The sequence below is a fragment of the Thamnophis sirtalis genome, unplaced genomic scaffold (genome assembly GCF_051295495.1).
Source record: "Thamnophis sirtalis isolate CommonGarterSnake01/CBP01778 unplaced genomic scaffold, rThaSir2_p1.2 scaffold_4, whole genome shotgun sequence".
In the NCBI taxonomy this organism is placed as follows: Eukaryota; Metazoa; Chordata; class Lepidosauria; order Squamata; family Natricidae; genus Thamnophis; species Thamnophis sirtalis.
Genome location: NW_028261384.1, coordinates 131847711 through 131990230, shown reverse-complemented (window position 1 = coordinate 131990230; position 142520 = coordinate 131847711). Strand labels below are relative to the sequence as shown.

Here is a 142520-nt window from a genome sequence, read left to right as displayed (position 1 = left end):
TTGTGGCAGCCTCTGAGATATCGGAAGGATGCTATCATGTCACCCCTAGTCTTATCTTTTCATTAAATTATGTTGTTGTTAGTTGTGAAGTCGTGTCCAACCCATCGCAACCCCCATGGACAACGTTCCTCCAGGCCTTCCTCTCCTCTATCATCCCTTGGAGTCCATTTAAGCTCATGTTGACTGCTTCAGTGACTCCATCCAGCCACCTCCTTCTCTGTCGTCCCCTTCTTCTTTTGCCCTCCATTGTTCCCAGCATAAGGCTCTTCTCCAGGGAGTCCTTCCTTCTAGCCATGTCCAATTCCTGCAACCGGTACGTTTTAACCTCCAGTCCTCCTAATCATTTTTGTTGCTCTTTTCTAAAGTCTTGATATCTTTTTTAATATAATGGCAACTCAAATTGGATGCAAATCTTCCAAGAGATTTGGTATTGGACCTAGGTACTTGAGAGACCTTCCAAGAGATATGGTATTGGACCTGGGTACTTGAGATACCGCCTGCTGCCAATTACCTCCCATAGACCCGTTAGATCGCACAGGGTCGGCCTCCTCCGGGTTCCGTCTACCAGCCAATGCCATCTGGCTACCACCCGGGGGAGGGCCTTCTCTGTAGCAGCTCCGGCCCTTTGGAATGAACTCCCCGCGGAGATTCGGACCCTCACCTCTCTCCAGGCCTTCCGGAAAGCCGTCAAAACCTGGCTGTGCCGGCAGGCCTGGGGTTGATGAGTTCCCCTCCCCTCTCGACTTGTATGGCTGTATGACTCTTGTGTATTTTAATTACGTGTATTGTGTTTGTATCCCCTTTTCCCCTTTTGAGTTGTTCGCCACCCTGAGTCCCTCCCGGAGAAGGGCGGCATTCAAATAAACTAAATCTTAATCTTAAAGTGCATTCTTCCCAGGGCGTTTTAAAGAGATGCTTTCTACAAGTCCTCATAAATTCATCCATTGCACAGTCTATCCTGCACGTATTCTAGGTTTTTTTTGGGGGGGGGGGGTGTTTCCACATCACTGGTCCAGAGCTCCCTTTCCCAAAAAGCCACAGAAGATGATGTGTCCCATATGCATTCTGTCACACTCCCTCACTCCCATATTTTTGCCACACACTGCTTCTTTTCTCTTGCTTCTCGGGCTATTTGTGCTGTTGCTAAGTAACTCACCAAGTGCAAGATAGTTTCTCTTGTGTTAAGTTAGATCTTTCTCCCCCCCCCCCCCCCCCGCGCCACCTTTTAGGGTTTTTTTTTAAAAAAAAAAATCTCCCTCCCTTCAGTTCACCCCACCCCCTTCTCTGCTCTTATGGGTGACAATTCCAGCTTCCCTCCCCAGACTCAAAAGAGGAAAAACAAGGAGAAGTAGTTAACACAAGCAAATTGCAATTTGTTCCTTTCGACACCAAAACAGAACAAAACACCACCACAACAACTTCGAGCTGCAAAATAAAAATTGTGCACACACACACACACACAGAGATACACCCTCCGGGATTTACACAAGGGCCTTCCGAAGTTTAATTTTTAATTTAACTAGGGGAATAATTAAAGGCACGAACTGTGTTTAATCAACTTCCTGCAATTTGGATAGAAAATAGATTAGATAACAGGGAGATTTTTTGTCGTTGTTCTTAAGCACACTCAGATTTCGGGGATGGTAGGGGGGAAGGAATAATTGGCCTCTGATAGAGATTTATGGTTCTGATTTTAGGGGGGGGGCAAAGGGTTCATTGAGGTCCAAAGGAGATCACATTGAGGAACGTTAATTTAAACCAAGGGGAATTGGGTTGTAAGTAAACAAGGAGAATTCTTCAAGGCAGTTTACTTCCCTGAAGGATTCGTTAGCAAGCTTTATCCACAGATAGGGAAGCGGTGGCTCAGTGGCTAAGATGCTGAGTTGGTCAATCAGAAAGGTCAGCAGTTTGGCGAGTCGAATCCCTGGCGCCGCGTGACAGAGTGAGCTCCCGTTACTCGTCCCAGCTTCTGCCAACCTAGCAGTTCGAAAGCACGTAAAAAATGCAAGTAGAAAAATAGGGACCACCTTTGGTGGGAAGGTAACAGCATTCCATGCGCCTTCGGCGTTTAGTCATGCTGGCCACATGACCACAGAGACGTCTTCGGACAGCGCTGGCTCTTCGGCTTTGAAATGGAGATGAGTACCACCCCCTAGAGTCGGGAACAATTCACACATATGTGCGAGGGGAACCTTTACCTTTACTTTAAATGGGAACAGTAGGACAGGGATGGAAGGGACACTGGTGCGCTTATGCACGCCCACTTTTATGGACCTCTTAGGAATGGAGTGAGGTACACAATAGACAGTTTAAGGTTGAAGCTGTGGAAGGTTTGAGGCTGTAACAACGGAGGCAGGTAGAGCATTCCAGGCGTTGACCACTGTTGCTGAAATCGTATTTTCTGCAATCGAGTTTGGAGTGGTTTACTTTAAGTTTGTATCAATTTTTGCTCCTGTATTATTGAGATTGAAGCTGAGGTTATTATTGACAGGTAAGACGTTGTAAGAGACAATTTTGCATACTGTGTTGGAACCTATGGTGCGTGCATGGGTGGGGGTGGGCAGAGACACCGCAGGGGGGGGGGCAGCACGCCTCTCCCCCATGCTCCATTTTTAGCATCAAGAGGCTTCAGGGAGGGCTTCCGGAGCCCAGGGGAGACCGTTTTTGCCCTCCCAGAGGTTGAGGAAAGTCTCCGGAGCCTGGGGAAGGCGAAGAACGGGAGTTCTGAAAGTTCAGAAACGGGTGTGTTTCCCGCCTCCGGAGCCCAGGGGAGGTCATTTTCGCCCTCGGAGAGGCTCAAGGAAAGCCTCCGGAGCCTGGGGAGGGCAAAAACTCCCCTCCATGGCGGGGTGGGGGCGGTCAAGCACGTATGCGCAGGGGGGTGTCACACATGTATGCGCAGGTTGGCTGGATGCATTGCAATGTGAGTGTAGGGCATGCTCACACAGTTTCAGCACACAAGGAGAGAAATGTTCGCCACCACTGGCTTAGATCAGACTATAGGCAGCATAATTCCAGGTTCTCCAAGCCCAAAATTTCGAGCCTGGTGGAACAAGGGATTCTATTGTGAGCAGAGGAGTGGAGGACTCTTCTCGTGAAATACCTCTGGACTCGCTCGATTGTATTAATGTCCGATATAGAGTGCAGATTTCAGGCAGATGAGCTGTATTCAAGGATTGGTCTGGCAAAGGGTTTGGGTTTTTTTGAAAAGTTCTCTTTTTATTTTTCCATAACCACTCTTACATCATTAATTTTACAGTTAATCTTACATCATTAAGGTGGCGCAGTGGTTAAATGCAGCACTGCAGGCTATTTCAGCTGACTGCAGTTCTGCAGTTCAGCTGTTCAAATCTCACTGGCTCAAGGTTGACTCAGCCTTCCATCCTTCCGAGGTGGGTAAAATGAGGACCCGGATTGTTGGGGGCAATATGCTGACTCTGTAAACCGCTTAGAGAGGGCTGAAAGCCTTATGAAGCGGTATATAAGTCTAACTGCTATTGCTATTGCTTACATCTGGGTTCAATCTTTGTGTCCTCATATTTAACAGTTACATCATTTTTAATCTATTTTTATCTTACCTTTATCTTTCCACTTGCCTTTTAATTCAATGTAAAGTACCCGTGGTTTGCCCATGAGGCCAATGTTGAGAAAAGACACGGACACGAGCTTTCTCGGGATGAGGCGACCCAGATTGGGGTCTGGGAGCCCCTTTTATTGAGATAGGACAAAGGCAGGAGGAGCAATCAGCATGTGATTTAAGACAGCCTGTCAAACTACAATTGCTAATCTACTGCTCAGGGAAGTTCTGTCTATATATGGTCAAATCCTGGGTGTCGTTGGGTAAGGCACATCTAGAGTGAACTATCAGGATGTTATGTCTTTTAGGAGTTTGTTTTTCCTGTGTGGTTCAGCGTGGCTGTGCATGCCCTGTTATGCACTGGGCCATGGGTGACCGCCACACCTACACAAGGAGTTATATGACAACAATTCAACTCCTCCCCTATAATTGACTTCTTTTCCAAATTATTCAATTTTCTGTTTCCTTTTGTCCATATTGATTTTCTATCCAGTGATTAAAAACAGCTCCATATCTTATAATACTCCTGTTCCTCCTTCTCTTTAATTGCCAACGTTAATCTGTTCATTTCTGCACCTTCTAATTTTTTTTTTAATTACCTCTCCCTCTGAGGGAATTTTTTTCCATTTTTTCCAATTTTGTGCACATATGATTCTAGCTGCAGTTATTACGTGAATAATTAAATATACATTTTCTTTATATTTCTGGTAAAATACCCAACAAAAATAGTTCAGGCTTTAAATCAATACACTGCTGTATCACTCTTTCCAACCACATATGAATTTTTGTCCTTTTTTTTTTTTTGCCTGGCAAAGGGTATTGTATGCCCTAGTTAGCAGTACAATGTAACTGGAGAAGCTTCACAAAATTAAGTTAACAACTCTTAATGCCTTTTTTTGGCAATGCTATTGCAGGAGGAGGAAATGGTGGTGGGGAGATGGGACGAGGCCAGTCAAAGTAATTATTTCCACTGATTCCCCCTTCAAGATGGGAACCTCTATCTTCAAATGGAGGCCATTGCAAGTCTTGTGTCTATGGAAGTTCTCAGTCCTCTAAGTCCTGGTTTAAAAGTGGTTTAAACATTTTATTTTTTTTTAAGACAACTGGACTTCCTTGATTTTTTCTGAAGACGTTTCACTTCTCATCCCAGAAGCTTCTTTGGTTCTATAACGCACTGGTGGAGAACGGAAGGATTTATACAGCATTCACGAAAGGAGCTGATTGCAAGGAGGATAAATCCTTCCATGCTCACATCTCTGTAAGTAAGAACTGAAGGAGCATCTTGAGTGAGGTGAATGGTCTTTGGGGGGGAAAAATCCGAAAGGTCCAGTTGGCATTTGGAGAAAAGCATCTTTTGGGGACATTACAGCTCGTGGTTATGTGGCCACCTTCTCTCACCACCACCTCCTCCTCCTGTTTTTCCTCTTTCTTCTCCATCTTCCTCCTCCTTGCCATCATTCCCTTGTTTCCTCTTTCTCCTTCCTCTTACCTTTCCTCCTGCTCCTGTCCATCACTCCCTCCCTCCCTCCTCCTCCTCTTCATCCTCTTTGCCATCACTCTCTCCAGGTTCTTCCTCCAGTCCATCGCTCCCACCCTCCTCTTCCTCCTCCAGCCTCCTCTTTCTCCCTACTCCTTCTCCTGTCCATCACTCCCTCCATCCTCTTTCTAACTCCTACTATTCTTTCTTTCTCCTCCAGCCTCCTCCTCCTCCTGCTATACATCAATCCCTCCATCTTCATCCTCGCCATCCTTCCTCCTCCTCCTGCTACCCATCGCTGTCTCCCTCCTCCTCTTCACCATCCTTCAGCCTCCTCTTCCTCTTCCTCTTCCTCCTACCCATCACTCCCTCCCTCCCCCCCCACCATCCTTTGGCCTCCTCTTCCTCTTTCTCCTCCTCCTGCTATTCATCAATTCCTCCCTCCTGTTCCATGCCATTCTTCCTCCTCCTGCTACCCATCGCTCTCTCCCTCCTCCTCTTCACCATCCTTCAGCCTCCTCTTCCTCCTCCTCTTCCTCCTACCCATCACTCCCTCCCTCCCCCCCCCACCATCCTTTGGCCTCCTCTTCCTCTTTCTCCTCCTCCTGCTATTCATCAATTCCTCCCTCCTGTTCCATGCCATTCTTCCTCCTCCTGCTACCCATCGCTCTCTCCCTCCTCCTCTTCACCATCCTTCAGCCTCCTCTTCCTCTTCCTCTTCCTCCTACCCATCACTCCCTCCCTTCCCCCCCACCATCCTTTGGCCTCCTCTTCCTCTTTCTCCTCCTCCTGCTATTCATCAATTCCTCCCTCCTGTTCCATGCCATTCTTCCTCCTCCTGCTACCCATCGCTCTCTCCCTCCTCCTCTTCACCATCCTTCAACTTTCTCTTCCTCCTCTTCCTCCTCTTCCTCCTCTTCCCCATAATTCCCTCCCTCCTCCCCCCACCATCCTTTGGCCTCCTCTTCCTCCTCCTGCTATCCATCGCACACTCCCTCCTCACCATCCTTCGGCCTCCTCTTCCTCCTCCTCTTCCTCCTTCTCTTCCTCTTCCCCCTAATTCCCTCCCTCCTCCCTCCTCCTTCCCACCATCCTTTGGCCTCCTCCTCTTCCTCCTCCTCCTCCTCCTCCTGTTATCCATCACACACTCCCTCCTCCTTCTCACCATCCTTCAGCCTTCTCTTCCTCCCCCTGTTCCTCTTCTTCCCCATCGTTCCCTCCCTCCTCCCTCCTCCTTCCCACCATCCTTTGGCCTCCTTCTCCTCATTCTCCTCCTCCTCCTCCTGCTATCCATTAATTCCTCCCTCCTGCTCCATGCCATCCTTCCTCCTCCTGCTACCCATTGCACACTCCCTCCTCCTCTTCACCATCCTTCAGCCTCCTCTTCCTCCTCCTCCTCTTCCCCATCATTCCCTCCCTTCTCCCTCCGCCTTCCCGCCATCCTTCAGCCTCCTCTTCCTCCTCCTCCTCCCCTTCCCCATCATTCCCTCCCTGCTCCTGCCCACCATCCTTTGGCCTCCTCCTCTTCTTCCTCCTCCTCCTCCTCCTCCTACCCATCGCACACTCCCTCCTCCTCTTCACCATCCTTCAGCCTTCTCTTCCTCCTCCTACTACTATCCATCGCACACTCCCTCCTCCTTCTTGCCATCCTTCAGCCTCCCCTTCTTCCTCCTCTTCCTCCTCCTCCTGCTATCCCTCCCTCCTCCTCCTCCTCCAGGTGCGCTCCAGAGCAGTGGCGCACGGGGGCGCCCCGCGCTGGCTCCTGCTGGCGGCGGCGGCGGCGGCGCCAGCGCCAGCCGCCCTCCAGACACCAGAGGTCCCTGCTGCAGAAGCCGTGGAGGTGGGGAGGGGGGGTTGTTAGCCCGCCGATCTCTCTCGCCTCCTCCTCCTCCTCTTCCTCCGGGAGCGGCCGAGATGAGCAGCCCCCGAGGACGCGGGGAGCCGGCGGAGGGCGCGGGCGCAGCAACGGCGGACGCCAGCATGGCAGAGCCCGCAGGTGGGGAGGAGGGGGGCTGCGGACGGGGAGGGGTGGGAGGGGGGAGGGAGAGCGGGTGGGGGTCGTTCCCGGCAACCCCCCACCCACCCATTCTTTCCCCAGCAGGCCGGTCCTTCCCTCCAATCCCCCCATCTCCCTCCCAGTGGCGGCCGGTTGGATCTCCTCTCCGGGGTCCTTTTTTCCCATTGTCTTCCCTGCCCCTTCCCCAAACCACGCGATCCGTCCCCCCCCCACCCTGCGTGGGTGGGGTGGGGAGGGGGGGGAGACAGCAATATGGTGGACGGATCCGAGACCCCCTTGGCGTTCCCCATCCTGCCCCCTTTTAGGATGCGCCTTTTGGCAGCAGATCCGCGAGGAAAGGCGGAGATCGTGGCTTTTGCGAGAAACCCGCAAACAACGATTGCGGGTGGGGGTGGAGGGTGGTGGGGAAGGCGACGTAGAGGAGATCCTCATTTCCTAAAATTGCCAAGCGCGTTGGATGCTGCTTCTTTACATCCTTTGCCCTTTCTTTGCCCTGCTTTTTTTCCTTCCTTTGGAAGATCCACCATGAGGGCTAGAAACTTAGCTCCGGGTTGGCCCGGTTTTTGAATGTTATCAGTAAAGGCAGAACCACCATTTTGCTGGGCTGGCATTTCTTCTCTCTCTCTCTCCCCCCCTTACTCCTCATCCCCCCTCCTCACATATATATGCGGATATATTGAAACGGAGATGAGCGTCACCCCCCCCCCACTAGTTGTTCCCGACTCTAGAGGGCAGTGTTGATCTCCATTTCAAAGCCAAAGAGCCAGCACTCTCCGAAGAGGTATCCGTGGCATAACTAAACGCCAAAGGCCCACGGAACGCTGTTCCCTTCCCCACCAAAGGTGGTTTCTATTTTTCTATTTGCATTTTTACCTGCTTTCGAACTGCTAGGTTGGCAGAAGCTGGGACAAGTAATGGGGGGGGTCACTCTGTTACGCGGGCGCTAGGGATTCGAACCGCCGAACTGCCGACCTTTCTGATCGACAATGCGTCTTAGCCACTGAGCCACCATGTCCCTTCCAGTCCTTCAGGATGACCCAAATGTCTAGAAGGGAAGCAGTAAAATGGCCAGGACCGGAGCAGAGCAAGCTTCTTCAAACTGCAGATGTGTTCCATTACATTTCCCCAAATCCCCAGCCTCCATGAGGACTAGTGTGCTGAGGAAATCCTGGGAGTGGGTGCTGGTTATAATCTGGAGGCCATCACCAGTTTGAGGAAGTTGGGAAAAACCAGATTGGCTTCCTGTGTTAGAATTATGAGTCATCCATCATCCAACCTGGGCCGCTTTAAGATGGGTGGACTTCAATTCCCAGAATTCCCCAGGCAGTCATGGCTGGCTGGGGAATTCTGGGAGTTGAAGTCCACACATCTTCAGAGTAGCCAAGGTTGAGAAAGACTCGTCATGGGAGAATCTAGATTTTATTGAAAAACGTGTGTCTAGGGTTTGCTGCCTAGGGAATTCTGGGAGTTGAAGTCCACACATCTTCAGAGTAGCCAAGGTTGACAAAGATTCATCATGTGAGAGTCTAGAATTTATTGAAAAAGATGTGTCTACGGTTTGCTGCCTGGGGAATTCTGGGAGTTGAAGTCCATACATCTTAAAGTTGTCAAGGTTGAAAAACACAGATTCTAGTCCAATTGTTACTCAGAACAAAAATCTGCCAAACTATCTTCAATACAGCCAGGCCATCGGATTCTTGTCCAAGGGACTCCACTATCCATAATCCTGCTTTTAAGCTCCCGGTATAGTGGCAGGGTAGACCGAGGAGGGACGTGATGGCTCAGTGACACAGTGGCTCAGTGGCTAAGACGCTGAGCATGTTGATCAGAAAGTTTGGCAGTTTGAATCCCTAGTGGTGCGTAACAGAGTGAGCTCCCGTTACTTGTCCCAGCTTCTTCCAACCTAGCAATTTGAAAGCACGTAAAAAAAATGCAAGTAGTTTAATGAATAGTATGTTTAATGTGTGGCTCAGTGGCTAAGACGCTGAGCTTGTCGATCACAAAGGTTGGCAGTTCAGCAGTTCGAATCCCTAGCACTACATAACGGAGTGAGCTCCCGTTACTTGTCCCAGCTTCTGCCAATCTAGCAGATCGAAAAATGCAAGTAGAAAAATAGGGATCACTTTGGTGGGAAGGTAGCAGCGTTTCGTGCGCCTTCGGCGTTTAGTCATGCTGGCCACATGACCACAGAGACGTCTTCGGACAGCGCTGGCTCTTCGGCGTTGAAACGCACATGGACACTGCCCCCTAGAGTCGGGAACGACTAGCACATACCGTATTTTTTGGAGTATAAGACACACCCTTTTCCCTCAAAAAAGAGGGTGAAAATCTGGGTGCGTCTTATACACTGAATACAGCATTTTTGGCCTCCTGAAACCTTGACCCCTTTGCAAAAATGGGCATGAATAGCTTTTAGGAGGCTTCTAGCGTGCGGCTGCGTAGGACAAAAATGAGCAAAAAACATGCCTTTTTTTGCTCTTATTTTCCCCTCACCCCAGCCCCCAGAAGCAATCTATAAACCTCCTAAAGGCTATTCATGCCCCCCCCCTTTTTTGACAAAAAAACCGGCCCATTTTCACGAAAAATGGGCCGTTTTGGGGACGTCTGCAGAGTGCAAAAACTGATTTTTTTTTTAATTTGCCTCTTCAAAATCTTGGTGCGTCTTATACTCTGGTTCGTCTTATACTCCGAAAAATATGGTATATACGAGGGGAACCTTCTTTACCTTTACAGTAGCAGGTTGGTCTATCATTTAATGCTTAACTTTCTTCCTTGACTTTACACACTCTGCTCCTACCATCATTTTCATGACCAAGGGGGCTTTGAAGTGGAGGAACAGCCTTTGAGATCCTTGTAGATGGTCCTCATGTCATTGTCCAAGCTCGATCTGACCTAGATCTTCGAACTGACCTTCACGAGGCTGGGTTTCCCGATCTTTAGGGAGATCTCTGAATCTTCTCTAATTTCGCCATCTCCCCAAGGAAGATACAGTGTCCAGAACTGGGCACAGCCTAGATAACAATCTAAGCAATGGAGGGTATCTTTTTAACTGCCGCATCGCGTTACATCGGCTAAATGTATTGTTTGTCAGAAGAGGGCCTCTGGCGGAAGGAAATTTTCCATCTGTGCCTCTCGGCGTTTATGGGTTGCAGCATTCCAGGACATGGTGGCTCAGTGGCTAAGACGCTAAGATGCTGAACTTGTCGATCAGAAAAGTCAGCAGTTCGAATCCCTAGTGCCACGTAACAGAGTGAGCTCCCGTTACTTGTCCCAGCTTCTGCCAACCTAGCAGTTCGAAAGCACGTAAAAAAATCCAAGTAGCTTAATGAACTAGTTTAATGTGGGGCTCAGTGGCTAAGACGCTGAGCTTGTTGATCACAAAGATTGGCAGTTCAGCAGTTTGAATCCCTAGCACTGCATAACGGAGTGAGCTCCCGTTACTTGTCCCAGCTTCTGCCAACCTAGCAGTTCGAAAGCACGTAAAAAAAAATGCAAGTAGTTTAATGAACTAGTATGTTTAATGTGGGGCTCAGTGGCTAAGACGCTGAGCTTGTCGATCACAAAGGTTGGCAGTTCAGCAGTTCGAATCCCTAGCACTACATAACAGAGTGAGCTCCCGTTACTTGTCCCAGCTTCTGCCAATCTAGCAGATCGAAAAATGCAAGTAGAAAAATAGGGACCACTTTGGTGGGAAGGTAGCAGCGTTTTGTGCGCCTTCAGCATTTACTCATGCCAGCCCCATGACCACAGAGATGTCTTCGGGCAGCGCTGGCTCTTTGGCATTGAAACGGAGATGAGCACCGCCCCCTAGAGTCAGAAACGACTAGTAGATATGTGCGAGGAGAACCTTTACCACTATGCCAGGAGAAGGCAGTGGCCACGCCAGCACACCCAAATTGTCCTGCTTGAGAGTCGACACCAACTTTCCCCCAACCCAGTACTTTCCAGATACATTGCTTTATCCCCGTGGATAGAAAATTGGGGAATTATAGATAGTCCTTGGCTTACGATCACGAACAGAGTTTTTATTGGTAAGCGTTGTTAAGTGAGTGGTTCCAGATTTTGCGAGCTTCATCGCCACGGTTATTAAAGCAAATCACTTAAGTTGTTATGGCAGAGGTGACAAACTTGATTTCATTGAGGGCCACATCAGGGTTGTGTTCGACCTCGGGAAGGGGTGTGTGTCAGGGTGTGTGGCTGGGGGGCGTGGCCAGCTCAACATCACTCGTGTCAGGGGCGCGCATGGGAGCTCGAGCACTCTGTCAGGCAAAACAGGCTCCCGAGCTCTGTTTTTGGCTGCGATGGCTTCTGTGCATGGCCCTCCCGAGCTCCGTTTTCACTGGCAGAGACATCATGGGCCGGTCCTTCACTGTTTCCAGGGCGGTCCCACAGGCCACATCTAAGCACCCTGCGGGCCAGATCCGACCCGCAGGCCCTGAGGGAATTTTTTAAAAAATCCAGCTTCCCCCGTTGACTTCACTTGTTGGAAAGTTGCAAATGTTGGTTACATGACTCCGGGACATTAAAACCATTGTAAATACTTGGCAGTTGCCAAGCGGCTAAATTTAGATCACGTGATCAGGGACAGTGTGATAGTTGTAAGTGTGAGGGCCAGTCAGAAGTCCCCTTTTTTACCGCCGTTGTAACTTTGAATGGTCGCTAAGCTAATACAAGTAGTTTTCAACTTACAACAGTTCATTCAGTGACCATTCGAAGTTACAAAATCCCTGAAAAAAGTGACTTAATGACGGTTTTTCATACTTAACAACCGTTGCAGCATCCCCATGGTCACGTGATCAAAATAGCAATAGCAATAGCAGTTAGACTTATATACCGCTTCATAGGGCTTTCAGCCCTCTCTAAGCAGTTTACAGAGTCAGCATATTGCCCCCAACAACAATCCGGGTCCTCATTTTACCCACCACGGAAGAATGGAAGGCTGAGTCAACCCTGAGCCGGTGAGATTTGAACAGCCGAACTGCAGAACTGCAGTCAGCTGAAGTAGCCTGCAGTGCTGCATTTAACCACTGCGCCACCTCGGCTCAATGTGGACTTGGCAACTGGTTCATATTTATGACAGTTGCAATGCTCCGGGATCATGCGATCCCCATTTGCAACCTTCTGACAAAGCAAACTCGGGAGGAAGCCGGATTCGCTTAACAGCTCAGCTACTAACTGGAGAACTGCAGTGACTCCCTTAACAAATACGGCAAGAAAGGTCATAAAACGGGGCGAAGCTCACTGAAATGTCTCTCTGAACAACAGAAATGTTGGTCTTCAATTGTGGTCATAAGTCGAGGACTACTGTAGTCATTCCAATTGGAAAAGAGGCCCCTTCACAACCTTCAGGGACCGGTTGCATGGAGAGAGAGGTTTTTCTGCGGGCCAGAGTGGGTGTGGTTTCACATCCCGCCGATAGGGCTTTGTTCGTTTATGCAGCCCAGTTTCTGGCATACCACGGCCCAGTGCCGGTTCATGGACTGGGGGCTGGGCCCAGAGGTGGTATTCTACCGGTTCGCCCCAGTTCGGGCGAACCAGTAGCGGCGGTGGTGGGAAGCTCCGCCCACCTGCCCAGAAGTCCTCCCAGACACTCTGCACGCACAGAAAGTTCTGCGTATGCGCAGAAGTGCCACACGCACAAGTGCTCCCAGTTCCGAACTGGTACTGAAGGTAAGAGAAAACCATTACTGGTTGGGCCCCTGATCTGGAAGACACCTAAAACTGAACTTTAGTGGATCTCTGCTTTGAATATATAGCCAATCTGATTTAAGATTGTACAGATAGTGTTGGAGTTACGACCACAATTGTGATACATGTTCTTTAAAAGAACATTTTTAAATGATCTTTTCCTGATGTACTGCAGTGGTAGGATCTAGCCGGTTCGCATCGGTTCGAGCGAACCGGTTGTTAAATTGCATGCACCACCACCACCCCTGCTATAAAAATGGACCCTGGACACTGCGCTACAACGGAGAAACAGGCAACACAGCGGCCGGCATGAGGGGAGGAGGGGGCCGCTTTCCAGTGGTGGATTCCGGATCCCGTTGCAACCGGTATGATGCAACGGGGCCCGGCGTCCCCCACATGCGTGCACACAGCACGAGCATGCATCCTTACCTCCACAACGCCTCTGCGACACTCCAGGTGCTCGGTGGAGTGCCGCACAGGCGCTGTATGCTACCTGCGCGGAAGCGCTGAAGAGCTGAAATACAGGTAAGGAGCTTAGGTGGGAAGGTGGGCCCTCTGGAGCACCGTACCGGAATGGTACCCGGTGTTCCTGGTAGGCATCATTATGCCCGTACCGGGGCATACCACCTGCAACCCACCACTGCCGCTTTCCCTCTTTCTTCTCCATGCCCCTCCTCCTTCCCTCATGCTGGCCACCTTTTTGCCTGTTTTTCCATTGCAGCGCAGCGCAATGCCCAGGATCCACTTTGATAGTGGTGGTGAGGGGTAATTTAACAACCATTTCACTGGGTCAGGTTTTGGCTGTGGCGGGAAATTTGTCCCGCATGTGGTGGAGGACGGGAATGGACCACGACTCCCACAACAGCCAACCTGACCCTGGGCAAATCAGTTGTTAAATTATTTGAATCCCGCCATCTTCCACCTATATTGTATACAGATAGTCCTCGGATTACACCCTTTGAGCCCAACATTGAGATTGTTAAGCGAGACATTTCCACTACTAGGCTACATAAACAGAAGGAGAGAATCAAGATCACGTGAAGTGTTAACAACACTTTATAAGGCCTTGGTAAGGTCACACCTGGAATACTGCATTCAGTTTTGGTCGCCACGATGTAGAAAAGATGTGGAGACTCTAGAAAGAGTGCAGAGAAGAGCAACAAAGATGATTAGGGGACTGGAGGCTAAAACATATGAGGAACGGTTGCAGGAACTGAGTATGTCTAGTTTAATAGAAAGGAGGACTAGGGAAGACATGATAGCAGTCTTCCAATATCTCAGGGGTTGCCACAAAGCAGAGGGAGTCAAACTATTCTCCAAGGCACCTGAGGGTAGAACAAGAAACAATGGATGGAAACTAATCAAGGAGAGAAGCAACTTAGAACTGAGGAGAAATTTCCTGACAGTTAGAACAATCGATCAGTAGAACAGTTTGTCTCCAGAAGTTGTGAATGGCCCAACACTGGAAGTTTTAAAGAAGATGTTGGATAGCCATTTGTCTGAAATGGTATAGGGTTTCCTACCTAGGCAGGGGGTTGGACTAGAAGACCTCCAAGGCCCCTTCCAACTCTGCTATTGTATAACATTTGTTCAGTGAGTTTTGTCCCATTTGACGACTTTTCTCGCCACAATTCTTAAGTGAATCCCTGCGGTTCTTAAAATTAGTAACACGATTGTTACGCAAATTGTTAGAGCCAAGGTGGCGCAGTGGTTAAATGCAGCACTGCAGGCTACTGCTAGTTCAGCGGTTCAAATCTCACCGGCTCAGGGTTGACTCAGCCTTCCATCCTTCCGAGGTGGGTAAAATGAGGACCCAGATTGTTGGGGGCAATATGCTGACTCTCTGTAAACCGCTTAGAGAGGGCTGAAAGCCCTATGAAGCGGTATATAAGTCTACTGCTATTGCTATTGCTATTGTTAGAAGGTTAGAACCTCGGGACACTGTAACCATTATAAATATGAGTCTGTTGTTAAACCTCCAGATGTAAATCATGTGACTGCGGGAATCAGTGGTGGGTTTCAAAAATTGTTCGAACCTACTCTGTGGGTATGGCCTCCTTTGTGGGAGTGGCTTGCCGCCCATGTGACTGGATGGGAGTGGCTTGCCACCCATGTGACCGGATATGAAGATGCCGACGACACTTGTCAGAACCATCTTAAATTACCTCACACACAGCACTGGCATGCATAAGAATATGATGTAAACTTGTTTTTTAAAAGGCATCTTTGGTTTGCGTTAAAACTTCAACACACGCAATGTTCTGATTGTACCACAAACGTAGTAGTCATCCTTACCTTTCACAGAGGCACTGAGTTTTATAAATATGAGCATGATTGTGTAGAATAATCATATCCGAGGACCAGTGGTGGGTTTCAAAAAATGTTTGGAACCTCTTCTGTAGGTGTGTCCTGCTTTCCGGGTCCACTGGTGGAACCTCTTCTAACCGGTTCGGTAGATTTGACGAACCGGTTCTACCGAATAGGTGCGAACTGGTAGGAACCCACCTCTGGCGGGAATGCTGAAATGGTTGTGAGCGTGAAAAACAGCGATGAGTGACTTTTTCAGTGCCATTGGTACTTCGAAAGGTCACTACATAAACTCCTGTAATTCGAGGTCTGCCTTTATCAGTTCTTTTTCTGCCATCAGTTTTCTATGTTCTTGTATTTATTTTAATTTTTGTTTTGTTTTTTAAAGATCTGGACTTAACTCTTGTCTCCTTCTCTTTTTTTCTTTCTTCTACCTTCCCAGGAGACGCTGGGGATGACTCCAGCCCCTTCTCCTGCCCTTCCTGTCACATCACCTTCAAGGACCCCTCCGAGTTATCTGCTCACACTACTACTTGCTTCTCAGAGCGAGCCCCCAGTTCGGCTGGCCTTGCGACCACTCCCACCGTCGGCCAGGAACACTCCAGCGTCTGCTCCTCGTCCTCCTCTTCCGTTGAGATCCGCGCCGAAAGTTCTCCAAGCATGGACATGGAACCTGGGCCCTTGCTGACCGAGCCAAGCCAAGAGCCCGCCTCTTCCCGGCCCCCTCCTCCACCACCCCCAACCCTGCCCCCTACCACCACACTCTCCACCGGGCATCTCAACATTCCTCTCATCCTGGAAGAGTTGCGTGTTTTGCAACAACGCCAGCTCCATCAGATGCAGATGACGGAACAGATCTGCCGGCAGGTGTTGCTCTTGAGTTCGTGGGGACAGGTCGGGGCTCCGGCCTCCACCACGGAACCTGCTCCGGTGGCCTCTGCTCCGCCCAAGCCCTCTTTGCCCGTCTTTTCCATTAAAACTGAACCTGGGAGGAGCCAGGTATCCGCCTCTCCAGATGTGCCCAAGCCGGCATTCTTCCATCTCTACCACCCATTCCCTGGCAGCACCAGGGTGCCTAAAGCTGAGCAGCTGCTAGCTCCAGCCTTCCCTACGGCCACAGGTGTCTTGGCAGCCCAGTGCTTAGGGACTGCCCGGGGTTTGGAGCAGGCCACATCTCCAGGACTCTTGCGACAGAAGAATGGAGGAGGGGGAGCGGGAGGAGGAGAATCCAACTTGGAAGGCGAGAAACCAAGCGGACGCCACAAATGTCGTTTCTGTGGGAAGATCTTCGGCAGCGACAGCGCCCTCCAGATCCACCTGCGCTCCCACACCGGCGAACGTCCCTACAAGTGCAACATCTGTGGGAACCGTTTCACCACCCGAGGCAACCTTAAGGTCCATTTCCATCGTCACCGGGAGAAGTACCCCCACGTCCAGATGAACCCTCACCCGGTCCCCGAGCACCTGGACTACGTCCTCACCACTTCGGGGCTCCCTTATGGCATGTCCGTGCCGCCTGAGAAAGCCGAACCCGGAGAGGAACAGGGGGCCCTCCCTGCAACCGAGCGCAAGGCCCTGAGTGCCACCGAGAGTCTGAGTCTACTATCCGGCACGACTCCGTCGGCCGCGGCTCAAGCTTTGCCCGGTTTCAACAAGCTGGTCCTGATGAAGGCAGTGGAAGCCAAGGGGAAGGGGGACGAGAACACCCCTCCTGAATCAGAGACAGAAGGGCCCCGTCTTCAACTGGGGAAGCTTGTGGGGGCCTTGCCCAGCTGGGCTCTGTTAGCCAATCACTTCAAGGCGGGCCCAGCTATGGGGCCCTTCCCCTACGTCCTGGAGGCTTCTCCCTCGGAGACCTCCAAGCTCCAGCAGCTGGTTGAGAAAATCGATCGGCAAGGGACCTCGTCCTCCTCGGGCATAGCCACTATGGCCCCATCCACAGCCGGCTCCTCGGTGTCGTCTTCTCCGGCATCTTCAGGGCTCAATCAGTGTGTCATCTGCCTGAGGGTCCTCAGCTGTCCGCGAGCTCTGCAACTTCACTACGGGCAGCACGGGGGCGAACGCCCCTTCAAGTGCAAGGTCTGCGGGCGAGCCTTCTCCACCAGGGGGAACCTGAGGGCTCACTTCGTGGCCCACAAAACCAGCCCGTCGGCCCGAGCACAAAACTCTTGTCCCATCTGCCAGAAGAAGTTCACCAACGCCGTGAGCCTCCAGCAGCACGTCCGAATGCACCTGGGTGGCCAGATCCCCAACGGAGCTCTCCTGCCTGAGCCTTCGGCCCCAGAGGGGGCCCCATTGGGAGAAGGGGAGAAGCCACGGGAGCAGCCACCTGTCCCCCAGGAGGAGGAGCTGTCGGAGGAGGACGACGACGAAGAGCCCACCGACGAAGACTCGGTAGAAAGCATTGGAGAAAAAGCAGAGCAGATCTCCAGCCCTGAAGGTCTTGGTCCTCCCAAGGAAGGGGATGAAATGGGGCAGCCTGAGGGGGAAGAGGGAGGACCACCCGGAGCACTCTCCTCTTCCCCACTGGCGCCCCAAAGCCCTCTCTGTCCCTTGAAGGATGTGGAAGAGAAGGCCGATATGGAAGAAGAAGATGGCAGAGCTGTTCCGGTGGAAGAAGAAGAACCGAATAAGGAGAAAGGAGAAGGTGGTGGAGAAGGTCCATCTGAGAAGCAACAGCATCAGGGCAGCCAAGCCAAAGAGGAACCAGTGCTGATCTGTGGGATTTGCAACCAGTCCTTCACCGACAGGGCGGCCTTGCGCAAACATGCGATGACTGCCCATCCCCAGGTAAGAAATCAATGCAGTGGAATAGGGACATCTGGCTTCCTCAGCCCCCTGGTGGTCTTGGATGGGAAGATATCTTCCCTCATGTGCTCTCTGTCGCCCTCTAGCAGTGACCTTGGGATAGGCAATGCTACATTATCTGGTTTTTCTTTGAAGACAGAATAAGTTAGTAACACAGTTGTTAAACGAATTTGGCTTCCCCATTAATTATGCTTGTCAGAAGGTCACAAAATGTGACCGGGGGACATTGCAACCGTCATAAATATGAATGGAATGGAATGGAATAGAATAGAATAGAATAGAATAGGAGTTGGAAGGGACCTTGGAGGTCTTCTAGTCCAACCCCCTGCTTAGGCAGGAAACCCTACACCACTTCAGACAAATGGCTATCCGGCATCTTCTTAAAAACTTCCACTGTTGGAGCATTCCCAACTTCTGGAGGCAAGTTGTTCCACAGATTCATTGTTCTAACAGGAAATTTCTCCTTATTTCTAGCTTGCTTCTTTCCTTGATTAGTTTCCATCCATTGCTTCTTGCCTTGCCTTCAGGTGCCTTGGAGAATAGCTTGACTCCCTCTTCTTGGTGGCAACCCCTGAGATATTGGAACACTGCTATCATGTCTCCCCTAGTCCTTCTTTTCATTAAACTAGCCATGCCCAGTTCCTGCAACCGTTCTTCATATGTTTTAGTCTTCAGTCCCCTGATCATCTTTGTTGCTCTTCTCTGCACTCTTTCTAGAGTCTCCACATCTTTTCTACATCGTGGTGACCAAAACCGAATGCAGTATTCCAAGTGTGGCCTTACCAAGGCATTATAAAGTGGAATTAACACTTCACGTGATCTTGATTCTATCCCTCTGTTTATGCAGCCCAGAACTGTGTTGGCTTTTTTGTCAGCTGCTGCACACGACTGGCTCCTATTTAAATGGTTGTCCACTACGATTCCAAGATCCCTCTCACAGTTACTACTGTTGAGCAAGATACCACCTATACTGTACCTGTGCATTTCGTTTTTCTTGCCTAAATGTAGAACCTTACTTTTTTCACCATTGAATTTCATTTTGTTAGATATGTTCTAACATATCTAACAATGTTCAAGTTTGTCAAGATCCTTTTCTATCTTAAGCCTGTCTTCTGGAGTGTGGGCTATTCCTGCCATCTTGGTGTCATCTGCAAATTTGACGACTTCCCCATTTATCCTCCCATGCAAATCATTGATGAACTGTTTGCCAAGCATCCAAATTTTGATCATGTGACCATGAGGATGCTGCAACGATGTGTGAAAGTGTGAAAAATAGCTATGTCACTTTTTTTTTCAGCGCCGTCGAAACTTTGAAAAGTCACTAAACCAATGATTGTAAGTTGAGACTATCTGTACAGGCTTGTTCTGATGATCATTTGGGTCGTCTTCCTGTCTTGTTCCTCTCCTTAATGGAGATTCTCCATTATCCAGGTGATGCTTGTCCCAAAGCTGCTTTTTAAAGAGGCAACTGGACTTTCTGGTTTTTTTCTTTCTTTTTTTTTTAACCCAGGTATTTATTTATAGGAGGGGAAATGTCCAGATCAAATGTTAATTTCTAATGTTGGATATGCTTCCTTACCAGAGGGAAAACTCCCTGGTGAAGTACTGTGAAGCCATTTACCATGGCAACTCTACTGCTGCACAGTAAAAGCCATTTTACAGCAGTACAGTAGAAGCCATTTTAAGGCACAACAGGATGTATCTTAAGAGAACTCACACCCCAAGGGGTTTTAGAGGTGTCTTACTCTCCACAGTATTTGTTTCCGGAGAATAAGTCAAATTTGGTTGAAATTGCTTGAGGTGTTCCAGAATTATGCTGGAACACACAGACAGCCATTTATAGATAGATAGATGATAGATAGATAGATGGATGGATGGATGGATGGATGGGTGGGTGGGTTTTAACTGGTTCGCGGCTGTCCCCGCGAACCAGTTGGTGGGCGAACCCGGAAGTAAGTAACTTCCGGGAACGGCGAAGGGCCCACCCACCCGCCCACGCTCCTTACCGGTCTTTGAAGGCTTCTGCGCTTCCACGCAGGCACATGGCACATACAGCGCCTGCACAATTCTCCGCGAGCAGCTGGATGGCACATACAGCGCCTGCGCGAGTCTCCGCGAGCAGCTGGAGCATCGCACAGGCGCTAAGACGCATGCGTGAACTGCGTGCGTGCACAAGGATGCCGCTGGCCCCGTTCCAACCGGTTCGGTTGGAACGGGATTAGCAACCCAGCCATGGATGGATGGATGGATGGATGGATGGATGGATGGATGGATGGATGGTAGGTAGGTAGGTAGGTAGGTAGGTAGGTAGGTAGGTAGGTAGATGATAGATAGATAGATAGATAGATAGATAGATAGATAGATAGATAGATAGATAGATAGATAGATAGATAGATGGATGATAGATAGATAGATAGATAGATAGATAGATAGATAGATAGATAGATAGATAGATAGATAGATAGATAGATTAGGGAGGGAGAGAGAGAGAGGGGGGGGCCCTCAGCAGTGTGGAGGAGATAAGACACTACCATATCTTAGTCCCAAAGGTGCTTTTTTCTCAAGAGGCAACTGGTTTTTCTTTGAAGACATTTTGCTTCTCATCCAAGAAGCTTCTTCAACTCTGAGTGGATGGTGGGAATGGAAGGATTTATACTCCTTGCAGACAGCTGGTCATTTGCATCCTTTTTAGAAGGTCATTGAGGCCACCTGGAGGTTTATTTCTTCCATCTCTCATTATTGAGATAAAGGCCAGACCTCACTTCTCATACGGGTGCTGAGCAACAGAAAAGCATGCTTGCCCCTTCATGTCAGCTTCTCTTTGAGTTGTGAGACAACCACGCCCTTGTGCACAAGTCTGGCTTCAGAAGAAATTCAGAGAATGTGATTGTTTTGAGAAGGTATTCTGTGATTTCACCCCCGCTTATTGCTTCCGATCGGCAAGTTTGGCCATTATCCCACCCAGCATGACTTGGAGTGAAGGATGCTGGTAATTGTAGAGAAGGAAGAATTATTCCTGAGGGACGCAGTGGCTTAGTAGAAAGATAGTGAGCTTGTCAGTCTGAAAGGTCGGAAGTTCGGCTGTTTGAATCCCTAGTGTCGCTTTTTTCCCCCCCAATTTTTATTTTATTTTTTAAATAAAAACAAATAAAATCATCCTCCATTACAAAGTTGTAGAAAGGGTGTCAATTGGTTACAAAGAACTTTCGTGCATCCCTTCCACTGTCATCACCTCTAATTCATATCAAATTATCTACTTTACATCACATATATTTATATATGGTTGTTATCATCATACCTCATCCTTCATATGACTATAGTTGTTTTAAAGTCCCTTTATAACAAACACTCCAAAATTTAAAACAAAACCACATAGTGGCATTCCCGTATCTATTTTCAATATCATCCAATCCCATTATTCCTTTATAACGCATTCAAAATAAAAAATAATAATTATGTTTAATAACAAAGTTTTTAAACCTCTTTTCTTAATCATTGTTTGCAACTTTTATCCAATTTTCCTTTTTCCCCCGTCAATACAAATTATTACATTATTATCATTATCAGTCATTTATTTAGCAATAGTTTGACTAACTTTTTCCCCTTTTTCATCATTTAAAATTTTAACCAAATTTCCTCTTATCAAACCAAGTGTCGCTTAACGGAGTGAGCTCCCGTTACTTTTCCCAGCTTCTGCAATTCGAAAGCAAGCAAAAATGCAAGTAGAAAAAATAGGGACCACCTTTGGTGGGAAGTTAATAGCGTTCTGTGCGCTTTTAGTGTTTATTCATGCCGGTCACATGACCACGTAGACGTCTTCGGATAGTGTTGGTTCTTCGGCTTTGAAATGGAGATGAGCACCGCCCCTTAGAGTCGGCAACGACTAGCACATATGTGCGAGGGGAACCTTTACGTTTGAGGATTATTCTCTGCCCAAATTACAATTCTCAATTTCTTTATGGAAGGTTGCTCCTGTTTCGTTTAGCCATCTTTTGAAGGGGAGGCTGATTTTGGCAAATTTAAAAGTTCCGCTTCTTTTGTCTCTGTGAATCTGGTTGTAAGTCTTCACAAATAATCCTTGAGTTACAACTTTAACAATGGCTCAAAAGTTACAACGGTATTGAAAATAGTAATATACACCCGGGTCCTTGCACTTATGACTATCAGAGCATCCTCACAGTCACGTGATCATGATTTAGGTGCTTTGAAAAACCTTTATATCGAAGTAGTCATCCTCAACTTACAAAGTTTGCTTAGCGACCATTCGAAGTTAAAATGACATTTAGGAAAAGTGTGTTATGACCATTATTCACCTTTGTGACCGTTTCAGCATCCCCATGGTCACGTGATGTACATTTGGATGCTTGACAGTAGACTCACATTTATGACAGAGTGTCCTGGAATTATGTGTTCCCCTTTTCGACCTTCTGGCAAGCAGTGATTTATTTAGCAAAAGCAGAAAAATAGTCATAAAATGGGGCAAAACTCAACAAATTTCTCACTTAGCAGCATAAATTTGGGGCTCCGTGGTGGCCATATGTTGAGGACTACCGGTGTTTATGATCATTCCAGTATCCTGCCATTGACATGATCGCTATTTGCAACCTTCCCACCTAGCTCTTGATAAGAAAGTCAAGGAAGGAAGCCAGATTCGCAAAAAAAAAGGGTTGTAAATTCAGGCACAATTCACTTAAAATGGCTGCATCGTTTAGCAACAGAAGGTTTAGTTCCAATGGAGGTTGTAAGTCAAGGACTGCTTGTATTGAAACAGTCTTGGCGTATGGGAAGTGCACTTTTCTCTCTAAACATTCCTAAATGTTGTCCCTTTGGAGGAACGGATAACTTCAGGAGATCCTGATGGGAATTACATCCGTTTGTTGTTCAGCCACTAAATCGTGCCCTACTCTCTGGAACCCCATTGACCATAGCACACCAGCCTCACCCCCTCCATTCTCCATTGTCTCCCGAAGATTGCCAAACTTCATGTTGATTGCGTTGATTGCTATTCTGATCAAGCCTTCCCAAAAGGATGAAGCAAACTCCTGGTCCCGACAAAAAACCCTTTTATTAATTTACTGAATTCTGCTCATTTACATACAGCAAAGTCTTTCGAGGGAAGATTTACAGTCACAGACCTTCTCTGGCTTGGAGAGCTGCCAGGCCGATAGCTGCAAAACTTGGCAAGGAGTCTCGGAGAGTCACGAGCCAATTGAGCGAACTAATTGTCTCCTGCAAACTCCACTCCCCTTTCGCTCCTCTTTTATTTCATCTGGGAGGGGCCATTCATCGTCCACCTGTGGCCCTACTCCCAAGTCGACCCCTGTTCTTTAGCTGTTCCCTTTGTCTGGCAACTGCACATGCGCACACTGGGAACAGGCTCCAGCTGTTCTTCTGCCTCACTGATGTTTGACTCTGAAGGTAGCTGCTAACTGGCATACAGCTCTGGCCCCCTCTCTTCTTCCGACACAGAGCCCTCACTGTCCGGGCCACAACAGACTCCAGGACTGGCCCATCTTCCTCCCCAACCTCCTCACTGTCCGGGCCACAACATTCCTGAAATTTGCTAAAAATCATGTTGATTGCATTATCTAACCCTCTCACGCTCTGCCATCCCTTTGCCTTTCATCTTTCCAGATATCAGGGTCTCTTCCAATGAATCCTGTGTTCTCATTTGCCGGCCAAAGTATTTGATGACATCCCCATAGTTCCTAAATTGGAAGAAAATATTGGTTATTCATCCTTTGGCTTTTGCCCCAATATTCGTACCTCCCTTTTCCTCCTCCTCCTTTCTTTTTCTCCAAAGGTTCATCTGGGGAGCCACGTTTGGAGCAATAACCCGGCGCGCCGGGGACGGCGACTGCCTCTGGAAGGGCCCCTGCCAGTGCTCTCCGGGGGTCAAGTCAAGCTGCAGGACTTCCTCGGACGGGACATCCCAGCCCAACTGGTGGGGGTTGGTCCCCTTTCCTTCTGGAATCAATACACCGCCTTCGTCTCGGGGGGCCTGCCCGCCAAGCCTGGCCACAGCACAGCGGCTTCCGTTGTTTCATCTTCCTCCTCTTCTTCCCCCAACGTGACCCCACAAAACCTTTTTGGATCGAGCAATGTGCCTGGGAAGGTGGTCCCCACGGAGGCCAAGGAGAAGCCTCCAGTGACCAATTTGCTGCTCCTTTCCCCGCCGGCAGCCCCTGTTTTGGAAACGGTCCCCGAGAACCAAGGGAAGGGGGAGAAGTGACCCAGCTTCTACTGAGTAAGGTGATGGTGGCGGGGGGGATTATGAAGCTTGTGAGAACCCCTGACCAAGATGACGAGATTGGGGGGGGGGCACTTTGCCAGGATGTCCGCCCCTGCGCGTTTTTATCAAAATGTTTGGGTAGTGGATGATAGCAACAGCAATAGTAGTTAGACTTATATACCGCTTCATAGGGCTTTCAGCCCTCTCTAAGCGGTTTACAGAGTCAGCATATCGTCCCCAACAACAATCCGGGTCCTCATTTCACCCACCTTGGAAGGATGGAAGGCTGAGTCAACCTTGAGCCGGTGAGATTAGAACCGCTGAACTGCAGATAACAGTCAGCTGAAGTGGCCTGCAGTACTGTACCCTAACCACTGCGCCACCTCATATTGGAAGCTGGATCAAACATTCCTTACTAGTACATAGTCACACTTTGGGTCTGTTCCATTGTATTTGGCTCCTAAGGGCCACTTCTCCAATAACACCTGTATATTAATTGTATTGGAAAAGTTTAACCTGGTGCATAAAAGTAAACCAGGTCAGTATTTATGGATTTCGTTATATTTTTGGTCTGAAAGCAGGAATCTGTGAACATCCACGGCCTGATTTCACGTTGGGCCTCTGTGATTTGACGGAGGGTCTTCAAACTCAGCTAAGTGGTGGTATTTGATTGATTTGGACAAACCAGAGAAGGTTGGATCTTATTAATACCCTGTTTCCCCAAAAATAAGCCCTCCCTGAAAATATTGCAACACAGCAGCAGCCATGAGGTGACCACCCTCACCGCCTCCTGCCCCTCAAAAATAATAAGACCTCCCCAAAAATAATACCAAGGTCTTATTTGGGGGGGGGGGGTCAAAAGAAAATAAGATCTTATTTTCAGGGAAATACGGTCCTGGGATGGAAGACCACAAGGAGGTCCTAAAGTTAGATGCTAGATTGGGAAGTCAAAATAAGAATAAAAATCCGAGTGGCGAAATGTTTCCAAGAAAACTACATGGCTCGGGAATCAGTCTTCGTTTGAGGGAGTCTTTATTTTTATGATTTTTTTTAAAAAAGTCATAGTTGGAGTTGCAAGGCCTGAAGAGCTGAGAAAACCTGGAACCTACTTGCTCCCTATAACTATATCCCTCTCTTTTTCTCTTTTTCCAGAGTGATCCACTCAAGAGGGACCAAGTACGCGGCAGCAATTAAACCTTATATCTGACGACGCAAATAGGAGATGGTTCCAATATAATTTTAGCAACTTTTTAGTGTTTTACTTTTAACATAGTTTGGAACTCCGTCGGCCAAAAGGCAGGATCCTGACCCGAGGCAGGGAAGGATGGTCCCTGTCTTGTACCTTTGATTTATTTTTTCTTTTTAAAGAAACTTCCCTCTCATGTAGAACAGGATACCAAATGGCCCCAGCCGAGGAATTTATTCCCGCAATAAAAGAAATTTGAAAGAAATTATCAAGTCCGTGGGTTTTCTTTCTGGCCACAGGGAAAGGAAGTCCCTTTATTTTGAGTTCTGGTTTTCTTTGGGCAGGAGAAGCAGCTTAATGCATGGGTTGAATGCATTACATATTCTGGTTCAGCAAAAGACAGTGAAAGGGGATTGGAAGATGCCAATTGGAAGATGTGAAAATTATTTTTTGGGGTTGTCTCAAAGGTGCTCTTGAAAAAGGCAACTGGACTATTTTTTTCGAAGATGAGGAGAAGAAGAAAGGAGGAGGAGGAGGAAGGAGGAGGAGAAGAAAAAGATGATGACATTTCGCTTTTCATCCAGGAGGAGGAGGAGGAGAAGAAGAAGAAGAAGAAATTTCACGTTTCATCCAAGATTCTTGGATGAATGAATTCTTGGATGAGAAGCGAAATCTTCTTCTTCCTTAAAGAAAAAAAACAAAACAGACCAGTTGCCTTTTTAAAAAAGCACCTTTGAGACAACTATGACCTGGATGACTGAGAATCTCCACAATATTTTGTTGTTATTTTTTTAATGGAGGCCAGATTCTTTGGAGTTTAGTTTTTTAGAGAAAATAATAGAAACCAACACAAGTAGAACATGGAAAACACGAAGAAAATAAAAGAATAAAGCACAAATGAAGTTGTCCTAGGGTCAGGGGTGGGTTCCTGCCAGTTCTAGCCTCTTCTATAGAAAAGGTTCCACAAATCTAAGTGCCGTTTAGAACCGGTTCCAGCTCCCTCCCCCGCCCATCCGCACATCATCAAGATGGAAGAGCGAGAGGAGGAATTCTGGGAGTTGAAGTCCACAAGTCTTAAAGCTGTCAACTTTGAACACCCCTGGGTTTTTTTTTCTAAAGGGTTAGAGGTGCAAGGGTCTTGTAACTTGACAGCTTTAAGACTTGCACACTTTAATGCCAGAGTTCCTGAGCTAACATGACTGGAGGAGGAATTCTGGGAGTTGAAGTCCACAAGTCTTAAAGCTGTCAAGTTTGAACACCCCTGGGTTTTTTTTTCTAAAGGGTTAGGGGTGCAAGGATCTTGTAACTTGACAGCTTTAAAACTTGGGTGCTTCAAATGCCAGAGTTTCTGAGCCAACATTTTGGTTGCTAAGCAAGAGCGTTGTTAAGTGAGTTTCACCACATTTTACAAGTTGGCCATGCCCACCTAGTCACGTGGCTGGCAAGCCACTCCCACCTGGTCACATGACCAGCAAGCCACTCCCACAAAGCAGGCCACACCTACAGAAGAGGTTCTAAAAAATGTTGAAACCCACCACTGCCTAGGGGTCTAGAAAATGTCAAAGAATTAGTAGTGTCCTGGTATATCTTTAATCAATTATGATCGGTTGAGGCATCACTTTCAGTGATGTTTGTTATTAAGCCATAAGCAAAGAAAAATAGTGAGAACTGTAGTCAAATCATTATCAAGCCGGTTTGGTCTCGTGGTTAAGAGACCAAAGTGTTGCGATTGTGAGTTCAAATCCTGCCTTAGCCATGAAAGCCAGCTTGGATAACTTTGGGCCAGTTACTCTTTCAACTTAATCCACCTCTGGGGTTTGTTGTGAGAAAGTTGGGTTCTTGAGTTATCTGTAAAAATAAGAATTAGAAATAAGAAAGGCAGGATGCGAATAAATACATTACTCCATAAAATTGCAAACTATGGTTAGACTGAGTAGAAATTGGGAATCCCTATTCTGCTTTAAATAGCCTATCAAATTGAGTATGAACTTTGTACATTTTTAAAAAAAATCATATTTTGGATGGGGTACAAATCTATGTGTTTTCTGGATTTTATTCCTCGGAAATGGTTCTTGCTTTGATCTCAAGGAATTGTGCAGCCGGTGTCCAAACAGAGTCAGAGACGCTGACACAAACTTATAGTTTTATATAAATAAATATATTTAACATTTATATTTACATCCAACAAGATAGGCACGTCATTATTACATCATGAGGTAAATCACAAATGGCATACAGAGCACACAGAATAAAAAGGGAGGGAAGAGAAATTCCCGCTTTATACCCAGCAACCAATCATAATGTAGATTACTTCAAGCAGGAGCCCATTACATCATGAGGTAAATCACAAATGGCATACAGAGCACACAGAAGAAAAAGGTGGAAGGGAAGGGAAGCTCCTGCTTTACACCCAGCAACCAATCATAATGTAGATTACCTCAAGCAGGAGCCCATTACATCATGAGTTAAATCACAAACTGGCATACAGAGCACACAGAAGAAAAAGGTGGGGGGGAAAGGGAAACTCCCCTTTTACACCCAGCAACCAATCATAATGTAGATTACTACTTCAAGCAGGAGCCCATTACATCATGAGGTAAATCACAAACTGGCATACAGAGCACACAGAAGAAAAAGGTGGGGGGGGAGGGAAACTCCCCTTTTACACCCAACAACGAATCATAATGTGGTTTACCTCATGCAGGAGCCCATTACATCATGAAGTAAATCATGAGGTAAATCACAAACAGCATATAGACCACACAGAAGAAAAAGCCAGTAACCAATCATAACGTAGATTACCTCATGCAGGAGCCTGCACTCTCCAATCAATCAACCACAGCTGTGTGTTGTGGCTCATTATACACTTTAATGTTCCAGCTATTAAATTAAATAACATTTTAAATTCTATTCAAGTTCAAAAATGAATTTTAGTGGAAATTCTTTACCATATTCATCTCTAAAGAAAATCTGGCTTCTGATTGAGACAATGGTTGTCGTTGCTGGCCATTAAACTAGAATGGAGGCCCTACAAGTAGTTCTCGACTTAACAATGTTTCGTTTAGTAACTCTCCGAAGTGAAACGGTCACTATGGAAAAAAATGACTTACTACCCATCCTCGCACTTATGACCATTGTAGAATGCCTAATAGTCACATGATCAAAATTTGGACGCTTGGCAACTGACACATACAGACAGTCCTCAATGTGCAACCACAATGGAGCCCAACATTTATGTTGCTAAACAAGACATTTATTAAGCGATGTTTTGAGCCATTTTATGACCTTTCTTGCTACCATCATTGAGTAAATCCCTGCGGTTGTTAAGTTAGTAACCCAGTTGTTAAGTGAATCTTGCTTTCCCATTGACTTTGTATGTCAGGAGGTAGCAAAAGGGGATCATGTGACCATGGAACACTGCAAACCATCAAAAATATGAGTCAGTTGCCAAGCATCTGAATTTTGATCACATGATCATGGGGATGCTGCAACCGCCTTAAGTGTGAGAAATGGTCATTAGTCACTTTTTTCAGTGGTGTTGTAACTTTGAACAGTCACTAAATGAACTGTTGTTAAGCCAAGGGCTACCTGTATTTACAACAGTTGCAAAGGGCCAAGGTCATATGTGACCATCCGACAAGCAAAGTCAATTGGGGAGGGGCAGATTCACATAATGACCGTGTGATTGACTTAAAGACCATGCATCACTGCAATGGTCATAAAGTTGGATGCAATTCACTTAACAACGGCCTCACTTAGCAATAGAAATTCTGGTCCAATTTATAGTCCTAAACTGAGGACTAGCTGTAGAGAATAAAAGTCGTTTCCCCCCATATTTGATTGCTTTTCCCTATCTGGTGTTTTCTGCCTTCCATTTGCATACCTGGATATGCAAATTTAGGGCATTGCTGTTGGGGGTGTTTTGGTGATTCATAAGTGCAATGAAGCAACACACCGATTGTGTGAAGACTAGCCTAGAAAAACAGCCTATCTGACCCTAACTTACCAAATTTGAAGATGATACTAAGCTGGCAGGAATAGTCAACACCCAAGATCAGTGATGGTTAACCTTTTTGTGCCCAGTGCCTAGAGCATGTGTGCATGTGAATGCACGTGTGCGTTCCTGACCCCCCAAAATGCAATGCGAGTGCCCCCCCCCGCAGCGCTGAGGCTGCAGGCTGTTCGTGCCGTCAAAGAGGCAGCGCTGATGGCGGCAAGCCATTGTCTCAGGGCAATGCCGAGCTGCACTAACAAAGGCGAACCCCAAAAATGCAATGCGAGCACCTCCCCTCCCCGTGCACAATTTTCACTTCCAGGTTGGTGCAAGAGGCTTTCCAGGCCCAAAACAGGGTGCGGGGCAGTGGTGGGATACGAACGGTACGCCCCGGTATGGTATGGGCGTACCCGTGCCTGCCAGGAGCACCAGGTACCTTTCTGGTATGGTGCTCTGGAGGGCCCGCCTGCCTGCCCTCCTTCCCTGTATTTGAGCCATTTCGGGGCTTTCGTGCACGGAGCATACAGCAGCTACGCGACACTCTGCCAAGTAGCTGGAGCGTCGCGGAGCATCGCAAGTAATAAATACACATGTGCGTGCTGCATGTGTGCATGTAGTGGACGCCTGGCCCCGTTGCACCGTGATCCGGAATCCACCACTGGTGCAGGGTATCTTGTACGGCATCCCTGCGCCCCATTTTGAGCCCGGAAAGCCTCCTGCACCAACATGGAAGCTAAAACACGGAGGGAGACTACTTCTGGTTGATGCCGCTGGACACGACACTGGCCTGCTGCCACCGCCGCTGCCTCTTTGCTGGTGCGAATGGCTTGCAGCCTCAGCCTTTTTCCCAGCGCGAATGGCCTGCCACAGCAACCTCTTTTGGCACAACACCCCCCCACACACACACATGCTCCCCGTTTTGGGCCTGGAAAGCCTCCTGCAACAACCTGAAAGCCAAAACAGGACGCAGAGGGGGGCCTCGCACCGGAAGAGACTGCAGCTGCAGGCTGTTTGCGCCGGCAAAGATGCAGCGGTGGAGCAGCAGTCCAGTGCCTCGGGGGACACTGCAACCGTCATAAATACGAGTCAATTGCCAAGCATCTGAATTTTCATCATGTGACCAATGAGGATGCTGCAATGGTTGTCAAGTTTGAAAAAAAGGTCGTAAGTCACTTTTTTCACTCGTGTTGTAACTTTGAGCGGCCATTAAAATGAACTGTTGTAAATCGAGGATTACCTATATTCATCATTTGTAAGCTTTCCAGCCAGTATTAAACAAGCAAACTCAATGGGGGGAAGCCAGATTCACTTAATGACTGCATGATGCACTTAATCACTGCAGTAATTCACTTAACAACTGTGTAAGAAAAGGTTGTAAAATAGGACAAAACTTACTTAACAACTGCCTTGATTGGTAATGGGAATTTTTGGACTCAACTGTGGTCATAAGTAAAAGATTACCAGTACACCAAAGTGGTTCTCTGCAATATTCTTATACAGTGAGCATAAGTCCTTGATTATAAATGACAATCCTTTATTTCAGAAATCTATCCTTTACTTATTTTTCAAAAACTCAAGCCCTTATTTGGGTCACTTAACTGTCACCATATAAATGGTACCAGCCAAACTGTAGAAATCTTTTTAAATACTTCATACCTTTTTGTTGTGGCCCAGCAGGAGTCGTTGGAGCTGCCACCAGACTCCGACAGCGAGGGGCCCTATGATCGGCTCTGGAGGATGTGGAAGGACCCTGGACAGGGTTCCAACTCCGAGCAGGGTGCAGAGAGGCTGGTTGGCCACCAGGAGGCGCCTGAGCCTTGGACAAGTTGGGAGGAGACAAGGAAGTGTGATCCTGATGTCATGCATTGGAGCAGTGGGGAGGAGACAAGGGAGTTGATCCTGGATGCCCAGCAACGGAGAGCTAATAAGCATAAAGAACAGTTACACAGTTATAGGAGATAATTGCACTCAGCTGATGGTAATTAAGCTCCTCTCAAGACTATAAAAGGAATGCCTGTGCACACACTCATTGCAGGAGTCAACGTATTTACTAGAGCTGGAGAACCCTCATGGCTAGCTTGGCAGGCTGGATTGCTGCCAAGGTTAGTCTGTGCTGGATTGCTGCCAATGTCTAGTCTGTGCTGGATTGCTGCCAAGGTCTGGTCTGTGCTGGATTGCTGCCAAGGGCTAGTCTCTGTGTTAATAAGCCTTTGAAGTATCTTTGTCTCAGCGTGCTTTGGTGTAGGACGAGGTGGGTCAGAACACCTTTTTATGCTTTTTAGATATTTTATTAGAATATCCCTGTTTGGAAAGGCTTCCTTGGTTTTGCTTCTGAATTTCCCCTTTTTAAAGCAAAGCTATAAACATAATAAGGGATGCGGTGGCTCAGTGGCTAAGACACTGAGTTTGTTGATCAGAAAGGTCGGAATTTTGGCGGTTTGAATCCCTAGTGCCCGCGTAACGGAGTGATCTCCCGTTACTTGTCCAGCTTCTGCCAACCTAGCAGTTTGAAAGCATATAAAAACGCAAGTAGAATAAGAGGGACCACCTTTGGTGGGAAGGTAAAAGTGTTCGGTTCCACCTTTGGAGTTTAGTCATGCCGACCACATGATCACGGAGATGTCTTCGGACAGCGCTGATTCTTCGGCTTTGAAACGGATATGAGCCCCTAGAGTTGGGAATTTGTACCTTTATGAACATAAACATTTTTTTTTATCCTTATGAACCTCTTTCAGATTTTCCTTTTCAGGTTTATCCTTTTATTTTTTCCCAAGAAAATCTGATCAGTATAAATATACCCTTGAGATTTCCTGTTTGCTGTGCATGCAAACTATAAGACACTATTAACTCCTTCCTTCCTTCCTTCCTTCCTTCCTTCCTTCCTTCCTTCCTTCCTTCCTTCCTTCCCTCCCTCCCTCCTTTCATTTTCATTCATTCATCCATTCATTCACTCACTCACTCACTCACTCACTCACTCACTCACTCACTCACTGTCATGAATCCACAGCTTTTTTTTTCAAGGTAACACAGAATACCCAGTTCTCCCATCACTTTTCTTCCTGTGCACAACAACCTTGCAAAGTAGACAACCTTGCAAAGGAGGGAGGGAGGGAGGGAGGGAGGGAGGGAGGGGGAGAGGGAGAGAGGGAGGGAGGGAGGGAGAGAGAGAGAGAGAGAAGAGAGAGAGAGAGAGAGAGAGAGAGAGAGAGAGAGAGAGAGAGAGAGAGGAGAGAGAGAGAGAGAGAGAGAGAGAGAGAGAGAGACGTTCCTAAGTGCCCCAATAAATCCTCTTAAAGGGGGGGGGGGGGAGGACTGCATTGCCTTGGTGTTTGGGGGGAAAGAAAAGGAAGAAAATTAGGGGTCTGGATCATTGGGATCCTGAGGCTGTCCGGATCACCTGCCCAGATCTCAGCATTGATTTAGACAAGAGAATCTGCCAAGTAGATCGTGGGAGAAAAGAATTCTAGCCGGGCGGAGGCGCCCGTGACAAAAATGGCCGCTGACGCTTCAACCCACCCTAACCAAACACGGCTGCTTTGCCACACTTCCTGTCAGTCTTCCAAAAGGGTCCAAGCGGGCGCACGAAGCGGAAGCGTGCCCACCTTGTTTTTATTCCCCCAGTCTGCACTTCCGGTCCCTTGTCCCATTTCCCACCCCCACCCTCCCTTGGTTGCTATAGATGCTGCCGGACACGCCAGGACGATGTCGGATACTTGGAGCTCGATTCAAGCGCACAAAAAGCAGCTGGACTCGCTGCGGGAGCGGCTGCAGCGGAGGCGCAAGCAGGAGCCTCTGGGTGAGGCGGAGGAGGGCTTGTCGGGTGGGGCGCTTCTGGAGGGATGGGGGAAGCCCACGGATATCCCCGCAGGAGGGCTGTGGGGGATGAGCTGGGCTGCCCTGACGTCCAAATTGGACTCTCTGGTCCAGTGTCCAGTAGTTCCAACAGCCCCAGGCGCTTAAAAGCAAATCGGCCTGCAGGTTTTAGCCACCTTGCCAGGCCATCTCAGAGCAATGGCAAAGTGGTCTCCTATATCCTATATCGTATCATATATTTTATATTTATTACATCACAGTACATTATATTATATTATACAGTATTATGTTACGTTATTGTATTATATTGTATTATATTTATTATAACAATACATTATAACTTACATTAGTATATTATATTATACTGTATTATATTATAGTGTTATGCTACATTACATTACAGTATATTATATATTTATTATATTATATTATATTATATTATATTATATTATATTATATTATATTATATTATATTATATTATATTATATTATATTATATTATATTATATTATATTATATTATTCTGTAATATTATAGTGTTATGCTACATTACATTACAGTATATTATATATTTATTATGTTATATTATATTGTATTATTATATTATATTTATTATAATATAATAATAATGTTATAAACTACAACTTATTAATATATCATATTATATCATATTATAATGTATTAGATTATAGTGTTATGGTACATTACAGTACATTATATATTTATTATGTTATATTATACTGTATTATGTTATTATATTATATTTTATTATATTTATTATAATATTACATTATAAACTACAACTTATATTACTATATTATATCATATCATATTATACTATACTATATTATACTATATTACAGTGTTATGCTACATTGCATTACAGTACACTACATTAATTATATTATAGCATTACATTATATATATTTATGATATATTTACACTGTACTGTACTATACTATACTATACTATACTATACTATACTATACTATAGGTGAAACTCGAAAAAGTTCATTTATTCCAGCAATGCAACTTAATATATGAGATAGACTCATTACATGCAAAGCAAGATAGCTCAAGCTGTGATTTGTCATAATTGTGATGATTATGGCTTACAGCTCATGCGTCACAATCCCTGAGCATTTGCCCCTGCCCATGCATTCCCCCTTTGACCATTTTTGGCTTCTAGGTTGGTGCAGGCTTTCCAGGCCCAAAATGGGGCACAAGGGGAGGGACACATGCAAATCCCCAAATTGCAATACGTGCGCCCCCAGCACATGTGTTTTAACCTCATATATGTGCCCCGCCCCTCTGACCATTCTGCTTCTAGGTTGGTGCAGGCTTTCCAAGTCCAAAACGGGACACCAGGGGGCACATGCAAACCTCCAAAATGCAATGCATGCTCCCCCAGCGCATGCACCCGGTGTATGCGCCTGACCCCCCCCCCTTTGACCATTTTTGGCTTCCAGGTTGGTGTAGGCTTTCCAGACCCAAAACGGGGCACAGGAGGGGGGCACATGCAAACCCCCAAAATGCAATACGTGCACCCCCAGCGCATGCGTCCTAACTCCCATGCATGTGCCCCGCCCCTCTGATCATTTTTGGCTTCCAGGTTGGTGCAGGCTTTCCAGGGCCAAAACGGGACATGTAGGGCACATGCAAACCCCCAAAATGCAATGTGTGCACCCCCAGCGCATGCGCCCTGACCCCTGGGCATGCCTTCCTATACCCCATTTTGGCTTCCAGGTTGGTGCAGGCGGCCTTCCAGGCCCAAAGCAGTGTGCGGAGGGAGCGCACGCATGCAAAACCGCAAAATCAAATCTGAGCGCTCCCCGCGCATGCACCCCACTCCCTCACGTATGTGCATACCCCGCATGCACCTTGCCCCCTGCACATGTGTGGCAGAGACCCAAAGACTAGTTGGCCAGCAGGAGGCGCTCTGGAGCTGGGCTGGGGCGACAGCTGGCATGCCCGCAGAGAAGACTCTATGTACCACCTGTGGCATGCGTGCCATAGTTTCACCATCACAGCCCTATACTATTTCAGACATATGGTTCTCCAATCTCTTCTTAAACACCTCCAATGTTGGAGCACCACAACTTCTGGTGGAAGTTGTTCCACTGATTAATTGCTCTTAACTGTCAGGAAAAAGAAGAAACAAATGATTGTGATGCAAGTTATCATTTTTTTCTTCCCAAAATCACTGTGGGACCTTTCCCCGATTTATTCCAGATCTCAGGAATCCAGATTTGGTGCTCAGTCCCCCCTTCCGCAGTGACAGCCCCGTGCCTTCCTCCGTCACGCCCAGCACCACCGCAGAGCCTGGAGATTTAGTGACTGACCCTGAATTGGAAAAGAAAATCCTCCATCACCTTTCCGACCTGGGACTGGCGCTGCCCACAGATGCTCTAACTATCTGCCAAACCATTTTCACGGTGAGCCATGTGATCGCCATTAAGGCTAGGCTTTTCATTTGATGCCTTAGTCCAGTGTTTTTCAACCTCGGGTAGCAATAGTGTAAAGTTTTTTGCAGAAAAATCAAATCCAGAAGCACATTGATTCAGCTGGATTCATTAACTTCTTTATATACATAATAACAGGTGAATAAATGTACAATACCAATAGTAGATTCTTTCAGCTTGAAAGAAGAACACAAGCAGGAGAGAACAGTTAGTTTCATCTCAGAGTTCAGAGCAGTCAGAGATCAGTCTTGTTTCAGTTTCAATTCTCAGCATACATTCAGATCTGTTTAAGCTCCCATTGCCTGACTTATTTGCTATGCCTATCCATTGACTGACCTTGTTACCATGTCTTTCCCGGTCATGAATATTCTAACAAATAGCACTTAGTCTTATATACCGGTTCATGGTGCTTTTACAGCCCTCTCTAAGCGGATTACAGAGTCAGAATATTGCCCCCAACAATCTGGGTCCTCATTTCACCCACCTCGGAAGGATGGAAGGCTGAGTCAACCTTGAGCCGGTGAGATTTGAACTGCCGGGACTGCAGCTAGCAGTCAGCTGAAATAGCCTGCAGTACTGCACTCTAACCACTGCGCCACCTCAGCTCTTAAGGGTACCTTAAGACGAGTGGACTTCAACTCCCAGAATTCTTCAACCAGCAAAGTCCACTTGTCTTAAAGTGCCCAAAGTTGAGAATAACAGAGTTGGAACAGACCTTGTAGTTCATCTAGTCCAACCCCCCTCCCCAGCTTCTTTCATTTGTTGGGTGCTTAATTTGAATCAGCTTTGATGTTATCAAACAAGCATGTTTGTGCTTGTCCTCTTCTTGTTCCACTTACCATTCCTAGCCGTGGTGGGATTCAGCCAGTTCGCACCTATTCGGGAGAACCGGTTGGTAACTTTCTAAGCAGTTCGGAGAACTGGTTGTTGGAAGAAATCTTTTGTTTTTTCCCACTTTCCAGGGCTAATCCTGTAAGGAAGGCAGGAAGGAAGGAAACATTCTGGTGTTGTTTCTAGCCTAATCTTTATTGCCCTGCTTACAGAAACTGCCTCTCCAGTTAACCCTTATTACCATTGTAACAACTAAGGCGAAGGGCCCATCGACCTGAGTGACATTGACTTGGCCACGCCCACATGATCACATGACCACCGAGCCCCGCCTACCCAGCTGGTCATTAGGGCAGAGAACTGGTGGGTAAATTATTTGAATCCCACCGCTGATTCCTAGCATCATTGCCTTGCCCGATGAATTGCACGCATGACGTGGCCTCAGTAAATCAGATGTAGTCTTGAGCTTCTAGGGTCTGATTTTATACGATCTAACATCTCTCAGTTAGTTAATTTATGCACCAAAGGCGTTAATTCATCCATCAGCCATTCTATATAGAATGGATCAGAGCTCTGGATATTCATTACTTATTTACTAAAATAGAACTACTGTTCTGACCTGGGCTTCCCAAAATCCTGAAGCAGATTCCCTCTACCAATAAAACCTCTTCTATTTACCGTATTTTTCGGAGTACAAGACGCACCTTTTTCCCTCAAAAAAGAGGCTGAAAAACCGGGTGTGTCTTATACACTGAATACAGCATTTTTTGCCTCCCAAAACCCCGCCTCCTTCACCAAAATGGCCGTTCATAACTTGTAGGAGGCTTTCAGAGTGCTCCTGGGGCTGGGGAGGGCAGAAATGATCCTCCCAGCTTCCTATAGCACTCTAGAAGCTTCCTAAAGGCTATCCATGCCCTTTTTGGAAAAAAAGGGGCCCATTTTCGCCAAAAGAGGGACCGCTTTTTGCTCATTTTTGCCCCTGTCCCCCAGAGCACTCTACAACTTCCTAAGCGCTATTCATGCCCTTTTGGGGGGGGAAAAAATATGGGCCCATTTTTGTGAAAAATAGGCCAGTTTTTGCTCAATTTTGCCCCCCCCCCCCAGCTCCCTTGAGCACTCTATAAGCTTCCTAAAGGCTATCCATGCCCTTTTTTTGACAAAAAAATGGGCCCTTTTTTATCATTATAGCTCCCCCCCTGGAGCACTACAAGCCTGCTAGGGGCTATTCATGCCCCCGCCCTTTTTTTGGAAAAAAAAACGGGCCCATTTTTTGCGAAAAACGGGCCATTTTTGGGAGATTTGCAGAGTGCGAAAACTTTTTTTTAAAATTTGCCTCTTCAAAACCTTTGTGCGTCTTATACGGTGTATCTTATACACTGGAAAATACGGTAGGTCAAAGGGAATTCCTCTCCAGCGAAGTCCCAGCAAACAGTCTTTCATGAGATTTCACAACTACAGACCTTTATCAGGCTTGGAGAGTTGCCAGGCCGATACCTTCTAAATGCCACGCTGTAGCAGCAATTACGTGGAAGGAATCAGGAACAGATCTTCACCCTAATGAATTGAACTCATTGTCTCCTGCAAACTCCCCTCCCCTTTTGCTCCTCTTTATTCCCTATGGGAGGGGCCATTCACTGTCCACCTGTGCCTTTATTCCCGAGTCGGCCTTTGTTCCTTAGCTCTTCCCTTCTCCTGGCAGCTCTGTGCATGCACACACACTCTGTGCATGAACCCATTGATAACCGACTCCGAAGGGAGCTAATAACTCTTGGATAGTTCTGTACCAATCTCTGCCTCCAACTCATAGACCTCATCAGAGCCTTCCCCAGACTCCGGGATTGGCCCATGTTCCATGAAAATTAATCTTTTGACCCCTAAAATAAGCACCTGGGCTTATTTTCAGGGAGGTCTTATTATTTTTGAGATGCAGCAGGTGGCGGGCTGCTGCTGCGTTGCAATATTTTCGGGGAAGGCTTATTTTCTGAGTGAGGGCTTATTTTAACGCATGCACTCATAAGTCCAATTGGGTTTATTATCCGGGGAAGTCTTATTTTCAGGGAAACAGGGTAGCACTGATGATATTACCTAATTTGGGTAATGAAACGTCTGCAAGAAAACAACCAAGCTCAGAGAGCACTAAAGGACTCCTCATTTCAACTATGAGCGACAAACACAATCCTTTATTGTCCTTCTCTTGCAGGCTGAAGAAGCCTCGGCTAACCAACGGAGCGTGGAGAGCCTCTTGCAGAAATTTGCTGCCCAGGAACTCATTGAAGTCAAGCGTGGGCTCCTCCAGGATGACGGGCAGCCCATGCTGGTCACGTATGCCGACCACTCCAAGCTCTCGGCCATGATGGGGGCTGTGTCCGAGAAGAAGGGCTTGGCAGAAGGCACCAAGAGGCGAGCGGAACAGGAGGCCGGGATTTCCGTCTCTGCTCCCGGGGTTTCTCCTATGACGTTGGCCAGCTCCGAGCCCCTGAAAGAACCGCCCAAGAAGTCGCGCAAGCAAGCTTCTGACCTTGATCTGGAGATCGAAAGCCTGCTGAGCCAGCAGTCCACCAAGGAGCAGCAAAGCAAGAAGGTAGGATGTGTTTCGGGGTCAAATATCAGCATGGAAACCTGGCCTTTTAGATTAGATGTCAACGTTCCAGTTGACGAAGCAAACCAAAGCAAGCACGGCCGAGACAATCCAGTCTCTTCATGCAAAACTTAATAGTGAGTACATCATTTAGGCACATACGAGGGCAAAACCAGACCCAACTTATTCCCGTGCAAACCCACATAATTAAAAGTATAGATTTTCCCTTTCCCTATTAGACCAAGTCACATTATCCAATAGAGTTTCATGATATTGTTATGAGAAAAAGTCTTTGGCTCTGGCAAACAGCTGCTGAGGGGTCCTTGGTTCTCGCGGCTGTTTCCTCGATGTCTGGAGCCTACAGTCCATCTCCCCCTTCTCTCCCCCCCCTGATTCGTTGGCAAGCTGAGAGGCGATAATGGTTGCAACAGCAAAAGCACGTTTCAAAGCTTGACCTTAAGACATGCGCTTCTCAACCCTGGACCATTGTGAACAGTGTGGACTTCAAATGCCAGCATTCCCCAGCCAGAATTAGAGCGAATGCCCATCTTCTCCCTGCTGTGTCCCACAGCGACTAGACAGATACACTTTTCTTGGGATAATGGCTCTTGACTCAGTTATTTAAGGCATCCTGGGTGCTCTGTGAGCTTGCTTGTTTTCTTGCAGACTGTTAGGGGTATCTCCATTGGGAGACAGAAAGTAGCACAGAGGAATGTACAGCTAGAGAGAAGGAACGTTGCTAGAAGAAGAAAACACACACGAATAGAGTCTCAGACACTGCTAATAAAACACAAGTAGCTTTACTACTACTAACAGCTTCACAAGCAGTGATAGTAGATATTTGTTCAAACACAGTTCAAAGAACAAAAAATTGCTTACAGTCGCAGTTCACGTTCCAGTCATCAAGCGAGCAAGTAGTTATCAAGCATAGGACAAGCATAAAGAGAGAGAGAGAGAGAGAGCTTTCCTGACTCCCTCTTATTGCAAAGTTAATTACAGCTGATAAGTACATTCACCCATTTAAAGCAACATCGACCATTTGTTATAGTATACGAATCTATATTGCCTACCCAACACTAGGAGTATACACCCAACACAGACGTTTCAATACCCAACTATGTAATGTCATCAGTGATAGTAAGGAGTGCTGTTTGCTGTCAGTTTACAGTCTGGTGGCTTGCCCTGTCTGTCAATATGAGTGGCGGTCTTAGGGATTCTTGGGTTTGGCTGTTTGGTGTTGGTTTCTTTGGCAGTTTCTTGATTGGGGTATTATTTACTTGATTGTTGATCTGATGTTAATCTTGGAGTTAATTTATGTATTTGTATTTGTATTTATTTGTCTTGTATGCCGCCCACTCCCGAAGGACTCCGGGCGGCTCACAATAGACAAGGGAAGGGGAAAACTGGACAAAGACAACACTTTAAAACAAAACCGCAACATTCACAATTTCCGTGGGGCTGGATGTTTCACAAGCCCCCGGCCTGCTGGAGCAGCCAGGACTTGGTGGCTTTGCGGAAGGCCGGGAGGGTAGTAAGGGTCCGGATCTCGACGGGGAGATCATTCCAGAGGGCTGGAGCTGCAACAGAGAAGGCTCTCCCCCGGGGGGTCGCCAGCCGACATTGGCTGGCGGATGGAATCCGGAGGAGACCTAACCTGTGAGATCTAATGGGTCTATGGGAGGTAATCGGCAGGAGGCGGTCTCTCAGGTATGCTGATCTGGGTGTTGATTGCTGGTGGAAAGATGCTCTTTTGGGGCTGGGGGATTGTCTCTTTTCCATAATCTATAGCCGTTATGGCACGCAGAGGTGGCACGCAGGGCCCACTCTGTGGGCGCACCAGGTGTCGTCCCAGGCCAGCTCCAGCACGCCTCCCACCAGCCAGCTAGTTGCTGCCACGCATGTGCATTGGACGAGGGACATACATGGGATGCATACATGCATGTGGTGGGGCTCATGTGCTGGGGGCACTCGCATTGCATTTTGGGGATTTATGCACATGCACCCCACCCACCCACCACCCGCGCCCCATTTGGGGCCTGGAAAGCCTCCTGCACCAACTTGGAAGCCAAGAATGGGCGAGAGGTTGTGTGCATGCGTGGGAGGGTGGGGTGTATGCGTGGGGGGCGGGGCGCATGCATTGGGGAATTTGGGGCACGCACACTTTGGGCACTGAGCACCAAAACGGTTACCCATCCCTGGTCTCTAGGCGTTGTTAATGCCTATGTGTCTATTCATGGCTGATTTGTCAAAGAGTTTTTAGAAATTCCCTGGTGTTTTTGGAAATTCCCCGGCGTCATCGGTTCAGTTGAGAAAACGTGACCATCCCAGATCAAGCCAAGTCCAAAAATGCCAGGGAATTTCTAGAAGCCCGGCACGCTTGACAAATCAGCCATCAACAGACACATAGACGTTAACAACATCTACAGACTATGCCAAAGACCCAACCCCAAAAAAAGAGCAAGACTCTGCCTTCAGACGTTGTGGGAGCTTCATCACTAGAAGGTTTCAAGGAGAGACTGGACTGCCATCTATCAGAAATGGTCTAGGTTCTCCTGCTTGGGCAGGCTGGGAGGATGGGTTGGACTAGATAACCTACAAGGTCCCTTCCAACTCTGTTATTCTTCTGTTAAACATTCTCCTTTATCAGTTATTTAATTCAAGGGGGCAGATTTGAACCCAGGGCCTTATTTTCCTTCCCCCCCCCCTCCCGAAGCAGAAATGAAATACAGGTAGCCTTCGACTTTGTTTAATGACCATTTTTGAAGTTGCAACAACACTGGAAAAAGTGACCCCTGGCCACTTTTCATACTTTACGACCGTTTTACCTTCTTCGGGCACGACCTCTGACTCACATTTATGACAGTTTGCAGTGTCCTGGGGTCACGTCGTCATCCCCTTTTGCGACCTTCTGACCAGCAAAGTCAACGGGGAGAACCAGGTTTACTTAACAACCACGCGACTACCGTATTTTCTGGAGTATAAGATGCACCGGAGTATAAGACGCACCAAGGTTTTGAAGAGGCAAATTAAAGAAAGTTTAAGTTTTTGCACTCTGCAAACCTGCTAAAAACGGCCCATTTTTTGCAAAAATGGGCCTGGTTTTTTTCAAACAAAGGGTATGAATAGGAGGCTTGTAGAGTGTTCCGGGGGGGGGGGCAAAAACGAGCAAAAAATGGCCCGTTTTTCATGAAAATGGGTCTGCTTTTTGTCAAAAAAAGGGCATTAGGAAGCTTATAGAGTGCTTCTGGGGGCTGGTGGGGCAAAATTGAGCAAAAACGGCCTGTTTTTCTCTCATTTCTGCCCTCCCCAGCCTCCAAGAGTTCTCTGAAAGTCTCCTACAGGCTCTGCATGGCCATTTTGGTGAAGGGGGCGGGGTTTCAGGAGGCAAAAAATATGCTGTTTTCGGTGTATAAGACGCACCCAGATTTTCAGCCTCTTTTTTGAGGGGAAAAGGTGCGTCTTATACTCCGAAAAAATATGCTAATTTAAGCCCTGCAGGGATTCCCTTACCAACTGTGGTGAGAAAAGTCGTAAAGTGGGACAAAACTCAGTTAACTAATGTCTCTCTCTTAACAGTCTAATATTTGGGCTCAAAGATTGCTTTAATTGGAGACTACCTGTATAGGTAGAAGATGAGAAACACAGTCAGCAGCCTGAACCAGTCCGAACTGGTAAAATCCCACTCCTGGTCGTATGTTGAAAACTTTCTGTACATATGGAGGTTCTTCAGACCCTCCGAAATTGGAATCTCAGGGCTGCGATCTTCATTTTCTCTTCTTTTTCTTTTCAAAAGCCTGATGAGCCTCTTTTGCTTTCTTCTGTATGTCCCCGTCTGGCTTCGCCTCCTGGCCTTTCCAGGTGAGTCAAGAAATTCTGGAGCTGTTGAACACGACGACCGCCAAGGAGCAGTCCATCGTAGAAAAGTTTCGTTCGCGAGGCCGGGCTCAGGTTCAAGAGTTTTGCGATTATGGAACCAAGGAGGAATGCATGAAGGCCAGTGACGCCGAACGGCCCTGTCGTAAGCTGCACTTCCGGTGAGTTTGGGGGTGGGGGTTGTTGGAGTGCTGGGGTATAGTTTCTGTTTAAATTGGAGATTCTCAGTCATCCAGGTCATGGTTGTCCCAAAGATGCTTTTGTCCGTCTGTGTGTGTGTGTGTGTGTGTGTGTGAGAGAGAGAGAGAGAGAGAGAAATTGCCTCGAGCAATTTCAACCAAATGTGATACACAGATGACTTACTCTCTGGAGACAAATACTGTGGAGGTAAGGCACGCTTAATACCCCTGGGGTGTGTCAGTGTGTCTCTGTGTGTGTGTTCCAACATAACTCTGGAACGCCTGAGCCGCTGAAATGAAAAGAAATCAATTATATCTGTAGTGAATTACTTTGACTTCACATTATAGGTATAATCCATTCCTTTTCCTGTGTAATACAGGATTAGGATAAATAAATACTTGGCAATGCCGGGTTATCAGCTTGTGTGTGTGTGTGTGTGTATGTGTGTTTGTGTGTGTGTGTATGTGTGTGTGTGTGTTGCAATTGCAACACAAATGTAACAAGGCAACAAAAAATGGCTTTCTGCCTGGATGGCTCCCAGAGTGAGCCGATAGACAGAAAAGGGAAGCAGAATGCTCCCTTCCATATTTGGGCATACCAGGGGTTGTGACACAATACATATATGATATATGATACATACACACATACACATATGTACACATAAATATATACATATATACATATACATATATATAAAAATGAAGAAACTTTCCCCCAACAATCCTTATGAGGATTAACGGTATTACTGGTATCCCTTGCCCACCTGGCGGCTGATCTGCCATAATGGAGAGCCTGACGGCTGGGGAATTCTGGGAGTTGAAATCTACACATCTTAAAGCTGAGAAAGTTGAGGAACGCTGGGGCTAAGGGATGACAAATAGGACAGGGCTCCATAGGCTTAACACCATTGCTCAGAGGATCATTGGTTGCCCTCTCCCCTCTTTGGAAGAGCTTTATAGTTCCTGCTGCCTTAAGAAAGTTCAAAACATTCCTAAAGATCCATCTCATCCTAGCCACCCCTTTTTTTTTGAACTATTACCATCTGGCAGACGGTACAGGATAATAAAAACAAGGACAAACAGGCTGAAAAACAGCTCCTATCCCAGGACAGTAACCACATTGAATTCTGCTGTATAATGCAATATTAATACAATATCAGGAGTTTTCAATTCAATTGTATAGAGTGTGTTTTTGTTTTACTTTTTATAGTTTTCTGATGTATGATGTACACTGAAGGTGGCATTTCCCTGTGCACTGCTTGGAGAGTCCAAGCAATGGGTTAAATTAGTCTGGTTGTCCTCGGCCTGAGGAATCTTTTTTCCTTGGCCATGCCTCCTGGTGCTGCTCAACCCCAGAATTTTTCCTCAGTCTGGCCCATTCGGAATAGTTTTGTTGAGCTCCAGCTTCTAATTTCCCAGTTGCTTGGACTCTCCCTTTTATATTTTTGTGCGTGTTTTTTCCCTTGGATTTTTATTTAGTACTCTTCCCTTTTTTTGCTCTATTTTGTTTTGCTCGTTTTCCCTGCGTTTCTTCTCTTCGAAATTGATTGTCAGCCTTCTGATTGAGGTAGGAGCAGGCGTAGGGGCGTGCGGACGGCAGCGGAGCCGCGTGGGTGTTTTTCAGCCCCAAACACTGCGGCATGGCTCTCGGCGGCTGCTGAGAATCGTCGGCTGTTCCGTTTGAAGTTTTTTTTGTCTTTTCAAGTTGCCGGCGAGCCACGGAGAGCTTCTGGCCGCCCTTTCTCATCGCAGGCACCATTTTCTCTCCTTCCTTCACTCCCACGAAACGGCGGCCATTTTCTGGGCCGTTTTTTTGCGCGCCTTTTTCATTTGGCTTTTGCCGCTTGCCTGTCTCTGTGCAGATCACCGCCCAGTGGTCAGCATCCTCTGGAGTCCATTTAAGCTCATGCCGGCTGCTTCAGTGACTCCATCCAGCCACCTCGTTCTCTGCCATCCCCTTCTTCTTTTGCCCTCAGTCATTCCCAGCATGAGGCTCTTCTCCAGGGAGTCCTTCCTTCTCATTAGGTGGCCAAAGTATTTGAGTTTCCTCTTCAGGATCTGGCCTACTAAAGAGCAGTCAGGGTTGATCTCCTCTAGGACTGACTGCAGTCCCAAGGGACTCTCAGGAGTCTTCTTCAGCACCAGAGTTCAAAGGCGTCCATTCTTTGGCGCCCAGCCTTTCTGATGGTCCAACTTTCACAGCCATACACTGACAATAAAGTACTATTGTTACTACTACTACGAAGCTGAAGTTGCCTGGTCAAAATGGGCGGGAGTCTGGATGGGTTCAAAAAGCAGAAGGGCCCTGAGGTTGACCGTCTTTCTCCTCTCCTAGCCGCATCATCAACAAGCACACGGACGAGTCCTTAGGCGACTGCTCCTTCCTCAACACCTGTTTCCACATGGACACCTGCAAGTACGTGCATTACGAGATCGACGCCTGCACAGACCTGGATGCCCCTTGCGGGCGGGAACTTATTTCTGGCCAAGAGCTGGCCATGCCCCAAGCTGTGGGGAGAGATTCCAGCGTGGACCGGCTCTTCCCCCCACAGGTATGCAGGGCTGGGCCAAATAAGAGGAGAGCCACAGAGATGATTAGGGGAACTGGAGGCTAAAACATGGAATGGAATTGGAATTGGAATTAGAATTAGAATTAGAACAGAATAGAATAAAACAGTGAATTAGAATGGAATGGAATGGAATAGAATTCTTTATTGGCCATGTCAAGCCGGCCTCCTTCATCAACCAAGAAAGAAACCACTTAACTCCATGTTGTAGAATTAAGAGTACTTTTACTGGTTATGAAAAGATAACAGCTAAGCAAAGCAAGATCTGAGGCAAACGCGCGCAAAATCATACATATCAATATTTGTCCAACCCCCTCCCCCTGACAACCCCCAACCCATTGCCCAATCCGCAAATCCCTCAGGTGTCATGTGGGTTGCATCTCCAAGAAGCTTCTTCAGGTTGGTATATGCAGGACAGTTGGCCTTGACCAACTCTACACCCCAGCCAACAGCATGCATGCGTAGTAGATGGTGAGAACAAAACTCCCTCTTTAACAATCTCTCCTGCACCAAAGATTCCCCACCCAAATACCATGCCCCCCTCCTCTCCCCGTTTCAATGGCAGCCGAAGCGGATAGCGAAGCAGAGGCTGACAGGCCACACAAGGAATGTGTGATTGGACACACAAGGTATTTGTCTTCGGTGCAGATGCTCTCAGTGTACATAAGGAGAATAAAATACATTCATCAAGAATAAAAAGGTACAACACTTTATGATAGTCATAGGTTACTAATAAGCTATCAAATCGTATTAGGAAACAAATAAAAACAATATAAATTGAAAGATACAAGCAACATAGTTATAGTCATAAGTGAAGAAGAGATACATGCTAGGAAGGAAGAGAAGAATTAGAACTGCAGAAAAAAAACAATTGCTATCAACCTGCCTTCCATTGAGGACCCGTATACTGCATGAGTCAAAAAGAGGGCTGTGAAAATATCTACAGACCCCTCGCATCCCGGACAGCAATTGTTTCGACTTCTGCCCTCAAAATGATGCTATGGGGCACTGCACACCAGAACAACTAGACACAAGGACAGCTTTTTCCCAAATGCCATCACTGTCCTAAACAATTAATTCCCACAACACTGTCAGCCTATTCACTAAGGCTGCATTACTATTACTATTAGTCTTCTCATCGTTCCTATCACCCACCTCCTCCCACCAATGACTGCAGGGCTGTAACTTTGTGGCTTGCATCCTTACGATTTATATTGATATTGTTTCCTGATTGCTTATTTGTACCCTATGACTCTCATTAGGTGTTGTACCTTATGAGTCTTGACGAATGTATCTTGTCTTTTTATGTACACTGAGAGCCTATGCACCAAAGACAAATTCCTTGTGTGTCCAATCACACTTGGCCAATAAAGAATTCTATTCTATTCTGTAAGACTCTGTCATCACCGTGCTTAACAACTAGTTCGTACAACACTGTCAAATAATTTACTAAGACTGTATTACTATTATGGTCATAAATTGAGGACTGCCTGCAATGGGATTAGCCAAACCCGATGTTTGAATTATGTGGATAATAAATATGGAGATTCTCAGCCATCCAAGTCGCGGTTATCCCAAAGGTGTACACTAGATTTTGTTTTTTTTCTGGAAGACATTCTCATTTCTCATCCAAGAAGCTTCTTCAGTTCTTCAATAATGCTGATGAACCGAAGAAGCTTCTTGGATGAGAAGCGAGAATGTCTTCCAGGAAAAAGCAAAGCCCAGTTGCCTTTTGGGAAAAAAAGCACCATTGGGACATGCTGGATAATAGTTCCCAAATCACCAAAGGACATCAGAATCTCCTTGTGCTGCTTAACCACATCCCTGGTTTTATTAGAATATTAATGACTGGGAGAAACATGGTAACAAGGTCAGCCAATGAATAGGCATAGCAACTAAATCAGCCAATGGGAGCTTAAACAGATCAAAACTGAAACTACTCTGTGTGCTCTGAACTCAGAACTGAAAACTCCTCTCTGCTGTACTGCTGCCTGTGTTTGCTTGTAACTACTACTACGTTGGAGAAAATCTATATTGGTACTGTACATTTATCTTCATGGGTTAATGTTCTGATCCCCCTCTGTTCGGTGAGTCACCCCAACACAAGATTACTGCTAGACAATTTATTTGCAGTAAATTAACACACCGACAAGACTTTGGCAGCAACCCAGACTTCCCAGATAAGAAATACACACCAGAGCTTCTCCAGCTTTAGTATAATAGTTGAATCCTGCAAACAGCCTCCTCCCAAAGTCTCTTCTTATATACTCTCTTGGGAGGAGCCTAATCACAACCACCTGGGTCCAATTATCTCCTTTGTCTCCATAATTGCTGCCGGCGCTTATCTGCCCGTCTCTGCTGGGCGTCCGGGACCAATTCCTTCTGCACCTCCTCACTGCTCAAGAGCCTGACGTCTTCACCACTGCTCCAGGACCTGATGTCAGGGATCAAGTCCCTTTGGCTTTCACCGCTGCTCGATGCCGCAGGTGCCTCCTGGTGGCCAACCAGCCTCTCTGGTCCCTGCTCGGAGTTGGAACCCTGTCCAGGGTCCTCCACATCTTCCAGAGCCAACTCATAGGGCCACTCGCTATCGGAGTCTGTTTGCAGCTCCAAAGGCTCCTGCTGGGCCACAACAGGTTAATATGTATGTAAGGAAGTTAATGAATCCAGCTAAATCAGTTATTTGTGTGTGCTTTCTGGAAGTGATTTTCCTGCAACAAACTCTGATGTGGTTGCCTCCTTTGTGTGTCGGCAGTGGATTTGTTGCGACATCCGCTACCTGGACGTCAGCATCTTGGGCAAGTTCGCTGTGGTGATGGCCGACCCACCCTGGGACATTCACATGGAACTCCCCTACGGGACGCTCACGGATGACGAGATGAGGCGTCTCAACATCCCCGTCTTGCAAGATGACGGGTTCCTTTTTTTGTGGGTCACTGGCCGGTAGGTGATACAACGGGGAATCTAGGCCTGTTGATGAAAGAGGCAACAGGAAGAAGCCTCAGCATTGACTTGGCAAGTGGTAGTTTCTGGTTGGTTGAATTAGGAAACGCCAGGAGAAAAACTACAGGAGGCCAAAAGATAGAAAGAACGGTTGCAGGAATACCCGCCAGTTGCCAAGTATCAGAATTTTGATCGTGTATCGTAGGGATGCTGAAAAAAACTCATGCGGAAAACAATCTTTTTTAAAAAACCCTGTGAAAACATGTTAGAACTCATCACTCACTTTTTTTTCAGTGCCACTTGTCTAGTTTAAAGTCTAGTTTAATTAAACTAGTATGTCTAGTTCAGGGGTCGGCAAGCTTAAAGCCGCAAAGAGCCGAGGTGGCGCAGTGGTTAAATGCAGCACTGCAGGCTACTTCAGCTGACTGCAGTTCTGCAGTTCGGCTGTTCAAATCTCACCAGCTCAGGGTTGATTCAGCCTTCCATCCTTCCGAGCTGGATAAAATGAGGACCCGGATTGTTGTTGGGGGCAATATACTGACTCTGTAAACCGCTTAGAAAGGGCTGAAAGCCCTATGAAGCGGTATATGTCTAACTGCTATTGCTATTGCTAAAGGTCCTAACCGGAAGCTCCCCATTCAATTCTCAAGCTGACCGGAAGTCTGGTTCTCGCACTATAGAGCCTCCACCCAGCGCAGCACCCTTTTTTCTCCGTCCTAACCGAAAGCCCTATCAATTGTGGAGCCGACCGGCGACAGGGAGCCACAGCAGAGGGATGAAAGAGCCACATGCGGCTCCAGAGCCGCAGGTTGCTGACCACTTGTCTGCTTTAAAGAAGAGAAGGACTAGGGGTGTCTAGTTTAATGAACTTTCCCTGAAAATAAGACCTATCCCTAAAGTAAGTCCTAGCTTGATTTTTTTACACATGTGCCCAATATAAGCCCTACCTTCAAAATAAGCCCTAGTTAAGACCCCGACCACTCCGGGGTGCACGGGGTGAGACAAAACACACAGGTAAAAATCAAGCTAGGGAGGGGATGGGAGGGTGGTGGAGATGCTAGTACCAGTAGGTAAGTACCTACTGGTATTTGCCTTCGAACAATTTCAGCCAGGCATTGCACACTCCAAAACCTACCTCGACTTGCTGGCGCATTTCTTCTGCGGCCATTTGCCGCTTCTTGCCTGCGTAGCCCCCAGCCTCTGTTACGCTGTCCGCGACCTTCAGGAATGGTCTCTGCAGCTGAGAAGCAGACTCCGGATTGATGCGCGGTGCCTCTTGGCCTCGTCTTGCCATCAAGAGACCTTCAGGAATGTCCTCTGTAGATGATAACAGAGCTCCGGATTCACGAGCTCTTTCTTGAAGGCTTCTGACAGCGAAATGGAGGCCCGGGGGACGACGCACATAAGCGGCGGCAAATGGTCACACGAAGAAGCGGGCTGGGTGCAGGCTTCCGCTGGGAGGAGCTGTCGGTAGCGCTGCTGCGAGGTGAGTCAGTGGAAGACATCCCCTGAAAATGAGACCTGGTACCTTTTTTGGTGACAAAAGAAATATAAGACCGAAAACGGTAATAAGTTTAGTTTAAAAAAGGTGGTATGTCTAGTTTAAAGAAAAGAAGGACTAGGGGTGTCTAGTTTAATGAACTAGTATGTTTAATGTGGGGCTCGGTGGCTAAGACGCTGAGCTTGTCGATCACAAAGGTTGGCAGTTCAGTGGTTCGAATCCCTAGCACCACATAATGGAGTGAGCTCCCGATACTTGTCCCAGTTTCTGCCAACCTAGCAGATAGATCGAAAAATGCAAGTAGAAAAATAGGAACCACCTTTGGTGGGAAGGTAACAGCATTCCATTTGCCTTCAGGGTTTAGTCATGCCGGCCGCATGACCACGGAGATGTCTTCGGACAGCGCTGGCTCTCTGGCTTTGAAACGGAGATGAGCACTGCCCCCTAGAGTCGGGAACAACTAGCACATATGTGCGAGGGGAACCTTTACCTTTTATGACTAATGTAAAGAAGAGAAGGGCTAGGGGAAACACATGATAGCAGTCGTCCAAGATCTAAGGGGCTACCATAAAAAAGAGGGAGTCAAGCTATTCTCCAAAGCACCTGAATGTAGAACAAGAAGCGATGGATGGAAACTAATCAAGGAGGGAAACAACCTAGAACTAAGGAGAAATTTCCTGGCAGTTAGAACAATTTAATCAGTGGAACATTTTGACTTTAGAAGTTGTGGGTTCCCCATTTCTGGGGCGTTTTTACGAAGAATTTGGACAACCATTTGTCTGCAGTGTTATAGGGTTTCCTGCTTGAGCAGGGGGTTGGACTAGAAGGCCTCCAAGGGTCCCTTCCGATTCTGTGATTCTGTTCGGTTGTTCTGCTAAACTGCCTGGAAAAACTCTGCTGGTCAGAGATATGGAAATTGGATTCCAGGGCTTTTAAAAAAAATTACCCTAGAAGAAGAAGGAGGCAAAACACTTCCTCAAATGTTGCTAAGAGAATTGCATGGAACTAGCCATAAAGTCGATGTTCCTAAGAGAAAAATGGTTGAATCACTTTTTTTTTCCTGGCCATTTATAACTTCAATCACTATTTTTTTTAATGTAACAGATGAACAGTTGGAAGGTACCTAGTAGGTCATCTAGTCCACCCTGCCCAAGCAGGAGACCCTACACCATTTCTAACAGATAGCAGTCCAGTTTCTTCTTGAAAGCCTCCATTGATGAAGCCCCCACAACTTCTGAAGGCAACTTCTGTTCCATTGGTTGATTGTTCTCACTGTCAGAAAGTTCCTCCTTATTTCTAGGTTGGATCTCTCCTTGTTCAGTTTCCATCCATTGTTCCTTGTCTGGCCTTCAGGTGCCTTGGAAAATATCTTGCCCCCCCCCCCCCCCGCCTCTCTGTGGCAGCCCCTCGAATATTGGAAGACTGCTATCATGTCTCCCCTGGTCCTTCTCTTCACTAGACTAGCCGTGCCCAGTTCCTGCAACTGTTCTTTATATGTTTTAGCCTCCTGTCCCCTAATCATCCTGGTTGCTCTTCTCTGCCCTTTTTCTAGTGTCTCAACGTCTTTTTTCATAGTGTGGTGACCAAAACTGGATGCAGCATTCTAGGTGTGGCCTTACTAAGGCTTTATAGCGTGATATTGGTACCTCCCTTGATCTTGATTGTATCCCTCTGTTAATGCAAAGTTGAGGAGTACCAGTCTTTGGTGTGATGGAGAGAACTTTCTTTCCCACTGAAGGGTCAGTGTGCCTTTTTGAAGGATGAACTCTTGATTGACTAACCCGTTTCCATCTTGCCCACAGAGCCATGGAATTAGGGCGAGAGTGTCTCAATCTGTGGGGGTGAGTACGGGATTGTCATTGCCGTTTTATCCCTGGGGTAGAAAAGGGACCTTGTCCACCCCTTAACCTTCTGCCTCTTTGATCGGGCTCTGTTTTCTGTCCCCCTCTCTGGCCAATCAGGTACGAGCGGGTGGATGAGATCATCTGGGTGAAAACCAATCAGCTGCAGCGTATTATCCGAACAGGACGGACGGGCCATTGGCTCAATCACGGCAAGGAGCACTGCTTGGTAAATAGAGCGACAATTGGAGCCCGCCTGCCACCTGGGAAATGTAGCACATTAAGTCTCATGTACCAGCTCCCTGTTGGGGCCTATCAGTGGCCAGCAGAGCTGGCAGCAGATTCGGACAATGAGGAGGTTGGGGAGGAACATGAGCCAGTCCTGGAGTCTGGGGAAGGCTCTGATGAGGGCTCTGTGTCGGAGGCAGAGAGGGGGCCAGGGCCATCTGACAGTTATCAGCTGCCTTCCGAGTCAGACATCAGTGAGGCAGAGGAACAGCTGGAGCCTGTTCCCAGTGTGGGCATGCGCAGAGTTGCCAGATGAAGGGAACAGCTAAAGAACAGGGGTCAACTTGGGAGTAAGGCCACAGTTGGACGATGAACGGCCCCTCCCATAGGGAATAAAAGGGGAATGGAGTTTGCAGGAGACAATTCGTTCACTTAATTGGTTCGTGATTCTCCGAGACTCCTTGCCATGTTTGGCAGAGATCAGCCTGGCAGCTCTCCAATCCAGAGAAGGTCTGGGACTGTAAATCCTCCCTTGAAAGACTTTGCTGGAGGTGAATGAGCAGAATTCAGAGTCAATTAATAAAAGGAGTTTTTTTGTCAGGACAAGGAGTTTGCTTCATGCTCTCGGGAAGCCTCAGAAGAGAAGGAGACTATGAAGTAAATTGGATAGTAACATGTATTAGATTTAGGATGGGATTTATTTCGATTTTCTAGAATTGTTTTATTGGCTTTGCTATTGAGGGGAAGAAATGTGGCCAGGTGGAAGGTCTTTTGAATGTACCCCATGTTTTGTAGGGGATCACTGTACGTGATGTGCACCAGAGAATTTTCCCAGTATCAATTGCCTCAGTTATAAGTTAACAAATGGTTTTTTTTTTTGCTTCCTGCTTTGGGGAAGCCGAGGTCAAAACACTCCCCTCCATTAAGTAGTATCACCTGGATGAGAATGTCTTCTCTGTGTCAGCATTCCAAGTATTATGTAGAATTAAATCAGAGTCCAAGGCAAAACGATCCTGAAAGTTCCAATTTAATAAAGCAGACATCTTAGCACATCTGTGTTAATCCCAATTCTGGAAATGACATCAGAATCCCACCCAGTTAAAAGTTCATGATCTTGTCCCCACACCCACAATCCATCACATGGTCCAATCTTCTTCCACGCTGGCATCCACACCCAGCTGCTTCCGGTCAGGAGTAAAAGTGCGGAGACAAAAGATGGCCTTGGCTTCTAGTAAATAATGAAAACAATACATTCCACAATCCTACTCCTTTCTATTCCCTCCTCCCATCAACTATACTAATGAAACAGCATAATAAAATAAGAGAAAGTGTGGCAGGCCAAACTTCTAAAAGGAATATAATTGCAGGCCTGACACTCTGAGGGCAAGGGTTCATTCTTCGAGCTGGTGGGTTTCATTACCAGGCTAGATAACACGCTACCTCCTGCCAGGTTCATGAGTTGAAAAAAAACAAAAACCAGCTGCTCCCTTGATAGATGTTTTTGGTGCTGCTCCTTGAAGCCTTTTGACTTTGTTGGCCCACGAGAGGGTCAGCAAATGGCTGCGGTGGTTAAGTGAACCAGGCAGTGATCCTGGATGGCGTCCGACTGCCTTCGTTTGTTTTTGATGCGTAGGTTGGCGTTAAAGGAAACCCCCAAGGCTTCAACAGAGGACTGGACTGCGACGTCATTGTGGCAGAGGTGAGGTGACAACCCCCCAATGCTCTTTGGTTGAGGTCCATCAATCAGAAAAGAGCAGGAAGGGACCTTGGAGGTCTTCTAGTCCAACTCCCTGCTCAAGCAGGAGACTCTACAGAGCAGCGATGGTGAACCTTTCTCGGCTCGCGTGCCAAAAGAGGGGGGAGCTCAGGGGGGTGGTCGTGCACGGGCATGCCACACCCATAATGCAATGCACGATGCACCCACCCCAGTGCGGTTGCGTGCATGACAGCTGCTCCCCCTCATTTTTCGCATGCTTTTTTCGCCCTCCCCAGGCTCCAGAGGCTTTAGATGAGCCTGGGGAGGGCGAAAACAGCCTCCCTCGCCCTCCCGGAGGCTTCAGGAGCTTCCGTGGAGCATTAAACGGAGCTTTTAAGCCCTCCGCAGCCTTCATGGACCTTCAGGAGGCTTCCCTACCCTACCCTACGCCACTCCAATCCACTCCACTCCATTTTTATTCTTATTCTGTTTCCTTTCCTATCCTATTCTATTTCATTCCATTCCATTTTTATTCTTAGTCTATTCCCTTTCTTATCCTATTCCTTATTCTGTTTTGTTCTGTTCTGTTCTGTTCTTTTCGGTTCTATCCTATCCTTCCCTAATGCAAATCCTATCCTTCTATTCTATTCTATTCTATCCTAATCCTATCCTATCTTATCCTATCCTATCCTTCTATCCTATCCTATCCTAATCCTATCCTTCTATTCTATCCTATCCTAATCCTATCCTACTCTAATCCTAATCCTATCCTTCTACTCTATCCTATCCTACCTAATCCTATCCTTCTATTCTATTCTATCCTATCCTATCCTACCCTAATCCTATCCTTCTATTCTATTCTATCCTATCCTATCCTACCCTAATCCTATCCTTCTATCCTAACCTAATCCTAATCCTATCCTTCTATTCTATCCTATCCTATCCTATCCTATCCTATCCTAATCCTATCCTACCCTAATCGTAATCATAATCCTAATATTCTATTCTATCCTATTCTATTCTAGCCTTGTGGGTTGCTGCCTTGGGAAGCCTTTGAAACTTTCTCTCTGTTGCCCTGCAGGTTCGTTCCACCAGTCACAAGCCGGATGAGATTTACGGCATGATCGAGCGGCTTTCTCCAGGCACCCGCAAGATTGAGCTGTTTGGGCGACCTCACAACGTACAACCCAACTGGTGAATGGTTTCTCCCCTCACATTGTTGAACCAAATCTATCTTGAAATCTGACAGAGTAGAAAGCAAGCTATAGTTTCCAGGCCCAAATTTCGAACAGACATGAGTTTTTTTTTAAATTGTTTTAATCTCTGAAAAACTAGAACAGCATTCGCCCCAACTGGGTTACAGAATTTGGTTTTTCCCCTCACGTTGTTGAGGCTAATTTGAAATCTTGCGGAATAAGAATAGGAAGAGACCCAGAGTTTCCAGGCGAAAATTTTTAAAAGACCTATTTTTTTAATCTCTTAAAAAAAAAACTACAATAGCATTTGCCAAACTGAGTTCCAAAATTTGGTTTCTCCCCTCACAATGAACCAAACTAATTTGAAATCTTGCAGGATAGGAAGCAAACCAAAATTTAGAAAGATCTGGTTTTTTAAAAAAAATCTCTGAAAAACTACAATAGCATTCATGCAACTGGGTTCCAAAATTTGGTGTCTCCCCTCATGAGAACCAAACCTACCATATTTTTTGGAGTATAAGATGCACCCTTTTCCCTCAAAAAAGAGGCTGAAAATCTGGGTGCGTCTTATACACTGAATACAGTATTTTTTGCCTCCCGACCCCCCCCCCTCATCAAAATGGCTGTGCACAGCCTTTAGGAGGCTTTCAGAGTGCTCCTGGGGGCTGGGGAGGACAGAATTGGGCAAAAACCTGGCCATTTTAGTTGCTAATTCCCTTTCAAAATGGCCGATGCTGCAATTGCCGTTCCAAATGCTGAGGGAACCGGGGCCCAAGGGCTTCCAATCACAGTGAATGCTTCTACTTCCCAGGCTGCAGCAGATCCTAAGGGACACAAAAAAAACTGAGAAAGACACTGCCCACGCCAAACGGACGATCGACCCTCTGCCTTTCTCATGATATTTTGACTATTCTCTTTGTCCTCCAGGATCACCCTTGGCAACCAACTGGATGGGATCCATTTGCTGGACCCCGATGTGGTAGCTCAGTTCAAGCAACGATACCCAGATGGAATTATCTCCAAGCCTAAAAACATGTGAGGCCGCATGAAAGAGAGGCTGCCGTAATGGACCAAGGAGAAGAGGACAACTGCCCATGGAGTCGTGTCGTTGGCTCAGGAGTGAAAATGGCAGCAAGGCAAAGAAGGATGTGTATATTCTAATCTTTTAATAAAATTGGTGTTTTTCTAGAGCCGAAGGGCCATCGGGGATTAGCGGGAGACCAGCGAGTGGAAATACTCTCCTGCAACTGAGTGAGCCCACTTTGCTGCCAGAAAACCAAATGCAACCTATAGTTGTACCATGTGATCCATGGTGACGCAGTGATTAGAGTGCAGTACTGCAGGCTATTTCTGCTGACTGCCGGCTGCCTGCAATTTGGCAGGTCGAATTGTACCAGGCTCAAGGTTGATTCAGCCTTCCATCCTTCCAAAGTCGGTAAAATAAGGAGCCGGATTGTTGGGGGTGAGACTCTAAATCAGGGGTGTCAAACTCAATTTCATTGAGGGCCGCATCGGGGGGGGATGGGCATGGCAAGGGTGGGCGTGGCCAGCTTAACATCCGTTTTTGCCTCCGATGGAGTCCTGCAGCACTCTGACAGCAAAAACTGAGCTTGGGGGATGCACGCGGGCCCCCTGAGCTCCATTTTTGCTGGCAGAGGCACCGCGGGCTGGTCCTTCGATGTTTCCAGGCCGGCCCCGCTAGCCAGATCTAAGCACTTCATGAGCTGGATCCAGCCCGCGAGCTTTGATTTTGACACTCTTCTCTAAACTGCTTAGAGAAGGGATGTAAAGCACTGTGAAGCAGCATATAATTCTAAGTGTTATTGCTCGTGCTACATACCGTGTTCCCCCCCAAAATAAGACAGGGTCTTATTTTGATCCCCGAAATAAGCACTTGGCCTTATTTTTGGGGAGGTTGTATTATTGTTGAGGTGCAGGAGGCGCAAGCATGGTGCTGCTATGTTGTAGTATTTTCAGGGAAGGCTTATTTTAACGCATGCGCTCAAAAGCCCAATTGCGCTTATTAGCTGGGGAGGGCTTAACTATAGAGGTAGTCCTCGACTTACAACAGTTTATTTAGTGACCGCTCAAAGATACAACGGTACTGAGAAAAAGGGACTCGTGACTGTTTTTCACACTTATGACTGTTGCAGCATCCCCAGTGTGTCATGTTGATTTACACTAGGATCAGTGGTGGGTTGCAGGCGGTACGCCCCGGTACAGGCGTATCGGAGCCAACCCGAAGCACTGGATACTGTTCCGGTACGGTGCTCCAGAGGGCCCACCTGCCCGCCCAAGCTCCTTACCAGTCTTTTACGTCTTTTGCGCTTCTGCGCACACGCGTGGCGGTTACAGCGCCTGCACGATGCCTCACTGAGCAGCTGGAGTGTCGAGGAGGTGCACGCAGCCAAGGTGGCGCAGTGGTTAAATGCAGCACTGCAGGCTACTGCTAGATCAGCAGTTCAGCGGTTCAAATCTCACCGGCTCAGGGTTGACTCAGCCTTCCATCCTTCCGAGGTGGGTAAAAATGAGGACCCAGATTGTTGGGGGCAATATGCTGACTCTCTGTAAACCGCTTAGAGAGGGCTGAAAGCCCTATGAAGCGGTATATAAGTCTACTGCTATTGCTATTGCTATTGCTAAGACACATGCTGTGCGCTGTGCGCGTTTATGTGGACACCGCTGGCCCCGTTCCAACCGTACTGGTTGGAACAGGATCCGGAGCCCACCACTGATTAGGATGCTTGACCACTGGTGCATATTTATGACGGTAGCAGTGTTCTGGGGTCAACCCATCTTTTGTGACCTGACAGGCAAAATCAAGGAGGAAGTCAGCTTCAAACTTAACCAGTGCAGTGGTTCCCTTAACAAACATGGGAAGAAAGGTCATCAAATGGGACGGAACTCACTTGGCAAATTTCTCTTAGCAACACACACACAGACACAGACACACACAATGGGCTCAGTTGGCCGTTAAGTCGAGGACTACCGGTAGCGCTGTTTGACGTTGAGGGTCGAGGGAGACTGAACTCCCGTTGGTATTGCCCCATCTCAGCTGGTAACAAAAGGAGGTTTCACTCTTGATCTTGGGATTGATTGTGAGATTCAGGAATGGCCGTCCCCTCTTGCTGAAGGATAGGGAAAGGGGAATTTATGAGCAGACCTCACCGGCAGGTCGAAAACCTTGCATTTGAAAAACCAAGGTCACTCTTTTGAAGACAGCAAAGTCTTTGAGGGGGTCAAAGAGGTCATTTATGTTAATACTAGCTGATATCCCAGCATTACCCAGGTATTTATTAATAGGAGGGGAAATGTCCAGACCAAATGTAATTTCTAATGTTGGATATTCTCCCTTACCAGAGGGAAAACTCCCTTGTGAAGTACTGTGAAACCGTTACCATGGCAACTCCACTGCTGCACAGTAGAAGCCATTTTAAGGCACATAATCTTAAACTGTATCTTAGAACTCACACCCCAAGGGGTTTTAGGGGTGTCTTACCCGCCACAGTATTTGTTTCCAGAGAATAAGTCATCTATGTACCAAGTTTGGTTGCAATTGCTTGAGGCGTTCCAGAATTATGCTGGAACATACACACACACAGCCATTTAGATAGATAGATAGATAGATAGATAGATAGATAGATAGATAGATAGATAGATAGATAGATAGATAGATAGATAGATAGATAGATAGATAGATAGATAGATAGATAGATAGATAGATAGATAGATAGATAGATAGATAGATAGATGATAGATATAGATAGATGATAGATAGATTAGATGATAAGGTAGATAGATAAGATAGATAGATTAGATTAGAGATAAAGAGAGAGACAGAGAGAGAGAGCAGGCCCTTCTCAGCAGCGTGGGGGAGATAAGACACCACCATGTTAGTCCCAAAGGTGCTTTTTTCTCAAGAGGCAATTGGTTTTTCTTTGAAGACATTTCGCTTCTCATCCAAGAAGCTTCTTCAACTCTGAGTGGATGGTAGGGAATGGAAGGATTTATACACCTTGCAGACAGCTGGTCGTTTGCATCCCTTTAGAGGGTTGTTGAGGCCACTTTGAGGTTTATCTGTGTCCTGGGGGGGGGGTGTCACCTAAGTAGTGTCAATGGTTCCTGTAAGTCTGCAAAAAATTTTCTGGAAATCCGTTCATACTCCCAACACCCATTCAAAGGGAGTCTATCCCAAAATGTACAGCTAAAAGGATGCAAATGACCAGCTGTCTGTAATGAGTATAAATCCTTCCATTTCCCGCAGTCAGAGCTAAAAGAGCTTCTTGGAGGAGAAGCGAAACGTCTTCAAAGAAAAAACAAAATAGAAAAGTCCAGTTGCCTTCTGAATTTTTTTTAAAATAAAGATCTTTGGGACGACGATGACCACGGACAATGGAGAATCTCCATAGACTTTCAGTTCCAAGAAGATTCCGCCTCTCCATTTGCACTCGGAGACGAGGCGGCCCTGAGGACCCAGATAAACTCCCAAGTCACCTCAATGGCGCTCTCAGAGCAGAATGGGGGTGCCGGTGTTGCGGGGCCTGCGGGGCTGCAACGAGCGCGGAGGCGCTTAAGCAGCCAGGCAAAAGGGCGCAAAACTGAGGCAGAAGAGGCAAAAATAAAAGGTAGCTAGAAAAAAAATTCCTGTAAAAACTAGAAAGGGGGGGAAAAAAATACTACAAAAAAATCCTAACTAAATACTATTCACTGGAGAGTCACTGAATAGCTCCTGTTAGGCCGAAGACTGAGGTTAATCTGGGGAGTCACCAGGAGGAGCAGAGGTAGTGTCCTCAGATTTACCTCAGTCTCCAGGTAATTGGGCCAGGTAATTGGGCCAATACCCATTCAGTGACTCCTCCCACACCCCACCTTGGAAACTGGGGCAACACACCGCAGGACAACTCACCACGGGTTAACTTGCTTATGGGACAATTCAAGAACTCAATTATTTAAAATAATAAAAACAATTTAATTTGTGTCATTCACATTTCATTCTGTCCCTTCTTTGGCCGCCGCAGCGAGTTGTCCCCGATGATGTGTACACCCAGGCCTGAGGAGAGAAGCGGGGGGGGGGGGTGCAGCTTTTGAAAAAGCACCTTTGAGGCACCTTGTTTAGGGAAAGTTGCTGTCAACGGGCTGCCCCCGAGCTCCCCCCACACTATAAAAAAAGATGGAGACTCTAGAAAGAATGCAGAGAAGAGCAACGAAGACGATTAGGGGACTGGAGGCTAAAACATATAAAGAACGGTTGCAGGAACTGGGCATGGCTAGTATAGTGAAGAGAAGGACCAGGGGAGACATGATAGCAGTCTTCCAATATTTTCTGCAGAGAGGGTCAAGCTGTTTTCCAAAGCACCCAAAGGCCAGACAAGAAATGATGGAAACTGAAGGAGATATTCAACTTGGATAAGGAGAAATTTTCTGACCGCCAGAACAATCGACCAATGGAACAGAAGTTGCCTTCGGAAGTCGTAGGAGCTTCAGCCCTGGAAGCTTTCAAGAAGAGATTGGACTGTCATTTGTCAGAAATTGTGTAGAGTCTTCTGCTTGAGTGGGGCTGGGGGTTGGACTAGAAGACCTTGAAGGTCCCTTCCAACTCTTGTTATTCTGTAATTTCATACCAGCTTTGTTGATGGTATCCCCAGTGAAAGACTGGTGGAGGGGAGGAGGATCATTAAATAACTCGTTTGAGGTTGGAAATAGACCAGAAATATCCCAAGTTTACCTTTAAACTACCACAGGGGGAAGAAGCAGGCTCTCCGTTGAACATCTTAAACGCATCTCAGACTTGTTTCAAAGGTGGTTTTTTTTGTTTTTTTTTACAAAAGGTAACCCAACTTAAGTTTTTTTCTTGAAAATGTTTCACTTCTCATTCAAGAAGCTTCTTGGATGAGGGATTAAAACTCTCCTGTGGCAGCTCTAGAGGTAAGAGGGAATCAACTGGCTGGATTTGTTATGAGCCCCAAGCTACTACTATGGATTTTTATCAATCTACAATTACTATAAATTACTACCGTCTTCTAGCCATTTATTAGGTGTTCCTAATAAATGACTGGATCTCTTTTGAAACTTGGCTCAAGGCTCATGAATTAGGGCATCTTTCGGAAACCTGACAGCTAGTCCTCAACTTACAACTGCTTTCTTAGTGACCATTCAAAGTTACAGCGGCACTGAAAAAAATGTGACTTGCGGCCGATTTTCAGTTATGACTTTTGCATCACGCGATCAAAATTCAGAGGTTTGGAAACCAGTTCAGACTTAACTGTGGTGTTAGATTTATATATATAAAGTATAGTTCTAGTTCAAGCTATTTAAGCTCTCATTAGCTAGCCATAAGTTTCTGGGCTACTTACATGTTAGGTAGATGTATGAACCTCTAAGCAACGGGCTCTCCTTGCTTTGTCAACTGTACCAGGGGAGAGATTCAGTGTTTTCTCTACCAGGGAAAGCTGGTCTAGCCAAATGTGAGGCAGAGCATATACTGCTTCCGCAGGATATGGCTAGCTCAGGGGTCGGCAACCTGTGGCTCTGGAGCCGCATATGGCTTTTTCATCACTGCTGCAGCTCCCCATTGCTGTTTGGCTCCACAATTGATAAGCTTTCGGCTGGGACAGGTAGAGGAAAGACATTGCGCTAGGAGGAGACTTTATGGTGGGGGAATCGTACTTCTGGTCAGCTCCAGAATTGAACGGGGGGGGGCTTGCGGTTAGGACCTTTGTGATTTGTTTTTAAGGTTGCCGACCCTTGGGCTAGCTGATGACAGCTAAATAGCTTGAAATAGATCTATACTAGTCACCCATTATGTCTTTCTCGGTAAATATATATTTAACACAAAACAATTTGTCGCAAAAGCAACAGCCTGCCAAGGCTCCTAGATTGGGGCTGAAACGCGAAAGCAGAAGCAGTATGCTCCTCCCCATATTTGGGAACACCAGGTTGTCCCAATAGAAAAGAAACACTTAACGGCCGCTGCTGTGTCCCAAGGTCATGTAGTTTTTTTTGGTTTTTTTTTGCGATCTTCAGATAACCAAAGTCAACAGGGATGCCAGATTCACTTAACAACCGGGTCACTAATTTCTCAATTGCAGTGATTCACTTAACAGCCGTGGCAAAGAAATGTTATAACTTGGGTCGAAACGCACTTCACCAATGTCTGGCTTAGCGAGAGAAATTTGGGGCTCGACTGCGGCCGTTAAGTCGAGGACTACCTGTAGTGTTAATAAGGTGTTTGGGCTTTAGCTCGGCACAATGCGCGAACCCAGCTGCTCCCTCGGACGAAATGAACGGAAGCCTCACCGACCCAGATATTCTTACCAAAGAGTTGCAGGCCAAACAAACAGGACAGGCTCACTCACACCCGCACAACCAAACCCATTTTTGCCACTGTCACACACCCTTCCCACCACCCGCCGTGGAAACATCCCAAGGACCTCCAAGCAGAGGAATTTCTGCTCACTGAATCCATCCTGCTTTTTTCTTTTATTTTCCTAACCCTCCCCAGGAAAGTACATGGCAGATTTCAGCCGACATTCCTCTTCCAGCTTTAATCGCTCCGTTAAGAGAAACATTATTAAAGAGACGTTTTTTTGTTTATAGAAAAAAAAGGGGGGGGAGAGAAGAGAGAAAGTGGGGGAAAGGCAGTGCCACCCCGTAGTTTTTTTTTTTCCTCACACCCTTCTCCAAAGGGACGGGGTTTTTTCCTCTTGCTGGTGGGTCTTCGGCCGAGAAGATATTCCAGAAGCTGTTTCCCACCCTCATAGTTGCAAGGACAAGATTTTTTGTCTTCTTCTCGATTGGGTCGTCGTCCTTTTGGGCACGGCAATACAAAACCGAATGGTTTCCTTCCCCAGCACTGTTATTATATGGGGCGGGGTGTTATTTCACAAAGACGACATTGTTGTTGGAGTTGCGGGAGGCCAGCCAAGCTAGGAACACATCTCTGGGTGTGTGTGTGTGAGAGAGAGAGAGAAAGGAAGATGTGTCAGTTAACAGAAAACCAAACTGAAACAAGATTAATGTACAGGCAGTCCCTGATTTAGTGACCGTACAAAGTTACGCCGGCACTGGAAAAAAGGACTTGGAACAGTTTTCCAGAGCAGAGCTACAGCTTTTCCAGCATTCCCAAGGTCACGCGATCAAAATTCACAAACTTGGACCACTGACTCGTATTTAGGACTATTACTGTGTCCCCGGGGGGGGGGGGGGGGGTTGTCACATGTCCTCCTTTTGCGACCAAAGTCAACAGGGAAACCAAATTCGCTTAACAACCTAACCTATCAACCGCCGTGATTCATTTAACAAGTGTGGCAAGGAAGGTCGTAAAATAGGGCAAGGCTTACTTAACCAATGTCTCACTTTCACAACAGAAATTCTGGGGCTCAATTGTGGTCGTAAATCAAGGACTACCTGTACTGGATTCTGACCCTCGGCGCCACTATGGCCAAATCAAAGAAATTCCGAAGTATCTCTGAGAAGAACCACAGCAGAAGGCGTAAGTCAGGGGTGTCAAACACAAGGCCCGCGGGCCCGATCCAGCCCGCAATGTGGTCAGATCCGGCCCGCAGGGCCATTCTGGAAAATGTTAGGAGCTGACCCGCCTCGCTTCAGCCCAATCTACCAGGGAAGCGGAAACATGTCAGCAGTTTGGAGAGTGGCGTCAAGCTGGCCATGCCCACCCAGTTGGTCACACCCACCCGGCTGCTCAAACCCCCCCCCCCCCCGAAGTCAACAATAGCCCTGATGTGGCCCTCAATGAAATTGAGTTTTATACCCCGGCTCTAAGCAAACTCACCTGCAGTGTTTCACCACGCATTCGTTGCTACAGTATTCGTTGTCCCAGTCACTGTTGACCACGGGAGGGTTGTCGCAGCCCGTACGGATGCAGCGAGGGCGGGGTGACATGGCCACCGGTGACTCGGAGACTAGCTCCACGTGCATTTGCGTCGGAGACTCCACCTGCGAGAGGAAGAGGGAACGCTTCTGAGATTTAGCCAACAAGCCTGCTAGAGCAAGGGACAGAAAACACAGGCTCTTCGATCCTGCAAATCGGAGGAGGAAAAGAGACCAAGCTCTCCTCTTCCCCAGTCCAATCCAATTAAACTGCCTTTTTGACTGACAGAATAAGAGATTTGGAAGGGACCTTGGAGGTCTACTAGTCCAATCTCCTGTTCGAGCAGGAGGCCCTATACATTTCAAGCAGCTGTCCAATCCCTTCTTAAAAACACCCACAGCTTCTGGAGGCAAGTCGTTCCATTGATTTAATTGTTATTATTTCTTTATCTGGTGCACTGGCCTAGAGATGGAGCTCCTGCCTCACCATCAGGAGGCTGTGAGTTCAATCGTAGGTAGCGGCAGATATTTCTCTCTCTTGCAGTGGTGGGTTGCAGGCGGTACGCCCAGCCCGGAGCACCGGATACCATTCCGGTACGGTGCTTCAGAGGGCCCACCTGCTCCGCCCAAGCTCCTTAACTGTTTTTTAACGTCTTCTGTGTCTCCATGCATGGCGCATACAGCGCCGGCGCGACGTTCCACTGAGCAGCTGGAGCGTCGCAGAGGCACTAAGACGCACAGATGCCAATGGGCCCGTTCCAACCGTACCGGTTGGAACGGGATCTGGAACCCACGACTGCTCTCTTGGCACAATGGGTAAATTATCTGCTGAGAACTCTGCATTGGAGACAGGAAGGGCATCCAGCCAGTAAACACTCTGATCCATTCAGTTGTCCCGACTCCACCCTGATGTAAGGGATTATGGGCTCATTAAAAGACAGTGTGCATGTGTGTGTGTGTATGTGCATGTATGTATATATGTATACTGTGTGTGTGTGTGTGTGTATCTATGTATGTATGTATGTATATATACATACATATGTATTTTGTGTCACAACCCCTGGTATGCCTAAATATGGGAGGAAGCATACTGCTTCCTTTCTCTGTCTATCAGCTCATCACAAGAGACCATCCAGACAGAAAGCCATTATTTTTACTGTTGCCTTTGTTACATTTGTGTTGCATTTATGCTGATAAATAAAGGGAGACTAGTATAGATCTATTTCAAGCTGGTTCAAATCCCAGTAAGGGTATGGCTAGCTGATAAAAGCTAAATAGCTTGAAATAGATCGATAATAGTCTCCCTTATTTATTTATACACACACACATACATACATACATATATACATAGACGTATGTACATATATCTTAGATTTTATACCACCTTTATCACTTTGTAAGTAAGTCAAGGAGATGAGCATACATACTGTCTTTTTTGGAGTATAAGTCACAATTCCCCTCCCCTCCAAAAAGAGGGTGAAAATTTGGATGCGTCTTATACACCAAATTAGCTCTGCCCACCTGCTGGCCCCCATCCTTCACTTCTGCACATTGCTGTTTAGACCTTTTCCAGCTGCAGGGATTGCCACAGACCATCGCCCCCTCCCTGGCATGCGTTTTTGGCCTCTGTGTGTTGCGTTTCTAGCCTCCGAATGCTCCGTTTGAGATGGAGCCGTGGGGGATCGCAGGATCACATCGCCGCCTCCGCGCATCGCATTTTAGGCCCCTTTTTGACTTCTGCGCGTCGCATTTTCGGGCGGCGATTGGTGGCGATGTGCTTCAGTGATCCCCGCAGAGCATTCGGAGACTGAAAACTAAGGCCGCGGTGGCCAAAATGGCAACCCGGAACAGTGGTTGCCTTGTCTGACTGGTTCTGCGCTTCACCTTCTGTAGTCCCTTGAGCGCCCAGTGATGATCAGCTGTGTTTTTCAAGCTGCTTATCAGCCCCAACGTGCATTCACAACCGAGAAACCTGTTGCTAAAGTTTATCTCTGGAGAACAGCTGATTGGGGGTAGTCTGGGTATTCCACCCGCCAATCAGCTGCTCATCTTGAATCAGGCTAATGTGCTGAAGCTGACCAGGCTGTTTGCTAAGGATTTTTTTTTCTTATTTTCCTCCCCAAAAACTAAGGTGCGTCTTATATTCCGGAGCATATTATATTCCAAAAAATAGGGTAATATCCTTCTATTTTCTCCGGAAGTTGTGGGTGCTCCAACACTGGAGGTTTTTAAGAAGAGATTGGACAATCATTTGCCTGAGCAGGGTGTTGGACTAGAAGACCTCCAAGGCCTCTTCCAACTTTATTGCGCAGCTATTCAACGCTGTCTCTTTTTTTTCTCCCATATGGCTCCATACCTCCGGCACGACATCGATGGGCTCTGGCGATGCTTGGAGTTCAGTGCTGGTCCTCTCAGGGCTGCTTTCTTCTGTCCGCAGAGGAATGGGCTGGATCTGAAGGGCCGGCGGGGGCAGGATTTTGATCTGCAGGGGGGGCGGGGGCTGCTGGAGGTTGAGGCGCACCTTCTGCTGCAGAGGAGGCTGCTGCATGGCTTGAAGAGGAGGGGGCTGCTGGAGAATGGTGACCGGCTGGGCGGGGGGCTGCTGAGGCATCTGCTGAAGAGGGGGAGGCTGAAGCCGCGGCAGGTGCATGGACGAGGCGGCCGCAGCGGCTGCGGCTAAAACCGAACGCGTCACGATCTGGGTGGTTCCTGTCCCAGCTTGCAGCTGCCCCAGCTGGATGCCCCGCGAGGTCACCATCGTGGCGGGGATGACCGTCACCACGCCTCCTTGCGATGTGACCGCCAGCGAGGATGGCAGCATCTGTTTGGGAATGATGATCTTGGTGATGCTGGTTTGGCCGGCCGATTGGGGGCCGGCGCTGGAGGTCACCACCACCGTGGGCTGGGCAGGGACGATAGCAGGAGGTGGTGGGGGAGGCGGACTCTCCAAGGCCGGAGGGTTGGGTGGCACCGGAGCTGGAGGAGAAGCCGATTCCACAACGGGGGCTGGCTGCTCCGAAGGAGAGGCGATTGGGTCCAGCTCCACCGTCTCGACCGTGGTCTGGAGAAGGGAAGACAAAATTGGGGATACAGTTCAAGAAGAGACCAAATGTGCGTGGCTATGCTTCCCTCTCCTGGTGTTCTGACCCAGCTCCTCAAACCCAACAAACCCTCTGAAGTTAACTCAAAGGTTCTTTTATTAGGAGCGCCGGCAGCCCCAGCAGAAAGTTTCTCTCTCACTGCAGGCTAACCGTGACCCGACAAATGTGCGAACGTCAAAAGCGCGCCAACAAAACCGCGCTAAAACCGCGATGTCAAAAGTGCGCTGACAACAGCGCGCCGACAAAAGCGCGCCACAGAAGCGCGATTTAAGTTAAGGTAAGGTTTAGGGTTAGGGTTAGGTTTAGGATTAGATTTAGGGTTAGGGTTAGGGTTACAGCGCGCTTCTGTCGGCGCGCTGTTGTCGGCGCGCTTCAGCGCTCATTCGTCGGCGCGGTTTTGTCACCGCGGTTTAGTCAGGCGCGCTTTTGTCCTTCGCGCATTTGTGGTGGAACCCAGGCTAACAAGTCCGACCACCCGGGAGATGAATAGTTGTGCCGCATCTATTCATTTCTGCCCCCTGCCGTTTATCCCTAGAGCTGGGTGGGGCTTTGCTAGCAGTGGTGGCTCTTCCGTTCCAAGGATCGGCCCATAGATTTCCACTGCTCTCCTCTCCTCTGTGCATCCGCACATCGGGCACTGGATCCAGCTGTTCCTCCTCTTCTTCACCAGCCACCTCCAGGCCTGGGGGCTGTTGACTCTCCATCTGGGGGCTGACGGACAGCCCGCCCTTGCCTCTCTCTCTCTCTCTGCCAGCTACATTCCCTCTTCCACCTTGGAGCTCCCAGGTTGCCCTGATCCCAGCCCTGACTCCCACGTCTCCTCCTCCTCTCTGATTCGGCTGCTGGAGGGACCAGAGCTCAGGAAGGCCACAGGAAGACATTAAGCCGGAAATGGAGCTTGGGAGCCCACTTTCATTGAAAGAGCGCTCAGGGCCTCCAAGGGCGCTCCCAACACATGTGACATCGAGATGGCCACACCCACCCTGGCCCCTGAGGTCAAACACAACTCTGATGTGGCCCTCAATTAAATCAAGGTTGACACCCTGTAGACACCATTGATCAGAAAAGGAGGTTCAGGGCAAATGAAACCTCAGGCCCAAGGCGGTTTCTTCTCTTCCTTTCTTCCTTGGAAGGCGACTAGAATAAGGGGAAAGTGTCAGATCAGTGAACCTGCCATTCTTCAAGGGAAGAGGGGGATCTTGATTCATTATGCATCTTTATTTTACTTTGTATACTTTTATGGTTCACTGACAAATGCGCGCACGATAAAAGCGTGCCGACAAAACCACGGCGAGAAAACCGCAATGTTGAAATCGCGCCCACATAGGCGTGCCGACAAGAGCGCCGAGAGAAGCGTACCATCAACCAACAACGCGAAAACAACGTAAGAACCCTAACCCTAACCTTAACTCTAATTGCGCTTCTGTCGGCGCTCTTTTGTCGGCGCACCTTTGTGGGCGCGCTGTCGACATTGCGGTTTTATCTCCACGGTTTTGTCAGTGCGCTGTTGTCGGGCACGCATTTGTCGGGTCACGTACTTTTATATTATATTACTCTCTCTCCTACATATCCTGCCCCCTGTAACCATTGATTTATAACCTTTAGCCTGGTGCCTAGGTGGCCTGGCATTTTCTCACCTTTTGGGGAATGTAAGGGGAGGGAGGGAGGGCCCTGTGGGTTGTATCGCTCGAAAGCCAGCGGAGGATGACCCTGAGAATGTTCCCTTATCCCTTTCTCAAAGCGGCCAGTACAATAACATCTTCACACACTGGACTGTTGGGAGGGGTTTCGAATTCCTTTTATTCTAACGGTATGGCCTGAGGGCCCTCAGAGCCTGCTTTGCTTTCGCCCTGCTATCACTTCTGTTCAATAAAAGGTTCCTTTTGAAATGCTAAGTTTCAAGGGTCTTTGCTTTCTTGAATAAGGAGGAGAGGCCGGGCCTTTAAATGGAGCAAGGACGGGGAAAGAGGAGGAGGTCATGTCCCCTTACTTGGCACTCTTGGTTGTCCCGATAGGCAGCTAACGCTTTTAAATATTCTTTCTTGGCAGCTTCCGTTTTCCGCTTGTACACCTACAAAAGGAGAGATGGGAATTATGAAGCAGGCAGGCTGGACCTTCAACAATGCCCCCTTGCTGATATTCCAACTCAGGGGTTCACTTAGCAGCCCTTGGAGCAGGATTTCTCAACCTCAGCAGCTTTTAAGATAGGTGGATTTCAACTCCTAGAATTCATGGAAATTGGAATCCACCCATGTTTTAAGCCGACGAGGCTGAGAAACACGGCCTCATAGTACGGGTCAAGGTTCCCACACGCATGCGTGCTAGTCGTTCCCGGCTCTAGGGAGCGGTGCCCACCTGTGTTTCAAAACTCTCAGAGCCAGTGCTATCCGAAGATGCCTCTGTGGTCATGTGACTGGCATGACTAAATGCTGAGGGGACACGGAATGCTGTTACCTTCCCACCAAAGGTGGTCCCTATTTTTCTACTTGCATTTTTACATGCTTTAGAACTGCTGGGTTGGCAGAAGCTGGGACAAGTAACGGGAGCTCACGCCGCTACGCGGCGCTATGGATTCAAACTGCCGACCTTCTGATCGACAAGATTTGCGTCTTAGCCCCTGAGCCACCACGTTCCTTATAGTACAGGTAGCTCTTGTTAAAGCAAGACCGGTTGTTAAGCGAGTTCTATTGCCCCATTTGACGATTGTTCTTGTGGCGGTTGTGCAGGGAATCGGTTGTGCAGGGAATCATCGTAGCAGAAGGATGAAAGAGCCATATGTGGCTCCAGAGCCCTGGATTGCTGCCCCTCCTCTGCTTGGCAACCTTCGCCATTTTAGGACCTGCGGACTTCAATTCCCAGAATTCTGCACGGTTGGCTGGGGTATTCTGGGATTTGAAGTCTACACGTCTTAAAATGGCTAAGATTGGGAAACATTGCTCTAATTTCCAAGCCTCTGCTGCTCTTGAAGGACCAGCTCGGCCTTCCTCAACTTGATTCCTGCCAATTACCAACTTAATTGATATGTTTGGCTCAATTTTTCTGCAAAGTGTTTGGGAAAATAAGCAGGATTTTCTTTCTGAGGGCTCCAGGCAGACTCTTTGGGGGGCTGTCCTTAGTGCTGAAGTTTGGCGATGGGTATGCGTCCCCGCCCTGATAACCCCTCGGCGCAACAAACCCGTTGGGACGTACTTGCTTCTGTTCCTCTCCCAAGCTGTCCCACATCGAGGCCACAATCTTAGAGACCTCGCCGAAGGTGGCTTTGGGGTTCTGCCCTTTAATGGCTGCCTGGGTGTCCCGAAAGAAGAGGGCGTAGGCGGAGACGGGCTTCTGAGGCTCGTTGGGATCCTTCTTTTTCTTCTGCTTCTTGGGCGCTTTCTGCTTCTTCCCGATGTCCAGCACGACCGCAGGGGCTACAACTGGCGGGGGTGCCACCGTAGCAGGTGGGGCTGGTTTAGCGACAGAAACTTGCTACGGGACAGAAATGAACACAGTAAGAAATGAAGTCCTAGATTGTATTAACAGAGGAATACAAAGAAGATCACATGAAGTTTTAATATCACTTTATAAGGCGTTTGGTAAGGCTACACTTGGAATACGGCATCCAGTTTTGGTCGCCACAATGTAAAAAAGATGTGGAGACTCTAGAGTGCAGAGAAGAGCAACAAGGATGATTAGGGGATTAGAGGTTAAAGTATATAAAGAAATGTTCCTGGAATTGGATATGGCTAGTTCAGTGATGGCTAACATTTTTTGTCGTCACATCCCGAAAGCGTGCGCCCACACCCATAATGCAATGCGTGTGCAGCCCCACCGCACTAGAATTGTATTTGCACAATATTGGAAATGTGAAGAGATCCCTTCTGATGAAAAGGTGATTAGGAAAATATTAGATATTAGATATAAAAGATAAGGAAGAATCTGAATATTACTTAGGCTGGAACTTATGGTATAATTGGCTAGGGGAAAGAGAAAAAAAAGTAGGAAAGCAAAAAAGAAAATAAATCAAAAATAATTACAGAACCGTAAGATGAATAAAAGATAGAAATATAAAATAGACTGTAGCAAATAAATAATAGGAAATGGATGTAAGACAATTCAAATGTATATAAAGGTTGTTATATATAGAATGGAGAGAAAAGATATATGAAATAAAATATGTATGTGTGTGTATATGTATACCCACCACCCAGGCTGTTACAACACAAAACAACAACGGACATACAGCCAGCACCAATCAGCACCAATCTTCCAATCATGATACAACCACACAACCAATCATTCCACTTACTGTTTACTATCCTGTTTAGGATAACCCGCTCCCTCCTTAATAGGAGGGATGCGGGAGACCCCTTGCAGGGTAGGGCTGAGGACTATGCTCAGTTCTTGGCGGACAAAGTAGCTCGGTTTCGGTCGGACTTGGACTCCACCGCAGTAGATCCAGCCGAGACACAGGAGGATTACTTGGCAAATCATCTCTGGGTTGAGTTCCAGGATGTTGCCTCTGGGGATGTGGACAAGGCCATTTGAGCTGTAAGTGCCTCCACCTGCATTCTGGACCCGTGTCCCTCCTGGCTGGTTGCCAACAGCAGGGAGGTGACACATGGCTGGATCCAGGCGGTCGTCACCGCCTCCCTTCGGGAGGGGCACTTCCCCGCCGTACTCAAAACGGCGGTGGTGAGACCCCTCCTGAAGAAACCATCCTTGGATCCAGCCATTTTAAACAACTTTCGTCCTGTCTCCAACCTCCCCTTTATTGGGAAGGTTGTGGAGAAGGTGGTGGCCTTCCAGCTTCAACGGGCCTTGGAGGAAGCTAGTTATCTTGACCCCTTCCAGTCCGGCTTCAGACCTGGTTACAGCACAGAAACCGCTTTGGTCGCATTGACCGATGATCTCTGGAGGGCCAGAGATGGAGGCTATGCGTCCATCCTGGTTCTCCTTGACCTCTCAGCGGCTTTCGATACCATCGACCATGGTATCCTTCTGCGACGACTGCGGGAGGTGGGGGTGGGAGGCACTGTTTTGCAGTGGTTCTCCTCCTACCTCTCGGACAGGTTGCAGTCGGTGTTGGTCGGGGGGCAGAGATCGTCCCTGAGGCCCCTAACATGCGGGGTGCCGCAGGGTTCGGTCTTATCCCCCCTACTATTTAACATATACATGAAACCGCTGGGCGAGATCATTCAGAGGCACGGGATAAAATACCACCAATATGCGGACGATACGCAACTGTATCTGTCCGCCCCGTGCCAACTCAATGAAGCGGTGGACGTGATGAACCAGGGTCTTGAAGCCGTTAAGAACTGGATGAGCGCTAACAAACTGGTACTCAACCCGGACAAGACCGAGTGGCTGTTGTGTTTCCCTCCCAACAATTTGGCTAATGTTCCAACACTTAGGCTGGGGGGTCAAATTTTATACCTCTCAGATAGGGTCCGCAACTTAGGAGTCCTCCTGGACCCACAGCTGACTTTTGACCACCAGTTGTCAGCTGTGACCAGGGGGGCATTTGCCCAGGTTCGCCTGGTCCGTCAGTTGCGGCCCTACCTAAACCGGGAGGCTCTCGCAACAGTCACTCGAGCCCTTGTGATCTCTAGGCTGGAATACTGCAATGGGCTCTACATGGGGTTGCCCTTGAAGTGCATCCGGCGACTGCAGTTAGTCCAGAATGCAGCCGCGCGAGTGATAGTGGGCGCACCGCGGTTCGCCCACGTTACACCCATCCTCCGCGAGCTGCACTGGCTACCTGTCGGTCTCCGGGTGCGCTTCAGGGTACTGATGACCACCTTTAAAGCACTCCATGGTAGTGGATCTGGGTACTTGAGAGACCGCCTTCTGCCGATTACCTCCCTCCGACCGATTAGATCGCACAGACTGGGCCTCCTCTGAATCCCATCCGCCAGTCAATGTCGACTGGCGACTACACGGAGGAGAGCCTTTTCTGTTGCAGCTCCGACATTGACTGGTGGAACGACCTCCCCGTCGAGATCCGCACCCTCACCACCATCCAGACCTTCCGCGCAGCCCTCAAGACCTGGCTCTCCCATCAGGCCTGGGGATAGGATCCCAATTTACCCGCCCGAGTGTTGACTGTTGAATGAAAGTTGTGTTTTATTATTTTTCTTTTGTTCACATTTTGTTTGTCTTTTGATATTGCACTCCCTTCCCTGTGATTGTAAGCCGCCCTGAGTCCCCTCAGGGAAAAGGGCGGCCTATAAATCTTAATAAATAAAAAAAATGAAAATGAAAAATACTGAAACAAAGCCAGCACTCCACACACCCCTACCAAGATTTATAGAAAGACGGCAGCTCCGATCACACTTTAAGCCCAAAACCCAGCCTGAAGATGGCAAGTGAGACCTCGCTGAAACGTTGCCAAGACAATCTCAATCTTACACGGGAAAAGACCTGAATACAAGTCCAGCATATGCAGATAGACAGATAGATAGATAGATAGATAGATAGATAGATAGATAGATAGATAGATAGATAGATAGATAGATAGATAGATAGATAGATAGATAGATAGATAGACAGACAGACAGACAGACAGACAGACAGACAGACAGACAGACATATAGGTAGGTAGGTAGGTAGGTAGGTAGGTAGGTAGGTAGGTAGGTAGGTAGGTAGGTAGGTAGGTAGATAGATAGATAGATAGATAGATAGATAGATAGATAGATAGATAGATAGATAGATAGATAGATAGATAGATAGATAGATACGGGTTACATGTACAGATAAAAGAAACACAACAGATATGTAAAAGAAGTGCAATGTGTTGCAAGGAAGTTATGTTTGTATAAACAAAATTAAAAAAATTAAAAAAGGAAAATATTAAAATGTGCAGAAACGAATAGACTAACATTAGCAATTAAGGAGAAAGAACACTCTGATTATTATATCATATTATATCATATGGGAGTTTTACCATTGGTTAGAGAATAAAAAGGAAAATTGGAAATAAAAGAAGGCAAAAAGAAGAACAGAAAATATATCAAGATAGAGATAAGAATAAAATGATAATTTGTAAGTATGATGAGAATAACTATGTTTAATGCTATTGCTGTATTTTATTAGAAGATATGTTAGGAAGGAAATGAAGAGCTTTACAATGTTTAAGTGTTCAATGTATTATAATCTATGGAAGGATGTTGCACAGAAATATTTGTACCCGGATGACGCACTGCTTAAGGAAAAATGGAATGATTATATTTTTAAAATTGAAAAATAAATTAAAAACTCTATTAAAAAAAAATATCTATCAACAGCAGCTGGGCTGTTTCAAAAGCTACACAGGGTGGGCCATCACCTTTGCTAGAAAGGGCAATGATGATGTTACCTCGTTGGGTAATGAAACGTCTGCAAGAAAACAGCCAAGCTCAAAAAGCATTGAGGACACTCCTTGAATTCTCTACCTTTCAACAGCCAGCCAGCCGACACTCACCCGCCTGATTTCTTCTGGCTCCTCCTCCTGCAGAGAATTGGAGGGTGAGGAGATGGGTGTAAGCCGCTCCTCGGGGGACTGGGCCGCGGGGGGCAGGATGGAACTTCCTCCCAGGCTGAGCCCCAGCTGAGAGCTCAGCTCTGATTGGTCGATGGTGGTCAGCTGCCCATGCCCCATGAGGCCAGTGCTGATGTCTGTCATAGGCACATCAATGGTGACAGGCGGATTGGCGCTGTACTGGGTTTCTATGGGGTGATCCAAATCCTAGAACAAGGGTAGGATACAGATGTAGGACAAGGCAGCTTCTGCCGTGAAACCAGGGCCCACATTAGCTTCCTGGTCAGCTGTTTCACACCTCTGCTCTGCAGACTCAACTTGATTGGGGGTTCAGAAGGTGCTGAGAATCTCCAAAGACATTGATTGGGGTTCCCTTCCTCCTTCCCACCCCCAAAAACACAGCAGCAGGAGTCCCTGTAAATGATCTGTTTACAGATAGTCCTCAACGTACGACCACAACGGAGTCCTGTTGCTAAGCGAGACATTTGTTAAGCGAGTTTTGCCCCCTTTTACAACTTTTCTGGCTACGTTCATTAAGCGAATCGCTGTAGTTGTTAAATTAGGAGCATGCTCGTCAAGTAAATCTTGCTTGCCCCTTGGCTTTGCTTGTCAGAAGTTCTCAAAAGGGGATCACATGACCCCGGGACACTGCCACTGTCGTAAATACGAACCAGTTGTCAAGCATCCAAAAGTAAATCATATGATCATGGGGATGCTGTAACGGTCGTTATGTGTGGAAAATGGGCATAAGTCACTTTTTTCAGTGCCGTCGTCCCTTTGAATGGTCGCTAAAGAAACTGTTGTAAGTGGAGGACAACCCGTATTCTGTTTGTGCCGTGACTTTCTAAGCACTTACAAAACCAGACTAAAAGTAAACTTAAAAATATAAACATGAACAGCATACACTCTGAAATCCTGGAACGATTGAAAGCCTGGTGAAAGAAATTTGGCTGTGTCGTTTCCTATGCAACAACAAACTACCTTCTCCTCACTGGCATGCCGGACAGATAAGCCACTGATGGTCAGGAGATGGGGGGGAATCTTGGGTCTCCCCATTCTTGACAGATTGGAAAGACAGGCAGGAAATGCTCCAGCTCCCCTCCCTTAAGGAGGTCCATCTAGCATAGGAGTCCTCAACCCCAAAGCTACAACCCACTACCAGAAAGAAAGTGCCTTCCACCCACAAACTCATACAGCTTGTTTGAGAGTCATATCTATGGTCTGCATGGAGTGCCGAGAAGGATCATATCAGATTGGGGGAGGGGGGTGTCCAAAGTTCTGGAGGGAATTCCTTCAATTGGTTCCTCCCAGGGCCTTAGCTCGGCTTTTCATCCGAGCACAAATGATGCAGCAGAACGAGCTAATACAATGGGGGAACAAGATTTGAGGTGCTACATCAAATATGAGCCACCGTGGCGCAGTGATTAGAGTGCAGTACTGCAGGCTATTTCTGCTGACTGGCGGCTGACTACAATTTGGCAGTTCAAATCTCAACCAGGCTCAAGGTCGACTTAGTCTTCTGTTCTGACCCCCCTCGTTCCACACCACAGCATACTCCAAGCCAAAGATAAGTTACGGCATTTAATTAACAGACAGACAGGTCCTTGGCAGCAAACCAGCACAGACAAGCTTGGGCAGCAATAAACACAGATAAGGCTTGGCAGCAATCCAGCCTGCCAAGCACACAGTAATGTCCTCCGACATTCAATCCTGCATTGACTTCTGCAAAGAGGGCCGTGTGCATCTTTTTATAGTCTGGAGAGGAGCCTAATGACCACCAGCTGAGTGCAATTACCTCCTGTAACGGTGCAACTGTTCCTGACGCCTAATAGCTCTTCGATGCCCTGCATCCAGGAACAACTCACTACTGGCATCCAGCTCACTCTCCCTTGTCTCCTCCCCACTGGTCCAAGGCTCAGGTGCCTCCTGGTAGCCAACCAGCCTCTCTGCGCCCTGCTCGGAGTTGGAACCCTGTCCAGGGTCGTCCACATCCTCCAGAGCCGACTCATAGGGCCCCTCGCTGTCGGAGTCTGGTGGCAGCTCCAAAGGCTCCTGCTGGGCACAACAGTCTTTCATCCTTCTGAGCTGGGTAAAATGAGGACCCAGATTGTTGGGGGCAATAGGCTGACTCTGTAAACCGCATAGAGAGGGCTGTAAAGCGGTATTTAAGTCTAAGTACTATTGCTACGTCAAACAGTAAACAGAACCGGGCTGTGGCTTGTTCAAACCTGGGCTTCAGAAAAAGTTGGTGAGCGCATGCATGAAGCTTCCCTTGTGCGAGCAGACGGCGCTTTTACACAAATGGAGCTTCGCACAAGGGCAAAGGCCTCCACTCGTACGAAGGGAGGGCGCATGCACTGCTCACACAAATTGAGCTGTTTGCGCACAGATGCACTTGCCACTCACACACCTGCCACCACACCCCAGCAGGCTGCCAAGCTGTAATTGCTGATCTAACAGAACCAAGCAGAAGAGCTTTTTCCATGGTGGCTCCCTCCCTGCGGAATATTATCCCTGCAGAGGTAAAATTGAACCCCATTCGATACTCTTTCTCCAGGCTGAGAAGACCTGATTCTGTCAATAGGCCTGGGGACCCCAGAGTGAGATGGAGGCTATCAAATGGCTTGTTTGATTTCTGTTGCCAAGGGGATGAGTTTTATACGGTTTTCCATTGTTTGCATATTGGGCTTTTATCTTTGTAATCCCACCCAGAGTCTGCTGAGAGTGAATTGAGCGGAAAATATAATTTTTCATAAATACAGGATTTCTGTTTGCCAGCCTCTTTCTCCAGCCACTTACTGGGATGCATTAAGGTCCAATTCCTGCCTGTCTCAAAGGCCATAACATAGCTCCCCAAAAGTGTGCCTTCACAACTACCAAATTTTTCTGAATGTCCTCCCTGCCAAACTGGAGGGCTGATTTTTCATTGAGAAAGGATTGAAAAATTCCCTTTTTAACTCTTAATGTAACCCTTTTTAGCAATAGTACTTATATACCACTTCACAGTGCTTTACGGCCCTCTCTACGAGGCTTACAGAGTCAGCCTATTATCCCAACAACCTGGGTCCTCATTTTACCAACCATGGCAGGATGGAAAGCTGATTCAACCTTGAGCCGCCCAGCATTGAACTGGTGGCAATTGGCAGAGTCAGCCTGAAATACTGCATTTTAACCACTGTTCCATCACAGCTCCTTTTAACTCTAAATGTTCCTATTTAACTCCCAATTTTATTCATTGGTTTTATGTTTAATTAAACCTATGATGCTGCTGGAAGACGGTGCCAATCAGCACTCAGAATAGCTTTCCTAAATGAATAAACTGCGATCAAACCAGCAACAGAAAACCATGTTTCCCCTTCTCTTGTTCCACCTCCAAACCACGTTCTTATGATGTTTGGCTTACCATGGCTAGCCCACCACTCAGCAGCCCGCTCCCTTGCCCCATAAGGCCATGGCTAATGCCCACAGGTATGTCAAGGGCCTGAACCCCATATTGGGCCGAGAAGGTGGCATCGGGGGCAGTCACGGGGTCACCCAGGTCCTCAAAGTGCCCGACCACATCAGAAACAGCCAAGGAAGGGTCGGCGTCCAGGGCGATGGGTGGAATCTCAAACTCTTCGTCCCCCAGACTTGGCGTGTGGAAAGTCTGTATAAGGCAAAAAAGGAGAGAAAGAAAAAGAGAGAAGGAAGAAAGTTTAATTCAAGCCAGGATAGGTTGCAAACCTAGTTCAGACATGCCTATTGCGGTGAGCAAGTATCCCCGCAAAATCTTGAGGAAAAAAGGAGCTGATTCTTTCTAAATGAACATTTAAAAAAAAGTCAAGCTGTGTTCACATTGTTTAATATCATTACACATGTCAGGGGAAAAACTGGATTACTAATTATTGCACTTACTAGAAATTGAACAGGCAATCCAGCGTGACAATCAGACAACCAATCAAAAGGGACAGCTTGAAGCCCATTGGCCCCGACCCACTGACCAATGTTACATTATATACCCTAATCCCGCAAGCACCTGACTTTTGGGATTCTGCCTCATTGTCATTGTGGCAATATAGTGCATATAAGCCTTTATCAAAGAGCACCAGGTCTTACTTTATTTTTCTCACACATAGTCCTCAAACTACAAACCGCAATTTGGATTGGAATTTCTGCAATGTGCTCTACATGGGGCAGCCCTTGAAGAGTATTCGGAGACTTCAACTCGTCCAGAATGCAGCCGCGCGAGCGATCGTGGGTGCACCTTGGTACACCCACGTTACACCTATCCTCCGCAAGCTGCAGTGGCTACCCATTAGTCTCCGAATCCGCTTCAAGGTGCTGGTCGCTATCTATAAAGCCCTACATGGCATCGGACCTGGGTACCTGAGAGACCGCCTCCTGCCGATTACCTCCCATAGACCGATTAGATCTCACAGATTAGGTCTCCTCCAGATTCCATCTGCCAGCCAATGTCGGCTGGCGACCCCCCGGGGGAGAGCCTTCTCTGTTGCAGCTCTAGCCCTCTGGAATGATCTCCCCATCGAGATCCAGACCCTTACTACCCTCCCGGCCTTCCGCAAAGCCACCAAATCCTGGCTGCTCCAGCAGGCCGGGAGGCTTGTGAAACATCCAGCTGCACTGGCTACCGATCAGTCTCCAGATATGTTTCAAAGTGCTAGTCGTAACTTATAAAGCCCTTCATGGTATTGGACCTGGGTACTTGAGAGACCGCCTGCTGCCAATTACCTCCCAAAGACCCGTTAGATCACACAGGGTCGGCCTCCTCCGGGTTCCGTCCACCAGCCAATGCCACCTGGCTGCTACCCGGGGGAGGGCCTTCTCTGTGGCAGCTCCGGCCCTTTGGAACGAACTCCCCGCAGAGATTCGGACCCTCACCTCTCTCCAGGCCTTCCGGAATGCCGTCAAAACCTGGCTGTGCCGGCAGGCCTGGGGTTGATGAGTTCCCCTCCCCTCTCGACCTGTATGACTGTATGATTCTTGTTTATTTTAATCATGTGTATTGTGTTCTATGTTCCCTTTTCCCCCTTTGAGTTGTTCGCCGCCCTGAGTCCCTCCCGGAGAAGGGCGGCATACAAATAAACTAAATCTGAATCTGAATCTGAATTTCAGTCATGAAGCAATGCTTTTTAGATATACATATATATAAGGGAATCACGCCCGATTTTATGACCTGTTTTGGTGCCGTCACTAAGCAAATCGCACAATCATTAAACGAATTTGACTCCCTGCCCCATTGTCAATAGCACCTTGGGAAGGTCAGATTGACAGATGAACAGAGTTGGAAGGGACTTTCTAGGTCATCTAGTCCAACCCTCCCCTTAAGCAGGAGAGCCTACACCATTTCTGACCAAATGGCAGCCCAATCGATCAGTCGTAAATATCGGCCTGTTGCCAAGCAGCCCAATTTTGAATTACGTCACAAGGAACACTGTGACAGCCGTAAGCCACTTCGAGCAGACGTTTAAATGAATGGTCGTAAGTCGAGGACTATCTGTATTATTATTTTCATTTTTTTGTTATGTTAGCCCAAGAAGCTGGACCTGGCCGGGATGCAATGCCCAATGAAAACACACAATGAAATGGAGATTACAATAGACTTTACGCAGGAGGAGGACTAGGGGAATCACTCCCACTAGGGCTGTGTAAAGGTCACACCTTAAACCAGTCTTGTCAGGATCTTATTTGTAGTATGTCTAGTTTAAAGAAGAGAAGGGCTAGAGGTGTCTAGTTTAATGAACTATTATGTCTAATGTAAAGAAGAGAAGGACTAGTGGGGGGTGACATGATAGCAGTCTTCCAAAAGAGGGCGAACGAGAAGTAATGGATGGAAACTAATCAAGAAGAGAAGCAACCTAAAATTTAAGGAGAAATATCCTGACGTGTAGAATAATTAATCAGTGGAACAGTTCTACTTTAGAAGTTGTGGGTGCCCCATTTCTGGAGGTTTTTAAGAAGCATTTGGGCAACCATTTGTCTGAACTGCTTTAGGGCTTCCTGCCTGAGCAGGGGGTTGGACCAGAGGACCTCCAAGGTCCCTTCCAACTCTGTGATTCTGTTCTGTTCTATGTAATTACTTTATACCATGGTTACATTTAATCAGAGCAAGCATTCCTGAAGGTTTTGCTGAGCAAGCTGTTTTCATTACCCTTTACATTATAGCAACGGATTGTGAAATGCCTGCAAAGCTAAAATAAGAATTCCTTAACAAGATGCTAAATTTTTAGGAGGTCTTTTGACCTCTCCTTCAATTGGAAGAAGCAGGTTTCCCCTGGCTATTAAGACCCAGAGAAGGTTCCCCAAAGTGAAGGGCTGGATGCTATTATAAAGAAACCAAATAAATTATATAAATTATAGGGACTGGAAGCTAAAACAGATGAAGAACGGTTGCAGGAACTGGGTATGTCTAGTTTAATGAAAAGAAGGACTAGGGGAGACATGATAGCAGTCTTCCAATATCTCAGGGGTTGCCACAAAGAAGAGGGAGTCAAACTATTCTCCAAAGCACCTGAGGGTAGAACAAGAAGTAATGGGTGGAAACTAATCAAGGAGAGAAGCAGCCTAGAACTAAGGCAAAATTTCCTGACAGTTAGAACAATTAACCAGTAGAACAACTTGCCTCCAGAAGTTGTGAATGCTCCAACAGTGGAAGCCTTTAAGATGTTGGATAAAAATTTGTCTGAAGTGGTGTAGGGTTTCCTGCCTAGGCAGAGGGTTGGACTAGAAGACCTCCAAGGTCCCTTCCAACTCTGTTATTCTATTTCTATATTTATTTGGTTTCTTTACAATACCCGCCAAATCTTCAACTTTAAACTTCAATCTTGAACTGTCTACTGTGGACATCACCCCATTCCTAAGAGATCCGTAAAGGGGGCATGCATAAGTGCACCAGCGTGCTTACCATCCCTGTCCTACTGCCCCCATTCATTTCCTTTGTTCGTGCCCATGTTTATACTTATACCTGTTATCTTGTACATGTTTGACAAACGAAATAAATAAATAGATAAATAAATGTCTGCCTGTAATTTGCCACTAAGAAGAGAGTTTATAAAGTCAAAATCAACAAGCCAATTCAAACATCTCGGCAGGTCACATCATATTCCAAGTTTCTGGCGTGAGTTGAGTTCAGTTCGTCTTTTTATCAAGGACCGTTTAAACTTTTCTAGCCCTATTTATACAGCAGCATCTGCAAGAAACTTCCCGGCCAGCTCACTTCCTTTTTAAGTCATTGTGGTGAAGAAAGATAAGGAAACCAAACAGAATTAAATCTACTTTACCCGGGCTTCGAGTAAATAACTTTACACCGACGTCATAATGAATTAAATTCAAGGGAAAAAATTTAAAAAATTTTTTTAAAAAAAAGCCCTGAGAGAATAGCATATAAGCAAATTTACCAGACTTGAGTTCAAGTTAGGTGGTCTATTTAAAATCCCGGAGAAGCAGAAGTAATAAGGCGCTGCGGTGAGAAGATGGACTTGAGTGCAGCATTAAAATGACTTCTGGTTCTCACACAGGAAAGGAGAAAAAAAAAAGTTCTATTTCCTCTTAAAAAGAGTCCAGGCTATTGTCTTGGCATTTCGTAAAACCATGCTTGTTCATTGGTGCTTGCATATGCTCGTCAAGGCTTCCCTCTTCTCCAGATTGGTTCCTGTTTGCGGTCGCGATGCCTTCACTTCGGGATTGGCTCGGGCTCAACGGGCAACCGCCACTTTTCTTACGCAAATCTGACATGCTCCTACTGGAATCCGTCCCCCCCATTGGACTTGTGCGGCGATCGTTTTGACAGCCCATGGCGCTGGGCCAGTAGCGGGTTTCAAAAAATTTGGAGCCTACTCTGTGGGGGTGGCCTCCTTTGTGGGAGTGGCTTGCCGGCCATGTGACCTGGTGGGAGTGGCTTGCCGGCCATGTGTTTTCTCTTTCTCTCTCTCTCTCTCCCCTTCCTTTTGTCTCTCTGTCCCTTTTTTCTTTTTTTCTTTCATCTCTCTCTCTCACTCTTTTTCTTTCTTTTTACTTTATTTATTTATTTCTTCCTTTCTTTCTCTTTCTCTCTCTCTCTGTCACTCTGTCTGTCTGTCTGTCTATCTCTCTCTCTGTGGCAGTGGTGGGTTTCAAAATTTTTTGGAACCTCTTCTGTAGGTGTGGCCTGCTTTCCGGGTCCACTGGTGGAACCTCTTCTAACCGGTTCGGTAGATTTGACAAACCGGTTCTACCGAATAGGTGCGAACTGGTAGGAACCCACCTCTGCACTGGGGCCCTCCTACAGATCTAGATGCTTCCTTGGGTCCGCATCATTTAGCGACCGTTCCAAGTTACGATGGCGCTGGAGGAAAGTGACTTAGTACTGCCTTTCGTTGCCGCGTTCCCCATAGTTACGGGATCAACATTCAGACGCTGGCCACAGGACTCTTATTTATGACGGTTGCAGCATCCCGGGGGGGGGGGGAGAGATCACGTGATTCCCTTTTGCGACTTTCTGACGAGCAACGTCAATGGGGAAGCCAGGTTCACTTAACGACCATGTTACTAACTGAATGTGGTAGTTCGCTTAACAACCCTGGCAAGCAAGGACATAAAACGGGGACAGGCTCATTTAAATTTTGGGTTCAATTGCAGTCGTAAATCAAGGACCACCTGTTATCTTTAGCCATTTAGCTAGAATTGATATTCTATGTTTTCACCAACCTCTACTCTCTTTACTTATTAGCCATGTGCTATATTTTAGCCTCTTGATGCGGGTGAAGAAGGAGAATGCAACAGTTGGCTTGAAACTCAACATTAAGAAAACTAAGATCATGGCATCCGGCCCTCTCAATTCCTGGCAATTAGATGGGGAGGAAATGGAGGTAGTGACAGATTTCATTTTCCTGGGCTCCAAGATCACCGCAGATGGGGACTGGAGCCAAGAAACTAAAAGACGCTTGCTCCTGGGGAGGAAAGCTATGGCAAATCTAGACCGCGTACTAAAAAGCAGAGACATCACCCTGCCAACAAAAGTGTTATGAGAAAATAACCCTAGATCTCTTCCTACACCTGTACTCTTCAATTCCATACCTGGCCTATGTTCCTATTGAGATATCTTATAAGACATTATATTACAGTGCTTGCTTTAAAACTCGCAAACTAATGAAATATTTATAATCCGTATTGTGACTTGCAATTGAAATATAATCAGTTTTGGAGATGTTTTCAACATGAAACGTCTGGAGCATTAAGAAATAAGGAACTTATTAGATCCCAAAAAGTTAGCTTGTATGTACCCGAATTTACAATCTAAACGCTGGAGATGTGATTGTGCTGACACTACGTATTATCATATATGGTTGACTTCTAAAAAAGTCAAAGCATTTTGGATAAAAATATGGTGGATTATTCAAAACATTCTTAAAAAGAGGATAAAGTTTGCTCCTCAGTTATTCTTGTTAGGTATAATTACAGACTGTAATAGAGACTAATTTGATTTTGAACTTAACAACAGCAGCAAGATTGTTGGTGGCGCAGTACTGGAAGAAGGAAGAATTGCCTACTATTCAAGAATGGACGTTAAAAGTAATAAACTTAGCAGAGATGCCCAAAATATCAGCATACCTGAAGGAAAATACAAGTTGGAATGGAGAAGATGGACTGATTATATTCAAAACAAATATTGGACTAAGAAATTTCAGTTAGCTTATGAATGAATGAACAAGGAATGTTACAATTTACCTAAAAAGTTAGCTTAATAAAGGGGGAGTTAAAGTATAAGTGAAGGTACGATGCTAAAGTTAGTTAGTTTATGTTAGCGTATGATTGTTAAATGTTTATACCCTGTATTTTGCTCTGGGAGGTTGGGGAGGGGGAGGGTTGGAGGGGGTGCGGAGTTGGTGTGGAGGAAGGGAAGGGGAAATGTGTAAAATCTATTAAAACTCTTTAATAAAAAAAGAAATAAGGAACTGAAAGTTGCAGATGGTAGCAGATTTCAGATGAGCGCATTGAAATGTGCCAACTACAGGATGGCACTGTGAAGTGAGGAAGTTACCCTGGTAATATTTCAGGGGAACAGGAGACATGTTAAATGAAGGTATAAAAGTGAAGGTTAAATTTCATATCGGGACCATTGATGGTAGCTGCTCCTTGCTAGCTATTATCTTATTGCAATAAGTTGTTGAGGTAAGTATTGTCTTACTGCAGTATTGATGTATAACGTTGGCTTTTCAAGTTCTAAATTGCTCGTGAAATGAACTCTTGATTCACAGCAGAATCTTGCCTGCATGCTTGCATGTTGTTTTATTCGCCTTGTTTTACGACAGTGCGTATAGTCAAGACTATGGTTTTCCCAGATGCAATATTTGGCTGTGAAAGTTGGACCATAAGAAAGGCTGAGCGCCAAAGAATTGAGACCTTTGAGCCCTGGTGCTGGAAAAGACTCCTGCGAGTCCCTTGGACTGCAAGGTGATGAAATCGGTCACTCCTAGAGGAGATCAACCCTGCTCTTTAGGAGGCTGGATCCTGAAGATGAGACTCAAATACTTTGGCCACCTAATGAGAAGGAAGGACTCACTGCTGAAGAGCTTAATACTGGGAAAGACTGAGGGCAAAAGAAGAAGGGAACAGAGAATGAGATGGCTGGATGGAGTCATTAAAGCAGTCGGCGTGAGCTTACCATATTTTTCAGCGTATTCCCTCAAAAAAGAGGCTGAAAATCTGGGTCCGTCTTATACACTGAATACTCATTTTTTGCCTCCCGAAACCCCGCCCTTTCACAAAAATGGCAGTGCAGAGCCTTTAGGAGCCTTGCAGAGTGCTCCTGGGGGCTGGGGGAGGGCAGAAATGAGTGAAAAATGGTCCGTTTTTTGCTCAATTTTGCCCTCTCCCAGCCCGCAGGAACACTCTATAAGCCTCCTAAAAGCTATGCATGCCTCCCCCCATATATTTTTTTGACAAAAAGCAGGCCGTTTTGGGGAGGTCTGCAGAGTGAAAAAACTTTTTTTTTTATTTGCCTCTGGAGTTTGCTGCAGCTAAAAAACAGGGGTCGACTTGGGAGTAAGGCCATAGTTGGATGATGAATGGCGCTTCTTATGGGGAATAAAAGGGGAATGGAATTTGCAGAAGACAATTAGTTCATTTAATTGGTTCGTGACTCTCCGAGACACCTTGCCATATTTGGCAGAGATCGGCCTGGCAGCTCTCCAAGCCAGATAAGGTCTGTGACTGTAAATCCTCCCTTGAAAGCCTTTGCTGGATGTGAATGAGAAGAATTCACAGTCAATTAATAAAAGGGGGGTTTGTCGGGACCAGAAGTTTGCTTCATGCTCTTGGGAAACCTGGGTCAGAATAGCACCTTTGGGACAACCATGACCTGGATGAATCTCTAAAGATTATGATGTACTATTGTTGTCCTGCAGGAGGGTTGAGGCGTCTGTCGAAGAGAAATCCCCTTTGTTGTGCAACTCGTCTGAAATGCTGGTTGAAGCACAGCTGGGAGCTGAATGGCAGATGCTCTTCGACTTATGAAAAGCAGGTGCAGAATTTCTGTGGCTAAGCAAAGCGACGAAGTGAGATTTTGCAAAAAAAAATTTTTGCCAAGGTTGGTAAGTGAACTATTGGGGCTGTTAGATGAATCATGTGGACGTTAAGCAAATCCAGCATCTCCCCCCTCCCCCCAATTGCTGTTGCTTGTTCGAATCCAGCTGGGAACATCTCAAAGGACGATTAGGGGATCCCAGGATGCTACACCACGTTATAAATCACATGTGGATGACCAAGTGCCCAAATTCTGATTCTCTGATCCGGGGATCCAAAGGTGCTTTTTTTTTCAAAAGGCAACTGCACTTTGGTTCTGTTTTTTCTCAAAGATGTTTCGCTTCTTATTCAAGAAGCATCCTCAGATTCTAACTACCGTATTTTTCGGAGTGTAAGACGCACCGGAGTGTAAGAAGCACCAAGATTTTGAAGAGGCAAATTAAAAAAAAAAGTTTTGCACTCTGCAGACCTCCCAAAAACCGTCCGTTTTTCACAAAAATGGGCCCGTTTTGTTTCAAAAAAACAGCATGCATAGCCTTTAAGAGGCTTATAGAGTGCTCCTGAGGGTGGGGGCCCTCCAAAATGAGCAAAAAACAGCCCATTTCTTGTGAAAACAGGCCTATTTTTTGTCAAAAAAGGACATGCATAACCTTTAGGAGGCTTATAGAATGCTCCTGGGGACTGGAGGGGCAAAAATGAGCAAAAAAACAGCGCATTTTTTGCTCATTTTAGTCCTCCCCAGCCCCCAGGAACACCCTGGAAGCCTCCTAAAGGCTATGCACGGCTACTTCTGCAAAGGGGGTGGGGTTTCGGGAGGCCAAAACTGCTGTATTCAGTGTATAAGACACACCCAGATTTTCACCCTCTTTTTCGAGGGAAAAAGGTGCATCTTATACTCCGAAAAATACAGTAAATGCTAAGGAATTAAAGGATTTCAATCCCTTGAAAAATCTCCAAGGCAAGAACTTGGGGAGAACTGGATCGGATGATCTTCTAACGCAGGGGTCTCGAACCTTGGCAACTTTAAGGCTTGTGAACTTCAACTCCCAGAATTCCAGCTTTGCTTAAAGTTGCCAAGGTTGAAGAGTCCTGTTCTAATGTGCATTGTAACACCATGCTTGAAAATGGGTCATTTCCAAGCTGAGCTGCCAAATATGCACTCACCAATCCTTAAATAACATCATCACTTAAAAGCTGTCAGAGAGCCAATCCGACAGAGGAGACCAAAAGCTGGAGAAGCAAGGAACCAATGAACCAAAATTGTACTACCAGCAGCCTGGACCCTGAGCAAATAAAGGAACTGTGCTTTGAACAAGGGGAGAGAGAGAGAGAGGGGGAATCCATTGTATGAACCACAGTGGCGCAGTGGTTAGAGTGCAGTACTGCAGGCTACTTCTGCGGACTGCCTGCTGCCTGCAATTTGGCAGTTCAAATCTCATCAGGCTCAAGGTTGACTCAGCCTTCCATCCTTCCGAGGTGGGTTAAATGAGGAACCAGATTGTTGGGGGCAATATGCTGACTCTGTAAAAGCATTGTGAAGTGGTATATAAGTGTAAATGCTATTGCTATCCTCAGCACAGCCATGGCTTCTCATCTGCTCCTCCATCTAGCCAGGGTCTTTCAGCTTGGAATTTATTTATTGGGGAAACTTTGGTAGTTTTTAACTCTATGGAAATGTCACCCAGGCTCCTCTGTGGTGAGTTTATGTTTTATTGGGTCAATGAAAAAAAACAACACACACCCTCCTTCCCCATGTATCAGGAAAGTGTGGTTTTCTAGATTTAGGCCTAGCGCCTGCGTCAAAAAGGGAAGGGAGGTTTTCTGAGTTTTGAATGAAAATACCGTATTTTTCAGAGTATAAGACGCTCCTGGCTTTTGGGGAGGAAAACAAGAAAAAAATGTTATTAAATGTTATTGATGTTTAGCTAGAATAGGCCATAGGAATAGTGTTATTGGGATAATAGAAATAGCAAATGAGATGCCAGTATGTGGTTATGTCTTGAGTTTTGGTATGTTTTATGATGAAGGACGTTTAAACAATTATAGTCAAACAAGAACGGGGGTAGGATGATGGTAATATGTACAAATATATTTGATTTAAAATACTAGAATTAATATGAATCATGGGTGACTGTGAAAGAAACGCATGAAATTTTTTTGTAACCAACTGATACACTTTCTACAGTATGTAAATAAAGAGGATTTTTTGTGTTGTGTCTGTTTTGAAAACTAAAAATAAAAAAACTTTTAATAAAAAAGAAAAGAAAAAAAATCGGTCTCTGCCTCCCCGCAATTTGCCTCCTTGCAGCAAACAGCGCCTTTCAGTTTCAGCTTCAGCACAGCCTGATTAGCACAAGCAGCTGATTGTTGATTGGACCCGCCTCCCAACAATCAGCTGTTTCAGGATGCAGGAATTGCCACTGCCTATTGCTGTCTCCGCGCATCCCATTTTCGGCCTCCACATCCCGTTTTTAGCCTCCACACGCCCCATTTTTGGCCTCCACGTGCCGTGTTTTCCGGATTGGAATGGGTGGAAAAATGGGGCATGTGGAAGCCGAAAACAGGGCGCACAGAGGCCAAACATGGGATGTGAAGGCCGAAAATGGAACACGTGAAGGCGGCAATAGGCAATGACAATCTCTGCAGCCTGAAACAGCTGATTTGCTACAAGGAAGCAAATTACTGGGAGGCAGAGGGCAAAGGGTGGGGGATGGTGAGTGGGCGGAGCTACATTCAGTGCATAAGACATACCCAAACTTTAAGGTGGGGGAAATGTATCTTATACTCCGAAAAATAGGTATGTGCAGATGAGATTATGAAGGGCACGTTAAAATAATCCGAGGAGCACTTGAGTTCATAAACTGGGCAGAACCAGCAATCAGATTCAGTTTCTTTGGGACTTTATGTGGATTGATAAAATGACCGTTCAATTTTTTTAAAAAACCCATCTATTTGGGGGAAGGGATCAAGCAGAAGGGTCTTCCCGGGGGCAAGTTACATTCATAAAAACAATACAGCTGAAACTCGTCTGGTTGAAAAGTGATGGCTTCGAACTTTTAGCCTTACAAAACAAGTTAGCTTAAATCAGCAGCCTTCGGGCATCAGGGTGGATTTGATTTAAATTAAGCCAATTGAAATCGAGTTGATTGAAATCACGAGTGAAATCGCTCGTAAAAAAGACTTGATTTCAATCCATTTAAATCATCGTTTTTAAAAGAGCAACTGTCATCTCTGTCCCGCAGCGGTTCCTCCTCTGACCGGCTGTTGACTGAAGTCCCATTCCCTTTAACGGGACGGCTGGTGAGACGGCTGTGACGCAACAAGGGGAGGGACAGGTGACTGGATGCCTGCTAAGAGGCGCTGCCGTGATGGATTTGAAATGACAGGCGCTCTTTAATATTATATTTATAAGCTGCTGAGAAGGTTTCACTTTCACTGCTTGCCCTTCCTCCTCACATTTGGTGGCACAGATGCATTTCACTTCAAACCATCATACAGTTTGTAGTCTATGTAGATTTGCAAAATAATGGGATAAGGGAGTATTCCTGAACTTTCTTTTATGATTTGTCTCATGGTTACTGTGAAATTGTGTGAATGCATCAAGGCAGGGGATGTTATCTCAGCTTTGCCGAGCTTGAGTTTCCCCAAAAGGTTTTACATATACACATACACATACACATACACATACACATACACACACACACACACACACACACACACACACACACATATATATATATGTTGTATTTGTGCTGATAAATAAATAAAGGGAGACTAGTATAGATCTATTTCAAGCTATTTAGCTCTCATCAGCTAGCCATACCCTTACTGGGATTTGAACCTGGGCTATATTACATACTAGGCAGACTTCTTAGCCATTAGGCCACAGGCTCTTATCCGTTATCAGCGAAGCCAGGGTGAAAGGTATCTTTCTGATATCTGATAGATACCTTTCACCCTGGCTTCGCTGATAACGGATAAGAGCCTGTGGCCTAATGGCTAAGAAGTCTGCCTAGTATGTAATATAGCCCAGGTTCAAATCCCAGTAAGGGTATGGCTAGCTGATGATAGCTTGAAATAGATCTATACTAGTCTCCCTTTATTTATTTATCAGCACAAATACAAAAAAAAAATGTAACAAAAAAGGCAACAGTAAAAATATTGGGTTTCTGCCTGGATGGTCTCTTGTGACGAGCCGAAGGACAGAGAATGGAAGTAGTGATCTTCCTCCCATATTTGGGCATACCGGGGGTTGTAAAATCTAATATATATATATATATATATACACATACATACATATATATATTATATACATATATATATATATACATACACACACGCACACACACACAAACATATATATATACACATACAGAATATACAGCCTCGTGCTACATTTAACTGAGCTCCCTTTCATGCTGAATAAACTCAATTATTAATGTATCTTAAATCGAAAACTACCTTGCTCCCCCGATATAAGACCTCCCCAGATAATAAGCCTAATCGGGCTTTTGAGCGCATGTGTGTAACACAAGCCCTCCCCGAAAACATTGCGATGAAGCAGCAGCCTTGAGTTGACCATTTGCCGCCTCCAGCAGCCTTGAGTTGAGCTCGCCACCTCCTGCACCTCAAAAATAATAAAACCTCCCCGAAAATCAAGCCAAGTGCTTATTTCGGGGATCAAAAGAAAATAAGACCGTGTCTTATTTTCGGAGAAACACAGTAATCTGCAGATAGATTTTTTTTTACTCCAAAAGCATTTCATGAAAATAAATTTGATAACAAATTTAAAAAATCTGATTTAAATTTTTAAAAATCCAATTTAAATTTTTTTTAAAAATCAGATTTAAAAAAAACCATTGATTTTTTTTATCCACCCTGTTCGGCACGCAAATCGTTTTGCAGCAGCCTAAATTACAAATAGTCCCTTTGACTCCAAACCCAATCATGCAGCAGAGGCGCCCCCACTGTCCCGCCCCCAGTCCGTGCAAGCAACCCCGTTGCCATCTCACCTCAGCCCCCGACAGGAAAGGGTGGGTCGTTCCCGTGATAGCCAGGTAATTCTCATTTCCCCCGGGGAACTTAGGAGAGAAAGGAAAACAGCGTCAATCAGTTTCTCTTCCCTTTTTATCTTAAACCAGCAACACAGCAGAAGCGCCCCGGGATAAAACCACAATATTTGCACAGCTAGAAGTTTATGATGCCTTTTGCAGTTGTAGAGCTGTTCTCTCAAACTCATTCATCTCCCCCCGCCCCCCTGCGGCCAGAATATCAATTCTAGGTAAATGTCTAAAGATAACAGCCCAAAATTTAAATGAGCTTCTCCCCATTTTATGTCCTTGCTTGCCACAGTTGTTAAGCGAACCACCACAATTCAGTTAGTAACACGGTTGTTAAGTGAATTTGGCTTCCCCATTGACGTTGCTCATCAGAAAGTCACAAAAGGGGATTACGTGGTTTCTCCCCCCCCAACATGCTGCAACCGTCATAAATAAGAGTCCTGTGGCCAGCGTCTGAATGTTGATCCCTAACTTCCACCATGTTTAAGACTTATAGCAATAGCAGTTAGACTTATATACCACTTCATAGGGCTTTCAGCCCTCTCTAAGCGGTTTACAGAGTCAGCATATTGCCCCCAACAACAATCCAGGTCCTCATTTTACCTACCTCGGAAGGATGGAAGGCTGAGTCAACCCTGAGCCGGTGAGATTTGAACAGCCGAACTGCAGTCAGCTGAAGTAGCCTGCAGTGCTGCATTTAACCACTGCGCCACTTCGACTCTTTTAACTTGCGGACTTCAAGTCCCAGAATTTCTCAGCTAGCTGTGCTGGGTTGAGGAATTCTGGGAGTTGGAAGTCCGTCCCCCCCAAGTCTTAACGTTGCCAAATTTGGAGACTCTCGCACTAAGAGAGACAAAACCAACCACCGGATATTAGGTTGAGCCACCCTGTGGCTCGCTTGACTTTGGCAAAACGCAAGAACTGGCTGGCATTGGTCTAAAAGTCTGGTTTAGCGTGACTGACCAGCCTACCCAACTCTGACCTATTCAACAAACCAGGTTTAACGATGTGATGACAACGTGAGGTAGAAAACAGCCAGAGAGTGACATAGGAGCATAAAAGAACTTTTAATGACCCCATAATCCCTTGCGGCATGGAGTCTGGGCAGCTCAACGAAGCTGAGTGTTTATTGGCCGGATGCCTTTCCTGTTGCTAATGCAGAACTTTGTTCATCATGTATATTCTCATTGTGCCGAGACAGAGAAATATCTTCCTAGAAACGAAGTCACAGCCTCCTGATTGGGAGGCAGGAGCTCCACCTCTACGCCACCACACCACTCACGAGCATTGACAATTGAACGTGAAACAAATAGTCTGAAGGTTGAATCATGGCATGTAAAGATTCCCCTCACATATATGTGCTAGTCATTCCCAACTCTAGGGGGAGGTGCTCATCTCCGTTTCAAAGCCAAAGAGCCAGCGTTGTCCAAAGCATGACTAAACGCCGAAGGTGCACAGCGCACTGTTACCTTCCCACCAAAGGTGGTTCCTATTTTTCTACTTGCATTTTTCACGTGCTTTCGAACTGCTAGGCTGGCAGAAGCTGGGATGAGTAATGGGAACTCACTCTGTTATGTGGCGCTAGGGATTCGAACCGCCAAACTGCCGACCTTTCTAATCGACCACTCCGCATCTTGGCCACTGAGCCACCGTGTGACACTGAATCAGGACAACTGGACCCAAATTGGTCCAGCTGCCATGATTCCACCTTCAAAGACCTCTGAAGGTTGTCTGGAGGATGACTGAGAATCTTCATGGGAAATGATACTCTTTGGTTTAAGTTGCTGTCTTTGAACCGTTTGGAAAGTGGGAGTCATGAAGGACCACAGAGCAGAGTTAATACAGATTCTCTACTCACAGTCTGGCTGGGTCAGCTTCACATACAAATGCCGTCCAGAAGGACTTTCTCTTGGAAAGTTTGACTTGGCCAGGAAGGACTTTATAATGCATGGACATTTTGTGGAGGTAGAGGACAGCGTGACCCGACAAATGCGCATGCAACAAAAGCACGCCAACAAAAGCGCGGCGAGAAAACCACATCATAAACGTGCCCACAACAACGCGCCAACAAAACCGCGCCCACAAAAGGGCGATTTCAGTTAAGGTAAGGGTTAGGGGTTCAGGGTTAGGTTTAGGGATTTCAGTTAAGGTAAGGGTTAGGATTAGGGATTTCAGTTAAGGTAAGGGTTAGGTTTAGGGTTAGGTTTAGAACTCACGGTTATTACTTGTTTGTTGAAGGCGCGCTTTTGTCGGCGCGCTGTTGTCGGCGCACTTCTGCGCTCATTCGTTGGCGCAATTTAGAACTCGTGGTTTTCTCGCCACGGTTTTGTCGGTCGCGCTTTTGTCGAGCACGCATTTGTCGGTGAACCAGAGGACAGGTAGCCCCAAAGATGATTTTTTTTTTCAGGAGGCAACTGGACTTATTTTATTTCTTTTTGAAGACGTTTTGCTTCTCATCTAAGAAGCTCCTTCAGCTCAAGACAGGATGGTGGGAAAGGTAATGATTGATCCTCCTTGCAGATAGCTGGTCATTTGCATGCTTTTTAGAGGGTCGTTGAAGCACTTGAGGGTTTATCTGTGTCCTCGGGAATCATCCGAGTGGCACTCCTGGACCCCGTAGTCTGCAATTCCCAGAGGAACTTCTTGGATGGGAAGCAAAACGTCTTCAAAAGAAAAAAACCCAGAAAGTTCACTTGCCTCTTGAAAAAAAAAAACATCTTTGGGACTCCAAGTGGCCTCAACGACTCTCTAAAAAGGATGCAAATGACCAGCTGTCTGCAAGGAGTATTCAGAGCAGAGGAAGCTTCTAGGATGAGAAGCGAAATGTCTTCCGAAGAAAACAAGAAAGTCCAGTTGCCTCCTGAAAAAAAGCACCTTTGGGGACAAGAACCTGGATGACCGAGGATCTCTACAGCGGTGTTTCTCAACCTTGGCAACTTGAAGATGTCCGGACATCTTCAAGTTGCCAAAGTTGAGAAACACTGCTCTACAGGCTTTTTAAGAGAACAGCACTTGCTCATTTCCGCAGGAAGCATCAATGAAGCCACCATTCCAGGAATCCAAAGCATAGGATCACCAGCCAATTGGGAGGGGGGGGGGGGAGAGCAAACAGCTGCTGAATTGAATGAATGAATATGAAGCTTGCTATAGTGTTTTCACTGCTAACATCTGCAGTCCGAGCAGTTTTTCAAAACCCAACAGCAGAGATATTGGGGGGGTGGGGGGGGGATTCAGAAAAGGCAGCAACGGGATGAAACCTCCCCTTTTGAACCGCCACTGCCGCATCATCTCATATCGGGATATTCCTTCAGCAGGCTGCCCGTCTTCCAGAAAACCTGCTGAGTCTGCTTACTTCAAAAGACCTGGAGCTGAACACAGCAGCCCCTCAGCGTACAGTTCGGAAGTTTCAAAACCACTGCAGGAAAAGAGAGGAGAGGAGAAGAGGAGAGGAGAGGAGAAGAGGAGAGAGGAGGAGTGGGGAAGATAAGGAAAATAGAAAAGGAGAGGAGAGAGAAGAGGGGAGGAGGGGAAGAGGAGAGGGGAATATAAGAAAAATAGAAAATGAGGGGAGGGGAGAGAGAGAGGAGAGAGAGGGAACGGGAAGAGGAGAGGGGAAGATAAAGAAAATAGAAAATGAGGAGAGGGGAAGATGGAAAATAGAAAATGAGGAGAGGAGAGGGGGAGAGGAGAGGGGAAGAAGGAAAATAGAAAGAAAATGAGGAGAGGGAAGATAAGGAAAACAGAAAATGAGGAGGGGAGAGGGGAGGGGAGGGAAAGAGGGGAGGGAAGGGGAAGAAGGAAAATAGAGAGAGGAGGAGAGGGGAAGATAAGGAAAATAGAAAATAAGGAAAGAGAGGAGAGGGGAAGAAGGAAAATAGAAAGAAAATGAGGAGGGAAGATAAGGAAAAACATAAAATGAGGAGGGGAGGGGAGGGAAAGAGGAGAGGGAAGGGGAAGAAGGAAAATAAAAAATGTGGAGAGAGGAAGAGGGGAGGGGAAGAAGGAAAATAGAAAGAAAGTGAGGAGAGGGAAGATAAGGAAAACAGAAAATGGGGAGGGGAGGAGAGGAGAGGGGAAGAAGAAGAGGGGAGGGGAAGAAGGAAAATAGAAAATGTGGAGAGGAGAGAGGAAGAGGGGTGGGGAAGAAGGAAAATAGAAAGAAAATGAGGACAGGAACGAGGAAGATAAGGAAAACAGAAAATGAGGAGGGGAGGAGAGAGGAAGAAGGAAAATAGGAGAGGGGAGAGGAAGAAGGAAAATAGAAAATTAGGAGAGGATAGGGGAAGAGGGGAGGGGAGGGGAAGAAGGAAAATAGAAAGAAATGAGGACAGGAACGAGAGGAGAGGGGGAGAGGGGAGAAGATAAGGAAAATAGAAAATGAAGAGAGGAGAGGGAAGGAAGAGGAGGGGAGGGGGAAAGATAAGGAAAATAAAAATAAGGAGAGGAGAGGGTGTGGAAAGGCAGAACAGGTAAGGGTTTAACTGTGAGCCCTCTTGCCCATCAGCAATGTTCAGATGCCTTTTGAGGTTTGACATGTTTTTGTTCCTGAAATTCTTCACATGTCATCAAAGGGAGCTGCTCAATTTTCAAGTGATTAAATAAATGACCATTTATCTTATCTGGGCAACGCCAACCCGTATTTATTATGCCGGTCAGAAATATTCTACCGCAGACTTGGGTATTTTACAGCCTCTTGAGTCACATTCCGGCCCTTTGGCTGCTGCTGTCTGTCCCACTGTGGATTGATTTTACTTTGAGGGCGAGTGTTTTTGTTTCTTCTTTTCAATTCCTCTGCCTGCATGCCTCTGCGCTTTCACAGTCCTCTTAGTTCAGCCCTCAAGAACAGGACCAGTTTCTCATGTGGTTCCTTGGGGAAATCAATTGCCCGTCCTTGTTCTTTTGCCATGGGTCTCAACCATAGCAACTTCCAGATGTATGAATGTCAACTAGAATAGCATTATTCGAATAAGAGAGTTGGAAGGGACCTTGGAGGTCTTCTAATCTAACTCCGTTCACGCAGGAAACCCTCCATACCATTTCAGGCAAATGGTTGTCCAATCTCCTCTTAAAGACTTCCAGCGTTGCGGCATTCACAACTTCTGGAGGCAAGCCGTTCCACTGATTAATTGTTTTAACTGTCAGGAAATTTCTCCTTTGTTCTACCTTGTTTCTTCCCTCGATTAGTTTCCACCCATTGCTTCTTGTCCTGCCCTCAGGTGCTTTGGAGAATAGCTTGACTCCCTCTTCTTTGTGACAGTCCCTGAGATATCGGGACCCTGCTATCATGTCTCCCATAGTCCTTCTTTTCATTAAACTAGACATACCCAGTTCCTGTAACCGTTCTTCATATGTTTTAGCCTCCAGTCCCCTAATCACCTATGTTGCTCTTCTCTGCACTCTTTCTAGAGTCTCCATATCTTTTCTACATCGTGGCGACCAAAACTGAATGCAGTATTCCAAGTGTGGCCTTACCAAGGCATTATAAAGTGTTATCAACACTTCATGTGATCTTGATTCTATCCCTCTATTTATGCAGCCCAGAACTGTGTCGGCTTTTTTGGCAGCTGCTGCACATTGCTATCATGTCTCCCCTAGTCCTTCTTTTCATCAAACTTAGACATACCCAATTCCAGCAACCGTTCGTCAACTAGAGAGTGAAGTTCATACAACTCCGAGTTCCCAAGGTTGAGAAATACTGTTCCACAATAGCATGAATTGTGCTCCGTGCAGTAAGTCATTCCATTTTAGCCCCGCTTCACGGAAGATCATAGATATGGAAGGGTTCAAAGTACACTGGGGCTCATAACTCCTCCCCCTCAGAAAAAGGTGACACATAAGAAATTCAAGATCAGGACTCTGGGACAAATATAGAACAAAAGGCTACCGCACATTACAGGACAATGAGTAATGAAACATTCCGTTGCGAGTCTGTAGAAGTGTGGATTAACATAAACCACAGAGATTTCCCACATACAGAGCTGAGTGCTGTCCATCTTAATTTCAGGGAGTAAAAAGATCTCTGAACAAAATCCATCCAGCTTCTCTTGTCAAGTGGGAAAGTTTAAAGGCATAAGCACAATATATCCAATGTTCTATCAACTTGCAGCTCCGGAGCCGCATGTGGCTCTTTCAGCCCTCTGCTGCTGCTCCCTGTCGCTCCACAATTGATAGGGCTTTCAGTTAGAACAGGTAGAGGAAAAAGGACGCCGCACTAGGAGGAGACTATGGTGGGGGAAGTCAGCTCCAGATTTTGAACAGGGGGCTTCCGATTAGGACCGTTGTGGCTCTTTTGAATGTTTAAGGTTGCCAACCCCTGTTCTATCTAAACACCCAATAACCCTGGAAGCATTATTGCAGCAGGAATAGAAAATTGGATCGTGGGTTTTATGAAATGCGGAAAGAACTGAAGAAAGGATCGCAGATGTTTTCATACGGAAAGGGTGAGCTCCTTCTTAACCATAGTCAGAAAATTCCACATGAATTTCAACCTAATTCCATGGTAGCCTAAAAAGTTTATAAATAGCTCTAGCAAGGGGAGTCCCAGCATATGATTAAGCTATGCTTGGTTCCTGAACATTTTATTCTTATTCTGTGAATCAATAAGGTAAAGGTTCCCCTCACACATATGTGCTAATCATTCCCGACTCTAGGGGGCAGTGCTCATCTCCGTTTCAAAGCCGAAGAGCCAGCGCTGTCCGAAGATGTCTCTGTGATCATGTGGCCGGCATGACTAAACGCCGAAGGTGCACGGAACGCTGTTAATTTCCCACCAAAGGTGGTCCCTATTTTTCTATTTGCATTTTGTACGTTGCTTTCAAATTGCTAGGTTGGCAGAAGCTGGGACAAGTCAGGGGAGCTCACTCCGTTACACGGCACTAGGGATTCCAACTGCTGAACTGCCGACCTTCTGATCAACAAGCTCAGCGTCTTAGCCACTGAGCCATCCGATCCCTTTCCATAATGGTTATCCTCCCATAATACTGTATAAGATGGCTTCACTCCCACAGCATATGATTAAGCTGTGCTTGATTCCAGAACATGTTATTCTTATTCTGAGAATCATTATCATGTTTCCCCGAAATTACGACATGTCCTGATAATAAGGCCATGCCACATTTTTCTGGTGGGCAAAAATATAAGCCCGGCCCGCAAATAAGCCCCCTGAACAACCCCCCACCTCTGGCCAGGCAGAGTACCGCTTACCAACCTAGCGATATCCAAAAAGGTGCCAAGCCGCGGGAACCGGGGGGAGGCAAAGGTGATCGCATTGCTTAGTGCTTTCGGGATACCGCTAGGTTTGTGAGCGGCTCTGTGCCCAACTGAAGAGGGGGGTTATCGGGTGGCTGCTCTCTTGCGAGCGGGCTCCCAAAGAGCCGGGCACAGCCTCATGGGCGAATGGCTGTGTTGCGCTGTCACAGCAGTGCAGCACAGCAACCATGAAGCAACCACACTCATGTGCAGCCACTCAGCAAACCCCCTTTCCAGCCAGGCACAGCGCCATTCACTGACCTATGGCTCAGGGCACCTCCGCTGCCACGCTTTTTTTGCGGCTTCCAAACTGAGTCTTCCGGCAGTGGCTGCTCTGAGTGTACGCCCTATGGTAGTATGCTCTGCGGCAGCTGGCCCACAACCATAGAGCGTATGCCCAGAGCGGCCCCTGCTGGAAGACTCACTTTGGAAGCCGCAAAAAAAGCCATGTGGCGGCGTCGGTGGTGCCCTGGCTCTGTGGAGAGAGCTGGGCCATGCATCGTGAGGCTGGCAGGTGCGTCAGTGAGAGTGGAACAGCCGCTCATTGCAACCCCCCCTCCAGCCATGCAGAGTGCCATTTTCAAGGTGCCAAGCCGCGGGAGTCGGCGAACAGACGCTCACGCGGCTCGGCGATACCCCTGGGTCAGTGAATGGTGCTGTGCCCGGCTGGATAGGCAGTTTGCTGGGTGGCTGTGCATGAGTGTGGTCATTTCATGGCTGTTGTGTTGCACTGCTGCGACAGCGCAACACAACCATTCGCCCATGAGGCTGTGCCTGGCTTTTTGGGAGCCCGCTCGCAAGAGAGCAGCCGCCCAGCAACCCCAAAACAATAAACCCTCCCCTCATAATAAGGCCCAAGCCATATTTTGTGTGTAAAAAGACTCTGTCTTATTTTCTGGGAAACACGGTACATCACATATTTTTCATGCTAATCCCATCACATTTTTCAGGATAAACTATTTTATTTCCCCCTCAATTATCTTTTGCCACTTTATGTCCATGCCTCTAATCTATGCTCCTTTGATCCAATATAGTTCTTTTTCCACTATTATCTTAGAGCAGGGGTCATGAACCTTAAAACACTCAAGGTCATAACCGGAAGCCCCCCGTTCAATTCTGAAGCCGACCGAAAGTCTGGTTCTCCCACTATAGTGTCTCCTCCTAGTGCGGCATCCTTTTTCCTCTATCTGGACTAACCAAAAGTGCTATCAACTGTGAAGCCAACTAGCAACAGGGAGCTGCAGCAGAGGGATGAAAGAGTCACATGCGGCTCCAGAGCTGAATGTGGCTCTTTAATCCCTCGGCTGCAGCTCCCTGTTGCCGGTCAGCTCCACACTTAGAGGAATCATATCTCATTCCTGCCCTAGTGTTTTCTACCCCCAATGAAGGTCACATCAAGGAAGCATAAGGATGGCATTATCCTCCCAGAACTAATACTGGTAGTCCTCTACTTACAACAGTTTGTTTAGTTCAGAGTTCTAACAGTGCTGAAAAAAAGTGACATTTTTCACACTTAATGACCTTTGCAGCATCCCCGTGGTCATGGGGTCGAAATCCAGATGCTTGGCAACTGGCTTATGTTTATCATGGTTGTAGCATCCTGGGGTTATGGGATTCCCTTGTGTGACCTTCTGACAAGCAAAGTCAATGGGAAAGCCAGACTTACTTAACAACACTGTTACTAATTTAAAAACTTCAGTGATCCGCTTAACAAACGTGGCAAGAAAGTTCGTAAAATGGGGCACAATTCACTTAACAATTGCCTTACAAGTTTTGAGCTCAAGGGTGGTTGCAAGTTGAGGACTATCTGTACTTTGTTATTTTAGCCTTCAAAATGCGACATACCTAGAGAAAGGAGGTGAAGGCTATGAGAGAGATGAACAACTGTGTGCAGCAAGGCACTCCACCATAACTGTGGGGGACTGTTGCCTTCCACATCACCCCAATAAGAGAATAACAGAAGGGACCTTGGAGGTCTTCTAGTCCAACCTCCTGCTCCGGCAGGAAGCCCTATACCATTTCAGACAAATATTCTAGTTTGTCTGACATGGTGAACTCTAATATATTAGAAGACCTCCACTCTTTTATTGATTGATAGATAGATAGATAGATAGATAGATAGATAGATAGATAGATAGATAGATAGATAGATAGATTAGAGTGGAGGTCTTCTAATATATATATTGGGGTTCACTGTTTTAGTTTAGTTAGACAGAGACAGACAGACACATAATGTAGATAGATAAGATGGATGGATGATGGCTAGATAGGCAGAACGATCAGTGATAGTGAACCTATGGCACACTTGCCTGAAGTGGAACATGGAGCCATGTCGCCTGGCACACGCGGCCATGCCCGTTCCTCTCCCGGGTTTAGGGTGTGCATGTGCATGCAATGATTGGCTGGCCTTCGTGCATGCGGCAGTGCCGGAAACTGGAAGAGCTGGTCTTCCGTTTTCCGGCCTGAGCATGCGCAGCCAGCCAGCTGATCGTCATGCACACATGCATGCCAGTAACTGGAAGATTAGCCGGCGTGCTAGGACCAGAAGTTCATTTTTCGGCGCATGCATGCCCCCTGGGGAGCTTCTCTTCCGGGTTGTGGCCCCGACGAGCGTGCACACATACACGCTCCCCTTTTTTGCCATCACTGACATAGATGATAAATACCATAGATGGATGATGGATAGATATAGAAACAGACAAATGACAGATACAGAGATGGATGGATGGATGGATGGATATAAACAAATTACAGAAAATGACAGAAGTACAGAGATGGATGGGTGGATGGATGGATCTGTCAAACAGTTGACAGATAGACAAGACAGATGACAGACAGACGGATAGATGTATAGATACAAACAGATGACAGATAGATGGATACAAACAGATGATAGACAGATAGATATACAGACAGATAGATATACAGACAGAAGTATAGATGGATAGATACAACAGATTTCGGATAGACGGACAGACAGACAGATGGATGGTTGGATGGACGGACGGATACAAACAGATGCCAGAGATAGATATACAGACAGACAGATAGATGGATGGATAGATACAGAAAGATGACAGCTAGATACAGGCAGACAGATGGGATGGATAGATACAGATGACAGAAAGATAGACAGAGATAGATGAGAGACAGAAAGACAGACAGATGATAGAGACTGACAGACAAATGACAGATAGGCAGACAGACAGATATAAACAGATGAGATAGACAGACAGATGAGATAGACAGACAGACAAATGACAGATAGATAGACAGACAGACGATCTATTGACACGGTAAACTCTAGTAACATATAAATGCACACACGGCCTCGACGGGCACGTGTTCGTACATATGCTCAAGGGAAGAGAAAAAGCCGTTTCCTTCCCCCCTCCCTCCCTCCCCAACGGCTCCTGCCAATCCATCCGTCTCGAGAAGCCCACCTGCCCGGATGGGGCCCGAGGAAGGGGGCTGAGGACCACCCTGGCAGTTGTTAAGGGACAAGGGAAGGTCGGGAAAGGGCTGGAAAGAGCACGAGGGGAACAAGCCCTCCCCCGCCCTCCCACCACCCCCACCACCACGCCCGGCCCTCCTCCTCCTCCTCCGCAGCCACAGCCTCTCCCCTCCCCGCGGCACACAGGCGATTCAAACTCGCCCCTCACCTCCATGGCCGCCGGTTCGGAGCCGCGACGAAGAGGGGGGGAGACCCCTTACCAGACTCTCCCCCTCCCCCTGCTTTCTTCCTCCAGGCTCAGACCGGAACCGGAACGGAGGCCGCCCACCAAAGGCGACGGCCGGGGACGCGTCACTTCCGCCCCACCTTGCCTTTCTCCCCTCCTTACTCTATGATCAGGGAAGCAAGCCTCGGGTCGAGAGAAAGGCGGGTTGGGTTTCTTTCCCCCAGCCCCCTCCTCTTTCCCTCCCCACAGCTTTTTAATTCCCTTCGGGCGCCGTTTAAGGCGACGAGCCTGGAAGCGGCTCCAACGCCTCGACGGGCGGCGAAAAGGGGGCAAAGGAAAAACGCTAGAGCGGCCGCCGCCGCGCCGCCTTCGGGAAGCCGGCGGATGTGACGTCGAAGCCAACGGTTCCATTGTGAATGGGGGGGCGAGGCCGTGGATTTGGAACTTCCGCTTGGTCCTAGAGCGCCGCTGCCTGCCTTTCGAAGCCGACTAGACAAAGGGTTTTTTAAAAAATCCCTTTAGCTTTCATTCAAAGGAAACCGGAAAAGGAAAACCAGAGCGTCCTAGTGGGGATGAGAGCGGCGGTTGGGGCCGGGCTTCCGGGGCCTTCGGCGCCATGTCCTATGCCTACCTTTTCAAATACGTTATCATCGGGGACACCGGTAGGGGAGGGGTTGAGGGGGGGTTCCTAAGGCTTGGGGGGGCGCTTTGGGGGGGGATGATGGCGAGACTGGGGGCGGCGTTCAGTGAAGCTGCTTCCTCACCCCAGGGTCGTGCCAGGACCGTGGTTGCATTGGCATCAGAACGTGGTTAAATCTAGGTTAGGTTTTGCTGATCTCTAAAAACCAGGTTTTGTGCCAAACCAGGATCTGGCCTCATTCAGTCCCCAGGTTAGCCAAGATTGGACCCAGAGGGAAGAAATGGACATTGAATCTATAACAGGTAGTCTAATCTAACCATATAGGTCGTCCTCGGTTTACATCACTTCATTTAGTGACCGTTCAACAATGGCATGAAGTTTAGACGACACTGAGAAAAATCTGACTTATGACCGTTTTTCGCACTTGACGGCCTTTGCAGCATCCCCACGTTCCCAGGATCAAAATTCAGAGGTTTGGCAATTGACCCGTATTTATGGCGGCCGCAGGTTCCCAGATCCCCCTTTGGAACCTTCTGACAAGCCGAAGTCAATGGGGCAGTCAAATTCACTTAACAACCAGGTCATCCCCTTCACTACTTCAATGACTCACTTAACAACTGTGGCAGAAAATGTTGTAAAATGGGGTAAAACTCACTGAACAAATGCAACGGAAATTTTAGACTTGGTTGCAGTCGTAAATCAAGGACCATGTGGCTGAGTTAACAACTGCAGTAATTCACTGAAAAACAGTTGGCGGGAAAGATCGTAAAATGCAGGCAAAATTCACTTAACAAATTCATTTAGCAGCAGAAATTTTGGGCTCGATTGTGGTCGTTAAATCAAAGAGCATGTGACTAACAACAATTTGGCTTAAATTTACTTAAACATGGTGGCAGAAAAGGTCGTTAAATGCAGCAAAGTTGTCTGAACAAATGTCTCACTTAGCAACAACAATCTTGGGTTTAACTCATAAGTTGTGGACTGAACATTGTTTCCCATTTTGGCCACTGCATTCTAGAAGTTCATACAAAGTAGCCAAATTTGAGGAAAAACTGTTCTGCAAGTCATCTTAGACTTAAAACCATTCATGTAGTGACTTCAAAGTTACAGTGGCACTTCAGTTGTTCACGCTTATGACCTTTGCAACATTCCCATGGTCACGTGATCAAATTTCAGAATTGGCCACCGGCATGTATTTATGACGGTTGCAGTGCTCCGGGATCATGTGATCATCTTTTGAGACCTCCTGAGAAGGTCAATGGGAAAACCAGATTTACTTAACAATCATGTTAGTAATGTAACCATTGCAGTGATTTACTTAACAGTTGTGTCAACAAGGATCACAAAATTGTGCAAAACTGACTTAATTGTCCTGCTTATAAATTTTGGGGTCAATTATCGTAAGTCGAGGACTTCCTGTATACAGTCATTCCTTTTACAGTACGTACCTCTCCCAACGCTGCTTTTAAATCTCCCAAGATTCCTGATAAGATTACAAGTATAAAACAATCACAGCAAAGTTATACCTGGTTGAAACAAATGTAACCTTTCTTCTGTTTATAGTTTAGTATTTTATCTCTAGGCTAAGAGACACAATAGCAGGTCTATTAAAAGATTAAGAAATGAACCATTTAAAGTTACCACTTTAATGATTAATACAGAGAGAAGTCACTAAATATATAAACACCCTTTTAGAGCCCTGCCATAGAGCTTTATGCACACACACAAACACACACACATATGTTGCATGTGTGCTGATAACACAAATGCAACTCAAATGTAACAAAGGCAACCTAAAAAAAATGGCTTTCTGCTTGGATGGCTCTTAGGGTGAGCCAAAAGACAGAAAAAGGGAAGTGTTTGTGTGCATGTGTGTGTGTGTGTATGTATGTATGTATATATGTATGTATGTACGTATGTATGTGTATATATGTGTGTGTGTGTGTGTGTTGCATTTGTGCTGATAAATACTAAACACTAAATACATATTGAAATACACTAAATACACTTGGGAGACCGCCTGCTGCCAATTACCTCCTCTAGACCGATTAGATCCCACAGATTAGGCCTCCTCCGAATTCCATCCACCGGCCAGTGTCAACTGGCGACTACCCGGAGGAGAGCCTTCTCTGTGGCCGCTCCGACCCTCTGGAACGAACTCCCCGTGGAGATTCAAACCCTCACCACCCTCCAGACCTTCCGCAAAGCCCTTAAAACCTGGCTATTCCGACAGGCCTGGGGCTAAAAAGCTTCTACCCCCTTCTCGAATGGTATGACTGTTGTGTGTTTTAAATTATGTATTGTTGCGTGTCGTTTTAATTTTTGTCTGCATCCCTCTCCCTTGGCTGAGTTGTGAGCCGCCCTGAGTCCCCTTCAGGGGAAAAGGGCAGCATATAAATAAAATAAACATTCAAACATTCAAACAACACATATATAGACATATACATATACATATACATATACATATACATATACATATACATATACATATACATATACATATACATATACATATACATATATATATATATATATATATATATATATATATATATATATATATCGCTCTCTCTCTCTCTCTGTATGTACACACTTGGCACACACATGACATACTCCCTAGAAAGAAATACTGGGGATAAGACACTCCTAACACCCCTTGGGGTGTGGGTTCTGTTAAGTTGCAGCCTGTTGTGCCTTGAAATGGCTTCTACTATACCACTCTAACATGGCTTCTTCTGTACAGTGCAATGGAGTTGCCATGGTAATGGCTTCACAGTACTACACAAGGGGGCTCCCTCTGGTAAGGGGGAAAAAAATCCAATATTAGAAATTAAATTTGGCCCGGACATTTTAATACCCCAATAAGAGAATAGTTGAACACCGGGTTTTCAGCTAGTGTGTGTGTATATTCTTGTTAGTTGCGAAGCCATGTCCGACCCATCGCGACCCCATGGACAGCATTTCTTCAGGCCTTCCTGTCCCCTACCATCCTCTAGAGTCCATTTAAGCTCACACCTACTGCTTCAGTGACTCCATTCAGCCACCACATTCCATCGTCCCCTTCTTTTTTGGACCTCAATCTTTCCCAGCATGAGGCTCTTCTCCAGTGAGTCCTTTCTTCTCATTAGGTGGCCAAAGTATTTGAGTTTCATCTTCAGGATCTGGCCTTCTAAAGAGCCGTCATGGTTGATCTCCTCTAGGACTGACCAGTTTGATCGCCTGGCAGTCCAAAGGACTTGCAGGAGTCTTCTCCAGCACCAAGGTTCAAAGGCCTCAATTCTTTGGCTCTCAGCCTTTCTTATGGTCCAACTTTCACAGCCATCCATTGAAACTGGGAAAACCATAGCCATGATTATACACACTTTTGTTGGCGGGGTGATGTCTCTGTTTTTTACTGTGCTGTCTAGATTTGTCATAGCTTTCCTCCCCAGGAGCAAGCGTCCTTTAATTTCTTGGCTGCACTCCCCATCTGCGGTGATCCCCATCTGCTGTTATATCTATCTATCTATCTACCCACCTACCTACCTACCTACCTTTTCCTTTCTTTCTCTTAGTTCCATCCTTCCCTTTTTTCCTTTTCTTCTCCTTCCTTCTTTCCTTTCGTCCTCCCTTTTCTTTTCCCTTCCTATCTACCATCTACTTATCCACACACACAGACACAATATACTCCCTCCCTCTCCATCTCTCTCTCTCTCTCTCTCTCTCCCTACCTACCTACCTACATACCTATCTATCTATCTACCTATCTACATCTATATATATCCCTACTTACCATTTTCCAGCTAATTTGTGATTAAGGTGCTATGTTAGAAACGGAAAGGCAGGATCATATAACATATAACATCTGCTGTTATATCTATCTATCTATATACATACATACATACATACATACATACATACATACATACATACATACATACATACATACAGAACAAATATAAATAAATAAATGGATGCATATTGTGCTCCTCTTGCATAGCATATAGTGTAGCACAGCATAGTAAGTTGGAAGGGATCTTGGAGGTCATCTAGTCCAGTGGTCCCCAACATTTTGGGCACCAAGGGCCCGGTTCCATGGACAGTGGTTTTTCCACAGACCCAAAAGGCCGTGGTTTTTTTGTACTGCCTGCAACCCATGGATGGGGCTTTGCTTGTTTACACAGCCTAGTTTCTGACATGCCCGTTGGAGACCCTGATCTAGCCCGAACCCCTGCTCAACCAGGAGGGTCTGTACCAGGGGTGTCAAACTCGCAGCGTCATATTGTCATCGCATGACGTATCACAACTTTTTTTTCCCCTTCACTCAACTGGGGCTGGGGGTGGCCAGCCTGTGATCTATACCAAGGATCTATTACTATTCTTCTCATCCTTCCTAATGCCTATCTCTTCCCACTTATGACGATAGCCATGTTGCTCGTACCTTTACAATTTATATTGTTTTATTTGTTTCCTAGTATGATTTGATTACTTATTAGTAACCTATGACTATCACTGTGTTCCATCTTATGATTCTTGATGAATGTATTCTATTTTATTTTTCTTTATGTAAACTGAGAGCTTAGGCACCAAAGATACATTCCTTGTGTGTCCAATCACACTTGGCCAATAAAGAATTCTATTCTATTCCTATTCTTCTCTTCCTTCCTAGTATCTTTCTTCCCATTTAGGACTATAACCATGTTGCTTGTATCTTTCAATTTTATGTTGTTTTAATTTGATTGCTTATTAGTAACCTTGACTATCACAAAGTGTATCTTATTCTCGATGAATGTATCTTATGTACAAAGACAAATTCCTTGTGTGTCCAATCACACTTGGCCAATAAAGAATTCTATGCTATTCTATTCTATTCTATTCTATTCTTTTGGATCTTGGGGACCACTAAATTGATAATTTTAAATCCCGCAGACCACTAATATGATTATTTTTAAAAAAGAGAAATAGTATTTAGTGCAAGATAACAAACGCAAATAATTTTTCTACAGACCACCAAAATTTTCTCACGGACCACCAGTTGGTGACCGCTGATCTATACCATTTCAGACGAATGGCAGTCCAATCTCTTCTCAAAAGCCTTCAGTGATGGGGTACCCACAACTTCTGAAGGCAAGCCTGGTTCATTGTTCTCACCGTTAGGAAAGGCCGTCGTTGTTGTAGTTTGCTTCTCTCCTTGATTGGTTTCCATCCACTGCTTCTCATCTTGCCTTCTGGTGCTTTGGACAATAGTTTTCCTCCCCACATCTTTGTGACGCCCCTTAAATACTTGAACACAGGCTGACTCTGCAAACTGCTTAGTCTTAAGTGCTATTGTTATTCTAGCCGCTTTTCAAACACAATGTGAAAACCTTTGTTTCTCGGTAAAGATCAAGAATTGTTAGTAAGGTGGGGGATTGAGATGGGGTTAGCCAGGCTCCTAAACATGAACTCCTACAGAACAGAAGAATTGGAAGGGACTTTGGAGATCTTCTAGTCCAAATTCAGGCAATTCCTCACTGTGCGATTCTGCTGCCAACTCCGATGGCTGCTGGCGGGCCACAACAGAGAGATTCTTTTTTCCCCCCCAGAAAATATTTTATTCTCTTACATACCATTTTAAGTATACATTAACATAATGGTTATTTTTCTTTACATTTATCATTCTTATGCATTTATTCTTTCATTTAATAGGTTATAATACACAGTTTGTATTGCTTTATTTACCATCCCTTCCTCCTGTTGTAACACCACCTTATTTTCCCTTTCTTTTCTCCCTCCCTCCCTTCTCTACTTTCTTCTTTCCTCTTCTCCTTTCCCTTCCTTCTTCCCTTACCTTTCTCCTACTCTTCCTCTTTCCCTCCCTACCCTCTCCTTCTCTTTCTCTCCATTCCATCCTCCTCCTAATGAGCCGAGGTGGCGCAGTGGTTAGAGTGCAGTACTGCAGGCTACTTCAGCTGACTGCTAGTTCGGCAGTTCGACTGTTCAAATCTCACCAGCTCAGGGTTGACTCAGCCTTCCATCCTTCCGAGGTGGGTAAAATGAGGACCCGGATTGTTGGGGGCAATATGCTGACTCCGTAAACCGCTTAGAGAGGGCTGAAAGCCCTATGAAGCGGTATATAAGTCTAACTGCTATTGCTATTGCTATTGCTATCCTCTCCTTACCTCTTTCTTCTTTCCCCTGTCTTCCTTTCATTCTCTCCTCCTCTCTCCCTTTGTTTTCTATTAATGTAGGTGTCTCTTTCAGGTCTCAGTTTATGTTCCTTGGGATGGCATTTCCACAAACCCAAGTATAATTTAATATCATTTCTTAGTCCCTTACCTTCGATAATCTATCCTAACTATATTCCCCCCCCCTTGTGTCTCTCTCTCTCTTGTATATATACTTATATATTTAATATTTTCTTTTCTGTTTTCCCCTTCTTCCCCCCTTTTTCCATTTAACCGTCTGGATTCTATTTCTTCTCCCTACTTTCTTTTCTAGTTTCCTTTCTCTAGACAATCATAAAATCTTCCCCATGTCTAGAAGTACTCTGATTCCTCTTTATCTTTTATTTTCATTGTCAACATATTCATTTTTAAGAGTGCAGAGAAGAGCAACAAAGATGTTAAAAAGATATGAAGAACAGTTGCAGGAACTGGGTATGTCTAGTTTAATGAAAAGAAGGAATAGGGGAGACATGATAGCAATGTTCCAATATCTCAGGGGTTTCCACAAAGAAGAGGGAGTCATACTATTCTCCAAGGCACCTGAGGGCAGAACAAGAAGCAATGGGTGGAAACTAATCAAGGAGAGAAGCAACTTAGAACTGAGGAGAAATTTCCTGACAGTGAGAACAATTAATCAGTGGAACAGAAATTGCCTCCAGAAGTTGTGAATTCCTCAACACTGGAAGTCTTTAAGAAGATGTTGGATAGCCATTTGTCTGAAACAGTATAGGGTTTCCTGCCTAGGCAGGGGGTTGGACTAGAAGACCTCCAAGGTCCCTTCCCACTCTGCTATTGTATTGTATTGTATTTCTGCACAAGAGGGATTCTTTATGACTCACTTCAAAACAGAAGATTGCTTAGAAGGTTTTACCACACAAGAGTCCAAATATCTAATATGCAGAAAGACAGCAAAAACAGAATTTCAGAGTCTGCATTCAGTAAATGGAGAGCTTTCTAATACACTTCTAATTGTCCTATATCTCGGGGAAATGTGGTTTATTAAACACCGAGGGATTATAAAGATAAACAGGTATAGTTTGCACTGGTAAGTATAAATGCATCAGTAAATTGTTCCCTAGAGTGCCTCGGTTAGACACAAATCTCTTTTTTTAGCCAGAAGAGTTTACAATAATATTTTATCTTTTTCTTTTTTAAGGTGTCGGGAAATCATGCCTCTTGCTACAGTTCACAGATAAACGGTTTATGGCTGTTCATGATTTGACAATTGGTGAGAATCAAAGCCAGGTGGCTCTTTGAGTCTTGGGGAATCATAATTGTTGGAATTGTGCTTAGCTAGATGTCAATAGTGCCTTGGCCTTTCTAGGGCTGAGAGAAAGTGACCGGCCCTAGGGTGTGACTAGAGCAAAACTAAAACTCACGGTCCCCCAGTTTATAGTTTGGTACTTTTAAGCCAGTGTTTCTCAACCTATGCAGCTTTTACGTTGTATGGACTTCAACTCCCAGTATTCCCAGGCTAGCATTGGTGGCTGTGGAATTCTGGGAGCTGAAGTCCAGAAAGTTGAGAAATACTGCTTTAACTACTACACCATACTGACTCATACATACATACATACATACATACATACATACATACATACATACATACATACATAAAATCTCCAAGATAGACAACAGCTCAGGTTATCTATCTGTAACGTGCTCTACATGGGGCTGCCCTTGAAGAGTGTTCGAAGACTTCAGTTAGTCCAGAACGCAGCTGCGCGAGCGATTGTGGGTGCACCCAGGTACACCCACGTCACACCTATCCTCCGCAAACTGCACTGGCTACCCATTAGTCTCCGGACCCGCTTCAAGGTGCTGGTCATCACCTATAAAGCCCTACATGGCATCGGACCTGGGTACCTGAGAGACCGCCTCCTGCCTCCTGCCGATTACCTCCCATAGACCGATCAGGTCTCCTCCGGATTCCATCTGCCAGCCAATATCGGCTGGCGACTCCCCGGGGGAGAGCCTTCTCTGTTGCAGCTCCAGCCCTCTGGAATGACCTCCCCGTGGAGATCTGAACCCTTACTACCCTCCCGGCCTTCCGCAAAGCCACTAAGTCCTGGCTGCTCCAGCAGGCCGGGGGGCTTGTGAAATATCCAGCCCCACGGTAACTGTGAATGTTGCATATTTTAAAGTGTTGTTTTGTTTATTTATCCCCTTCCCTTGTTTATTGTAAGCCGCCCGGAGTCCTTCGGGAGTGGGCGGCATACAAGACCAATAAACTCAAACTCAAACTTTTTTAATGAAACCAGAATAGGGTAGATAAGAACTGATGTAACGTCTGCTTATCCCGCCCTTCAAAATCAATTCACAACATCAACATTTTGCGATGTATTACACACAAGAGTTACTCATTGATTTCTGGATTAGTAGAGTCTGTAGCAGCAGTTCTTAAACTGGGCGCAGTTACTCCCAACAGGGTCATTTGGGCATCCGGCATTCGGGGGGGGGGGGTGTTAACGGGAACCATTTGTAATGGTTCGTTTGCGAGTTTGAACATCCAGTTTGAGACTGTTGTCGCTCAGATGTTTGTTTAAAACCGTGTTTTTCAAACTCAGCAACTTTTAAGATAGGTGGATTTGAACTTTCGGAATTCCCTAACCAGCGAGGAATTTCTTCTACAGTATATGGCAACGATGGCGAACCTTTTCGGCACCGAGCGCCGAAAAGGGAGATCGGGCACTCATCTGGGCTGCGACCCAGAAGAAGAGCTGCCCAGGGGGCATGTATGCGCTGGAAAATGAGCTTCTGGTTTCTGCTTCACGCAGGCTAGCAAGTCTACCGATTACTGGCATGCATGCTACAATCAGCTTTGCCGGCACGCGTGCTCACTTCGGAAAACAGAAGACAGGCTCTTCCAATTTCCGGCACTGCTGCATCCACAAAGCTGATCGTCGCATGAGCATGAGTGCCAGAATCCCAGAAGAACGGGCAATGCCACGCATGACAGGCGGCATGGCTCCGCGTGCCACTTCGGGCATGCGTGCCATAGGTTGGCCATCACAGGTATGTGGGAAAAGGTGATAGCAAAGAAAGAAGCCAGAATCATGAAAGAGGGACGTAGGTTGAATGAGCGCACAGAGTTAGGTGTGATTTCAAACCAGCTGATTCAAGATGCTACAGCATCAATGCTTTTCCCTTACCTTCTGTTTCCCTGATGCGCTAGGTAATGAGTCTTAACTTCAAAAAAGTAGCCTGCTCTCCCACTTTCGAGGTGGGCTTAAATCTAAATTTCCCAACACCTGGTGTCCGTGACTCTGTGGTTATTTCTTCTTTTGTTCTTGTACTTCTGCTTGTTGAATTCTTCATTTCACAAACTCTTCCACATTCTGTTCCTTCCCGCCTTGGTCTAGATCCGTGATGTCGAACCTATGGCACACCTGCCACAGGTGCAACACGGAGCCCTTTGTCAGGGCATGCGAGGTGCTACCCTGTAAGCTGGCCAGCGTGCGCATGCACGCAGCTGATTTCGAACTTTTGAGGCCATTTTTTCACCAGAACGCAAAAAACCACGTGGCACGACAAAACCGCGCTCAACTAAAGCGCGCCCGATTAAACCGCGTCGCTGACGTCATCAACAGGGCGACAACAGCGAGCGTGGAGAAAGAAGGGCACTTTAAATAGCACTTTAAAAGCAAGCCGATTCAAGTTAAGGTAAGGGTTAGGGTTAGGGTAAGGGTTAGGGTTAGGGTTAGGGTTAGGTTAAAGGGTTAGGATTATGTTTAGGGTTAGGTTAAGGGTTAGGTTAAGGGTTAGGTTTAAGATTAGGTTTAGGGGGGTTAGGTTTAGGTTTAGGGGTTAATTTTAGGTTTAGCGTTTACAGCGTGCTTCTGTCTCCGCGCTGTTGTCGCCCTGTGATGACAGCTACGCGGTTTCGTCGAGCGCCCTTTAGTCGAACGCGGTTTTGTGGTGGAACCGAAAAACCGGACCTACGGGCAAACCAAAAGTTCAGGAACAGACTTCCGATTTTTGCTCATAGGGCCAGTTTTAGCTCTCTGGAGCCTTCAGGAGGCTTCCCTGAACACTCCAGAGGGCTAAAACCAGCCCTACAAGCAACTTGAAAGTGAGTTCCGGTTTGTTCGTAGGGTCGTTTTTTGCTCTCCGGACCCTTCAGGGAAGCCTCCGGAGAGCTAAAACTGGCCCTATGAGCAAACCGGAAGTCCGTTCCCGAACTTCCAGTTTGCTCATAGGGTCAGTTTTTCATGCTCCGGAGGCTTCAGGGAAGAAGCTGAAGCCTCTGGAGGGCGTCCCGGGGGTGGGGGGCTAGTTTTTGCCCTCCCCAGGCTCCTATAAAGGCTCTGGAGCCTGAGGAGGGAGAAAAAAGCATGCCAAAAGGGGGGGGGAGTGCTGGTCGTGTACGCATGCGGGCTGGGGTGTGTGCAAAGCATTATAGGTGTGGCACTCCCGCGCACGACCCCCCCTGCACTCTCCCCGCTTTTGGCACGCAAGCTAAAAAAGGTTCGCCATCAGTGTTCTAGATCCATGATGTCGAACCTACGGCACGCGTGCCAGAGGTGGCATGTAGGGTCCTCTTCTTGGGCACGCGCACCTTCACCAGCTGCTCTTCTGGTTTCAAGCGCGCACACAGAAAACGGCCTAAAATGGCCTGGAAATAGTCTTAAAACCGCCCAGAAAACGGCCTGAAAATCGCCTGGAAAACGCCGTAAAAACAGCCCGAAAAATGGCCACAAAACAGGCATACACGCGCCAGCCAGTTGGTCTTCAGGTTTCTGGTGCTCTGCCGTGTGCCCATGCATGCACATGCACGCGAGTTCTGATTTGGGTACTTGGTCCTGAAAAGCTTCACCATCGCTGCTGTAGATTCCCCACCCCTTCACTCCCGCCGTCCTCTTCCTTATCAAAGTCTGGATCATGCCAAGAAAGGGGTACAGCGTAACAAGGCCAGTTCCACGTTGAATTAATTCCTCTTCCATTTCCCCACCAGGTGTAGAGTTCGGGGCACGGATGATTACCATTGAAAACAAAAAGATCAAACTGCAGATTTGGGATACGGTGAGCAACCCCAGACGCCTTTTCTGGGGAAGGGGAGTGGTAGGGAGTGTGGAAGAGACAGATTGAGTGGGATTGGATTGTCCCGAAGGAGCAAGGAGCAGTTGCAGCGACCCTCCTGTTCTGACCTAGGCTTCCTGAGACAGTAAAAAGCACATGCTTAGTCCCCCCAAACCCTCTTTTTATTCCAAAGGCTGTGAAGGACTCACCCATAGTGAGTCACAAATAGTTTGTAAAGAGTCTGTTACTGTAACAAGAGTTTGTTACAGTCTTTCGGGATAAGGCTGATAAGCACCCACCTTTATCTCCCTTGAAACCCTGCCTAATTGGTAATTAGCTTGTCAAGGCCACATGGAGCACAGAGTCAACACGGAGCTTCAGAATCTAAACCGACCAGAACGAACAAAGTTTCATCTTGCGAAGGCATCCATGCCTTTACTCCTCCTTTATGTCTTATGGGAGGGGGCCATTCATCTCCAAGCCTTACTGCCGAGTTGTCTCTGCGCATGTGCACACTGGGAACAGGCTCCCCCTGTTCATCTGCCTCGCTAATGTCTGATTCTGGAGGCTCCGGAAGCAGCACAAAACTCCCAGATGGCCCTGGCCTCCTCTCTGCCTCTGATGCAGAGCCCTCGTCCGAGCCTTCCCCAGACACCAGGACTGGCCTGGTGTCTGGGGAAGGCTGATCATGTTCCTCCCCAACCTCCTCACTGTCCAAATCTGCTTCCAGCTCTGCTGGCCGACCACAACACCTGATGCGTAATTCTGTGTGCTTCTCTTTTGCTCCAAAGGCTGGCCAGGAATCCTTCCGTTCGATCACCCGCTCGTATTACCGAGGAACAGCCGGGGCGCTCTTGGTCTATGACATCACCAGGTGAGGCCCAACCGCAACGCGCAACCTAGAAGTGGATCGGGATTTCACTGTTTAGCCCGGTTGTGCTGCCCCAGCAGTATATAGCTAGTGTAGGAATTAAGAACCATCTCCTTTAAGAAACTACCTCATGGGAAATGTAGGCAGAGACTGCCTTTTGGGAAATGTAGTTCTATGACATGTGATCATATCTGTGTTTTTGATTGGCCACTAGGGCATTGTGCTTGCATGCAAAGTTTATAGCCGGTCAGTTTAAATGCCTTTGTGAACCGTAGTGTTTGTATCTCCGCTCAACATGGGAGTGAAATCATCATCTTTTTACACGAGGTGATGGGACAGATTATGGAAAGTCAGAAGTATCTTAACACTGAACTGTAAGTTTTGCTATTAAGAATGCCTGATAATAAACTTGATCTGAACGAGATTCCTAAGCGTGGAGTTAACTGCATGCCCCAAGCAAGCCTACAACGCTCAAGGCAGAACACCGGTGATTCCCAATGTTTTGGTTTGGATGACCATTGATGGTCTGGCAGGTCCTTGCAGGTCATCCAGTTAAGCTGCCGGAATGATTTGGATAGAGCAATGAAGGAAAAAGGAGGAAAGGAAGGAAGAAGAAAGGAGAATGAAGAGGGAAGGGAAAAGAAGAGGGAAGGAAGGAAGGTTATAATGAGGGAAGGAGGGCCTCTGGGAAGTTCTGAGTACATGGCCACCACAGGTGCCCCTGACACAAGTCCATTCCATTCTATTCTATTCAATTCTCATTTCATTCCATATTTTCTGTTCTGTTCTCTTGTACTCTATTCTATTCTACCCTACATTCCATTCTTCTTTCCATCTATTCTATTCTACTCTACTCTACTCTCCATTCCATTCTTCTTTCCTTCTGTTCTGTTCTACTCTACTCTACTCTCCATTCTTCTTTCCATCTATTCTGTTGTTCTACTCTACTCTACTCTACTCTCCATTCCATTTTTCTTTCCATCTATTCTATTCTGTTCTACTCTACTCTACTCTACTCTCCATTCAATTCTTCTTTCCATCTATTCTATTATGTTCTACTCTACTCTCCATTCCATTCTTCTTTCCATCTATTCTGTTCTACTCTACTCTACTCTCCATTCCATTCTTCTTTCCATCTCTTCTGTTCTGTTCTGTTCTGTTCTACTCTACTCTACTCTACTCTCCATTACATTCTTATTTCCATCTCTTCTATTCTGTTCTACTCTATTCTACTCAACTCTACTCTCCATTCCATTCTTCTTTCTATTTATTCTATTCTGTTCTACTCTACTCTACTCTATTCTACTCTACTCTACTCTACTCTACTCTACTCTACTCTCCATTCCATTCTTCTTTCCATCTCTTCTGTTCTGTTCTACTCTATTCTACTCAACTCTACTCTCCATTCCATTCTTCTTTCTATTTATTTATTCTATTCTGTTCTACTCTATTCTATTCTACTCTACTCTCCATTCCATTCTTATTTCCATCTATTCTATTCTGTTTACTCTACTCTATTCTCCATTCTCATACCATTGTTTTCTACTGTTTCCTGCATCTTTCTCACACTACCTTCTGTTAGAGCAGTGAACTACCCTAATTCTTATGTGATTTGATGTTAATGCCTTATTTTACTGTAACAAGGAGAGTCAGAAGCCAATACTTCTTTTTCTTTCCCTATCTTTCCTCAATTTCCTTTCCCCTCCCCCCTCACTGCTCTTCTTTTTTACTTTTGTATTATATAATATTCTATAACTTAATTAAAAAAAAGTTTAAAAAAAACACCAAAGGGGTGGCATAGCGTGCCATCAGGCGCCCCACTTAGATTAACAGAGTTGGATGGGACCTTATAGGTCTTCTAGTCCAAACCCCCGCTCAAGCAGGAGACCCTACACCATTTCTGACAAATGGCAATCCAATCTCTTCTTGAAAGTCTCAAGTGATGAAGCTTCCGAAACTTCCGAAGGCAACTTCTGTTCTGTGGGTTGATTGTTCTCACGGTTAGAAATTTTTTCTTTATTTTTAGGTTGAATCTCTCCTTGGTCAGTTTCTATCCATTATTCCTTGTCTGGCCTTCAGGTGTCTTGGAAAATGGCTTGAGCTTCCTCCTCTCTGTAGCAGCCCCTCAAATATTGGAACATTGTTATCATGTCTCCCCTGGTCCTTCTCGTCACTAGACTAGCCATGCCCAGTTCCTGCAACCGTTCATATGTTTTAGTCTCCAGTCCCCTAATCATCCTTGTTGCTCTTCTCTGCACTTTTTCTAGAGTCTCAACATGTTTTTTATAAACGTGGTGATTTATTTGGTTTCTGCCTGGCACCTTGGCCAATGCTTTTACCTTTTTTAATTGTTCGATATTGCTTTGAAAAGTGGGAAGGAAGGGAGCAAGGAAGGGTTTGAACAGACTTGGGGTCTCAGGCCCTTTATCTGAGGGACTTTTTCCCTCAGGGACTCTGGATCAGAGGTGGGTTCAGACCGGTTCGGCCGAGTAGGTAGTAGCGGCGCCATCTTGTTTTTTGCTTCTGCGCATGTGCAGAAGCATTTTTAAAAGTACTGAGGATGTGCAGATATTGGGCATCAATACAATACAATACAATAGCAGAGTTGGAAGGGACCTTGGAGGTCTTCTAGTCCAACCCCCTGCCTAGGCAGGAAACACAATACCATTTCAGACAAATGGCTATCCAACATCTTCTTAAAGACTTCCTGTGTTGGGGCATTCACAACTTCTGGAGGCAACTTCTGTTCCACTGATTAATTGTCCTCACTGTCAGGAAATTTCTCCTCAGTTCTAGGTTGCTTCTCTCCTTAATTCGTTTCCATCCATTACTTCTTGTCCTGCCTTCAGGGGATTTGGAGAATAGTTTGACCCCCTCTTCTTTGTGGCAGCCCCTGAGATATCGGAAGACTGCTGTCATGTCTCCCCTGGTCCTTCTTTTCATTAAACTAGACATACCCAGTTTCTCAAGCGCACGCAGTGCGTCCCTGAGCAAACTGGCAGTAGCAACAGCCGGAACTCACCCCTGCTCCGGATGCCAAGTGACAATGGAAGTAAAAAGAGCCAAGGTGGCGCAGTGGTTAGGGTGCAGTACTGCAGGCCACTTCAGCTGACGGTTACCTGCAGTTCAGCGGTTCTAATCTCACCGGCTCATGGTTGACTCAGCCTTCCATCCTTCCGAGGTGGGTGAAATGAGGACCCAGACTGTGGGGGCGATATGCTGACTCTGTAAACCGCTTAGAGAGGGCTGAAAGCCCTATGAAGCGGTATATAAGTCTAACTGCTATTGCTATTGCTATACTCCTCTCCAATCCCCTGTGTTCCTCCAGTGCAGATTCTGGGGAGAAAGAAAGCTGGAGAGGATGTTTCTCCATGAAGCTAACCTTCTCAGCTTTGACCATTCTCACCTTCAATTTGACTTTTGCATTTTTTTTCCACCTTTACTCTTTGCAGGCGGGAAACTTTCAACCATTTGTATGCCTGGCTAGAAGATGCACGGCAGCATTCTAGTCCCCACATGGTGATTATGCTGATTGGCAATAAAAGGTAAGGATGGCTTCTGGTTTTTTCTTCCTTCCTGCCCACCCACCCACCAAAAGCCTACGAATCAATGCATGCCTGACTGTCTACGGTTCCTTCGACCAAAGCTATCTTTGCATGGCTTGCAACCAAGGGGGATAAAAATCAATGATTTTTTCTTTAAATTAAAAAAAAAATCAGTTTTTTAAAAAATAAATAAATCGGACTTTATTAAAATTTAAATTGGAATTTTTTAAAATGATTTTTATCAAATTTATTTTTAAAAAAATGCTTTTGGAGGGAACATCTGCCTAAAGATAGTTTTCTATTTAAGGCGCATTCGTAATTTGGTTTACTCGGTTGATTAAATGGAGCTTAGTTAGGTAGCATGAGGCTGTACATTCTGCAATATTGGGACTGTCGGTTGAGTCAACAGCGGGTCAGAGGAGGAGCCGCTGCGGGATCAGAGATGACAGTGTTGTGGCCTGCCAGCAGTCAGCTGAGCTGGCAGCAGAGTCGGACAGTGAGGATGTTGGGGAGGAGCATGGGCCAGTCCTGGAGACTGGGGAACACTCAGGCGAGGGATCTGCGTAGGAGGCAGAGATGGGGCAGAGGCCGTCTGACAGTGATCAATTGCCTATGGAGCTAGACAACAGTGAGGAAGAGGAACAGCTGGAGCCTGTTCCCAGTGTGCGCATGCGCAGAGCTGCCAGAAGAAAAGAACAACTCAGAAACCAGGGTAGACTTGGGAGTAAAGTCACAGGTGGAAGGTGATTGGCCCCTCCCATAGGACATAAAAGAGGAGCGAAAGGGGAGGGGGCTTTTGCAGGAAACAATTCTGTTGGTCGGTCGTTAGATTCATTTCAGGAGTGTGAAGATCTGTCCGTGAATCTCAGAGACTCTGTGCCCAGTCTTTCCTTACGCAGCACCTCATTTGGAAAATATTTACATGGCAGCTTTCCAAGATAGATGAGGTCTGTAGTCATAAATATTCCTTTGAAAGACTGTTTGCCAGGCCTTGGCTGAATGTGAATGAGAGGAATTCACATTCATTTAATAAAAGGGGTTTTGTCGGGACCAGGATTCTGCCTTGTGCTTTTTGAGGAAGCCTAGGTCAGAACAGACAGTTGCTCTTTTAAAAATTATGATTTCAAACAAGTTGACTGAAATCAAGGCTTTTTTCCTAGTGATTTAAATCGACTTGATTTAAATCAAATCTACCCTCGCTGCCACTGCAAAAGGGGAAGCCACAATTTTGGAAACAGATGTAGCTGGAAGATAGATTGTCTAGGAGCAGCCTCCTTTGGGCAGTTGAATCTGAACTTTCTATTTTATACAGCAGTATTTGTCACTTCTCTTAGGAAGATCCTTGGGGCCGTTTTCTTGCAGACATTTCATTACCAAACTATGTAACATCATCAGTGCCAGTAGGGCATAGGGGATTTGCAGTGGGAAGGGCAACAGCTTCCTACAAGCATCTGATCACTTTGGGAATCGGGTGGTTTTTCTGTTCTCATGTTGCTCTTTAATCTCTGCATGTCAATTTTCTGCCCAGAAGTCCTTTTGGGTTGAAAGTGTTGTGGCAGCTCACAACAGACGAGGATGATGAAGAGGTTGGGGAGGAACCTGGGCCAGCTCTGGAGTCTGGGGAAGGCTCTTCTGGATGCTCTGGGTCCGATGCAGAGATAGAGCGAAGGCCATCCAACATTTCCCAGCCAACGGATAGGCAGCTGCCTTTGGAAGCTGATATGAGTGAGGAGGAAGAACAGCTGGGCCTGTTCCAGATGCATGTATGCACAGATGGAGGACAAGGAGTTGACTCGGGAAGCAAAGCACACATGGACGCCGAATGGCCCCTCCCTGGCTGGGGAATAAATAGAAGGAAAGGGGAGTGGTGGTCGTAGGAGACAACAGTTCATATTTCTGAAGATTTGGGTCATCATGTTTCGTGCCACAGAGACCGCTTGCTAGAACTTAATTTGCAGCCTTTTGGCTGGGAGCTCACGGCCTTTCAATTATCACAAGGAACTGATAAGGTGTGTTACTGCAGTTGACTCCTTGAAGGACTATTTAGCCTGGTCATTTCGGTGGATGAATGCAATTGATTCACAAGAGGTCAATTAAGAGGGGTTTTTCATGACCAGGAGTCTGTTTCTTGCTTCTGCTAAGGCTGCGCCAGAACAGAAAGTCCCATGGCAATTAAGAGACAGTTATATGAAGCAGACTCCTTGTCCTGACAAAACCCTTTTTTATTAAGCTAATGTGAATTCCTCTCGTTCACATCTAGCAAACAGTCTTTCAAGGGTGAATTGACAACCACAGACCTTATCACGCTTGGAGAGCTGCCAGGCCGATATCTTTGCAAATGCTGTACAAAAAAAAAAAAAATTGGCAAGGAGTCTTTGAGAGTCACGAACAGATCTTCACATTAATGAAACAAACCAATTGTGTCCTGCAAACTCCACTCCCCTTTCGCTCCTCTTGCTTCTGGGGGGAGCCATTCACCATCCGCCTGTGTCTTTACTCCCCGAGCCAGCCCTTATTCCTTAGCTGTTCCCTTCTCCTGGCACATCAGGAACAGGCTCCAACTGTTCTTCTGCCCCACTGATCTCCAACTCCAAAGGCAGCTGATAACTGTTTTTTTTTTAAGTTTTATTGTTTTAATTAAACAAAAACACAAAAAAAGAATCATGTTTCGTTACATCTTGTAGAAAACGTGTCGATTGGTTACAAATACGTTACAAATATGTGTGTTTCTTCCACAATCATTACATATACTTCATTCAAATTGAATTGTACATTTTAAAATTTAATGTATTTTATTATCACTGTACCACAAATCTCATTTGGTTACAATTATTTAAACATGCTTTTATCTAAAATTATTTCTATTAAAACAAAGTCAGTTAGTAGGATATCTAAGCATTCCTTCCCCTTTTCCCCCCACCAACTCACAAATTAAGGCTTATGTCCAATTTACTTTTACTGGTACAACACACGTATAAATATGTGTTTGTGTGTGTGTGTGTGTGTGTTGCATTTGTGCTGATAAATAAATGGTTCTACCACAAATGCGCTAACGACAAAAGCACGCCTGACTAAACCGCGATGACAAAACCGCGCCGATGAATGAGCACTGAAGCATGCCGAAAACAGCGCGCCAACAGAAGCGCGCTGTAACCCTAAACCTAAACCTTACCTTAACTTAAATCACGCTTCTGTCGGCGCGCTTTTGTCGGTGCGCTGTTGTTGGCGCGCTTTTGACATCGCGGTTTTAGCGCCGCGGTTTTAGGGCCGCGGTTTTGTCGTTCGCGCATTTGTTGGGTCACGAAATAAATAAAGGGAGACTAGTATAGATCTATTTCAAGCTATTTAGCTCTCATCAGCTAGCCATACCCTTACTGGGAATCTAAATAGATGAGAGCTAAATAGCTTGAAATAGATCTATACTAGTCTCCCTTTATTTATTTATCAGCACAAATGAAACACAAATGTAACAAAGGCAACAGTAAAAAATAATGGCTTTCTGTCGTGATGATCTCTTGTGATGAGCCGATAGACAGAGAAAGGAAGCAGTATACTTCCTCCCATATTTGGGCATACCAGGGGTTTTGACACAATACATACATACATACATACATACATACATACATACATACATACATACATCATTAAACATTATCCAGGCAGCTGATAACTGTTGATAACTAAAACAAACCCTTGTTTTATCCTCTAGTCCCCTAGTCTTCCCATTGCTCTTCTCTGCATTATTCTCTGTATTCTCTTTATTCTATGTATTAACGATGGTTGCCTTTTCCCTGGGTCATGTGACCTTTTGCGACCTTCTGCAAAGTCAGTGGGGGGAAGACCGATTCACTTAACAGCCATATCACTACTGCAGTGATGTGCAGTCAGGGGAGGCAGAGCCTGGTTCCACCACAAAACCGCATTCGACTAAAGCGTGTTCGACGAAACCGCGTAGCTGACGTCATCACAGGGCGACAACAGCGCGGAGACAGAAGCACGCTGTAAACACTAAACCTAAAATTAACCCCTAAACCTAAACCTAACCCCCCTAAACCTAATCCTAAACCTAACCCTTAACCTAACCCTAACCTAACCCTAAACCTAATCCTAACCCTTAACCTAACCCTAAACTTAACCCTTAACCTAACCCTAACCCTAAAGCTAACCCTAAAGCTAACCCTAAACCTATCCCTTACCTTAAGTTGAATCGGCTTGCTTTCAAAGCGCTATTTAAAGCGCCCTTCTTTCTCCGCTCTCGCTGTTGTCGCCCTGTTGATGACATCAGCGACGCAGTTTAATCGGGCGCGCTTTAGTCGAGCGCGGTTTTGTCGTGCCACGCAGAGCCTCACCACTGTCATCATGAAAAGAAAAAATATATAAAAGGAAAAAGGCTGAGGTAGTTGCTGCCAGAGTCACAGTGGCTGACTCTGCTTAGTGCTTAACTGTTTAAAAAAGTCTCTAAAAAAGAGCCCTCTACAGCTTTTGCCCGCTTTCTTGAAAGCGGCTTTTGCCACCCCGGCGCTATTTCCAACCGCCTCTATGTCGGACATAGCGGCAGGGCGGCCAAAAGTCGCTTTATTTCTTTTTGCCTCACCAGCCATAAAACTCACTGCACGTCACTGCACTACTGTAATTTAAGAACTGTGGCGATTTGCAAAACTCACATAACAACTGTCTGGCTTTGCGACTTAAATTTGGGTCTCAATTGTGATCGTACAGTAAGTGGAGGGCTACCTATAACCATTTTTTTTGTACATGAGCGTGTTTCCTTCAGAGGTCCATCAAAGAGGGTTGAGGCCAGGCGGCTGAATTAACTGACTTTCAGATGGGGGTTTATTTGCATCATCATTGTTTCTTAGTTTGATCCTAAGCAGAAGCAGATAATTCTCTTTCTGGGCACAATGAGAATATATATTCTCTGAACAAAACTCCGCATTGGTGACAAGAAGGGCATTCGGCCAGTAAACACTGTGCTTGCTCTGTTCAGTTGCCCAGACTCCACCCTGCAAGGGATTATGGGGGGTCATTTAACGAAGACGATGGTCATTCTTTCTTTGAAGCTTTTCATGCTCTTATCCTCTGTTGACCGTTGTGTTTGCCTCTTTCCCCGTAGTGACATGGAGCATCGGCGGGTTGTACAGAAAGAAGAAGGGGAGGCTTTCGCCCGGGAACATGGCATGGTTTTCATGGAGACATCGGCAAAAACAGCAGCCAATGTGGAAGAGGTGAGCATTGTGGCTCGCCAGCGGCCTGCGGAGCTGGTAGCAGATTCGGACAGTGAGGCGGTTGGGGAGGAACATGGGCCAGGCCTGGAGTCTGGGGAAGGCTCTGATGTGGGCTCTGTGTCGGAGGCAGAGAGGGGACCAGAGCCCTATGCCAGTGATCAGCTGCCTTCAGAGTCAGACATCAGTGAGGCAGAAGAACAGCTGGAGCCTGTTCCCAGTGTGCGCATGTGCAGAGTTGTCAGACGAAGGGAGCAGCTAAAGGAATAAGGGTCGACTTGGGAGTAAAGCCACAGATGGACAGTGAATGGCCCCTCCCAGAGGAAATAGAAGGGGAGGGGAGTTTGCAGGAGACAGTTAGTTCACTTCATTGGTTCGTGACTCTCTGAGACTCCTTGCCAAGTTTTGCAGATATCGGCCTGGCAGCTCTCCAAGCCAGATAAGGTCTGTGACTGTAAATCCTCCCTTGAAAGACTTTGCTGGATGTGAATGAGCAGAATTCACAGTCAATTAATAAAAGGGGGGGAGGGTTTGATCAGGACAAGGAGTTTGCTTCATGCTCTTGGGAGGCCTCGGTCAGAACAGTGACAATTAAAAAAATGTTGGAAACTCTGCGGTCGGAAATCCAAGCATAACTTCTTCTGAACCTGTCAACCAGATGGTGGAGGATGTGGAATACCTTGTGGTCTCTTTCCTAAGTTTCAAATACCTCTTCTGATGAGAGATGAATCGGAGTCTATTTTCTAGTGGATTTTACCCTAATCTTGAATTTTTTCTTCTTTTTTTCCGTTTGCCGTTCCCAGGCCTTTCTCAACACAGCCAAAGCCATCTACAGAAAGATCCAGCAGGGTGAACTTGACATTTCCAATGAGGTGAGCTGGACGGAAGCCTCTCGGGGTCGCGGCCAAACCCGTAGCCAGGAATTCCGTCATGGGACGGAGCCGCCTTATTAGAATTCATCAGGGAAGAGAAGCAACTTAGAACTAAGGGGAAAAAAATTTCCTGACAGGTAGAACAATTGATCAGTGGAACAACTTGCCTCCAGAAGTTCCCTCCCAGAGGCTTCCATGCAGCCTGTTTTTGGCCAATAAAGTGCTTCAGGAGGCATCCATCGTGTCTCCCCCACCAGCTCTAACCATAATCCCCCCCCCCACTAGTCCACGGTGGAGAATTAAAATAGCAATAGCACTTTAGATACCGCTTCATCAGTGGTGAAATCTATTTTTTTACTACTTCAGTGGGTGTGGCTTGATAGGCATGGCTTGGTGGGGTCATGTGACTGGGTGGATGTGGCTATGTAGTCACATAACTCGAGGATCAAAAGACAGAAACTCACTTTAACAATGTCCTGCTGGAGCAGGGTTGGACTAGATGATCTCCAGGACCCTTCCAGCCCTAGATTATCCTCTCAAGCTGCATCCAGTGCCAGGCTTGTAGTCCTTCCTTCCTCTCCATTTTCTTCCTTCCCTTCCTTTCTTTCTCTTTCTTTCTCCCTTTTTTCTTTCTTTCTCCCTTTCTTCCTTTCTTTCTCCCTTCTTTCTCCTTTCTTTCTCCCTTCTTTCTTTCTCCCTTTTTTTCTTTCCTTCTTTCTCCCTTCTTTCATTCTTTCTCCCTTTTTTCTTTCTTTCTCCTTTCTTTCTCCCTTTCTTTCTTTCTTTCTTTCTTTCTCTTGTTTCTTTCTCCCTTTTTTCTTTCCTTCTTTCTCCCTTGTTTCTTTCTTTCTTTCTCCCTTCTTTCGTTCTTTCTCCTTTCTTTCTTCCTTCTTTCTTTCTCCCTTCTTTTTTTCCTTCTTTCTCCTTCCTTCCTTTCTTTCTTTCTTTCTTTCTCCCTTTCATTCTTTCTTTCTCCGCACCCCCACAACCCTGTGCAAAAACGAACCACCATCCCCTTTTGGGGAGAACCTGTAGCAAAAAACATGCTTAAAACATTTTTTTTTAAAAGTTCCAAAGATCAGTTGTGCGACATGCGATTGTTGGAACTTTTCTTTGTACCTTTTTTTTTGTAGTATTTTTTTACTACCGGTTCTGCGAACCAGTAGCATTTTTTTTTACTACCGTTTCAGGTGAACTGGCACAAACCAGTAGCATTTCACCACCACCCCTTTGCACTTCATAGTGCTTTTACACCCCTGCCTAAGCGGTTTACAGAGCCAGCCTATTGTCCCCCAACAATCTGGGTCCTCATTTTACCCACTTGGGAAGGAAGGAAGGCTGAGTCAACCCTGAGCCTTGGGAGATTTGAACTGCCAAACTGCAGCTGACTGCCAGAGTCAGCTGAAGTAGCCTGCAGTACTGCCCTCTAACCACTGTGCCACCTCGGCTCGCTGATCTGGCCCTTGACGAAATCCAGTCGGACGCCCCTGGTGTAGAGTATAAGCTTTAGGTGGTCAGGACACCTTTGTTTTCGATGTTTCCATGTCTAAATCCCTTTTCTTCTCCCCTTCCAGGGAAACGGGATCAGGATCGGCTCTAAACAGCCAGCGGTTCTTTCGGCTGGGACATCCGTCCGCCCGGGACCACAAGGCTCTGGGGACCGATCGGGCTGTTGCTAAGTTTGCTTGAAATCCTGACCAGCGCACTGAGGCTGGGAACAAATAGAGGATGGTGCCTTGTATTTCTTATTCAAATGGCATTGGGGGGGAGGCAAGGATTTTCCAGTCTGGTTTTCCTTTCTCCTTTTGATATGAATTTGGGGTTCCCCTGAATCTAATCTTTGGTCTCCCCATCAAGGGCTGTCTGGCTTTTTCTTCTAGAAGGAAAAGTATTTATTTCCCTTCTCCAGTCTGGATTTATGTCAACAGTGACTTTTCTCCCCACTGTTGAAAACTTCCTTCCCTTGGACTCCATTAAATTTTGGGGGGATCTTCCAGGTCGCCATACCTGATTAATATTAATATTAAGCTGTGATGTACGCTTTCTCCGCTTCCTATTAAAAAGTTTTCACATTTGCCTTTATCTGGCTCTTTTTTCACGGGAAAGGGAAGGGAAGGATTATACCAAGGGTCAGGGATGTGACCTACATTGGAGGTGGAAAACACTAGGACAAGAATGAGATGTGGTCTCTCTAAGACAGGGGTCAACTCTGAGCTGCATATGGCTCTGGAGCTGCATGTGGCTTTTTCATCCCTCTGCTGTGGCTCCCTGTCGCTGGTCGGCTCCACAATTGATAGGGTTAGGGCTTTTGGGTGGGACAGGTAAAGGAAAAAGGATGCTGTGCTAGGATGAGACTCTATGGTGGAGGAAAAAGGATGCTGTGCTAGGATGAGACTCTATGGTGGAGGACTTTTGGGTGGCTTCTGAATTGAACTAGGGGGGGGGGGCTTCCTGTTAGGACCTTTGTGGGTCTTTGAGTGTTTAAGGTTGCCGACCCCTGGACTATACAAAATGATTTGTTTCGTGTTCTGCCATGGCAGTTCTTTTAATGCAACTTTCCAACGGAGGAGGTTAGTCCTCGACTTAACCACTACAGTGGCCCGAGATTGTGGCTAAGCAAAACAGCGGTTCAGCGAGCTTTTCTTCACTTTGCGACCTTCCTTGCCATTGTTAAGCAGATCGCCGCAGTCATTGGGTTAGCAACACGGTGGTTGAGCGAAGGTGGCAAAATGTGATCGCCTAACTCCAGCACGCTGCGTCTGTCATAAATATAACCCTGGTTGCCAAGTGCCCAAATTTTGATCACTTGACAATGGGGATGCTGCAATGGATGTTAAGTGTGAAACATGGTCGTAAGTCACTTTTATTTCTGCTGTTGTAACTTTGACTGGTTACTAAACAAATAGCGGACTATCTCTTAAGTAAGAAAGGACTACAGAGGGGGGAAAAAAACATTAAACCACAAGAGTTTTTAAAGGCAAATCTCCATAGACATTTTTAAACGCAAGGTTTCGAAAATATGTGACAAACGTAACCAACATTTAAGGTTGCCTTTAATGACTCCTATTTAATTGTTCTTCAAGATCTTCAGTGTGGCTTTTCCAGTATCAGCTGTCTGACTTCTTTTTCACTGGAGATGCCAAAGGATCAGGACCAGGTTTAGAGGCGTTGATGCTGAGCTCTGTTGGAACAAACCTTGGGGTTTGGTTATTCTTGGTTGTTTCAGTTATTTCCAAAATAAAACAAGCTTGACCTATTGGTTAAGTTATGACAAAAACGTTCGGAGAATCAAATTGCAACCGTATGCATTTATATGAAAGTAATCGCTTATAGGACGTGCCGTAGGGATGCAGTGGCTCAGTAGCTAAGATGCTGAGCTTGTCGATCAGAAAGGTCGGCAGTTCAGCGGTTTGAATCCCTAGCACGGCGTAACGGAGTGAGCTCCCGTTACTTGTCTCAGCTTCTGCCAACCTAGCAGTTTGAAAGCACGTAAAAAATGCAAGTAAAAAAATAGGGGGACCACCTTTGGCGGGAAGGTCACAGCTTTCCGTGTGCCTTTGGCATTTAGTCATGCCGGCCACATGACCACAGAGACGTCTTCGGACAGTGCTGGCTCTTCGGTTTTAAAATGGAGATGAGCACCGCCCCCTAGAGTCGGAAAAAACTAGCACATATGTGCGAGGGGACCTTTACCTTAATCGTTGCAGCCCACCACCGATCACTTCTGAGTATACTTGATTATGCATTATTTTAAAAAGGATTTTGGCAGACTGCAATTTTAGTTCTGAAAGAGGGAAAGTTTTTTTTCCCCTCTTTCACCAATGGTCACAGATGTACATTTTAGAAGCTGTGTTCTATCCAACCTCGCAGAGTAAGCCTTTACTATAGTCTTAAATTCCAGGATTCGTTCAGAAAAGTGATTGGCTTTTAAAAAATTATGCCTACCTTTTATGTTTAATTCTTTTTTATAAATAATGGACTGTCTTTTTAAAACAAGCTTGCAGATGTAGCGCAGAGCAAGCGTGGAGAATTTTATGAGATTTTAAAATACATGCTATTTTAATAACGATGAAGTTCCATCAAGTACCGTATTTTACAGAGTATAAGATGCACCTTTTTCCCTCAAAAAAGAGGCTGAAAATCTGGGTGCATCTTATACACTGAATACAGCATTTTTTGCCTCCTGAAGCCCTGCCCCCTTCACCACAATGGCTGTAAAGAGCCTTTAGGAGGCTTCCAGAGTGCTCCTGGGGGCTGGGGAGGGAAGAAATGAGTGAAAAACGGGCCGTTTTTTGCTCAATTTTGCCCCTCAGCCCCCAGGAGCACTCTATAAGCCTTCTAAAGGTTATGCATGCCCTTTTTTTTGACCAAAAAAACCCCGGGACCGTTTTTGGGAAGGTCCGCAGAGTGCCAAAACTTTTTTTTTTTAATTTGCCTCTTCAAAACCTTGGTGCATCTTATATTCCGGTGGACCCACAGCTGACTTTTGACCACCATTTGTCAGCTGTGACCAGGGGGGCATTTGCCCAGGTTCGCCTGGTCCGCCAGTTGCGGCCCTACCTGAATCGGGAGGCCCTCGCAACAGTCACTCGAGCCCTTGTGATCTCTAGGCTGGAATACTGCAATGTGCTCTACATGGGGCTGCCTTTGAAGTGCATTCGGCGACTGCAGTTAGTCCAGAATGCAGCCGCGCGAGTGATAGTGGGCGCACCGCGGTTCGCCCACATAACACCCATCCTCCGCGAGCTGCACTGGCTACCTGTCGATCTCCGGGTGCGCTTCAGGGTATTACTTACCACCTTTAAAGCCCTCCATGGTAGTGGATCTGGGTACTTGAGAGACCGCCTCCTGCCGATTACCTCCCTCCGACCAATTAGATCACACAGATTGGGCCTCCTCCTAATCCCATCCGCCAGTCAATGCCGACTGGCGACTACGCGGAGGAGAGCCTTTTCAGTAGCAGCTCCGACCCTGTGGAACGACCTCCCCGTTGAGATTCGCACCCTCACCACCATCCAGACCTTCCACGCAGCCCTCAAGACCTGGCTATCCCGTCAGGCCTGGGGATAAGTTTCTAATTCACCCCGCCCGAGTGTTGAATGTTGAATGAAAGTTGTGTTTTTACTGTTTTTTATTCACATACTGTTTTTGTTTTATATTGCACTCCCCCTTCCCTATGAATGTAAGCCGCCCTGAGTCCCCTCAGGGAAAAGGGCGGCCTATAAATCCTAATAAATTACAAATTACAAAATTGCATCTTATACTTCGAAAAATATGGTAATTTTCAACTGATGATAATGTTTGTCCATCGGGGGCGAAGAGCACCTTGACATCTAACAGACTGTGGGGCTGTCCACGATGTGTCCGCAGATGGTTGGTAAGGCCTATACGGGCACGAAAAGTTGTGCCACATCTCAGGCAGAGCCGTGTGGGCACCAATGTTGCAGCCTTTGCAGGTCTGGCTTTGCGGAGTGCTCACTTCTCTTGTGCTGTGGTAGTTCTTCTGTCCTCAGATGTCTGGCAGCCTTGGTGAATCACCGTGTGGTGCATCAATATAATAGAGTTGGAAGGGACCTTGGAGGTCTTCTAGTCCAACCTCCTGCCTAGGCAGGAAACCCTATATCGGTTCAGACAAAATGTCTATCCAACATCTTAAAGACTTCCAGTGTTGGGGCATTCACAACTTCTGGAGGCAACTTCTGTTCCACTGATTCATTGTTCTCACTGTTAGGAAATTTCTCCTCAGTTCTAAGTTGCTTCTCTCCTTGATTAGTTTCCACCCATTGCTTCTTGTTCTACCCTCAGGTGCCCTGGAGAATAGTTTGACTCCCTCTTCTTTGTGGAAACCCCTGAGATATTGGAACACTGCTATCATGTCTCCCCTAGGCCTTCTTTTCATTAAACTAGACATACCCAGTTCCTGCAACCATTCCTCATGTTTTACCCTCCAGTCTCCTAATCATCTCTGTTGCTCTTCTCTGCTCTCTTTCTAGAGTCTCCACATCTTTTCTACATCGTGGCGACCAAAACTGAATGCCGTATTCCAAGTGTGGCCTTACCAAGGCCTTATAAAGTGGTATTAACACTTTACATGATCTTGATTCTATCCCTCTGTTTATGCAGCCTAGAACTGTGTTGGCTTTTTTGGCAGCTGCTGAACACGGCTGGCTCCTATTTAAATGGTTGTCCACTAGGACTCCAAGATCCCTTTCACAGTTATTACTATTGAGCAAGGTGCCACCTATCCTGTACCTGTGCATTTCGTTTTTCTTGCCTAAATGTAGAACCATACGCATCGATCGATCTAGTGCCAGGGTTTCCCAGGAAATGGTGTCAATATCCAGGGACTTGAAGGCGGCTTTCAACGTGTCTTTGTAATCGCTTACTTCGTTCCCCCAGGCGATCTCTTTCCTTGAGACAGCTCACCATAAAGCGCAGCTGTTTGGGGATGCGATGGTCTGGCATCCTTGCAACAAGGCCTTCCCAGCGTGTCTGGCCTTTCATCAGGAGGGTGTGGAGTGATGGCAGGCCTGCTCTGGAGAGGACTTCGGTGTCTGGCACCTCAATATTCTACGGAGGCAGGTCATGTGGAAGAGGTTCAATTTTCAACTAGCAATCACCTGCACACCATGAAAATAAACTATAATACCGCAAATAATGGATTTGAGCGTGTGATACACTGTGACTCTTTTATTTTCATTCCTCATTGAGTTCCCAGGAACAAATGCATCTCAATGTTTACGAAGATTCTCAGTCATCCAGGTCATGGTTGTCCCCAAGGTGCTTTTTCAAGAGGCAACTGGACTTTCTGGTTTGTTCATTTTTTTCCTTTGAAGACTTTTCGCTTCTCATTCAAGAAGCTTCTTCAGCTCCACCATCCAGTCAGAGCTAAAGAAGCTTCTTGGATGAGAAGCGAAACGTCTTCAGCGAAAAACCAGAAAGACAAGCTTCCTCTTGAAAAAAGCACCTTTGGGTCAAAAGGAATCTTTCCAGATTCAGACTTGGTTTCTATGATCTCCGCTCATTGGTGGGATTCACATAATTTAACAACCGGTTCTCTGTCCTAATGACCAGCAGGGTAGGTGGGGCTTGGTGGTCATGTTACCGGGTGGGCGTGGTCAACTCAACATCACTCATGTTGATGGGCACTTCACCTTAGCTGTTACAATGTAATAAGGGTTAACCAGAGAGGCAGTTTCTGTAAGCAGGGCAATAAAGATTAGGCTAGAAACACCAGAATGTTTCCTTCCTGCCTTCCTTACAGGATCAGCCCTGTAAAGTGGAAAAAAACAAAAGATTTCTTCCAACAACCAGTTCTCCGAATTGCTTAGAAAGTTACCAACTGGTTCTCCCGAATAGGTGCAAACTAGCTGAATCCCACCACTGTCTCCACTCAAAAATAAGCTCTATTCATTTCACACAAAACACAGGCGGTCTTCAACCAGAATTGAGCCCAAAATATTTTTTTTTTGCAACTTTTTATTTTATTTTAAAACATAAAAAAACAACAAAAAATTCTCATCCATTACGTACAGCATGTAGTTTGGTTACAAGTGTTTTTGCATCCATATTCTCAATTACATTTACAATCACAGATTTTTCATCTAATATAACTAAATACCTCACTTTCATTGTACAACATATATTCAATTACAATTAATATTTTTTTCTTTTCAATAATCCTAATTTCCTTACATTCTTGACTGTCTGTTTAATAACAATATACCTTTATATACTTATCCCATTCTGAATATTTTTACAATATAAAAAAGATTTACCAACTATTTATATTTATATATCACTGTTTTCAATTGTGCATAATCCCACCAATCATCTATCGAGTATGCTTATATTCATTGTTGTCATTGTATATCATACATTCGAACAAAGATGTTATTCCTTCATTTTTCAACAAGGTATTCTAAATAATCACTTCATATATATACCAATTTTTAATTACTTCCTTATTAAACTTATTTATCAATAACAAGATATCTTTATGATATATATTTAGTTATGCGTTATATCACCAATCCTCTACCAAGTATACATAAATTCATTGTTATCTTTATCCATTTAATACAAAAAGTTCTAAATTATTCAATTTATATATAGATATATAAATTATATATATTCAATTATATATATATATATATCAGTCTTTCATTGTATCGTTATTGATCTATTTTACAGCATAATTGTATTATCACTTAACTCCTTCAATTAAAACATAAGTAAAACGTTTTTCATTTCCAGGTTTTTTTCCCCAGCCACTGATAAAACAAGTCCCATATCTTATAAAATTGCTCGTCTTCTTGTTCTCTAATTTCAAATGTCAATTTACTCAGTTCAGCACACTCCATTATTTTTCGAATAACTTCTTCGTGCTTTGGTATTGTTTCATTTTTCCAGTTTTTTGCAAATAAGATTTTGAGCCCAAAATTTCTGTTGGTAGGTGAGGCAGTTAAGTGAGTTTTGCCCCATTTTATGCCCTTCCTTGCCACTGTTGTTAAGGGAATCACTGCAGTTAAGTTAGTAACACCATTGTGAAGTGAGTCTGGCTCCCCTGTTGACTTTGCTTGTCTGAATTTTGATCACTGCAATGGTCGTAAGTGTGAAAAACAGTCATAAGTCACTATTTCAGTGCCATTGTAACTGAATGGCCACTAAATGATTTGTTGTTAAGTCAGGGACGACCTGTATCATCATCATCATCTCTTAATGACCCAATAATCCCTTGTGAGGTACAGTCTGGGCAACTGAATGGAGCTGAGTGTTTTACTGGCCAGATGCCCTTCCTGTCACCAATGCGGAGTTTTGTTCAGCAGATATATTCTCTTTTTTTAGCAGATTTTTTTATTATTTTTTCCCTTCTACAACACCTTACAGTCATTACATCAACATTGTTATGTCATCATACCTGTACATGTATTATAATATTTCGCTTCTATATTTACACACTTTTATACACAGTTCTATATATATTTATATATAGTTTTTTGGCTTAATTAATTTTATTCTTGTTTTGCAGCCATTTGTACCAATTGTTCCAAATTTCATAATATTCCGACTCTTCTTTATCTTTTAATTTCAGTATTAATTTGTCCATCTCTGCACAATACAAGGTTTCGTCTGAGGGGGTATTATTTTGTTTCCAGCATTGGGCAAATGCTATTCTAGCTGTAGTTAGCAGATGTGTTAATATGTACTTAATTTTCTTTGTATATTTCCCTTTGATTATTCCCAGCAGAAAGAGTTCGGGTTTGTATTTTATCTGTTCTCCTGTAATTTCTTGCACCCATTTCCAAATTTTTGTCCAATATTTTTGTGTTTCCGGGCAGGTCCACCATATGTGATAATAAGTCCCTTGTATTTTTTTACACTTCCAGCAGGTCGGCTTCATGTTTGGGTACATTTTAGTCAATCTTGTTGGTGATAAATGCCAATGATAAAACATTTTGTTTCAGGGTTAGGGTTAAGCAGATATATTCTCATAGTGCCCAGAGAGAGAAATATCTGCCTAGGATCAAACTCACCACCTCCTGAATGTGAGGCAAGAGCTGCACCACTAGGCCAATTATTTTCTGAGTGTACAAGGGAGATGCGGCATTGATCCAATTGCATGGATGGGATTCCCATGTGTGGAATTTTGTAAGCTGACTCCCTATCCGGTCAGGGCGGTGAGAACGGCCAAACCACAGAAGCGGCTTTCCCGCCCTGTACAGTTAAGCCTCAACTTACAACAGTACATTTAGTGACCATTTTAAAAGTTGCAACAGCAAACAAGTGAATTCAGACCATTGTTCACACTTATGACCATTGTTCACACTTAACAACCACCCTGGCATCTCCATGGTCATGTGATCAAAATGCAGATAGTTGGCAACTGTTTCACATTGATGGCGGTTTGCCATTGATCACACGTGGCGGTCACACACTCATCTTTTGTGACTTTCCGACAAGGCAGATTCACTTAACGACCGTGGTGCTATCGGAAACAACTGCGGTGACTCTCTTAAAACAAGCATGGCGAGGAAGGTCGTAAAACGGGGCAAAGCTAATTTCAGGGCTGTCTCACTTAGCAACAGAAATTTGGGGTCGTATTGTGGTCGTAAGTCGAGCACCCATGAAAGGAAAGGCTGGCGGCCCCGCCCCTTTTCGGCAAAAAGCCTTTTAAAAAGCGCCGGAGTCACTTCCGGCCAGCCCGGCCTTGGAACCCCCCCCCCCCCCGCGCCCCATTCATTCCCGGGCCTGTAATAAAAGCAGGCGATCCAAGATGGCTTCCCCGTCTAGGTGACTAACACAACCGCCTGATTGCGCGGGCCGGGGAGCAGAGGAAGCGCAACTTCCCGCAGGCCGTCCCGCCAACGACAGTTGATTGGATATCGCATTGAGCCCATTGCCGTAGAGGAGGAGCAAATCAGGCGCCTATTTAGACAGCTTCCTCTAAGGAAGGCCCCTCCTCTCTCGCTTCCCCCCTCCCCCCTCCTTCCTCCGCAGCGAGCGAGCGGGCGAGAGACTTCCTGGACGGTCTCTCAACCTAACCTGCTTGCTCGCTTCACCCACCCACCCCTCCCTTCCGCGGCTACGCCGCCTCCGCTTCGGAAGCTCACTGGGCCTTTTCGTCAGCGAGCCGTCGCCTAAGCAAGCGTGGTAGGCGGGGCTTGGAGGCGTCCGAGGGGAGTTAGGTTGCACCGTCCATGCTCGGCTGCCTTGTTCTCTCGGCTCTCTCCCTCCGAGAGGGGAGGGGGCGGGAGGAGTGAGCGGCTCCTCGAAAAAAAAGGGCGAGGCGGAGGTGGGGAGAACCCCCTCCCCCACCCATCCACACCTCCCAGGTAAGACCCCGCTTTTTTTTTTGTAAACTCTTCCCCTTTCGCCGACCCACACGAGGCTTCGAGAGGGAGGGGGGGTCTATTATGGGATGGCCCTTCCTCTTTGCAGGATGCAGGCCGATGCAGGGACAGTTCCCATCTCTCCCCCCCTCCTCTTGCTACGGGGAGAGAGAGGGGCCGATTTTAGACGGAATAAAAGGAAGAATCGAAGCTGAGCCGCCTTTGCTCTCTCTTTTCTCCCCCCCTCCCTTAATTGTTGAAAGAGGGGGGGGAGAACCATCGAGACTCCGCTTAGCAAGAGGAGAGAGAGGAAGGGAGGGGGATGGGTGATAGAGAAGGGGGAGACAGAGAGGAGGGTCTTTCCCTACATCCCCCCCCCTCCTTTCCTTCCAATATCCCATCTTCTTCAATCCGACTCTTCCAGCCGGGTTCGGCCCCGCTGCAAGGATGCCCCGCCGGGGAATCTGAAGGCGGGGGATGCCGGGCTCCTTCTGGGCCGCTGGGGAGGGCCACGCAAAGGTGGGTTCGCCCACGTTGGCGGGATGCAAAGGCCTTGGAGGCTTGGGTGGGGGGGAAAGGCCTGGGGCGCAGGATGGGGGGGGGGAAAGAGAGGGACTCCAGGGCCCATGCGTCTGTGGAGGGGAGCTGTGCTGCCCTTGCAGGTGGGCATCCGTCAGGGGCGGCCTGAAACCTCCCTGCACACCCCAACCCGGGAGGGTGGATTGACTTCATTCAAAAATTGGGGGGAGGGGGAGAGAACCAGGCGGGACTGAGGCTCCCATCGTAAGCCTTCTTCCAAGCTGCTGCCTGGTTGTGGGGTCTGGCTTTTGTGCCTCACGGAAGGGGTGCTTCACCTAGGGGGGAGACGTACCCCTTAACCTGCCCACTCTCCCGACCGAAAAATTCTGGCTGTGTCATGGTTTGAGTAGGGTGTCCCCCCTCCCACCCGAACGAAAAGGGCAGGATATATTTCTCTATATCTATATTTATCTGGCTCTCCCTATATATATATTTATCTACCTATTTCTATCTCTATTTCTATCTCTCTATAACTGTCTGTCTATCTATCTATCTATCTATCTATCTATCTATCTATCTATCTATCTATCTATCTATCTACAGGTATATCTATCCATCTATATATCTTATCTGTCTATTTATCTGTCTCTCTCTATATATATATATCTACCTATTTATATCTATCTACCTACTTACTACTACCTACCTACCTACCTACCTACCTATCTATCTACAGGTATATCTATCTATATCTGTCTATTTATCTGTCTCTATATATCTGTATCTACCTATTTATATCTATTTATATTTATATCTATATCTATATCTATCTAGATGATGATGATGATTATTGGGGTTATCGTTGGTGGCCCAGCCAGCCAGATGTTCAGAGTGGGGTTGGTGGTTTGTTTGTTTTTTGGTCTGCCTGTGGAGTCCTTTCCAAGGACCTGGGGTAACACTATTATTATAGTATTAATATTAGTATTATTATTTAATTTGATTCCTAGTTTGGGACCAGTAAAGACCAGCTTAACAGTCGAAACCCTAACCAAGGACCTAAGAGCTGTTAGGGTAGCATCTGAGTATTATTAGTATTAATCTTCAATTCAGTCTGGGACTGGTAAAAACTTAACAGTTCAAGTCCTAACCAAGGACCTAAGAGCTGTTAAGCTGAATGTTATTATTAGTATTATTAATCTTCAACTCACAATCTGGAACTGGTAAAAACTTCCAGTTCCAGTCCTAATCAAGCTCCTAAGAGCTGTTAAGGTAGATTCTGAGTATTATTAGTATTAATATTATTAATTTTCAGTTCACAGTCTGGGACTGATAAAAACTTAATTCAAATCCTAACCAAAGACCTAAGAGCTATTAAGGTAGTGTCTGAGTATATAGGCAGTACCAAGTAGGTTGGGCTTTTTGCAACATCAGAATATTCAGGTGTTAAGAAATCCAAAATCTCTATCTGTGCAGCCCTTTGGGTATTGCTCCAAGGGCTCCTATTACTATTGGTACAACTTGATTTATTCCTCCATAATAGCTCAAGTTTAATTTGCAAATTATTTTTTTTCTAGCTGTTTCTCCTCAATTCGTGCATCATTTGGTATTGCAATATCAATGAACCAGAACTTTTTTCTTTTCTTTTCCACAGTAGTGATATCTGGTAAAAACAGTTCAGGTAGGTCCTAACCAAGGGCCTAATAGCTGTTAAGGTAACGTCTGAGTATACAGGCAATTCCTAGTAGGGTGATTTATTTATTTTTTTGGAAAGAATATTCAGGTCTAATAAGTTCAAAATTATTATTGATCATTGCACAGGTAGCCGGATGTTCACAATTATCATCCTCATGCAACTGCATTTGTTTTAGTTTCTATCCCCCAGGGGGCACAGTGCCCTCTTCTCTCTCAATTTGCCATTCACACCAGACAAGGTCACAATATAGAATCTTTTTCTGTTTCACCTAGGCTGGGTGAGAGAAAAAAAAACAACCCATCATTTACTCTGGTTTGGCTGAAAACTGGAACTTCTGAACGGAAAATTGCAGCTGGAATACATGGCATTCATGTTTTCACAGATCAGAATATGACCTTAAGCTGCTCTGGTTTTTTTTATAAAGTTTTTATTTTATTTTAATATAGACAATCCATCTTCCATTAAACAGCGTGTTATCTGGATACAAATATTTTGTGCTATAGCAATTAAAATTTACAATCATATTCATTATTCTATTCCTAGCTTAATACCAACATCTTAAATGTCTAATACTGTAACAATCCTTGATTTATTTAACTCTGTTAATTATGTTTATTAGTACGTTATCTATCTATCTATCTATCTATCTATCTATCTATCTATCTATCTATCTATCTATCTATCATCTATCTATCTTACACACCTATTTTTACTTCTAATTCTTTTATTCTCTAACCATCGATAAAAATGATTACCCCTATAATATAATAATCAGTTTGTTCTTTCTCTTTAATTCCCAGTCTTCATCTGTTCATTTCTTCACATTCTAGTATTTTCCTAATCAAATTCTCTGTAGGAATCTTTTCGCTTTTCCAGTTTTGTGCAAATACAATCCCAGCTGCTGTTATAACATGGATAATCAAATATACATTTTTTTATTATAAATTTCTGGTAAAATCTCCAACAGGAATATTTCTGGTTTTAAGTCAATATGTTGTTGCATCATCTTTTCCAAACACGGGTGTATTTTGCTCTATTTTGAGATGGGAAGGGGGAGAAGAGATGGGATTACAAACACATGTCATTTTTCTGTAACTCTGCTTGAATTAGGGGTATTGGTGGAGAAAAAAAGGTATGACTTGTAGTTTTTCAAAAGAGTGTCATCAAAATATGGAAACACTCTATGCCCATGATGGAGAACCTGTGGCACGCGTGAGCCCTCTGCGGGCACGTCAGCTGTTGCTGCAACCCAGCTCCACTGAGCATGCGCGCATGCCTCCCGCCGGCCAGCTGTTCTTCAGGTCTCTGCCACACATGCGTGGGGGAGAGGGGTGCATGTGTGTGTGGGGGGCATTCACATTGCATTGTGGAGGTACCCGTACATGCGCGCGCCCTCCCCACACCCTGTTTTCGAATGGGGTGTGGGGCGCCATGCAAGGCTCCCCACACTCCATTTTGGGAAAGCCTCCTGCACCAACCTGCAAGCAAATGTATGTGCATGCGCGGGGAGGGGGAACACACGGGGCGCATGCATGGGTGGGGCGCTCGCATTGCATTTTGCGGTTAGGCGCGGACTTCGGGCAGTTGGCACCAATAATGTTAACCATCACTGCTCTATGCCTACTGGTGTGGCGCTCTGGTTAGCAGGTTAGACTGCAATTCCCACACCGCCTCAACCAGGGCAGGTTGTGGAAAGCCAACTTTGACCCTAGTGTGAAATTTCCAAAAGTATTCCCCCCAAAAAGTGTTACAGACACATTTCCCCCCCAGCCCTGATTGTTCATGTCTTCTTTTCTTCTTCTTCTTCTGCAGAAAGCAGCTGCAAATCAATGCTTTTTACATGGAAGTATATTCTGTTAGACTCAGTGCGATTTACTGTCGGGTAAGTGTAGCTTTACCACTGAATGGCAGAAAAGTTGTGTTATGATGTCACTGTCGAAAGAGGTGGGATTTGAAAACGTTCGCGCTTATGTGTTTTAAGCCCGAAATGGAAAGCCCGTGGGATTGGAGAAAAATAAAAAAAATGAATATGCGACCCAGGACAAGCACAACTCGTTAGAAATGCGCTCTTTAAATGAGTACGAAAGGGCAGCTTTGGGGGGGAGTTTTTGCAGTTGAGAATGTATCTTTTCATTGTCTTTTTCAGCATTTCTGATAATACAGTGGCACAGCAGGGCTGTGCATTTGAAAGCAAAGGGGCTTATCCACCTCTAAGTGGGTGATACGTCTGAAATATTTTTAACCTGTATTGGTGTCCCTGTATGTTACCGAATGCTCCAACGCTGGAAGTTTTTAGGAAGAGACTGGACAGCCATTGGTCTGAAATAGTATAGGACTATGATTGCACATCATCTCTCCAGGCATGTGAACCATCACCTGTTGCTCTTTCAGGTTCTGGCATATCGCCAGCTGGTTTTCACACGCGCGGGAGCACCAGAAATCGGAAGAGCGGCCTCCTGGTGCGTATTTATGCGCCATGAAGACGATCTTCCGGTTTCCGGCATGCGCTCACAAACTCCCGTTTTGGCACTTGGTGCGGAAAAGGTTGCCCCAAGACGGGGTATACCACTTCCGGCTTGATCAGGGGGTTGGACTCAAAGACCTCCAAGGTCCCTTCCAACTCTTATTAATCTAATCTAATCCGCCTGTAGGTGCCTTATAGGTCTGAAATATTTCTGACCTATTGATGTCCCTGTATGCTACCGATTCCTCCAGTGCTGGAAGTTTTTAGGAAGAGACTTGACAGCCACTTGTCTGAAATGGCATCAGGTCTCCAGCTTGAGCAGGGGTTGGACTAGAAGGCCTTCAAGGTCCCTTGGTATTGGACCTGGGTACTTGAGAGACCGCCTGCTGCCAATTACCTCCCAAAGACCCATTAGATCACACAGGGTTGGCCTCCTCCGGGTTCCGTCTACCAGCCAATGCCATCTGGCTACTACCCGGGGGAGGGCCTTCTCTGTTTCAGAGCCGGCCCTTTGGAACGAACTCCCCGCAGAGATTCGGACCCTCACCTCTCCAGGCCTTCCGAAAAGCCATTAAAACCTGGCTGTGTCGGCAGGCCTGGGGTTGATGAGTTCCCCTTCCCCTCTCGATTGTGTGTCTGTTGGTTATTTTAAATGCTTGTATTTGTAGTTCTTGTGTTTCCCTTCCCCTCTTGGGTTTGTGAGCCGCCCTGAGTCCCGTTGGGAATAGGGCGGCATATAAATAAAACGAAACCTAAATCTAAACCTTTCAGCCCTCTTCTGAATTATATTAAAATGATAGCTTTTCCACTATCCTCTCCTTAGTCTTTATTTTTCCATAATCATTATAGTCTGCTTTTTCTGTTACAATGTAGAGAGGCAGTAGTCTAAACCGTGAAATGACAATATGAAAACACTGCATTTGCATGCGAGTGGACTCTCGTGATATCTGAACGTGCATTTTTATTAAAAATGAGGAAGGGCTGTATTTCTATCCTATCCATATAATTCAAAGAAGAGGAAACAAGGTGATTAGGGACGACGTTGGAAAGGGAATTTGGAGAGGACTTTGTTCATCTTGGTGAACCACAACCAAATACTGTTATCCCTTCCCCTTCCAGAAGGGAAGGTCCTTAGTATTTCATGATTGACTGGTCCATTTTCTTGGTGTAAAAAAAAATATACTGCTATTAAAGCAGTTGGATCTAGACTGCTCTGTGAATGGGATTGCTGATGGCATGGACTCTTGTCTTGAGTGGGGGGAGGATGGAGATCCTGTGGAATCTCTCTTGGCTGGGTTTTAAATACTCTCTCCTTATCCAGTTGCCTTCCAGATGTGGTGCACTACGTCTCCCATAACACCACAGTCATGATATGCACCACTTGGGGCGTCGGGAGAATGTCAGTTTGAGGAAGACAGTACCGTCCATTTTCTTGACCATCTCTTGCATACCCGAGGCAAACAACCTCCCGGAAGCATAGATTAATACCCTGTTTTCCCGAAAATAAGACCTCCCTGGATAGTAACGCTTTTGCGTGCATGCGCTAATATAAGCCCTTCCCTGAAAATAAGCCCTCCCTAAAAATATTTAAATGCATGCACAGCTGGTCCCCCGCCGTTTCCTGGGAGGCGGAAGTGGGGCGAGCATGCCCCATGCACATGCCATCCATGAGGAATGGCATCGCGGAGGCCGCTCCCGCAAACCCTACCTCCCCAACCCCTTCTCTTAGTGGCCCAGCGACGGTAGGGCTGGCAAGAGTGAGCCAGAAACAGACAGAGTTTCCAGCTTTCCCTGGATCAGCTGATCTGTGGGCCGTGGTTAAGGGACCTCTTGCGCCTAAAAAATAATAAGATCTCTATGAAAATAAGGCCAAGCGCTTATTTTGGAAGGGCGGGGTCAAAAGAAAATAAGACCCTGCCTTATTTTTGGGGAAATACGGTACACCAATGGAGAATGGGGATTTTTGCTGTTTATCTCCCAAATCTGGTCACAGCCTGCATATTTAGAAAGGCTAACAGTAAACCATGAGCAACAGCAAACAGAAGGAGGGTTAGGATAAAAGGACCCATCATCCCAGATACCAGGTTGTGTTCAAGCAAGTTGGACCTATAGATAATTGAAATAAGTAAACACAACTCTGGTGGTAGGTTGCTAGCAAACTTTTTGGTTTGCTCCTTCCTGGAGAGACTGCCAAGTATGGAGATCTCTCCCCCCCCCCTTTCTGTCTTCACCTTGGGAACCCAAAACCTGTGGCAAGAGAGACTTCCTCCACGTAGCTCCCAGCAGGAAGGGCAGACAAATCTGGGAATCTCAGCTGGTTACGGAGGACTGGATTACCCACACTCAGGGTCTAGTGTTCAGAGGGTCTTTGAGAGATCTTGTTAAGTCTTGAAGAACTGAAAAGAGCTGGATGCTGGAGGTATCCCACATTCCCATTGTGAGGGCACGGACATTTTACTGTGTTTCCCCGAAAATATGACAGGGTCTTATTTTCTTTTGCCCCACAAAATATGGCCTTGGGCTTATTATCAGGGAGAACTTATTGTTTTGGGTTGCTGGGCGGCTGCTCCCTTGCGAGTGGGCTCCTGAAGAGCCGGGCACAGCCTCAGGGGCGAAGCAGCCATGAGGTAATCACACTCATGAGCAGCCGCCCGGCAAATCCCCTCCCCAGCTGGGCAGAGCGCCATTCACTGACCTAGGGGGTATCACTAAGGCACCAAGCCACATGGCGCTCTGCCCGCCCCCCAGCTCCCGC

The 142520-nt window shown here is 46.3% G+C and overlaps 5 protein-coding genes across 8 annotated transcripts in view; 4 read left to right on the top strand and 1 right to left on the bottom strand.

The window, feature by feature from the left end:
• Window positions 1-6788: 6788 nt before the first annotated feature.
• Window positions 6789-25798, top strand: SALL2 (spalt like transcription factor 2). 2 transcript variants are annotated; one of them, XM_087714197.1, is made up of 4 exons: window positions 6789-7050; window positions 15509-17856; window positions 23678-24121; window positions 25259-25798. In XM_087714197.1, exons 1-3 carry the CDS (start codon window positions 6969-6971, stop codon window positions 24104-24106), a joined length of 2859 nt encoding a protein of 952 aa, XP_087570323.1. In that variant the 5' UTR covers window positions 6789-6968; the 3' UTR covers window positions 24107-24121; window positions 25259-25798. The 2 variants fall into 2 exon arrangements, with proteins under 2 accessions (XP_087570323.1, XP_087570322.1); XM_087714196.1 differs by having other exon boundaries at window positions 23678-24126.
• A 7140-nt stretch (window positions 25799-32938) lies between these two features.
• Window positions 32939-56181, top strand: METTL3 (methyltransferase 3, N6-adenosine-methyltransferase complex catalytic subunit). Its single transcript, XM_087714195.1, has 11 exons — window positions 32939-33082; window positions 35332-35534; window positions 38590-38970; window positions 42826-43001; window positions 45355-45571; window positions 48342-48529; window positions 51833-51871; window positions 51992-52100; window positions 53733-53798; window positions 54877-54989; window positions 55919-56181. The coding sequence occupies exons 1-11, from the start codon at window positions 32989-32991 to the stop codon at window positions 56028-56030; spliced, it is 1698 nt and encodes a 565-aa protein (XP_087570321.1). The 5' UTR covers window positions 32939-32988; the 3' UTR covers window positions 56031-56181.
• Window positions 56182-62451: 6270 nt separating this feature from the next.
• On the bottom strand, window positions 62452-102031 carry TOX4 (TOX high mobility group box family member 4). 2 transcript variants are annotated; one of them, XM_087714193.1, is made up of 9 exons: window positions 101889-102031; window positions 90931-90999; window positions 77823-78065; window positions 74363-74626; window positions 70111-70389; window positions 68912-68992; window positions 66177-66881; window positions 63783-63946; window positions 62452-62930 (listed from the first exon to the last, which is right to left on the bottom strand). In XM_087714193.1, the coding sequence occupies exons 1-9, from the start codon at window positions 101892-101894 to the stop codon at window positions 62867-62869; spliced, it is 1875 nt and encodes a 624-aa protein (XP_087570319.1). In that variant the 5' UTR covers window positions 101895-102031; the 3' UTR covers window positions 62452-62866. The 2 variants fall into 2 exon arrangements, with proteins under 2 accessions (XP_087570319.1, XP_087570320.1); XM_087714194.1 differs by lacking the exon at window positions 74363-74626.
• Window positions 102032-102466: 435 nt separating this feature from the next.
• RAB2B (RAB2B, member RAS oncogene family) lies at window positions 102467-126339 on the top strand. 2 transcript variants are annotated; one of them, XM_087712083.1, is made up of 8 exons: window positions 102467-102568; window positions 109888-109959; window positions 113683-113750; window positions 114539-114621; window positions 118071-118163; window positions 123277-123388; window positions 124189-124257; window positions 125832-126339. In XM_087712083.1, exons 1-8 carry the CDS (start codon window positions 102523-102525, stop codon window positions 125934-125936), a joined length of 648 nt encoding a protein of 215 aa, XP_087568209.1. In that variant the 5' UTR covers window positions 102467-102522; the 3' UTR covers window positions 125937-126339. The 2 variants fall into 2 exon arrangements, with proteins under 2 accessions (XP_087568209.1, XP_087568210.1); XM_087712084.1 differs by lacking the exon at window positions 102467-102568 and adding an exon at window positions 102669-102848.
• Window positions 126340-134949: 8610 nt separating this feature from the next.
• Window positions 134950-142520, top strand: part of CHD8 (chromodomain helicase DNA binding protein 8) — a 137042-nt gene continuing 129471 nt past the window's right edge. The window contains exons 1-2 of the mRNA XM_087714191.1: window positions 134950-135092; window positions 139114-139183. The gene's annotated coding sequence lies outside the window, so the exon portion shown is untranslated. The remainder of the gene's footprint in view (window positions 135093-139113; window positions 139184-142520) is intronic.

Excerpts from the sequence above, each read along its gene's own strand:
- SALL2 (XM_087714197.1), top strand. The coding sequence starts at position 6,969 with ATGAGCAGCCCCCGAGGACGCGGGGAGCCGGCGGAGGGCGCGGGCGCA. Across the intron at positions 7,051-15,508 it reads CAGCATGGCAGAGCCCGCAG|GAGACGCTGGGGATGACTCC; the intron begins GTGGGGAGGAGG and ends CTACCTTCCCAG. Across the intron at positions 17,857-23,677 it reads CGATGACTGCCCATCCCCAG|GTTCATCTGGGGAGCCACGT; the intron begins GTAAGAAATCAA and ends TTTTCTCCAAAG.
- METTL3 (XM_087714195.1), top strand. The coding sequence starts at position 32,989 with ATGTCGGATACTTGGAGCTCGATTCAAGCGCACAAAAAGCAGCTGGAC. Across the intron at positions 52,101-53,732 it reads ACGGCAAGGAGCACTGCTTG|GTTGGCGTTAAAGGAAACCC; the intron begins GTAAATAGAGCG and ends TTTGATGCGTAG. Across the intron at positions 54,990-55,918 it reads CACAACGTACAACCCAACTG|GATCACCCTTGGCAACCAAC; the intron begins GTGAATGGTTTC and ends TTTGTCCTCCAG.
- TOX4 (XM_087714193.1), bottom strand. Across the intron at positions 66,882-68,911 it reads GGGACAACCAAGAGTGCCAA|ACCACGGTCGAGACGGTGGA; the intron begins GTAAGGGGACAT and ends TCCCTTCTCCAG. Across the intron at positions 62,931-63,782 it reads TGCGTGGTGAAACACTGCAG|AGATGTGTTCCTAGCTTGGC; the intron begins GTGAGTTTGCTT and ends ACACACACCCAG.
- RAB2B (XM_087712083.1), top strand. The coding sequence starts at position 102,523 with ATGTCCTATGCCTACCTTTTCAAATACGTTATCATCGGGGACACCG. Across the intron at positions 113,751-114,538 it reads AACTGCAGATTTGGGATACG|GCTGGCCAGGAATCCTTCCG; the intron begins GTGAGCAACCCC and ends TTTGCTCCAAAG. Across the intron at positions 114,622-118,070 it reads TTGGTCTATGACATCACCAG|GCGGGAAACTTTCAACCATT; the intron begins GTGAGGCCCAAC and ends TACTCTTTGCAG.